We start from the raw sequence: 105924 nt of genomic DNA on the forward strand, positions 1-105924 counted from the left end.
TCTTGGTGCTTCCAAGCGCAAACCTGGCAGGAAAGAAAATTCCCGTTTCTCTAAAGAGCTCAATGCAAAATTTCAGAATTGAAGGTTTTTGTTGTTGTTGTTGTTATTTTGTTTGTTTGTTTGTTTGTTGTTGTTGTTTTAGCTCTTGTTGACCAGATTTGGGTCATATGCTCATCCCTGAGCCAATCACTGTGGCTAGGGATTTGGAATGTGTTGGTTAGTTTGAGCCATTGAGAGCCCAACCCTGGAAATGAGGTTGAGGTCAATCCCATTCAAACCACATGGCTGAGAATTCAGGGTCCTGTTAGGAAAGGAGAAAAGAGAGGTGGAATGGAGGCCAAGAAGCAGCAAGCAAAGCCCGCTATCCCTGTTTGCTTTGCCAGATCAGGGAAGTCAGGAAGGGCACAAGGGGTCTGAGCATAGTTGTGGAGGGTATGGCTCCAGAGGCGGGAGAGGGATTCTGAAACAGGAAGCTGAGCAAGAGAAAACCAATCATTAGCCCTAAAGCTGTAGGTCTAGTTTATATCTTGTCTCGTTTTCCTAACAGGATGGCTTTTGCAACAGTGGGCATTTGTGGGTAGGGGACAGAAAGGAAATTGAGAGAGCTGAAGACACAGAGTCCCAGAAATCTGTTTTCAGGACATTATGAAAGCCAGATTTCGAATTCCTTTTGGGTCCTTACAACACTTGGGGGCAAGGGTTGAAGACGGAGCTGGTGTGGGTCTCCTTTTAGGTCTTACCAGACACCCCATCCAGGAACAAGAAGCAGCTGGTATAGGAGACAGGCAATGCGTACCCCAGTTTCTGGACCCAGTGCCACCACCACTGACTTGCTATGTGATCCTGGGGCAGGAGCTGCTCCTCTCTGAGACTTAGTTTCCCAGTCTGTACAATGAACTAGATGAGGCCTTTCCTACTTTTTCAATCTTAAGGATGCCTTCAGTTACTTTTTCCTACATGCCACTGCCTTCCATTCACCCTATTTATGAGTTATTATTCATTTTTAAGTTTTTATATAGTTTGTTTCCTGATGAAATATCAACACAAACACAAGCAAATCAGTGCTGTATCTTTAACTCTTCTTTTTGTTTTTATAACAATTCTGTTTTGTTTTTTGTTTTTTGCTTTTTTTCCCCACTCCATTCTTATGTGTCTTCTGCTGACTTTCCTGAGTTCTTTCCTTCTCATCTAGGGCGTATCTTGCAAATCTCTGTTTGGGTTGACTTCTCTTTGCATGATCCAAGGAATTATAAATTTAATCAAACTCTGTTTTGCTAGTGCCAAAATGGGTTTCAGTCCGAGGGCAAGGATAGTTGTCTCGTGTGTTCCTGTACATTTTGGTTAGTTTTTCTCGAATTTCTGGCTTAGGTACTATTTCCTTCCTAGCGTAATGGACCTCTGTGACCATTTGTTCCTGCGGGAACAGTTAGGATGTCATGAACGTCCTTACCTGGTTGGTTATGTGTGTCATACCTAATAGTGGCTGCTCATCAGGCCACCAGGAAGGAGAAAGTCCTCAGTCATGTTTAGATATTTTATGTACTTGTTGATCTGAGATTGTTGCTCTACATTTTGGACTCTCAAATTTGTGTTAATGAAAGCCTCATTGAACTGTCCTTTAGACTTTTGCAAGAGCCAGGGTCAGAGTGCCAGGAACAAGTTAGGGAGGGACTTAGGAAGTGATTGATCGTTTAGGAATGAATGATCATTGATCATTGAATCCATTATCATCTTTTGCCTGTTGGATGGCAGCACTCTCACTGGTCTCCTTGCTACCACCTTGACTTCTTTCAATCCATTCTTTACTCAGTGGTCAGAGGGGAATTTTAATTGTGATCACATTTCAATTCTACTTGAAACCCCATATCCAACTTAGTTAGCCTCAGGGTTCACAAAGACCATTTGACCCTTGCATATTTTTCTAGTCTCACCTCTTGCTCATTTTACTCCACACTGGCCTCCTGTATTGCAAACCCAATCCCCTCCTCCTCATACACACCATTTACCATTGTCAGTTCTCTTCTCATCTTTTAGGTCTCTGCTTAAATATTACTTCCTTGAACAGGCTTTCCTTGACTACCTCATCTAGTCAATAGCAGGTCCTCTGTTACTCATTGTCATTGATCCTCGTTTGTTGCCCTCATAAGTCTAATCATACCTTCTAATTATTTTGTCTGACTGCTTCTATTTTGTATGACTCCCTGCCAGACTATAAACTCCAATACAGGTAGGATTGTGTCTTTCTCACCACCATTTGCCTTTTTCTTCCCATTCAGCATCCAATCACCTTCTGCCTTCACTCAAATGATCTCACCCAGCTGCCTTCAGGGTGTCCTGTCCTAAGACAAACATAGTAAATTCATCATCTGAATTCTCACAGATCCTTTTCTCTTGCTGTCCTACACACAGCCAAGAGGCAGGTATGGGACCTAATCTTAATCCACCTCATATTCTTCCCAAGAACATTGAATCTTAAACGACGCAATGCAAGACCTTAAAAACTAGTTAACGTTCACTCATACCATTGGTGGTACCTAGCTGACCTGACAGGTGTCTCCTGCTACCTGGACCCTGTGTTGTTTACTTGGGTTTGACCATTCCGAGTCTGGTTCCCTAGTCTTCTCTTTGGTCCTATGAGCTCCCTCAAAGCCTCCTAGTTAACGTCATTAGTGTTGAAGATGGCCAGAATCAGTTTGCTGCTTGGAATGAAATAAATGTACTGTATAGACTGTATCTCCACAGACTAGCACAGGACCTGACAAAGGTAGGTGTTCAATAAACGTACCCAGGTGTGTGGCTTAAAGCTGGTTGCTTAATATCACAGAGCCTCAATTTCTTCCTCCTGCCCACATATCATCTGGGATCTCTGGGCAGAAACCATCCTGCTTGCTCCTTTATTGCCTCCTTCCTTTCAAGTTTCTATCCCTCCTTCTCAGCTACAACAACAAAACAACTCAATCCAACTCAACCCAAATTCCTCTCATTTTCTCAGGAAGAGCCACTTAACCACAATGTCTGGGTCTGATATTCAGATCCTGGTTATGTTGTTTACTAGCTGTGTGACCTTAAACAAATTAATAAACTTCCTTTGCCTCAGTTTCCTCATGGGCAGGTGGTGATGGGAAATTATAGTAGCTGTAATAGTACATAGAGATAATGAGATAAAACATGTAAAACACTTAAAACGATGCTTAGCACATAGTAAGCACTGAATACTTGGTAGCTATTATTAGTATTTTCTTTTTTTAAGATTTTATTTATTTATTTGAGAGAAACAGCATGAGGAGGGGGAGGGGCTTAGGGAGAGAGAGAAACAGGCTCCATGCTGAGCAGGAAATCCAACTCAGGGCTTGATCCTGGGACCCTAGCTGAAGTTAGATGCTTAACCAAGTGAGCCACTATTTTCATCTTTTTGTTGCATAAGAGACTGGATACCTATACTTTCAGGGTAATGTTCTTTGAAGTACAGTTCCTGAACCACCAGCATCAGAATACACTGGAGAGATGGACAGTGCATGTTCCTGGGCTCCTTCTTGGACTTAGCAAATCACAGTTCTTAGGGCCGAACTCGGAAATTTACATTTGAAAATATATCTCCCAAATGATTGCTAATTTTTAAAAAAGGTATTGAGACATAACACACATGCAATAAAATTCACCCATTTAACATGTATGACTCTGTGGTTTTGGTATATTTATAGAATGATACAATCTGACTTTAGAACATTTTCTATCTCCTGAAAAGAAATCCTGTACTCATTAGCAGTCATTTCCTATTCCATATCCCCTCAATCACCCCAACCTTAGACAACCACTATTGTGCTTTCTGTCTTTATAGATTTATCTATTCTGGAAATTTCACATAAATGGAATTATATAATATGTGATCTTTTGTGTTTGGCTTATTTTAGCATGTTTTCAGGGTCCATCTATGTTGTAACATGTATCAACACTTTTTTTTTTTTACTAAGGTATAGTTCACTGAATAGAACACATTTTGTTTATCCATTCATAACAAACAGAATGGATATTTGTCTTGTTTCTACTTTTTAGGTATTATGAATAGTAACTATGAACAAGCAATGGACAGTCATGTACAAGTTTTTGCATGGATATATGTTTCATTTCTCTTGGATATTAACTAGGAGTTGAATTGCTGGGCCACATGGGAACTCTAGGTTTAACATTTTGATGAACTACCAAACCATTTTCCAAAGTGGCTACTTTTACATTCCCAACAGGAGGGTTCCAATTTTTCCGCTTCCTTATCAATACTTATTACCTGCCTTTTATTATGGCCACCCCCATGGGTAAGAAGTAATATCTCATTGTGGCTTTGATTTGTATTTCCCTAATGACTAATGCTGTTGGGCATATTTTAACATCCTTATTGGCCATTTGTGTCTCTTTTTGGAGCTATGTCTTTTCCAATCCTTTGCCTATTTTTTTAAGCTTTTATTTTGAAGTAATCTCTACACCCAACCTGGGGCTCAAACTTACAACTCTGAGGTCAAGACTCACATGCTCCACTGACCAGGCACCCCAACCTTTGCCCATTTTTAGAATTTATTTATTTATGAGAGAGGGAGAGAGCCTATGCGCACACATGAGCAGGGGTAAGGGCAGAAGGAAAGAGAAAAATCCTCAAGCAGACTCTCCCTGAGCACAGAACCTGACTCAAGGCTCTGTCCCAGGACTCTGAGATCATAACCCGTGGAAATCAAGAGTTAGCCGCTCTGGGGTACCTGCATGGCTCAGTGGGTTAAAGCCTCTGCCTTCTGCTCCGGTCATGATCCCTGGGATGGAGCCCTGCTCAGCTTTCTGCTCAGCGGGGAGCCTGCTTCCCCTCCCCCTCTCCCTGCCTGCCTCTCTGCCCACTTGTGATCTCTGTGTGTCAAATAAATAAATAAATAAATAAATAAAAATAATAAAAAGAGTCAGCCGCTCAACCAACTGAACCACGTAGGTGTCCTCTTCCATCCATTTTTAATTGGATTCTTTATCTTCTATTATTGAGTTATAAAAGTTCTTCATATACTCTGAATGAAAGTCCCTAATCAGATATGTGATTTGGAGATATCTTCTCCCATTCTGTGGGTTTTCTTTTTACTTCTTGATGGTTTCCTTTGGAGCACAAGTTTTTAATTTTGAAGAGACCCAATTTCTTTCTTTCTTTCTTTTGTTGTCTGTGCATTTGGTGTTGAATCTAAAAAACCTTGCCCAATTCAAGGTCGTGGAGATTCAATCCTAGGTTTTCTTCTAGGTGTCTCAGAGGTTTAGTCTATGATCCATGCAAACTCATATTTAGGAAGCACTAGTTTGGGTCTACCTATAATGGTTTTTCCCAAAGACAATCTTCACCTTAAGAAGAATTTTTTTCAAGATTTTATTTATTTATTTCATAGAGGGAGGTCACAAGTAGGCAGAGGAGCAGGCAGAGAGAGAGGGGAAGCAGGCTCCCTGCTGAGCAGAGAGCCCAATGCGGGGCTTGATTCCAGGACCCTGGGATCATGACCCGAGCCGAAGGCAGAGGCTTTAGCCCACTGAGCCACCCAGGCACCCCTTAAGAAGAATTTTTTAAAAATATTCATCATAGCTTTATTCACAATGGCTAAAACCTAGAAACTTCACAAATACCCATTAATTGGTGAATGTACAGACAGGATATATCCATACAGAGGAATACAACTTAGCAATAAAAAAGCCCGAACTGGTGATACATGTAGTAATCTGGATAGATTTAAGAATCCTTATGCTGCACAAGGGAATGTAGGCATTAAAGAGTTCCTTTAACGTTGTTAAAAATGCAAGCCCACCTATAGTGCGGGTGGTTGCCTGGGCTGAGGGTGGAGGCAGAGATGGACTGCAAGGGGACCCAAGGGAAGTTGTGAGCTAGTGGAAATGTGCTGTGTCTTGAATGGAGCAGTAGTTTCATTGGTATGTACATCTGTGAAAATGCACTTAATTGTACAGCTTATTTTTATCGAGAAAGCACTCATACTGCATCCCCTCCCGCTTATTCCTCCAAAGGAGGAGAAGAATGATCATCGATGGCAATTGGTACTTGTGGAAACAACACCTAAAGGCAGCTTCAAGCTCAGGAGAGAACACTGCACCTCCTTCTCCTCGTGGCCTAAGGAGAATTTTTAAGCCTTCTGTTAGGATGATGTAAACAATAATGAAACAGTTAATGAACGTATATCGAGCACATGGTATGTGCTAACCATTTTATGTTGCATAATCTTGTTCAATCTTCATTATGTAGTTTGTGTTAGAATCACCTCCACTTTTCATGATGTAATAGCTTCACCCTATGATGATGTAATACATAGATCTCCTTTTATGTAAAAGAGGAAGCAATCTTTAGGAAGGAAGGCAATGCGGACTAAATAAGTTCATGTGTGTTAAAAGTACGGCCCAGTGTTTGGCAGAACAGGGCTCAAAGGATGAGAGCGCCTCTTCCTATTCCTTTATGATTGCCTGTCCCACTGCAGACCTACCCCTCCCATTGGTCAAGAAAGCTATCAGCTCCAGGGCTCATTTTTGTATTTTCCTAGCATCCTGATCCCCCTTTTCTTTGTCTTATTATGATTTATGATTTACTTTTATTTGTGTTATTCTCAAGACTATCACATCTCTTCAACTCCTCTTCAAGTCTCACAAAGGCGGGGGGGGGGCAATTTTGTCACCGCAATATTCCCCAACACCCAGTATATAGCTGGGGGATATAGTGGGGTTTTGTTTTGTTTTGTTTTTTTTGGAAAGAGAGACAGTGAGAGAGAGCATGAGAGGGGAGAAGGTCAGAAGAAGCAGGCTCCTCGTGGAGCTGGGAGCCCAGTGCGGGACTCAGTTCAGGGACTCTGGGATCATGACCTGAGCCAAATGCAGCCACTTAACCAACTGAGCCACACAGGCACCTGATATAGTGATCTTTTAAAAAATATATACGCTTGACTACGCCACTTTAAGCACCATTGGAAGTTTAAAATCCTCCAGTGGTACGTGGATTACACTTTGAATAAAGTCGAAACTCCCAGTCATGGCAAACAGGTCCCTACCTGATTGGCGACTATCTGCTTCTCCACCCACACCTTCTACTACTGTCTCCACTTGGAACATATTTGTTTTCTTTCCCAAACACATCTTGCTATTTCCTGAATCAGAGTCTGTTTCTTCCAGTTGTCAGCTCTGATTAGTTTCTCACCCTTTGGATCTCAGCTCAAATGTCACCTCTTCCCAGAGCCTTTCCTGATGGCCTGAACAGTGTTACCAACACACTTCTACCAAGTTATGCTTTTTTTTTTTTTAAGATTTTATTTTTTATTTTATTATTTGACAGAGAGAGATCACAAGTAGGCAAGGAGGCAGGCAGAGAGAGAGGAGGAAGCAGGCTTCCCACCAAGAAGAGAGCCCAACGCGGGGCTCGATCCCAGGACCCTGAGATCATGACCTGAGCGGAAGGCAGAGGCTTAACCCATTGAGCCACCCAGGCGCCCCCCAAGTTATGCTTTTTAAAAAGATTTTGAGAGTGTGAGTGAGCACACCACTGGGAGGTGGGGTAGAGGGAGAGGAAGAAGCAGACTCCCCGCTGAGCAAGGAGCCCAAGACGGGGCTGCATCCCAAGACCCAAGGATCACAACCTGAGGGGAAGACAGCCACTTGCCAATTGAGCCCCCCACCAAGTTATTATTGATCATACAAACTGTCTCATCTTATTCTCAGATCTGAAATTTCCTTCTATACTTCATTTTATTTTTTAAAAATATTTATTTATTTGACACACAGAGAGAAAGAGATCTCAAGTAGGCAGACAGGCAGGCAGAGAGGGGAAAGCAGGCTCCCGGCTGAGCAGAGCCCGATGTGGAGCTCCATCCCAGGACCCTGAGATCATGACCTGAGCTGAAGACAGAGGCTTTACCCACTGAGCCACCCAGGCACCCCCTTCTATATTTTATTTGATATTAATTATTATAGCTAACACTTAAGCACTCACGATAAGCACTTTTCATACATTAATTAAGTGGTGTGTTACTTAAAGCTTATCAATGAGCTCTCCAAAGTCCAAAACTCTGATTTGTAGTGCTTATTAATTTCTGTGTGTAAACACTCTCCTCGGGGAGGGTTTTTAAGCTACCAACCCGAAGTTCCTGAACACCAATTTGGGAACTAAGGGGCAGTAGCATACCATTATACAGCATGTGCCACAGTATATTACTAGTGATAAGTAACCTCAAGAGCACAAATAAAAAACGTAATAAAATAAGAAGTAATGAGTTTTGAGTATTTATTACCTTTAGTATTGTAAGTCTATATAATTTAATTCTTGATAATTATGTTAAAAAGCAACTAGCAAAATTTCTAAGCATTCCTTGATCAGTTCTAGTGAGTCCATAGGACCCATGGGCTAACAATCAGCATATTTTTCAGATGAAGGACCTGAAGCACAGAACACAGAAAAGTTAAGCAACTCGTTCAAGGCTGCAGAGCAAATAAACCTATCTACTACTCCAAAATATATCTTCAGAACCCAATATAGTGCCTGGCATACAGGTGGTGTTCATTACACAAGTGTAGAATACGTAAGTGAATACATATTTAATATCCTTTAAAAACATAAAAGGAGGGGCGCCTGGGTGGCCCAGTATAATGTGTCTGCCTGCCTTCTGCTCAAGTCATGATTCCAGAGTCCTGGGATCCAGCCCCAAGTCCGGCTCTCTGCTCAGTGCGAGCCTGCTTCTTCCTCTCCCTGCCACTCCCCCTGCTTACTCTCTCTCTCTGTCAAATAAATAAATAAATTCTTAAAAAAAAAATCTTAAAAAACATAAAAGGGAAACATCCGAACATTAAAAGCATTTACACAACTGCTCGCTTCCGCAGCACATTTACTTAAAAAAAAAAAAAAAGGCATTTCCACAAGAGTAAAATTAACAACTCTTAAGAAAACTTGCTCCTTATTTTAGGAAGATAACGCCCTCACTGGTCTACTTCCCGTAGCACCCAGTGCTTTTACAGTACACCTGCGGTCTTACGAGACGTTGCCCAAGCCTACGCTGGGAGCTTGAGACGCCCCGCTCTACGTCGTCCCGCCCCATCTCGCCGCAAGGCTTCCTGGGAGCGGTAGTCCCCAGTCTGGGTGTTTCAGCGGCAGCCGCCAGGCGCGCTTAGCCGCGGAACTACAGAGGGTGGCGCACAGGTCGCAAGACTTTTCCGCCTGGCGTTTCCCTCCCGCCTGCGCGCCCGCCCCAGCTATCATGGCGGCTCCCTTGGCTCTGGTGCTGGTGGTGGCCGTGACCGTGCGGGCGGCCTTGTTCCGCTCCAGTCTGGCCGAGTTCATTTCCGAACGGGTCGAGGTGGTGTCCCCACTGAGCTCTTGGAAGAGAGGTGAGGCCACTGGCTAGAGTAGGTGGCCAGGCTCCGCCTGTGCTCTCCTGGCCTCAGTGAATGGGAGGCGGGGGCAGTGGCCTCAAGCTCAAGATTCTAAGGGAACTGACCCGCTCTGGCGACGTCGGAGAGGGCGAGAGGGCGGGGCCTGAGGGCGGGGCTGCCAGAGGGAGGGGTCTTGGGACTGTGGGGCAAGCTTTGGGTCTTAGGGGCAGGCACACCTGAGTTTTGGGGAGATAAGGGGGTGTGTCCCCCTCAGGTCCTGAGCAGAGGGGCGTGGTCTGAGGAAGGCTAGGTTTAAGAAAAGGGAATAGTCAATGGAGTGGGATTTGCGGAGGGGTTGGGATTTGATGAGGGGTCGCTTGTGGTGCTCCCGGGGGTATGGTATGGTGTGTGAAGGAGGCCTCCAAGTGAGGGGAACAGTCTTGCCTCAGAGAGTAGAGTGTGTGAGTGTGCTTAGACTCCTGTTCTCAGTTTGGAACTTGCAGTGCAGCATTTCTTACTGTTTCTTTCTTTTTTTTTTTTTTTAAATTTTTTATTTTTTATAAACATATATTTTTATCCCCAGGGGTACAGGTCTGTGAATCGCCAGGTTTACACACTTCACAGCACTCACCAAAGCACATACCCTCCCCAATGTCCATAACCCCATCCCCCTTCTCCCAACCCCCCTCCCCCCAGCAACCCTCAGTTTGTTTTGTGAGATTAAGAGTCACTTATGGTTTGTCTCCCTCCCAATCCCATCTTGTTTCATTGATTCTTCTCCTACCCACTTACTGTTTCTTAAGTTCTTCCTCAGGTGCAATTTTCTACCAGCGCCTCCAATGAGATAGAGTTTATGCTGAAGGATCCACAGACTAGTGGGGGAGACAGTTGTAATCGTTTTTGAAAAATGTTCTTTGTACATCCAGTTCCTTACCTGGAGTTTCAGCTGTGAAGAAAATGCCCCTCTCCTTTTCAAGTTTCCTGAGGATGTGGGCTCTGAGCTAACAGTTGAATGTAGAATTTGGAAAGGGAGATTACAGAAAGGAGAGTTCCAGGTAGCAGAAGGTAAACAGGATCGAGAAAATGTTGAAGAGTGTGAAATGTACAAAGTGGGGTAGTAATGGGGTATGGGTTAGGGACAGAATTTAAAGATTTTTTAAAAAAACTTTTTTACTGAAGTACAATATACGTACAATGCACATATAGTAAGTGTAGGGCTCAGTGAATTTTTACAAACTGTATACTCATGTAGTCAGCATCCAGATCGAGAAACAGAACATTACAGAAGTGACAGCACCCCAGAAATACTGTTTGTGTCCTTGAGCTTTGTAGTTTAAAAAAAATTTTTTTTTAAAAGATTATATATTTATTTATTTATTTGACAGACAGAGATCACAAGTAGACAGAGAAGCAGGCAGAGAGAGAGAGGAAGGGAAGCAGGCTCCCTGCTGAACAGAGAGCCGATGTGGGGCTTGATCCCAGGACTCTGAGATCATGACCTGAGCTGAAGGCAGAGGCTTAACCTATTGAGCCACCGAGCCTCCCCCAACCCCGCCAAATTCTTTTTTTTTAAAATTTTTAATTTTTAATAAACATATAATATATTTTTATCCCCAGGGGTACAGGTCTGTGAATCGCCAGGTTTACACACTTTACAGCACTCACCATAGCACATACCCTCCCCAATGTCCATAACTGCACCCCCCTCTCCCAAACCCCCTCCCCCAGCAACCCTCAGTTTGTTTTGTGAGATTAAGAGTCCCTTATGGTTTGTCTCCCTCCCAATCCCATCTTCTTTCATTCATTCATCTCCTACCCCTTTTATCCACCATGTAGCATCTCCACTTCCTCATATCAGGGAGATCATATGATAGTTGTCTTTCTCCAATTGACTTATTTCGCTAAGCATGATACCCTCTAGTTCCATCCACATCGTCGCAAATGGCAAGACTTCATTTCTTTTGATGGCTGCATAGTATTCCATTGTGTATATATACCACATCTTTTTTATCCATTCATCTGTTGATGGACATCTAGGTTCTTTCCATAGTTTGGCTATTGTAAACATTGCTGCTATAAACATTCAGGTGCACGTGCCCCTTCGGATCACTACGTTTGTATCTTTAGGGTAAATACCCAGTAGTGCAATTGCTGGGTCGTAGGGTAGTCCTATTTTCAACATTTTGAGGAACCTCCAAGCTGTTTTCCAGAGTGGTTGCACCAGCTTGCATTCCCACCAACAGTGTAGGAGGGTTCCCCTTTCTCCACATCCTCACCATCATCTGTCATTTCCTGATTTGTTAATTTTAGCCAATCTGACTGGTGTGAGGTGATATCTCATTGTGGTTTTGATTTGTATTTCCCTGATGCCGAGTGATGTGGAGCACTTTTTCATGTGTCTGTTGGCCATCTGGATGTCTTCTTTGCAGAAATGTCTGTTCATGTCTTCTGCCCATTTCTTGATTGGATTATTTGTTCTTTGGGTGTTGAGTTTGCTAAGTTCTTTAAAGATTTTGGACACTAGCCCTTTATCTGATATGTCATTTGCAAATATCTTCTCCCATTCTGTCAGTTGTCTTTTGGTTTTGTTAACTGTTTTCTTTGCTGTGCAGAAGCTTTTGATCTTGATGAAACCCGAATAGTTCATTTTTGTCCTTGCTTCCCTTGCCTTTGGCAATGTTCCTAGGAACAAGTTGCTGCGGCTGAAGTCGAAGAGGTTGCTGCCTGTGTTCCTCTCAAGGATTTTGATGGATTCCTTTTTTGCATTGAGGTCCTTTATCCATTTTGAGTCTATTTTCATGTGTGGTGTATGGAAATGGTCCAATTTCATTTTTCTGCATGTGGCTGTCCAATTTTCCCAACACCATTTATTGAAGAGGCTGGTTTTTTTTTTCCATTGGACATTCTTTCCTGCTTTGTTGAAGATTAGTTGACCATAGAGTTGAGGGTCTATTTCTGGGCTCTCTATTCTGTTCCATTGATCTGTTTGTCTGTTTTTTTGCCAGTACCATGCTGTCTTGATGATGACAGCTTTGTAATAGAGCTTGAAGTCCGGAATTGTGATGCCACCAACTTTGGCTTTCTTTTTCAATATTCCTTTGGCTATTCGAGGTCTTTTCTGATTCCATATAAATTTTAGGGTTTTTGTTCCATTTCTTTGAAAAAAAAATGGATGGTATTTTGATAGGAATTGCATTAAATATGTAGATTGCTTTAGGTAGCATAGATATTTTCACAATATATGTTCTTCCAATTCAGGAGCATGGAACATTTTTCCATTTCTTTGTGTCTTCCTTAATTTCTTTCATGAGTACTTTATAGTTTTTTGAGTATAGATTCTTAGCCTCTTTGGTTAAGTTTATTCCAGGTATCTTATAGTTTTGGGTGCAATTGTAAATGGGATTGACTCCTTAATTTTTCTTTCTTCTGTCTTGTTGTTGGTGTAGAGAAATGCAACTGATTTCTGTGCATTGATTTTATATCCTGACACTTTACTGAATTCCTGTACAAGTTCTAGCAGTTTTGGAGTGGAGTCTTTTGGGTTTTCCACATATAGTATCATATCATCTGCGAAGAGTGATAGTTTGACTTCTTCTTTGCCAATTTGGATGCCTTTAATTTCCTTTTGTTGTCTGATTGCTGAGGCTAGGACTTCTAGTACTGTGTTGAATAGTAGTGATAATGGGCTTCCCTGCCATGTTCCTGACCTTAGTGGAAAAGCTTTCAGTTTTTCTCCATTGAGAATGATGTTTGTGGTAGGTTTTTCATAGATGGCTTTGATAATATTGAGGTATGTGCCCTCTGTCCCTACACTTTGAAGAATTTTGATCAGGAAGGGATGCTACTTTGTCAAATGCTTTTTCAGCATCTACTGGGAGTATCATATGGTTCTTGTTCTTTCTTTTATTAATGTGTTGTATCACATTGATTGATTTGCAGATGTTGAACCAACCTTGCGGGCCTGGAATAAATCCCACTTGGTCGTGGTGAATAATCCTTTTAATATACTGTTGAATCCTATTGGCTAGTATTTTGGTGAGAATTTTCGCATCTGTGTTCATCAAGGATATTGGTCTGTAGTTCTCTTTTTTGATGGGATCCTTGTCTGGTTTTGGGATCAAGGTGATGTTGGCCTCATAAAATGAGTTTGGAAGTTTTCCTTCCACTTCTGTTTTTTGGAACAGTTTCAGGAGAATACGAATTAGTTCTTTAAACATTTGGTAGAATTCCCCTGGGAAGCTGTCTGGCCCTGGGCTTTTGTTTGTTTGGAGATTTTTGATGGCTGTTTCAATCTCCTTACTGGTTATGGGTCTGTTCAGGTTTTCTATTTCTTCCTGGTTCAGTTGTGGCAGTTTATATGTCCCTAGAAATGCACCCATTTCTTCCAGATTGTCAAATTTGTTTGCGTAGAGTTGCTCATAGTTGTTCTTATAATTGTTTGTATTTTTTTGGTGTTGGTTGTGATCTCTCCTCTTTTATTCATGATTTTATTTATTTGGGTCCTTTCTCTTTTCTTTTTGATAAGTCTGGCCAGGGGTTTATCAATCTTATTAATTCTTTCAAAGAACCAGCTCCTAGTTTGTTCTATTGTTTTTTTTTTTTTTGGTTTCTATTTCATTGATTTCTCTCTGATCTTTATTATTTCTCTTCTCCTGCTGGGTTTAGGGTTTCTTTCTTGTTCTTTTTCCAGCTCCTTTAGGTGTAGGGTTAGGTTGTGTACTTGAGACCTTTCTTGTTTCTTGAGAAAGGCTTGTACCGGTATATATTTTCCTCTCAGGACTGCCTTTGCTGTGTCCCACAGATTTTTTTTTTTTTTTTTTTTTTTTTAAATTTATTTGACAGACAAAGATCACAAGTAGGCAGAGAGGCAGGCAGAGAGAGAGGAAGGAAAGCAGGCTCCTCTGTGGAGCAGGGAGCCCGATGCGGGGCTCGATCCCAGGACCCTGGGATCATGACCTGAGCCGAAAGCAGAGGCCTTAACCCACTGAGCCACCCAGGCGCCCCTGTCCCACAGATTTTGAACCATTGTGTTTTCATGATCATCTGTTTTCATGAATTTTTTCAATTCTTCTTTAATTTCCTGGTTGACCCATTCTTTAAAAGGATGCTGTTTAGTCTCCATGTATTTGGGTTCTTCCCAAATTTCCTCTTGTGATTGAGTTCTAGCTTCAGAGAATTGTGGTCTGAAAATATGCAGGGAATGATCCCAATCTGATTTGATACCGGTTGAGACCTGATTTGTGACCCAGGATGTGATCTATTCCGGAGAATGTTCCATGTGCACCAGAGAAGAATGTGTATCTTGTTGCTTTGGTATGAAATGTTCTGAATATATCTGTGATGTCCATCTGGTCCAGTGTGTCATTTAAGGCCTTTATTTCCTTGTTGATCTTTTGCTTGGATGATCTGTCCATTTCAGTGAGGGGAGTGTTAAAGTCCCCTACTATTATTGTATTGTTGTTGATGTGTTTCTTTGATTTTGTTATTAATTGGTTTATATACCGCCAAATTCTTTTTAAAGATTTATTTATTTGACAGACAGAAAGCGCTTACAAGCAGGCACAGGGAAAGGGAGAAGCAGTCTCCCCTCTGAACAGGGAGCCGGGTGCAGGGCTCGATTCCAGGACCCCGGAATTATGACCTGAACTGAAGGCAGGCACTTAATGACTGAACCACCCAGGCACTCCTTTTAAATTTTTTTTTTTTAAGATTTTATTTATTTATTTGAGAGTGAGTGAGAGAGAGCATGGGCAGGGGAAGGAGCACAGAGAGAGGGAGAAGTAGACTCCCCTCTGAGCAGGGAGCCCAACCGCAGCCCACTGCAGGACTGCAGGATCATGACCTGAGCCGAAGACAGACACTTAATTGAGCCACCCAAGCACCCATATCCTTGAACTTTAAATACTGGAGTTTTATCCCATAGACATTTTTGAATGGGGGAATGGGATAATGATTGGTTGTTTTATGAATAATTCAAATTTAGGTTTCTTTCTTTTTTTTTTTTTAAAGATTTTATTTATTTATTTGACAGGCAGAGATTACAAGTAGGCTGAGAGGTAGGCAGAGAGAGAGGAGGAAACAGGTTCCCTGCTGAGCAGAGAGCCTGATGTGGGGCTCGATCCCAGGACCCTGGGATCATGACCCAAGCCGAAGGCAGAGGCTTTAACCCACTGAGCCACCCAGGCACTCCCAAATTTAGGTTTCTAAGAATACTATATGTTAAAGACTGTGGTAAGCCTCTTTTATCCTCCAGTTATTCTCTGTGTTAGATGGTGTTATTTCCCCCATTTTACAGATGAGGAAACTGAAATTTAGAGAAGTTAAGTAATATGCCCAGGTTTTCCAGTTGACAAATGGTAACAAAGGTAATAGTAATTCTTCTGTGTGATGGTGAGAGCTTAGATTTGATAATCCTTGAATATAATATGTGCATATAATAATTTGTTGAACAAACTAAATTGTTTGTGTTGAAGCCACTTGGTTCCTGCTTTCTTCTAGATACCAGAAGCCCCAGGGCAATATTAGGCCCTCCTTCCTCTGTTCTCTTAGCACCTTATACATACCTCTGTTGAGAGCATTTCTCACTTTTTATTATATTTATTTGTTTATATCTGGTTTCTCCACTGTACTGTGAGTTCCTTGAGGGCCAGAACTATTTTATTTATTCCTGAATCCTTTATGCCTGGCATAGAATAGTTGCATCATTACTGTTGAACAAATATTGAAGAAAAGAAAAGATAAACTCTGGTTGCATATAGGATGGACAGGGTGAAGGATCTAAAGATGAGGCGATGTAGTACAGTGATTAAGAGCACAGGGTCTGCAATCTTTTTTTTTTTTTTTTTTAAACTAGGCTCCATGCCCGGTGTGGCGTCCCAACACAGAGTTTGAACTCACCACCCTGAGATCAAAACCTGAGTTAAGATCAAGAGTTGGACACCTAACTACTGAGTCACCCCAGTGGCCCAGGTCTGGGATCTTTAAAAGGGTTTAAATCTTTTTTTCCTTTACCACTTATATTGGTGTGATCCCCAACATCAGTTTTCTCATCTGGAAAACAGGAAGTTGTAATATGTACCCCGTTAAAAGAGATAATCCATGTTGAAGCTCTTAGCACGATATTGAAAGCCAAAATAGCTAATTCTAGGAATTTGAATTTAAATAATAGAACCGTTGTGATATTGACTGAAATAGGTGAGTCAGAAAGGACAGCAGTAAGTGTTTGATGTGTGTATGATATTTAGTATGATATTCAAAGGTTTAGGTCTGGAGCTTGGGGTCAGTGTCAGAGCTAGAGAGAGATTTGGTAGACACCCATCTGAATCTGATTGGGTCAGGATAATTGTTTGTCCTGTTTTAAACAGGAATAGTGGGTAGAGGGATGGTACAACATCTGTAAGTATCACTTGTCTTCAGAGTATACTTTAAGATGGGATATTTTAAAAAGCAAGTGATTGAATTTAACCCTAACAGGCAGACATTTAAAAAATATTGATGTAGGAGCCCTTCTGGTTTCACATGACACTCATTCATTCATTTCACATGAGTTTTTTGAGTACCCAGTTGTTTGGGTGAAGGGCTGTGGATCCAAGTAGATTTTGGTTGGCAGACTGATTTTTATTTTCCTAAGAGAAATAGAGTGCGTGCATTAGTGGAGGGGGGAAGGGACAGAGGGAAAGGAGAGAGAATCTTAAGCAGGCTCTGCCCGTGGTGTAGAGTTGAGCTTGGGGCTTGATCTCATGACCCTGAGATCATGAACTGGCCCTAAATCAAAAGTGGGATGCTTAACTGACTGGGCCACCCAGGTGCCCCTCATGGACTGATTTTTTTTTTTCTTTTAAGATTTTATTTATTTATTTGACACAGAGAGAGAGAGACCACAAGTAGGCAGAGAGGCAGGCAGAGGGAAAGGGGGAAGCAGGCTCACTGCTGAGCAGAGAGTCTGACATGGGGCTCGATCCCATTACCCTGAGATTATGACCTGAGCTGAAGGCAGAGGCTTAACCCACTGAGCCACCCAGGCGCCCCGATCTAAGCATTCTAGATATGTTTAAGAACTATTTTAATCACCACAATAGCCCTAAGCTATAAATGGCCCTACAAGTGAATACCCTATTTTATAGAAGAGAAAATGGAAGCACAGAGAGATTAAGTCAAAGAGTGTTTAATGTGAATAACTTGAATAACTGGCAGTCTTTAGACATTGCTGTTCCCCCACAGTTTACTCTATATATACCATCTTGTATAGTAATCTGTTGGAAATACTTTGGAACTTTTGTTTTTTTTAATCATATTTTGGTCTTTCCTCAGCCTTGACCTAGTGATTAGGAATCAGTATAGGCTTAGCCTTGTGAGTTCAGGGTAGATCCCAAGCTATTAACTCTTGTTTAGAAACCTACCTCCAGTGTAGCCATGAGGGTCAGGGTCAGGGTCAGGAAGAACACTTCTGATAGCACTACTTTAAAAAAAAAAAAAAAATCAAACCTCTGTTGTTGAAGTGGAGAATTAGTAAACCACACACAATAGTGTGTTACAGAGTGAATTATTAGAAGGCAAACACTTTTGTACCCATCATTCAAATCAAGAATAAGAACTTTTCTACTTACTATAAAAGCCTTCTATATGCCCCATCCCAGTCACAGCCCACCCTTCATTAAGTAACTGTTATCTTGACTTTTATATTATAGTCATGACATCTTTACATTCTTTTCATTTTATTGCCCAAATGAGTGTCCCTAGTTACTACAGCTTAGTCTTGCCCCGAAACAAAAATTTTTATATATGTGTTTTAAGTCTCCCTTAACTATTAAGATCCCCATCCATGCCATCCTTTTCTTACCTGTTAAAGAACCCAGACTGTTTGACCTGTAGTTCCCTATAGTTTGTATTTGACTGATTGTATATTCATGGTATAGTTTATCATGTTCTTGCATCCTCTGTATTTCCTGCAAGTTGGCAGCTGGATCTAGAGACTGGATACTGCTATTTTTTTTTTTTTTTTAAGCCTGTTACTTGAAATAATTTTAGAATTACAAAACATTTGCAAAGATAGTACAGAAAGATCCATAAACCAGCTTCCTATAATGTTTACATCCTGCATAATCATGGTACAGTGTTTAAGACTAAGAGAATGACATTGTTCTAATACCACTGAACAAGCCGTAGTTGTTCAGAGTTTACCATTTTTCCTACTGTTCCTTTTTGTTCCAGCACCTGATTCAGGCTGCCATATTGTCTTTAGTGTTGTGTTTCCTCATTCTTCTCCCATCGGTGAGAGTTCCTCAGCTTTTCCTTATCTTTTATGACCTTGACACTTCTGAAACATACTGGTCAGGTATTTTGTGGAATGTCCTCCAACTTGGGCTTATCTAATGTTTTCTTTCAGATTGAGATCAACTTTTGGATCTCAAACCAAAGATTTTGGGAGAAGAATCCCATTGAAGTGATGTGATCCTCTCAATGTATTGAATTGGGGGTACATCATATTGCAAGGTCTTATTACTGGTGATGTCATCCTTAATCCCTTGGTTATTTATGATAGTATCTGCCTGATTTCTCCATTGTAAAGTTACCCTCCCTTTTTAATCTGTAAATATTTGGGGGCTGTATGTAGGGGCTCTGTAAATATCTTGTTTCTCCTTAAGTGTTTACCCACTACTTGATTTGCCTGCACCAGTCATCACTGTGGTGTTCTAATGGTGACTTTTCTATTTCCCTCATTCCTTCTTCATTTATGAGTTGAAATTCTTCTGCAAGAAGGAGTTGTCCCTTCTTCCATATTTATTCAGTCATTTAGTTTATATCTGTATGGATTCATAGGTATTTATTTTATTTTCTGGATTATGATCTATATTATCTTTATTTTAATGCTCAAATTGTTCCATCTTTGGCTATTGGGACACTTTCTGCAACCACAAGATGCTTTCTTTTGGCTTTGCTTTTATTTTCTGTTGTTTAGCCATGGAATGGAGTGGAGTGGAGTGGAATGGAATGGAATGGAATGGAATGGAAAGGAAAGGAATGGAATGGAAGAAGTGGAATAACCACTTCTCCAAGAATCCTTGGCTTCTTTTATGGGAGAATGTTACTTAGAAAGCAAGAGCTGGATGCTAGGTGTGTTCATTGCTATGGGAATGACACTGTATCTTCGACCTTCTGGACTAGAAATATAAGGATACCACTTCTTTTGAACAAGCTGAATGCATGTCCTTCTTGACATTATGGGAAGCTCAAAGACGTTTGTCTTATGCTAGATGATATGCTTTTATGATCACCCATAGGAAGAGTATATCAAGGTAACTAAGACTTTTTGCCTCATGGGATTTATCAGTTAAGAGTTGAGACACTTTATTGGGGTGCCTGGCTGGCTCAGTCAGTAGTAGAACATAAGAACTCTTGATCTTGGGGTTGTAAGTTCAAGCCCCTTGTTGGGTGTAGAGATTACTTAAAATAAAATCTTAAAAAGTTGAGACACTTCATAAAAAAAAAAAACCCTTTATATTTTAGACTGGTTGGCAATAATTAATTTTTGTGGTCAACTATTCTGAAATGTTAGTTGTTGGATAAGAATCCCATGAAGCAGAAATTTTATTCAATTTCTCTGCACTTTTCACAGGTGTTATTTTGCAGGTACTTTAAGAAGAATAGCTTAAAGCTATGGGTTCTTTGTGTTGTTGTTTATTGAGTATTTTGGTTTTTTTCCCCAAGCAGACATTTTATGAAACCTATTTTAAAATTTTCCCAATAAAATACTATCGGGACATTGTTATATATGTTAGAATTGGGGGGCCCTGGTTATTCTTTTATACATGAGTAGATTCACTTTTATATTCTAGAGGGTTTTATTACTCTATAACTCAGATGTTCCCAATGTACTGTGGACCATGCCAAAGTTTTCAATCATGTGCACCAAAATAAGGACATTATGAAAAGTTTATCATAAAGATCAATGTATTCAGGTGAAAATATTTTGAGTTTATTCTCTTCCTTTAATGTTTAATTTAATGTTATAGATGGTGGTAGTAAATGGCAAGGGGTTTCTTTAAAAATGTTTTTACATGAAGTTGACTCTTCCCTCGGATCAATTAAGTCATATGAGATCATATTTAATCATCAAGATAGCAGAGCTGCATTCCAAGTACTTGCCAGAGAACACATTAACAAATTTGCGGGTGTACAATATCCAGCAAAAGCATATCTGAGAGAAGTTACGTTTTAGACAATTGCCTGAAAAGTATACAGTCTGTTCTTCTAGCTACATACTGAAGAATCTGTTTTCTCTGGATTAAACCAGTGGAGAGTGATGTCCCTGGATAGCATCTTGCTGGTCCTCTGTTGAGTTGCTTTTACTGCTCTGTGGTGGGATGCCTTTGGGTTAAGTGGGGATTTACCCTGTGAAGTGGCCTGATGAATCATGTCCTTGGGTCTCCAGTAAAGCTGTTAGTGAAGGGTTTAATAGTTGTGTTACACAGCAACCTCTTTATGTGGCTCCTTGGGGGAAGTTTCTTTTTGGTCCTAATATAAGGACCAGTTATAGCTGTCTTGAGCAATGGAGTTTGTTTTATTTTACAGCCCATATGAACTGTGTAACTGATAAGTTTCCTTCTAGGGTGGGTCCATGAAGTTTAAAGCCATAATTAAGGCCCACTCACTATAAATGCATAGGTTTTTTGGAACAGGCTTTGTAACTTTGATTTTACCTATCATTGAATAGCTAATTCAATCACAGGTTTCAAAAATCAAAGGTGCAAAAGGCTATATGATTAAAGGGACCTTTCCACACCACTTTCTTAGAACCATCCAGTTGTGTTCCCTGGAAGGACCAGTTTCTTATTATATCGGTTTCTTATGCATAATTCTGAGATATTTTAGGCATATATAAGCTCATACATTTTGCAGGTTTTTGTGTGTCTATTTTATATATTTTTTATCCTTCACTCAGTTTCTTTTAAAATTAATTTTCCTATTTCTTTCTAATAATTATGAAATAATACACATTGCTAGTGATTCAGAAAGTGGAGAAAAGGTAAACCACACATCTTCTGTAATCTTATCAACAGAGATGATCGCTGTATTTTTTTTAAGATTTTATTTATTTGTCAGAGAGAAAGGGCACAAACAGGAGGAGTGGCAGGCAGAGGGAAAGGGAGAAGCAGGCACTGAGCAAGGAGCCAGTTGTGGGACTCAACCTGATCCAAAGGTAGACGCTTAACTGACTGAGCCACTTATATTTTTAAATTTTTATATATTTTATTTAATGTCTGAATTTATGTTTATGTGGAGGCATTTCTTACTGAATACATATTTTCTTTCAATTAAATGGGTTAATGCTTATAAATATTTAAAATAAAATTCAGTCATATTGACATGCTATGTTATGTCCTGCTTTTCATTTAAGAGTATTTCATGGGGGGCGCCTGGGTGGCTCAGTGGGTTAAAGCCTCTGCCTTCGGCTCAGGTCATGATCTCAGGGTTCTGGGATCGAGCCCCACATCGGGCTCTCTGCTCAGTGGGAAGCCTGCTTCTCTCCTCTCTCTGCCTACTTGTGATTTCTCTCTGTCAAATAAATAAATTCTTTAAAAAAAAAAGTATTTCATGAACATCTTTCTTTTCATAAATGAATATCTGTAAGATATTTTTTAATTTTAACTCTTAATTTTGAGATAGTTTTAAATTTTCAAAAAGTTGCAAAAATAGTACAGAGAATTCCTGTTTACCCTTCCCTTAGCTTCTTCTAATGTTAACACCCTATATAACCATAGTACTCTGACCTAAACCAGAAGATTAACATTCATGCAATACTAATAACTAATCTATTATTAGAATTTTATCAGTTGGACCACTAATGTCTTTTTTATGGTTCAAGATTCAGTCCACGATCCCACACTGCATTCAGTTTTTATGTATCCTTAGTCTCTTCCAATCCGGGACACTTCCTCAGAATTAATATTTCCTTCCTTCCCTTTTCCCCTCCCTCCCTCCCCCTTTCTCTCTTTCTTTCTTGCTTTTGTTCTGATCTTCCAGTTCTTTCTTTCTTTCTAGAACACACACACACAAGCCGAAGAGGGAGGGACAGAGAATCTCAAATAGACTCCCTGCTGAGCCCAGAGCTGGCCTGGAGCTCCATCCCAGGACCCTGAGATCTGACCTGAGCCAAAATCAAGAGTCAGGCTCTCAACCGACTGAGCCACCCAGGCGCCCCTTGATATTTTTAAAGAGCACTAGCCGGTTATTTTGTCTCGATTTGGGTTTGCCTAGTGTTTTCTTATGATTAGATTGAAGTTATGCTTTTTTGGCAAGGATATTACATTTTTGGCACGAGGACCACAGAAGTGTTTTTATCCCCATCTCAGTGAATCATTTCAGGAGCTACTTGATGTTAATAGTGTGAACTGTTCAACATATTGCTGGTGATACCAACTTTGGTCACACGATTAAAGTAGTGAAGGCCAAGTTTGTCCACATAAAATTATTTTTCCCCTTGCAAATACAGTTTCTCATCATATTTTTACTCTCTGATCTTAGTATCCCTTGACAATCTTGTCTTTCACCACTATTACTGTGGGGTCTGCCAAGTGGTGATTTTCTATTTCCATCTTTCCTTCAACATTTGATGCTTAACAGATCTCTGTGAGAAAGAGCTTTCTTTTCTCTTCCACTTATTTATTTATATGACAGTATGATTTTTAACTGTAACGTCTATGTATCTACATGTACACATATATACATATCATAATTCATTTAGGTGAATATTAATGGACATTGGGATTATTTTTTAGTACTTTGAGCACCGTGATGAACATACAGTTATTTCCCTAGGCTAAATTGCTGTACGAACAATCATTTCCATGTCAAAAGACACATACTTAAAAAGTACATATTTCCCTGTAGAAAAGTTAATACCTATGCCACTCAAGTAGCACTTGAGAGTGACTGCCCGCTTCCCCACACTAGGGACAGCATTTCTCACCAGCTTCTAATTTGTTGTCATATTTTGGGGAATGGGGCAAGAACACATTTTAGAGTGGGTGGAAATCACAAGGAAATCAGAGAAAGCTCACAGTTTAACAGAAAACTTCTTCCTGAGAGCTGCCCCACAGTGGAAAGGGATGCTCTGTATGGAAGAAAGTTATGCATCATCTGAAGTGTTCAAATCAAGATTTAAAACCACTTGCTGGGGTTGAGGTAAAGGGGGTTGGACAAACTGAGGCCTTTCTTGTTTCTGGGAGTATCTAACACTTTGGGCTCTGGCCATCTGCATATGTCTCTGAAGTAAGAGTGAACTTGGATGTCTTACCTTTCAGTGGTTGAAGGCCTCTCACTGTTGGACTTGGGAGTGTCTCCGTATTCTGGAGCAGTATTTCATGAAGTAAGTGTTCTTGTTTTCTTTTCTGAGTACTAAGAGTAGCTTGTAGTCTTAAATACCAAAGTCTAACCTCTGTTTTGTACAAACATTTGAACAGATCTATTTTTGAAAATCATATTTAGAAACAGACCTTTTTTAGATGTCCTCTGCATAAGAAGGAGATTTCACAATGGCAGTGGAAATGATCCAGATTAAGATTGTAATTTGGGGAAGCAGATGAGACTTCTGTAGAAGTTACCATTTTTATTGGCAAATAAATTGTAAACAGTTCCCAGCCCACAAATAAGTTGTATGCTAATGGTCATGTAATTGGTTCTTTGGAACATGCTTTCCCATGAAAACTATGTTAGCAATGCTGGTTTCTTAGAAAGCCCACCAAAGCCTATTTAACCCATAATGTTGATTCTTAAAATAGTGAAATCCTTCTTAGGTCACCATCATCCCTTGCTTGGGTTCCTGCAACCACTTCCTGACAACTCTTTCTTCATTCAGTCTTGCTCTTTTACTCTTTATTCTGCAGCCAGACTCATCTTTCTGAAATGGGAATCTGATATTGTCAGTGTCTTGCTTCGAACCTTTGCTCACCCTGAACTCAGGATAAAACCCAAACACCCTACAGGGCATACAAAGCCATGTGGGCCCACTTACATGAACCACATTTCCTTCTGCTCTCCTCTCCCCATTACTGTTGGTTATAGCATTTTAAAGTAGAAGTCTTCTATTTGAATTCTTAACCCCTCAATTTTACAGTTGTCTCCTTCATACCTACTTGGAGAACAGTTGTTTCTCTCTTTCTTTCTTTCTTCCTTTGGTTCTTCTATCTTGTTTTTTAAAAGCATTCAGCTTGGTTCTCATGGAGATAACAACTGGCTTTTGCATTCATATTTCATTAGTTTTTATTACTATCTAGTTGAACCACAATAATAAGAACGGCTAGCAGAAACAGGGACAATTTAAGACTCTGAAGAAGCACACAAACCAGTTACTAGGAACAGATGTGTGTGGGCACATAAAAGCATAGCACACTAGCCATGAGGGCTGTGTCTAGCCGTCCGTGGGCAGTATGCTTTCTAGACAGATTAGGAACCCCCTGAGAGAGTTCTCACATATTTTCATTATTCTACAACACTATATTCTCTCTTACCTATGTGTTTTCACTCATTTTATTGTTTCTTTATGGAGGGCTGTTTATGCAGGGCTGTTTCTCTCTCTTTTTGTGGTTGGCTTTACTATTTAGATATTAGCTTAGATTTTACTTTCCTCTAAAAGCCATTCCTTGTCACCTTAGACCCAATTAGATGTTCTTCCCGAACATCTTCTAAAGCATCTTGTGCTTATCCTTTTAATGGCTCATATAATACTCTTGGCATTTCTTCTGTACTTGTTTTACCTATTATATGTTCCTCAGAACAAGTACTGGTACCTTTTCATTAAGTATTCCTAGTGCCTAGCTCTATATCTACATATGTATTCCATTCCCTTTCTTCCTTCTCTCTTTTAATAGAGGTTTGTTAAGTACATACCAAATGCCAGCTACCCTGCTAGGTGCTTGGGATACAAAACAAGGCACAGTCCTTGTCCTCATGGTACTTATTTCTGAGAGTGACAAACAGTAAGTTAGTAAAAAGGAAGCAGATTTTGGAGCAAAGAATATTACTAGGGGTAAAGACAGTTATTTCATAGTGATAAAGGAGTTGATTCATCAAGAGAACATAATAGTCCTAATGTTTCTGCACCCAACAACGGACTTTCAGAGTACACGAAGACTGACAGACTATAAGGAGAAACAGACAAATCCATACTTATAGTCAGAGATTTCAATATCCCTCTCTCAAGGACTGATGTGACAAGCAGACAGAAAATCAGCAAGAATGTAGAAGCCATGAGTAGGACGTCAACCAACTTGATCTCATTGGCATTTATAAAACATTCTATCCAACGGAACAAAGTACATAATCTTTTCAAACGTATATGGAACATCTGCAAGATAGACCATATTCTGGGTCAGACAACAAGGCCCAATAAATTTAAAAGGATTAAAGTCATACAAAGTATATTCTCTGACCACAATGGAATTAAATAAAAAATTAATACCTGAAAGATGTCTGGAAAATCCCCAAATATTTGGAAACTAAGTAACATGCTCCTTAATGACTCATGGATCAAAGAAGAAATCAGAAGGGAAATTAGGCAGTATATTGAATTGAATGAAAATGAAAGCACAACCTATCAAAATATGTGGGATGTCACCAAGCAGTACTTGGGGGAAATGCGTAGTGCTAAATGCATATATTGGAAAAGAAAAAAGCTCTCAAATTAACGACCCCTGTTTCTACCTTAAGAAACTAGAAGAAGAAGACAAATTTACCTCAAAGTAAACAGAATAAAAGAAATAAGATCTGAGTGGAAACAAATTAAACAGAAAACAGAAAAACAATAGTGAAAAACACTGAAACACAGCTGGTTTTTTGGGATGAACAGTAAAATTGATAAACATTTGGGAATGGGGATATATTCAATATCTTGGTTGATAGTTTCATGGGTATATACATAGGTCAAAACTTATCAAATTATGTACTTTAAATATGTGAAGTTTATTTTATACTAATTAATTAGACTTCCATAAAACTAAAGTTAAGGAAAAGTGGGATTTCAGTTAAATGATAAGTAAGTACATGTAGAAAAATAAAACTGGGTAAAGGGATAAAGAGTGATGGTCATGTGTGTGTCAGTATTCTAGGTAGTGTGTTCAAGGAAGGCACTCCAAGGAAGTAAAATCTGAATAAGCGATCTAAATGAAGCTAGCAGGCCAGATAAGATGGTGTAGATTTGGGAATGTGGTTGGCATTTGTGATTTGGATAAATTCTGCATTAGTCTTGCTAAGGCAGAATGAGCAAAGAGGAAAATATTAAAAGACAAGATGTGAGAAGTTAGGAATCAGATTATGTAGCAGTTTTTACAGACATGGTTAAGAGTTCAGATTATCTATCATCTGTTTGTCTATCTGTCATTTATCTATTTTTAGTATAATTATTATTAATGTCTAGAATTTATAATATGAGGGAAAGAGCTTCCTCCCAGACTCAAAATCTCAATTGGCTGGTGAGGCCATTTGGGATACTTATTATTTAATTTGGTTTCTAGGAAGACTGCATTCAAGTCCTCAGTGGTCATTTGATCAAATGGAATTATGTTCTTCATCTTCTTCAGCTCTCTTATATTCCTCAGACCTGATGAGAGACAAAAACTGAGCATGACTTTTCACATCTTTTTTCTTCAGCATCCTGGCACAGGAAACTGCAGGGCATTAAACTTCTCAAAGTCATTTGCCAAGCCAGCCTTTACCACATTGGCCTTGTGTAAGTCCAGTCAATAGCAGGTAGATTCTTAGGTAGAGTAGCTAGCTTGGTGGTAAGGGCCTCTTTCCAGGACTTTAGGGAGTTAGCAGTGACCTTTTGGTCTTGGGGTATGATCTCTCAAAGGACTAATGAGTAAATGCCTTTTATTTTTATTTGTTTATAATATATAATTATATTAATATAATTTTAATTTAAATAAATATATTTATAATTTACTTATAATTTTTATTTATTTATAATATATATTTATAATTTATAAATACAAAAATTTATAATTTTTAAAGATTTTAACTAATCTCTGCATCCAGTGTGGGGCTTGAACTCACAACCCCAAGATCAAGAGTCGCATGCTCTACAGACTGAACCAGCCCAGGCGCTCCTAAATACCTATTAGAGCAAGTTTTTGCTCAGCCATTTTGAGATCCTTCACCAGCTCTGGTGGCCCATAGTAGCAAGTGGATTTTGTTTTTACTAAGATGAAAAAATGGAGACTTTTAAGCCAAGAGAGAAGTGATTATACTTATTTTACATTTAATAAATACTGCTGTGAATACTGTGAGGGGAATTGACTGTGGGGGCGAGAGGTGAAGAAGGGAAAATAAGAAGGATGCTCATGCACTAGTCTAAGCAAGATGATGTTGGCTTGGAACTAGTGTGGTAACAACATAGATGGTGAAAAATGATTAAATTCTTTAAAAAACTAATTAGATTCTAGTAATACTTTTAGGAGTAGACTTATTAATAGATTTGATATGAGGTATGAAGGTGAGAGAGGATTCCAAGATATGATTCAAGATAGCAGGTTTTTAATCCTGAGCAACTAAGTGAATGGTGGCATTATTTCGTGAAATGAGTTACTGAGGGAGGAGTGGGTTTTAGTGGGGCTGGAAATAAGAGTTTAGATTTCACCATATTAAGTTTAAAGACATCCAAATGACAATGTTAAGGTAACTGGCTATACAAATGTGTAACTCAAGAAGAGAGGCTCAGGCTGGAGATATAAAATTGGGATCTGTCAGCCTATAGATGATACTTGAAAATGGGCTTGATGTGATCACCTGGTGTGATAGCCAGCCTCCAGGATGGCCCCCCAGGTATTCACACTTGATGTAGTCCTCTCTCACATTGTACCACAGTTGGCCTATGTGACCAGTAAAATACGGCAGAAATGATGGTATGTCACTTCCTAGGTTAGGTTATAAAAGGCCCTGTGGCTTAATCTTGGACTTTGTCTATCTTGAAAAGTCAGAGGATAGACAACCTTTATGAGAATTCTGGTTCTAAAGAAGGGCAGAGAAATGGTATAGTAGCTAAAGGCAGTTGTATAGTAAAGACATGCTATTTTTTCTTATTTTTTCAAAGATTTTATTTATTTAGGAGAAAGAGAGAGCATGAGATGGGAAGGGGTCAGAGGGAGAAGCAGACTCCCTGCTGAGCAGGGAGCCTGATGCAGGACTCGATCCTGGGATGCCGGGATCATGACCTGAGCCAAAGGCCATTGTTTAACCAGCGGAGCCACCCAGGTGCCCTATTTTTTTCTTATTTTTTAAAAAGATATTTATTTGAGAGAGAGCAAGAACACATAGGAGCGGGGAGAGAAGGGGCAGAATGAGAGGGAGAAGGAGACCCTCTACTGAGCAAGGAGCCCAGTATGGGGCTTGATCCCAGGACTGGGAATCATGACTCGAGCTGAAGGCAGACAGATGCCCAATTGACTGAGTCACCTAGGTGGCCTGTAAAGACATTTTATTTTTATTTTTTTAAGATTTTTATTCATTTATTTGACACAGAGAGAGCACAAGTAGGCAGAGAGGCAGGCAGAGCAGAGAGGGGAAGTGGGCTCCCTGCCAAGCAGAGAGCCTGGTGCAGGGCTTGATCCCAGGACTCTAAGATCATGACCCAAGCTGAAGGCAGAGGCTTAACCCACTGAGCCACCTGGTTGCCCTCATAAAGACGTTTTAAATATGAGAATCTGCCTATATTTAATACAGCATTGTTTATAATAGCCACGATATGGAAGCAACCCAAGTATCCAGTGATAGATGAATGGATGTGTGCATACCCACACCCACCCACACATACACACAGTGGAATATTATTCAGCCATAAAAAATGAGATCTTGGCATTTGAAACAACAACATGGATGGACCTAGAGAGCACTGTGCTAAGTGAAATAAGTCAGAGAAATACCGTTACCATATGATTTCACTTATATGTGGAATCTAAAAAAACAAAGCAGGGGGTGCCTAGGTTGCTTTGTTGGTTAAGTGTCTGACTCTTGATCTCAGGGTCATGGATTTAAGCCCTGTGTTGAGGTCCATGGTGGGTGTGGAACCTACTTAAAATACATACATATATACATACATACATAAATACTGCTGGGGGGGAGATGGGGCAACTGGGTGATGGGCATCAAGGAGGGCACATGATGTTATGAGCACTGCATGTTCTATGCAACTCATGAATCACTAAATTCTGCCCCTGAAACTAATAATACACTATATGTTAGCTAAATTGAATTTAAATACAAAATTTTAAAAAAAGAAATAACATGTTACAACTCTTAAAACTTAATAAAATAAAATAATAAAATAGCAAAAAAAAAAAAATGAGACTGTGCATACTTGGTTGCTGCTGGGAATAATCCTGTGGATAGAGAGGTTGGTGATGTAAGAAAGAGGATAATTGAATGAGCAGTGTCTTTGAGTGGCCAAGAACAAATGGGTTATGGTTCACAAGGGGAGAATTTGACTTCAGGTAAGAAGAAAGGAAGTCCATCCATTGTTAATAGGTGATAGAGAATGTAGGTACAGATACAGGAAGTTGGTTACCTGGGTAGTGGGAAATAAAATTGCTTCTTTTCTCAGTGAAATAAGAAATGAGGTTTTCAGATGAAAGTGAGAAGCGGGAAGGAAATTTGGAGGTTAAGGACAGGGGAAGATGTGAAATAGTCCTTTCAGAAGGAATATGTCAAATGAATGAATGGAAGAGCCATATCTAGCCCTTTAACCTTTATTTAAAATGCTTCTGTGAGAAAATGCATTCTTAGCTGCAATGAGGGAGTCCAGAATGCATTCTTACTCCTCACCAGTGTGTGTGTGTGTGTGTGTGTGTGTGTGTGTGTAAGTCTCAGTGTAAGTAAAGAGAGAGAATGGCAGGAGTTAGTATTTTCCAGCTACAAGAAGCCGTGGTAAGTCTCTATATCTGTGTAAGACAACCGCTTTAGTACTGAGCAGTTGCTTCCCCCAAACACAGTGGAGGTGACCTCACAGTCAGAATCCCTTGCTCCTTTCTTGCATATGGGTTTATTCGCTTTTAAGCTCAAAGTTCCTAAATCCAGAGCAATCTGTATTTCCACACAATTTCTTTAAGTAATAAAACTTAAAGAAATCGAATTATGTCAAGCCAAGTGAAAAGAACACTTTGGAAGAGGAAGTTCATCGTTGCTTTGCATTTTTTTCTTTATAAATCTTCAGCAGATTTTATTATCTAGTTCTTAGGGAAATGTAAAAGTGGAGAAGAAAAATCTGCACAGGTGAGAAAAAGAATTAGGCAACCACTTTAGATTTTATGACTACCTTCAGCAGACGTTTCTGTTTTCTTTGGTTAGCCAAGTACTGATCATAAAATTGTGAGTTCATTAATATTTGCCCTATCCTGACTGGGAACGGTCACCCACATGGAAACATAACATGAAGACAAATTATATTCACTGTATATTATTAATAATATTATGATACACAATTTAACTACTGTGTACATGTTAGCTTATTATGGAAACCAGCCCATTTGCTGATAGGCTTTTTGAGAACTGTGAGTTCTGTCATTTCTGAGACCTACTTGTGCCATTCTAAACTATCTGAAGCATCAAAACGCTTTGAAAGCAGGCCATTGGTAATATAAGTACTAAGTTACTACCTCTTACTGACAAAGATAAAAGCAAAAAAGAATCCATTAGTAGAGAGTTGTAGAAGGTTTAATTCTTTTAGAACTTTGAAAGGCAAAGTTGATGCCCTGTTTTGAAAACAGGTGGTAAAAAGTTGGTCTCAGGTAGCTAACATATTAGGATTACTGTGTGTATGTTAGGCACTGTGCTAAGCACTTTGTGCCCGTTACCATTTATTCCTCCCAAGAACCTTGTGAAATAGGTCACTATTCTTTTTTTTTTTTTAATTTTATTTATTTATTTGACAGAATGAGAGAGACAAAGAGCAGGGGGATTGAGAGAGGGAGAGGGAGAAGCAAGCTCTTCCCAGGACCCTGGGATCACAACCTGAGTTGAAAGCAGGTGCTTAACCAACTGAGCCACTCAGGTACCCCAATAGGTCACTATTATTTTATAGCTGAGAACACTAAGGTTTAGAGAGAAAAGGTACACAGATGTAACTGGTTTGAAATCCCAAGTTTGAACCCAAAGCCTTGGTCTTTCTACCACACCAGCTTGCTGTCCCTAAAAAGTCTGTTAGTGACCTCTACAATATTATAGAACACATTTTTGCATGTGGTTGGGAGTTGGGAAAAGGTGCTCCCGAGTCACCAGCAACGGTTCACTAAAACCAAGTCATGCATTATCTTTCTGATTCTGGTGGATTGGTGAACTGGCTTATAGTAACAGACCAACCCTCCTGCCAGGACAGCTAGGAAAGAAGGATGAATAGGAAAAAACATCTGTTTGATGGTGTTGGAAAGTATCAAGATAGCCAGGATTGAGGGTTTGAGGTCCCAGAGAGGAAGGTACAATGTGAGGCTGACCATCTAAGCTGATTTCTCCTTAATGCATGTATCAATTTTATCAATGTATTAATTTCTCTGCTGAGAGCAGAGAAAGAGAGTAGAAGTGGGCTGTTAAGAGGCCAAGGGGCTAAGCAGAGCTATTGGCAGTCTCATAGTGCTAGAGAAATACAGATTTAAGTGCATGGCCAACCAAGGTGGCAGGGCCCTGGTAAAGGTTTTGGCTTCTGGTTGGGTCCTCTGAAGGACTACACTGAAGAAAGGGTAGACCACATATAGACCAGTCTTACAAAAAACTAAATTCAGCTTAATTAGCTAAACTCTAATTAGATTAAGGTGATATAATTCTGTTCTAATTGCTTGCCAGAAGTTTAAAGAAATTCTTTCTGGGCACCTGGGTGGCTCAGTGGGTTAAGCCGCTGCCTTCGGCTCAGGTCATGATCTCAGGGTCCTGGGATCGAGTCCCGCATCAGGCTCTCTGCTCAGCAGTGAGCCTGCTTCCTCCTCTCTCTCTGCCTGCCTCTCTGCCTACTTGTGATCTCTCTCTGTCAAATAAATAAATAAAATCTTTAAAAAAAAAAAAATAAAGAAATTCTTTCTGAAAGAAAAAGAAAAAAAAAAAATCCTTTCAGAGGAAAATACCTCATGCAGAACCTCTACAAATTTCCCTTACAATGTCCACCATTCATTCAAAAGTTACCAAGCATAATAAAAGACAGGAAAAAATAGATACTAAAGATTCACAGGTGATTCAGATATTGGAGTTATCAGACTTGGACTCTAAGATAACAGTGGTCAGTGATTAATATGCATAAAAAAATAAGTGACAAGGTCAAGAATTTCTCCACAGAGGGTGCTTGGGTGGCTTAGTGGGTTGAGCCTCTCTGCCTTCAGCTTGGGTCATGATCTCAGGGTTGTGGGATCGAGGCCTGCATTGGGCTCTCTGCTTAGTGGTGGGCCTGCTTCCCCCTCTCTCTCTGCCTGCCTCTGCCTACTTTTGATCTCTCTTTGTCAAATAAATAAAAATAAAAATCTTAAAAAAAAAAAAAAAGAAGTTCTCCAAGGAACTGGAATATATAATAATGAATCAAATGGAAATTCTAGAACTGGGGAAAACATAACAGCAAATTAAAAATGCAATAGGCAAATATAACAGCAGATTACACAAAGCTGAAGAGAGGATTTATGATCTAGAAGATAGATCTGTAGAGAATTCCTAGACTAAAGTTCGGAGACAAGAGGATAGAAAACAGAAAAAAAAAAGAAGAGGTCTATGAGATATAGTAAAAAGATTTAACATACAATATAAATGAAGTTCCAGGGCACCTGGGTGGCTCAGTTGATTGAGCGACTGCCTTCGGCTCTGGTCATGATCCTGGAGTCCCAAGACCCAGTCATGCATCAGGCTGCCTGCTCAGCAGGGAGTCTGCTTCTCCCTCCTATCCTCCCCCCTCTCCTGCTCTCCCTCTCATTCTCTCTCTCAAATAAATAAGTAAAATCTTTAAAATGAAGTGAAATAAAATAAAATAAAAGGAGTTCCAGAATGGGAGAAGAGACAGAATGAGGCAGAAACAATATTTGAAGAGATTGTTACTGAAATTTTTTTTTCAAAATTTATGAAATATATCAAATCAAGAAGCTATATAAACCCAAGCAGGATAAATTCAAAGAAAAACATACATTTTAATAAAACTTCCCAATATCAAAGACAGATTACAGATTACAAACAGCCAAAGGGGATATTGTCTCTCAGAGATGAAGGTAAAGACATTTTCAAGCAAATTAAAATTGATAGAATTTGTTGCCAGCATTTAAAAAATTATAAAAAGGCAGGATTATGGTTCTCAACAGCATCATGGAATATAGGAAGGAATAAGTAATAGTGAAAAAGGTAGATATGTAAGTAAAGTAAATAAATATTAACTATGTAAAATAATAATGCCTTATGGGTTTAAAATGCATGTGGAATTAATGTAGCATGAATAACAGAAAAGGCTGGGAGTAGCTATATGGAATTAAAGTATTCAGAGGTCCTTATTAATCTAAAAAGTGGTAAAAGATGTAATTTATATTATATGCTAATTGAAGTCAAAGACCTATTCCATAATTTCTATAATCACTGAAAGAATAGTAGCTAAGTGTATAACCAACAAACTAGTAGAGGAGAAAATAGAATAATAAAAAATAATGAGGAAGCAAGCAAGAAAGAGAAAAATGGGACAAATGGAAAATAGAAGAGTAAGATGGTAAACTTAAACACAAAAACATCATTAATTACACTAAATGTAAATAGACTATAAAGTCAACTAAAAGATAACAGTTGTCAGATTAGGTTGCCTGGGTGGGTCAGTTGGTTAAGCATCTGCCTTTGGCTCAGGTCCTCATCCCAGGGCCCTGGGATTGAGCCCCACATTGGGCTCTCTGCTGAGCAGGGATCCTGCTTCTCCCTTCCCTGCTCCCTCTGCTTGTCCCCTCTCTTTCTCTGTCAAATAAAGACTTAAACAAAATAATTTTCTTTTTAAAAAGTGGAGCATCTGGGTGGCTCAGTTGGTTAAGCAGCCAACTCTGGATTGCTGCTCAGGTCTGATCTTAGGGTGGTGGGATGGAGCCCCATATCGGGCTCTGTGCTCAGCAGGGAGTAGGAGCCTGCTTGAAATTCCCTTCCTTTCTTTCTGCCCCTCCCCCTGCTTGTGTGTACACTCTGTCTCTAGAATGAATAAATACATTTAAAAAAGAAGTAATTATATGCTGCTTTTAAGAAACACATCTTACATATGAAGATGCAGAAAAAAGTAAAACCTAAAAATATGGGACAAGTTTTATTGAGCAAACATGAACACAAAGAAGCTGATGTAGCTCTACTGACATCAGAAAAAGAACACTTTAAGGCAAGAAACTGTGAAAGAAATTTAATCTATAGGGGCACCTGGATGGCTCAGTTGGTTGAGCAACTGCCTTTGACTCAGGTCATGATCCTGGGGTCCTGGGTTTGAGTCCCACATCAGGCTCCCCCTGCTCTGTGGGGAGTCTGCTTCTCCTTCTCCCTCTGCCTGCCACTCCCCCTGCTTGTGCTTTCTCTCTCTCTGTCAAATAAATAAATAAAAATCTTAAAAAAAAAAAGAAAGAAATTTAATCTGTAATTAAAGTCGTCTCTTAAAGAAAACCCATGCCACGATGACTTCACAGTGAGCACATTTTCCCAAATATTTGAGGAGGCAATAACACTAATGATATAAAACATCTCAGGGGACAAAAGGCGGAAAAACATTTCCCTATTTATTTTATGATTTCAGCAATCTTAGTCCTCTGTGGCGTTCCCCTTAGCTATTCTGTATGGCTTAGAACTAAAGTTTACTCATACCTTTAATGTGTTCCTCAACAGATATTTAGCCAATGTCATATTTTGTTCTCTTTACTCAGCTCAGATAGGCCCCATGGCAAAAAATGATCCAGTGACACTAAATTATTCTCCCCCAAATATACTGGCCAACTAGCATAGAACAGTATTCCAGAAAAGAAAGAGATTTTTGCTGAGAGATTAGCTTCTTCCCCATTCCCTACATTGGAAACTGATAACGGTAAGATTTAAGTTAATTTGTCTGCTTGTTTTTCTCCTACAGACTCCATTAATAATATACCTCTTTCATTTCCTGATTGACTATGCTGAATTGGTATTTATGGTAAGTAACCTTCCACATAAAGTCAATACGTATATACCTTTTAGGGTCTTTTATCTTGTTTTTAAGAAAAATTATCTTATAAGAGCTTAGGAGTTTCTGAGAGTATAAAAGCAAAGCCCTATCCTTAATTTGAATTCCATACTGTGGATAATACCGTATAATCCATAATACTGTGATAGTATTATGGAAATATAGGGAGTAAGTAGTCTCTGACATTTGACCAATTCCAATTCCTTATACTTGGTTTCTGGACTGTGTAGTCTCAAACTGTGTAGTGCCAAGATTCTGTGATTGGTTTTTTTTTTTTTTTTTTTTTTTTTTTTTTAAAGATTTTATTTATTTATTTGACAGAGAGAGATCACAAGTAGGCAGAGAGGCAGGCAGAGAGAGAGGAGGAAGCAGGCTCCCTGCTGAGCAGAAAGCCCGATGCGGGACTCGATCCCAGGACCCTGAGATCATGACCTGAGCCGAAGGCAGCGGCTTAACCCACTGAGCCACCCAGGCGCCCCTCTGTGATTGGTTTTAATTGTGGTGCCAGTGTAGAGGGCATCCTGAATTTCCCAAGCATTCTACCAAGAGATTCCATGCAGTGGACATAGGTCTGATGCGACTCTTAGGGGCAGTAACCTTCAAACTTGAGATGACAGGGCTGTTTTGAGAGAAAGTAATTTGAAACACTTGCCTATGTCGGGATGAAAATCTGGGTCAAATAGGAGGCCCACTGAAATCTTTCTTAATCATTATAATGGCTCCTGTTTCCTGAGGATTTACTTCATGTTAGGCACTTGACAGACATCAGGCCTGCAAAGCATTGGGTGTTATTCCTGTTTTACAGAAAACTTAAGTAACTTATAATTAAAGAGCAGATGTGGTCCACCAGGCTAACATAAATCTTGGTGGGTGCCAGTCCTCAGGGATTTCCAGTCTAATCTCCCTGTAGGGCTTTACCTTTGGGTAGTCAAAGCGAGAGTTGAGGTTCTGCCTGACTGTAAGAGTTCATTACCGAACAGTCCACCACTATCCCAAAACTCTAGGCCCTGGCAGCATTCCATCCCTCCTACACTATTATTTCTCTTTCTCTTGACAGATCACTGATGCACTCACCGCCATTGCTCTGTATTTTGCAATCCAGGACTTCAATAAAGTTGTGGTAAGTAGTCAGCGGGGGAGACAGCGGGGGAGACAGAACTGGTGTTTTTGGTAGTCTTCTGGTCTGTGTTGCTACAAAGAATCAAAGGTCATGTACTTAAGGATTCAACTGTTTAAAAATACTAAGGAGTGGGAGAGAAGCTTCTGGCCTGTGAAGCCAGCCCTGCAATGGTCAAACCCGAACCAACAAGACAGCTTTATTAATAGATACAAAGGGATCAATTTAATCTGTGTAGCTTAATATCCACCTGTGCAAGTTCAGACTTTTTTTTTTTTTTAAGATTTTATTTATTTATTTGACAGAGATCACAAGTAGGCAGAGAGGCAGGCAGAGAGAGAGAGAGGGAAGCAGTCTTCCCGCCAAGCAGAGAACCCGATGCGAGCCTTGATCCCAGGACCCCGGGATCATGACCTGAGCCAAAAGCAGAGGCTTTAACCCACTGAGCCAAAATTCAGACTTTCTGGACCAGAGCTAAACTACAATTATTAATGAGGACCCTTAAAAATCTTCCTTTCATGAATACAGATTTTAACTGTTATGCCTATTGGAGGTAAAATTGGATTCCCAACGTAGATTCTGTTTCCCTGCAGAGAGCAATCTTATTTGGAAAACTTATTTTTTATTTTTTTATTTTTTTAAAGACTTTATTTATTTACTTGACAGACAGAGGTCACAAGTAGGCAGAGAGGCAAGCAGAGAGGGAGGGAGAAATAGGCTCTCTGCTGAGCAGAGAGCCCGATTCGGGGCTTGATCCCAGGATCCTGAGATCATGACCTGAGCCGAAGGCAGAAGCTTTAACGCACTGAGCCACCCAAGCACCCTGTTATTTGGAAAATTTAGCATGTAGTAAATGTCTGTAGAAAGTATTGATGTAAACTTAATCTTAATCCCTATGCAGTAGCCAAGGGGAAAGGTATATTGTGACCATTTCCATTTTCCTGGGTTCTAAAAGAGTTAACAGATTAACCATATGCACTATCCATGTAGTTATTTTAAAAATTGGCTGCAGTCCTCCGTGACTGGCTGGGAGCCACTGAGAGGATTTAGACTCAAGGGAGAGGAGGACACATCCTTTTTGTGTTGTCTGTTTATCCTTCATTTTCACTTCTGTTACTCGGTAATAGAACCAGAAGGAGCAGTTTGCCTTTCTATGGCACTGGTCATGAGTAATAAAGCTGTTGAATTCTAGAATTACGGACCTCAAAGAGATTTATAAGATATCTAGGTTGGGAATTTTTAACTTGGGGTCCATTTATAGGCTTAATAGGCCTATAAAACCCTTGAATTGGGGCACTTGGCTGGCTTAGTTGGCAGAGCTTGTGACTGTTCATCTGAGGGTTGTGAGTTCAAGCCCCACATTGGGTGTTGAAATTAGTTTAAAAAAAAAAAAAACAAAAACCCTGCATTTTAGAGATTTATCATTGAGACCCAGGGAGTGTACATCTTAAATCAGCAGAGCATTTGGGATTACATTTATAAACCTGAGAGCATTATGCTAACTGAAGTCAGACCAAGACAAATACTGTGTGATCTTATTTACATGTGGAATCTTAAAAAGTCAGCTTGTTGGGGGGTGCCTGGGTGGCACAGTTGGTTAAGTGTCTGGCTCCTAGTTTCTGCTTAGGTCCTAATCTCAGGCTCATGAGATTGAGTTTTGTGTCAGCACATGCTCAGTCCGGAGTCTGCTGAAGACTCTCTTCCTATGCCCTCCCTTGCCACACTCACATGCATGTGTGCTCTCTCTCTCTCTCTCTCTCAAATAAATAAATAAATCTTTAAAAAAAAAGTCACACCAGGGAACCCGATTGGTTTGGTTGGTAGAGCATGCAACTCTTGATCTTGGGGAAGTGAGTTCAAGTCCCACATTGGGCAGGAAGCTTACTTTAAAATAAATAAATAAATCAACCTCACAGAAACAGACACTGTACATTGGTGGTACATTGGCTGTTGCCAGGCCGGCGGGGGGACGGTGTGCATTAGGGAGTAGGGGAAATGGGAAGATGTTGGTCAAAGGGTACAAACTTCCGGTTGTAAGATGAGTAAGTTCTAGATATCTAATGTACAGCATGGTGAATATAGTTACTATTGTATACTTGAAAGTTGCTAAAAGAGTATGTCTTGGGGTGCCTGGGTGGCTCAAGTCAGTTAAGTGTCTGCCTTCGCTTGGGTCATGGTCTCCTCACAAGCTGAGGCATGCAGAGATAAATTAGCTCCACCCTGAATTTTTTTTTTTTTTTAGGATTTTATTTATTTGACAGAGAGAGAGACAGCAAGAGAGGGAACACACGTGGGGGTTGGGGGGTGGGAGAGGGAGAAGCAGGCTTCCCACTGAGCAGGGAGCCGGATTCAGGGCTCGATCCCAGGACCCTGGGATCATGACCTGAGCCCAAGGCAGACACTTAACGACTGAGCCACCCAGGTGCCCCAAGATTTTTTTTTTTTTTAAAGATTTTATTATTTATTTGACAGAGAGAGAGATAAGTAGGCAGAGAGGCAGGCAGTGGTGGGGGTGGGAAGCAGGCTCCCTGCTGAGCAGAGAGCCTGATGTGGGGCTCCATCCTGGGACCCTGAGATCATGACCTGAGCCAAAGGCAGAGGCCTAACCCACTGAGCCACCCAGGCACCCCAATTTTTTTTAATTCAAAAATTTCTCTTGAAATATAACATATGTATGCATATTGAAATATAACAAGCATCTGTGTATAAGGTGATTAATGATCATGGAGACAGTGCAGCCAGGTAATTACCTTTTTTTTAAGATTTTATTTATTTATTTGACAGAGATCACAAGTAGGCAGAGAGAGAGAGGAAGGGAAGCAGGCTCCCCGCTGAGCAGGGAGCCTGATCCGGGGCTCGATACCAGCACCCTGAGATCATGACCTGAGCTGAAGGCAGAGGCTTAACCCACTGAGCCACCCAGGCGCCCCCAGGTCATTACCTTTAATTTTAGGCCACTTTTAACCTCTCCTATGGTAGCTTTAAATCTCATCATTGTCAAGGCTGCTGAATATACCTAGAAATATTTATCTTTGGATTTTAAATTATACTCCTTAACCTCATTTATTGTTATACTTTTAATATTTTCTTGGTGTGTGTGTGTGTGTGTGTGTGTTCACTTTTCCTTAGACTTTTAGCCATTTGCTTGTCTCTGACTGGATCCAGTGGGGGCTTTTTAAAGGAATTTTTGTTATTCTTCAAGGAGCTGAGTCAATATTGGGCCTGTGAGGCCAGGCATAATGGGGGCTTTGCTGGAGAGACTGGGGGGAGACAAAAAGAGATGTAGCAGAGAATCTGGGGAATGCTGACCTGACTGCCCTCACCTGCAGACTCTCCTTTTATAAAATCTCCCTGTTTCAAATTATTTTGGAAGAGTGGGGTGACAAGGAAGTACTTTTCTTTGGTCGTTGGCACAGTGTCACCTCTGCGTAGGTGTCCGTTGAGCTGCCCCCCTCTCCTTCTGTAGTCCTGCTGACCAGCTTGCGGAATAGGTCCGTCTTTCCACCTGTCCTCTGGCTCCTCCTGGGTCAACCCCTGTTTCCTCTCAGTAGCCTTCTTTGTGGGTCTCGGCCCATACAGGTGGCCGCCTTTTTGCAGGAACTCCAGGACCCTTAGGTAGCGGGGCCTGGACTCCTTTTTCAACCACTGCTGCAGCTGACCTCAGTAAGTGCTTTATCTGCCCAGCCAGCCCTTCTGATAAAAGCACCTACTTTATATATTGTCTTTTTAATTACACAACCCCACCTGTGAATGGTAGCCTAACTCTTACAGATGATAATTCCCTGCTGTCTAACCTGAACTCTCAGAGATGATCAAAGGAGGTTTTTGAAGTTGGTTCATGTTTTCTGATTAAGCTTCTAAATCTGTGCAAGAAATCTGGACTTACCTGTATTCCTGTGATAACTCCTCAATTTTCTTTTGAACTGAAAGATCTATCTTTAACATTTCTAAAACACTTTTCCATTAAAAAAAATTCTGAAATACCTAAGACATGCAGAAATATGTAAAGAATAATACCTACTGTGAACTTATTTCAGGTTCAAAAATAAAACATTACATGGAACACGTGGGTGGCTCATATGGTTGAGTGTCCAACTCTTGGTTTCAGCTCAGGTCATGATCTTGGGGTTGTGGGATGGGGCCCTGTGTAGGGCTCTGCGCTCAGTGGGGAATCTGCTTGAGATTCTCTCCCTCTCCCTCTGCCCTTCCCCGACTCATGCTTGCACGCTGTCGCGAATAAATAAATAAATAAATAAATAAATAAATTAAATATTACGCTTGTACTCACTTCTGCAATTTTCATCTCTTTATTCTTCCTCTCACCAGTTACCACTGTTGTGGATTTAGTGTTTATTGTTACCTCACGTGGCCTTAACTTTTGCTGTTTGTATGGATCCTAAATAACATGTAGTATTATTTTGTATGCTTTGAACTTTGTATGAATGGCACAATACCATATGTATTCTGTATGTGCCTTTTTCATTATTAAATCTTCTGTCTTGCACAGAGAGTGAAGCCCTTGCTCATTTAGCTCCTCAGCAATACACTGTTTTATAATTGGTTGCAGCATTGGTTTTATACTCTTGAAATAAGATTCTCTGACCATTAAATTAAATCTACCATAAAAGCTACCCATTTTGGGTTCAGAGGCTTTTTCCGCCTATAGGCTGACCCGTGTTTGCTTATAGGGTTACCTAACTTTTTTTCATTCTGGAGCACACCCATGAATTTGTTGGGACACAACAGGAGAAGACAAGAGCTTCCCACCCCCATCTCACTCCCTCTAGACTCTATAGCTGCCCAGCCATACCCAGCCCTCCTACTTCTCTTCATCCTGGCCATTCCCCACTTCCTCTGTGGAAGGCAAAAACTTGAAACAGGAGAGCTTGGAAGAAAACCCAGGATACGGTGACATTCAGGGGATCATTTCATTTTGTATGAAAGTATTTCACTTTGCTGATAGAATTTTGGAGTCCTTTGGCCACTCATGATAACTCTTTTTTTTTTTTTTTTTTAAAGATTTTATTAGAGAGAGAGAGGCAGAGAGAACACAAGCAGGGGGAGGGGCAGAAGGAGAGGGAAAAGAGACTCCCTGCTGAGCAGGAGGCCTTGATCCCAGTGACTTGAGCCCAAGGCAGATGCTTCACACACCCAGGCTCCCCAGTGATAACCATTCAGAATGGCCAAGAACATTGATTTGCCACTATTCATTCAGCCATTCAATAGATGTTTACTGTTTGCTCACTGTACCAGGTCCTGGCAAATAAACATTGTCCCTGTCCTCATGGAACTCATAGTCTAGTGAGGGAGACAGATATTAGTCACATAGATAAGAAAGTTGTAACCATGAACAGTGCTGTGAAAGAAGGTGTTACAGGGAGATTTCACTGGAGGGGGTGGTGAGTGTGCCTTCCTGAGGAAGAAATGATTTAACAGATTTAAAGGCGATGTGGAGCTAAGTAGGGAAAGAGAAGAGGTTGTTCACAACAGATACGGCATGTTCATGGTGCTGGAACCCAGGGAGTGAGGTGGGTGTGAGGTAAGCCTGGACAGGTAGGGCCATGTGGGCCACAGAAGGACTGCTGTCTTCATTCTAAAAGCAAGGGGAAGTAATACGTTTTGTCATTTCTTTTTGCCAGTTTAAAAAGCAGAAACTCCTCCTTGAACTAGACCAGTATGCCCCAGATGTGGCCGAGCTCATCCGAACCCCGATGGAAATGCGTTACATCCCTCTGAAAGTGGCCCTGTTGTAAGTATTCTTTGACAAAACAGGGCTCAGTGCCAATGAACGCAAGGAAAATCTGATGAGACTTTCTCATGTTGTTTGTTGTATTTTTGGAGATTTGCAGTCTTAGTCATCAAGTACTTGCTGTGGTTCTGTTGCACAACTGGGGTCCTGGCCAGCAAAGGAGACAGAGGCATTCTGTTTCTGTTGGGACAAAGCCTCACACAGGGACATGCACAATCAACCCTTCACAAACGCTTTTTCACTCTATGCTGATCTGGGCTCCAGCCTACTTGTAACCAGTGTTTCAAAAAAAAAAAAAAGTTCTTTAATTGTGTATTTGGATTGAATAAAATTCTGAGCTTTACGTGGCCATTATTTTGAGCAGCTCGAGGAGTTCATGTACCCCATAAGTCTTGCATTTGTAGTTTAGAAAACTAGAGCCAAATAGACCCATCCCAGCTGGGAGACCAGTGTGGGAGAGTGGAACTTACCAAAGCTCTGTAAGAGATTTCTCTGAACTTGCTCTGGGCTGACAGTAAATTTAATTCTGTCAGGTTATTCCCGTTTATATTCTGGAGATAGGCAAATCTGAATAATTATTCAGTCAAACTAATAGTCACTGAATATTAATAATATACTAGCTTTGAGGGATACACCATAAACAAGACGGACAGGTTTCTGCATGGGAAAACCTGACCTTGGCACTTCAGAATTAGAAGGGGCCTTGTGAGGACATTTTATTCAACCCTCTGCTTTGTGTTGAATCTCCTGTTCAGTATTCCGTATAGGTGGCCAAGCAGCTGCTTCTCGAACATCCACCTGCTATTTGGAAATGGCTTTTTCCCCCTCTCCCACCAACTTTCGAAGCTATGTATTTCAGAAATATTAGCAGGAACTGCCTAATAGAACCAGAGGTGTAGCAACATTATGAATCCCTTATGGACTCATATATCTCCTGGGGATTCTTTTTTAATAGCAGCAGCCATTTCTTTAAAGGTTGTGTAACAGGCCTATCTGTGGTTGTTGGAAAAAAATACCAACAATTTTGGGCCTTTGGCTTTAGAGCTGCTAATCTTACAGCCCTGGGAGGTATTGAATTTAAGGTCTTTATTGGTGAATAATAATTATAATCTGTCCCTGAGATGCTGGTATGTTTCTTACTATCTAACAATCAGAATTATGTAACTGGTCTCCCTTTTCACTCTGTCTGCCAGGAAACTCAGAGCCAGATTTGAAGCTGATTATCACAGTGCTGTAGAAGACCCATTTAGTCTTTTTTCCCCTTGGCCCTTATTTTTTTTCTGTCTACATTTTTCCTGGCCTTGCTTTTTTATTTCTATTTTTATTTTGCTATTAGTTTTTATTATCTGTTCTCATTTGAGCTTCCTCAAATCTTTTGTGGAAGCAGGATGGAAATAAATAAAATAATCATCCATTATGATGATATAAAATTTCCCTAATCAGCATTTTAAATTCATTTCTCAGTCCATTCCTTTCCATCTCAAGCAGAGACTAGGTTTTTCCTAGCTTAATTCCTTCCCAGGGAAAGTTCAAGGTGTCCTGTCTTGAAGTTTTGTGGCAACCAGCTTATTGAATTCAGCAGATACATATCCCGTCCTTGGAGTCTGACTGGTGGATACAGCTTGACCATCAAGAGGGATAACCCCAAGCTGCTTTGACCTCTTGGAGGAAAGAGGGAGGGGTAGCCTGCATCAGAGCTTAGGAGCCTGGTTGAGGAAAAGTTACTTTCCTGGTTTTCAAAGACAACTGTAGCCATTCCTAAAAATATATGACTCTGTGGGAATTGCTAAAATTTTATCATTTATGAGATCTGAAGTAATAAAAAGAACATAAGTTTTCGAGCCAGAAAGTCCTAATTTTGAATGTATTGATTAACTTATAAAACCTTGAGCAAGTTTCTTAACCACTGAGTCCCAGTTTTTCCATTGGAGGAATAATGGTGTTGCTAGCTTACTGGATCTCTATGATGATCTTCCGTGTAGCACAGGATAGGCAGTGGATGTTCAACATCTTATACTCATTGGTCCCAAGCCCATTTTGTTCTCTTTTACTTAACTCATTTCTAAGAAGTTGCCTTCCCTTGAGTTCAATTTTAGTAAATCTCTTGAATCGTGGCCTGTGGTGGCCAGGACTCCCTGGTGCTCTGACTGAGATTACTAATGCCAACATTGCATGTTTTTCCACAGCTACCTCTTAAATCCCTACACGGTCTTGTCTTGTGTTGCCAAGTCTACCTGTGCCATCAACAACACCCTCATTGCTTTCTTCATTTTGACCACAATAAAAGGTAAGGCTTCAAAGGAAAACACAAATCTCAGTCCCTGGTGTGTGTAGGGTTTTGTAATACTACTGCTGTGGATTTTTTTTTTAAACCATCCAAATGTTTAAGAATATATTTTTTTAATTATACAAGTAATACGAGATTGTTACAGGAAATTTAGATAAGCTCAGAGAAAAAACTTAATTAAAAGATGCTGAAATTCTACTACTCAGAGAGTTATTGTTAATAGAGATGGAAAAAATAAACAATGGGATGCCTGCTGGGCAGTCAGAAGAGCATGAGACACTTGATCTTGGGATTGGGAGTTCAAGCCCTGAGTTGGTATAGAGATTATTTTTTTAAAAATAAATAAATAAATAAAAGTTAAAAAAACAAACAGAAAATCTGGGAAAAGGGTTATGAAAATAGTAGCCCTCTGACTCTCTTCCCATGCCTAGTTCAACTTCGAAAGAACTACTTTCTGGTGTTTGCTGGTATTTACTTCTATATATATGTATATATATATATATGCACACATGTATATGTATATATGTATGTGCATATATTCTTTTAATTATACAAGTAATACGAGATTGTTATAGGAAATTTAGATAAGCTCAGATAAGCTCATATACATATGTATACATGTACATATATACATGTGTATATATACATATATATATACACATTTTTTAAAAAGATTTTATTTATTTATTTGACAGACAGAGATCACAAGTAGGCAGAGAGGCAGGCAGAGAGAGAAGAGGAAGCAGGCTCCCTGCTGAGCAGAGAGCCCAATGCAGGTTTCAATCCCAGGACTGTGGGATCATGACCTGAGCTGAAGGCAGAGGCTTTAACCCACTGAGCCTCCCAAGCGCCCTACTTCTGTATATATTTTTTTAGGATTTTATTTATTTATTTGAGAGAGGGAGATAGTGAGAGAAAGCACAAGCAGAGGGGAGGGGGAAAGAGAGGGAGGAGCAGGCTTCCCACTGAGCAGGGAGTCTGATGTGGGGCTTGATCCCAGGACCCTGGGATCATGACCTGCGCCAAAGGCAGACACTTAACCAATTGAGCCACCCAGTCTCTCCTACTTTTATTTCTTTTTTTTTAAATAATTTTTGAATTTTTTATTAACATATAATGTATTATTAGCCCCAGGGGTACAGGTACTTTGATATTTCTAAGTAAGAGCTCATATTGCTATTTCCTGAATTATAAATATTAGACATTATTTATTGCACTCCTCTAATGGGAGATAAAGATTCAGCTCTTTTTATTATCACTTCCCCTTTGCCTAATTTTCTTAGAGTAGTTATATCACAGCTTTGATTAATCAGTAGTCAGTACCTATAGTTTATGATACTGTATATATTGTTCATTGTTGGGCAAAGTAATAACTATAGTAATAACTATGATTACTTTCTCTTTCTTGTATAACCTTTTCTTTTTCCTGGGGTTAATAATTAATCTTTTTTTTTTGCTTTTGTTTTGTTTTGTTTTTTCTTAGTCTTTTTGTAACAATTCCTTCCCCTCCCCCCCAGTTGTTCTGGTAGACTATCAAGTGCTGAACAGGTTTTTTTGTTTTTTTTAAATATATTTTTAAAATTTATTTATTTGGCAGAGAGAGAGAGAGATCACAAGCAGGCAGAGAGGCAGGCAGAGAGAGAGGGAGAAGCAGGCTCCCTGCTGAGCAGAGAGCCCAACTTGGAGCTCGATCCGAGGACCCTGGGATCATGGCCTGAGGTGAAGGCAGAGGCCCAACCCACTGAGCCACCCCATCGCCCCTAGTGCCGAACAGTTCAAAAAAAAATGTTTAAATACATCAAAGAGTCTTTCAGTTCCATTATTTTTCTGAAGACCTCTCTCACACATCCACCATCATGCCCCAGTCTACCCTGGTGTTTTCTGGGCCTGGTGCAAAGCTGTCATACTGGGACTTCCCTTTATAATTCTTTTATGTCATTTTCTTTCTTTCCTGGATTCCTTCTCTCCTTTGATTTTTGTTTTGCTAAGGTATTTCCTCTAGTAGTTTCCAATAAAACGGTGTATGAGGGGTGCCTGGCTGGCTCCCTCAGCAGATCGTGCATCTCTTGATCCTGGGTTGTAGGTTTGACCCCCATGTTGGGTGTAGAGATGACTTAAAAATAAAAATCTTTTTTAAAAAGGGAGGGAGGTGTATGAGACACATATTTTGAGTTACTCTTTTTTTTTTTTTCTTCTGAAAACAGGTTTTATTCACCTCCCTACAGTAATCAAAAACCACACTATGAGTTAGGTTTCTTTACTACAGTTTCCTTACTAGGTTTCTAACTATGTCACCTAAAATAAAAAACCATTAGTAATCCCAGTTATCAGTTGTGGTCTTACTGGAAATTCTTTTTGTTTTTTTAAAGATTTTTTTATTTATTTGACAGACAGAGATCACAAGTAGGCAGAGAGGCAGGCAGAGAGAGAGGAGGAAGCAGGCTCCCTGCCAAGCAGAGAGCCCGATCCGGGGCTCAATCCCAGGATCCTGGGATTATGACCTGAGCTGAAAGCAGAGGCTTTAACCCCCTGAGCCACCCAGGCGCCCTTACTGGAAATTCTTAACCATATATTTGTCTCAACAAGTTTTGTTTCTGTTTTTTAAATGAGGAATTGTCTTAGTCACTGCATTTCTAAAACAAAGTAATGAAAAGCACGGCTAGTGCAAGCAAGTGTAAACCCAGTTGAAAAAAAACTGTTTTTTTTTTACTTTGGTTCTTCAGGAAAAAAATTAGCAAAGCCAAAAAAAAAAAAAGTTTCTTTTAACAGTTCTGTTCACTTTCATAGCTGTAATCTAAAATGTTCGTTACATGATAAAAATTACTCCAGAAGAACCAAACCACCTAGTAATAAATGAACATGTATGAAAGAATTTGTGAAATCAACAGGTCTGGAAGAAAAACTAGAGTTAAAATGCTAAGTAGAACAAATTGATCTTTAAAATTATCAGTTCCTTTCCTTTAAAAAAAGTTACTGAGTCTACCAAGAAAATACAAAAACATAAGGCTGTAAGTAAATCATAGTTGTGTTTAGACTATTACAGTGCAGGTTATCCTCAAGGCCACATATATCCTGCTTCACTGCTGCTTGCACTCTGCTGGGTTTTGATCCTTCTTTGAGTCATAGTCTGGATTGTTTTCCTTATCTTCTTCCCCTTCCTCATCTGCTTCTTTACCTTCTTCATCATAATCATCATCTTCAGGAGCTTCTCCAGTAAAGTAAAACACTAATCTTGGGATTATACACTCACGTAAAAAGTGACCAATTTCAAAGTCTGCAGCAAAGATAGCTTCAGCATTATCATCCAGATCTCCACGCTCAGGAACTTCAAGAGGGGCAAGAAAATTAAAGAAAAAGTCATTGGAAACTGTTTTGGATACACTACGAACTGTCCCAAATCCCTCGTGTTTCTGCTTCTTCTTCATGGTTTTCACAGTGACATTCGTTCCTTTTTTCCAATCTTTCTGACACCCTGTACAACCCTTAATTTCTGGTCCACCAAAAGAAAAGGGATCAGAATCATCTGGTTCTGACCCCATCCTTTATGTCGTTGTCAGCACTTCATTTGTGAAATATTCACCAGGTTCAAAGTGAAATTCTAAAACAAAACTCATTGGCTGGCCAGCATCTGAGAACTTCACTTTAATATATTTCAACTGCTTCAGTATAGGTCCATCATGTTCCTGAACCATATCACTGAGCAAGTCAATGTTCTTAAACACAGTTAACCAGAATCCAGAAATTCCCTTGGGGTCTTCTTTTTCTTCATCCTTTTTCTCATCTTCAATCTTGGCTTTTTCTTTCAGCTCCTCCGAAATTTCATCCTCCTCATCTGGTTTCCATTTGCGTTCTTCTTCTGTAGGTTCCAAAATTGCATTAATGATCTCAGATCACTTATCAAATAGAGGCTGAGAGAGAACAGCATACTTTCTTTCAAGATCATGAACTTCCTCTTAGAATTTGGCTTCTACCTGTGCACATTTAATTTGAAGATTTTTTAGAGCTTTCACTCGTCTTTTAGATACCCTAGGCAAACTTCCAATGTATCCTGTTGGTGTTTCTACCAGACCATCAAGTCTTTCTTTCTTTCTTTTTTTTTTTTTTTTTTTTAAGATTTTATTTATCTATTTGACAGACAGAGATCACAAGTAGGCAGACAGGCAGGCAGAGAGAGAAGGGAAGCAGGCTCCCTGCTTAGCAGAGAGCCCGATGCAGGGTTTGATCCCAGGACCCTGGGATCATGACCTGAGCCGAAGGCAGGGGCTTTAACCCACTGAGCCACTCAGGCACCCCCCCCCCCCCCATCAAGTCTTTCTTGAAGGGCTGCAAGAATCTGAGGATTTTGCATCATCTAAACAGTCAGGTGACACGCTTTGATTTTTGTTTCTTCACCAGTTTCTTCTACTTCTTCAACATCATCCAAATCTTGATCAGGTTCAGACTGTTCTTTGTTGTCAATGTCTGCCACGTTGTTAAGAACTCCAAATATCGGTGGCTAGCACAGGGAGCCAGATGGTCCTATTTTCAGTTATTCTCTGTCTGAAAAATGTCTTTATTCTAGTTTAGCACCAAATTAATAGTTGGGGCAAGGGCTAGAATTCTAGACCGGAAAACTTTTCCTTCAGAATTTTGAAGGCTTCATTTCACTGTCTTCTAGTATCCTGGTTGCTATTTAAGCAGTTTGATGCCATTATGTGTAATCTAATGTTTCCTGAAAGATTTAGAATCTTCTTTTTATCCTCAGTGTTTTGAAATTTTATGATGCCATGTCTTGACATGGGTCTTTTTCCATTTATTATGCTGGGCCCCTGATAGGCCCTTTCAGTTTAGACACCAGTGTCCTTTAGTTCTGGAAGGTATTGTTTTACTATTTTTCAATTCTGTCCTCTCTGTTTTCTCTGTCCTCATGTTTGGGACCTCTGTTGGATATTGGCCTTTCTTGACTGACCTAATTTGCATATTTTATTTTCAGTGGACTTTATCTTTTGCTGACTTCCTCTTCCTTTTGGTGGGACACTACTATGTTTTCATCTTCCAACTCTTCTACTGAATTTTAAAAATTTTAAAATTTTATATGTATATATATTTTAATCTGTTTTTATATTTTTACATTTATTTTTTAAGTAAATTCTACATCCAGTGTGGAGCTCGAACTCATGACCCCACAATCAAGAGTTGCATGCGCTACGGACTGAGCCAGCCCCGCACCCTTGATTTTTTAATTATATTTTGAAGTTCTTTGTTCATCTCCAGTTGTTTCTTTGAAGCATCCTATTATTATCTTATCACCACAATATCCTTTTTTTTTTTTTTTAAAGATTTTATTTATCTATTTGACAGACAGAGATCACACGTAGGCAGAGAGGCAGGCAGAGAGAGAGGGGGAAGCAGGCTTCCCGCTGAGCAGAGAGTCCGATGTGGGGCTCTATCCCAGGACCCTGGGATCATGACCTGAGCTGAAGGCAGAGGTTTTAGCCCACTGAGCCACCCAGGTGCCCCTACAATATCCTCTTTTATCTGAGTTTTTGTTTTTGTTGTTTTTAGTTTCCATCATTTCTACAAATCTACAAATAGTCCCTTTGTCTTCCTTGTCCCCCCACCACCACCTTTTTTGTTTACTGTTTGATTTGGGGTCTGTCTTTCACATGGGAGGGTTTTCTCTCTCTCTTTTTTTTTTTTTTAAGATTTTATTTATTTGACAGAGATCACAAATAGGCAGAGAAGCAGGCAGAGAGAGAGGGGGAAGCAGGCTCCCTGCTGAGCAGAGAGCCCGATGTGGGGCTCAATCCCAGGACTCTGAGACCATGACCTGAGCCGAAGGCAGCGGCTTAACTCACTGAGCCACCCAGGTGCTCCTCTTTCAGACTTTTAAATACTGTTATCAATCAGCTGTTGCCACAAGACTGTTATTTAACAAACTACTCCAAGATGCAGTGGCTTAAAACAATAATAAGTCTTTACTTGATTCATATATCTTTAAGTCCGCTAGGCATCAGCTGATCTAGGTTAGACTCGTCTAGGCAGTTTGTTGGTTTCACTGGAGCTCATTCATCCATCAGTGGCTCGCTATAGTTGGCTCATCTAGGCTGGGCTCTTTCCACATGTGTGTCATCCTCCTGGACCAGGGGATTAAACTAGGCATGGTCTTCTCATAGTGATAACTGAGGCACAACGATGAACAAGCCTTACCAGGCATGCACTTTTTAAGTTTCTGGTTGCATCACACATGCTAACGTCCCATGAATAAAAACAACACATGGCAGAGCTTGTGGTGGAGACTTCCATCCTGTCCACAATAGGAAATGCAAAGCTATGTGACAAAGAGCCGGGAGGGTGGAGAATTGGGGTCAATAATATAATCTACACATAGATCAGCCATGTTTAATGGCTGCATACTATTCCATTATATGGATGAAATGTTTAGAAATTCTTTAACCAAATTCTACTGTTAAATACTTAGCTAGTTTTTCAGTTTTCAGCTATTTAAATAATACAATTTTCTGCTGTATAGTAATTTCCACACCCATGTGGAAATTATTTTCTTACAGAAATACAGATTATTTCTTACAGAAATACAGTTATTTTCTTACAGTGAAGTCCTGGCAATAGAATTATTATATCACTGGGTATGTACCTTCTTCAGGATTTCTGAAATTTGTTGCTAAATTGGCTTAAGACTTTTACTAACTTATGCTCCCATAACAAGTGTATGAGAGTCTTTATTTTGCTACCTTGTTGCTGAATAGTTTGCACACTCAGGAAATAGAAAATCAAAAGTTACACATAGAACCTTTTACTTAGAGTTTACATTTTTTACATTTTACATTTTCCTTTCTAAGGTGGCATGGGAATGACTTCATTCCCAACAAGGTCTTCCTAACACATTGTTTCTCTTGCAGTGGTCATGGGTGGTCTTTCTGTAGGCTGTTTAATTTAACTTATTATTCGTGACTAGATACTGCATAACCTGAATTTTCTTGTTCTGGAAATTGTGATCATTTTGTTAGAAACAACTTCAAGATAATGAGGACTCTTTGCTGTCTGTGAATACTCCCTCTCTCGGTCCCTGTTTCCAGAATGCCAGGCTCTGGTAGACCCATTCATCAAGGTGCCTGGCCTTCATTAAAATAAGGACTCTATGCTGCAGCCTGGCAGAAGGGATTGAGCACCAGCCTTTGGAAATGCCACTTTGAAAATAGCCAAGGGCAGGGGCACGTGGGTGTCTCAGTCGGTTAAGAGTCCAGCATTTGACTTCGGCTCAGGTCCTGGTATTTAGGTCCTGGGATCGAGCCCCATGTTGGGCTCCATGCTGAGCAGGGAGTGAGCTTGAAGATTCTTTCCCTCTGTCCATCCCCCCACATGCACACATGCGTGCATAGGTATGTACATGCTCTCTCAAATAAATAAATAAATAAATAAATCTTCAAAAAGGAAAAAAAAAGGCCCAAGTGCAAGGAAGCCTGGAACATGCAATTCTTAATCTCTGGGTCACGTTTGAGCCTCATGTCGGGTGTAGAGATTTCTTAAATAAATAAATAAATAAATGTTTTAAATAAATAAACTTTATAAATAAATAAGCCAAGTGCAAAGACAGAAGACATGGGCTCTGAAGGTGCACGCAATAAAAGTCTCACACAAGAATGTGAAATTTCCATTTACAAAAATGTCTTTTTTTTTTTTTTTAAAGATTTTATTTATTTATTTGACAGAGAGAGATCACAAGTAGGCAGAGAGGCAGGCAGAGAGAGAGGAGGAAGCAGGCTCCCTGCTGAGCAGAGTGCCTGATTCGAGACTCGATCCCAGGACCCTGAGATCATGACCTGAGCCAAAGGCAGCGGCTTAACCCACTGAGCCACCCAGGTGCCTGTAAAAATGTCTTTTTTATGTTTCTTTAGGTCAATGGAAAGGTTTTGTTTTGGGGGGAAACATGAAAAAAAAAAACAACTGCGTATCCCTTTTGTGGCCACATTGTTTTTGGTTCCACAGAACAAAACCTTTTTGTTATATTGATCCAGATCTCTGTTAGATGAATGCATAGACATTTTTATAATGTTATACACACAATTTTATTTTACTTTTCTACAAGAATATTTAAGGGCACTTGGGTGGCTTAGTCGGTTAAGCATCTGCCTTTGGCTCAGGTCATGATCCCAAAGCTCTGGGATTGAGCCCTGAGCAGGGAGCCCAATGTGGGGCTCAATCCCAAGACCCTAGCTAGGATCATAACCCGATCTGAAGGCAGATGCTTAACCAACTGAGCCACCCAGGCACTCCCATTTTGTTTTACTTTTATCACTTACTTCATGTGAATTGTGTGACATTGGTCACATGTCAGTTTCTTTAAATCTAAATTTAGGTTTTTTGGTTTTTTTTTTAAACTTTTAGGAGTAGTTCATATAAGTAGTTGAAGTACTTGGTAGAATAAAAGAAATTCAAACGTGTAAAATGAGAAGTAAAAGTCTTTTATCACCCAGCCCCAGCTCCACTTCCATTCCTTGGTATATTTGTTGTGGGGTCCCAGACTTTCCCTTTTTTTAGACATTTAAGTTATTTTCCATTGTTGGCAGCTATAAACAGAGACCATCACAAGTAATAATCTGTTAAAATATGTCTAAATATTTGAAGAATTCTATTTTAGTTGGTTCTCTGAACCACTCTCTTTGAGTGTATTAATAATCTCTACCAACAGAATATACAATAAAGTTGGTTCACTTAAATCTGCAAGTCATTTTTCTACATCTAATATTTGTACCACATAATTAAATTTTAATAACATTTATAAAGGAATAATTCACTCTTTATTTAAGGAAGAAAAACAGTTGGGGTGTGCTTGGGTGGCTCAATGGGTTCAAACCTCTGCCTTCGGCTCATGTCATGATCCCAGGGTCCTGGGATTGAGCCTTGCATCAGGCTCTCTGCTCAGCAGGGAGCCTGCTTCTACCTCTCTCTCTGCCTGCCTCTCTGCCTACTTGTGATCTCTGTCTGTCAAATAAATAAATAAAATCTTAAAAAAAGAAAAAAATCAGTTAGGGGACCCCTGGGTGGCTCAATCAGTTAAGCATCTGTCCTCAGCTCAGGTCATGATCTCAGGGTCCTGGGATCCAGCCCTGCATCAGGCTCCCTGCTCAGTGGGAATCTGCTTCTCTCTCTCCCCACCACCCCCACCCTACTCTGTCTCTCTCTTTCTCAAATAAATAAAATCTTAAAAAAAAATTTTTTTTTAATAAAATCTTTAAAAAAATTTTTTTAAAGATTTTATTTATTTGTTTGACAGACAGAGATCAAAAGTAGACAGAGAAGCAGGCAGAGAGAGAGGAAGAAGCAGGTTCCCTGCTGAGCAGACACACACCCCCATCCCCTTACACCCCCCCCACACATGCAGGGCTTGATGCAGGGCTCTATCCCAGGACCCTGGGATCATGACCTGAGCTGAAGGCAGAGGCTTTAACCCACTGAGCCACCCAGGCGCCCCTTTAAAACATTTTTTAAAAAGAAACAGTTGGGAGAATTCCCACAGAAGGGATATAAATGACTAAAAAATATGGGAACATATTCATCTCCATAGATAATCAATAAAAGCAAATTGGAATAACACAGGAGTGGCTTATCTTATTTTTTCCCCCTTCAATTTGGCAAAGATTTTAGAAGATAATTGCTCAGTGCTGACAAAGGTGCTGTCAAATAGGCATTCTCCTACATGGGGAGTTGACTTAGAAATTAGTACAGGCCTCTTGGGAAACAGTTTGGCAGTAGTCTTAAGATGTTTGTACTTTTGATTTATTGATTCTACTTTTGAGAACTTATCCAAAAGCAGTGCAGAAATATAGACAAAGCTTTATGATACAAAGCCATTAACTGCAGGATTATTTATGACTAGAAAAAAATGGAAAATACTTCAAAACAGAGAGAGGCCCCTCTGCCCCTGCCCCCCACTTGCATAGGCCTGCATGTGAGTGAGAGTACTCTCTCTCTTACTCTCTCTCTCTCTCCCTGAAAAAAACAAATCTCAAAATAGAAGAATGGCTACATAAAGCACGGTTTGCCCGTATGATTAAAAATAATTGTAGGGGTGCCCGCGTGGCTCAATTGGTTAAGCAACTGGCTCTTGATTTGGACTCAGGTCACAATCTCAGGGTCCTGGGATTGAGCCCTGGGTCAGGCTCCGTCCTCAGCAGGGAATCTGCTTGAGAATTCTCTCTCTCCTTCTCCCTGTGCCCCTCCCCTGCTCATACTCTCTTTCAAATAAATAAATCTTTAAAAAAACTAATTGCAAACTATGTGAGGATACTTATTTTTTAAGGCAGAATATAAGATTGTATATTTAAATAAAATATAATCCTAACTATGTTAAAACAACAAAAATAGATAGAAAATAGATTCCTAAAGCATAACACTTGTTTCTGTAGAGTAAGCTCATGTTTCTGTTTCCTTTTCATATCTTTTTGCCCAAAATTGGTTCAATGAGCACATAATTAAAAACAAATTTACTTGATTGATAAGAAGTTAGGGATAGTGGAAGTAAACTTGGCAACTGTCTCCCCAGATTTCCATGGAGCTAGTGTCCGACAGAACAGAGTGTCTTCATTGGCTCTGTCCCCTCCCATGGCCTCCTTTGTGGCAGTCCAGGGTTGCCTGGGACACATCAAGAGCTACAGGCCAGGACAAGGCCAAGGCCATTGTATCGTGATGTCCTTTTTGTGGAGTTGGCCAGCCAACAGGTCTAAGGTCAGGGTTGATGTTATTTTAGTGGAGCAGTTTGGGTTTCACTTCAAAGGTTGGGGCTTTCGGTCAAGGGGTAGTCTGCCTTTCAGTGGCTAATTAAAATATTCCGTCCCTGTGAAATAATCTTCATTAGGCTTTAAAAAAGAAAACAAACAGATGTTAATGGTTAGTCTTGCTTGTTCACTGTTGGTGTTTGTCAATAATGAGATGTCCCAAACTAGGAATTCTTGAGGTTTGCCACCTAAGGACCCTTCCAACTCTCCTTGTTCCACCAAGAGGGTGTGTGTGTGTGTGTGTGTGTGACAGGACTTGCTTTTCAAAGATTAAGAGCTCAGGCCACTATGATGTGGCACAGATCTGGTAGCTAATCCCAGCTCCTCCATTTCCGGGTTATATCCCCTTGACCAAGTCACTTAATTGTTCTGGTCCTCAGTTTCCTTAGGTATAGCATGGGGATTGAAAGGTCCCTATTGTGCAGAACAAAGATGATGAACAATGAGATGGTGCGTGTAAAACACAGCATAGTGTGGGGGAGGTACTAAGAGCTCAGTGAATAGTGATGCTGGTTATTACTCTTAATAATGTGCTCTTTTTTAAAAGATCCCCTAGGATTGATAGGGGCTCCCTGAGCCTTTTGGGGAGGACTTGGAGATCAAAATGAGAGGGTCTTTTTCTGGAGCTCAGCCCTGGCAGAGCAATGGCAGAACAACCATCCTTTGGCCTGAGCCCACCACTTCCATATGGGACTTTTAAAGCCCCACCCATGTGGAAAGTCACAGAGGACCCTATGACAAAGCAGCCTGAGGTTTGGTCAGATTACCCCAGCTCCAAAACCTGCTAGTTGCTAGTTATCAGCTCTGTAGCCCTGGGCAAATCACAAGGCCTCTGGAACTTCTGTATGAGATAATGTCTGCCTCATAGATTTAGTGAAAGAATAAACAAGAAATATAAACTGCTTAGCATGCTTCCTTAGCAGAATCCATTCAAGAAACAGTTGCTCTGCATATCGTCATTTTTATGGATAGAGATCAAGAAGGTAGCATAGTGATGTAGTTAAAGAGTGTGGGGTTTAGAATCGAGACTGTCTGGATTCAAATCCTATTATTAGGATTCATGAGTTTTGTGACCCTGGGCAAACCAACCTTTCTGTCCTTCAGTTTTCTTTTCTGTAAAATGGGAGGAGTAATAGTACCCACTTGATGGAGTTATTGGAAGGACTTAGTACATGTAAAGTGCTTACAGCTATGTCAGAACAGAGTATGTGCTCAATAAATGATCATCATCACTGATAGGGAAGGACTTACTCCCAGAGCGCCTGCCCTGTTAACAGAGCACTTGGCAAGGAACGTAGTCCATGGGCCCGCCCCCAGCATCAGTTCCTCTTTCCCAGGGATCTTGCTTGTTGCCCAGGTTCTAGTGCAACTTCCTCTTCTGAGTATCCTGTGGGATCTCAGCCCTTCCCATCACGTTCCAGTCTGTCCCACTGCCTGTCCTAGTACAGGTCACTATCTGTGACCCCTCTCTGCTTATTCCACTTGTAGACCTGATCTTCAACGAGCCTCCAGAGCCCCACCTCGGCTGCATTCCTCCTCTGTCCTGTAGCTCCACCACCTCCCTGGGCCCATATGGCTTCAAGGTGGAGTCCCTGGAGGCATTGTTACTCCAGGTCTTGCCACGGCTTGTTTTGGCCCCCACCCTGATACAAATAGAGGGTTGGAAAACATACTCAAAGCTAGATGAGTAGATAATGAAATTCTTAGTATAGCCAGGGCACATACATGTGTGACTGATTTCCTTTAATAGTCCCATGATAAGGCCGAAGACTAGGGCTTGGCCAGAAAACCTAGTATCCCAGTATCTGGGTCATCCTAGCAGATAAATAGTAGGTTATCTTGTTTTGGTAAAACTCACTGTCCTTTTGGCGTAGCTCCTCCCGGTTAGATGAGTGGGGTCCCCTAGCTCTGGTCAAGATGAGGCTGCAGTTTTAGGCATTATTTGACCCGTCATTCTAGGCCCTGTGGGTCAATGCTTTGGGATAATTGTGCAATCTCCCGCCTGACCCCTACCTGCCTGCATGCTAAGACATCGTAGATTACAGCTTTTCATTTGAAGTGTATATAAGATATATACAGAAAGTACACAAATTGCTAGTGTACAGTTCCATGAATTTTCACAAAACGATGAGTAATCAGCATTCAGATTAAGGAACAGAATGTTACCAACATCCACAAGAGTCTCTTTTGTGCCCTTTCCCAGTCATTCCTCCCTACTCTAGCCCTGTTTTTGCCCATCGAGCTAATTATAGCCCCCCTCCTCCCTGCTGTCCATCGCCCTCCTGCCTATGCACTCACTGTTCCCTAGGACTGCTGGGCCTCGCCTATCATTGTTCAAAACTTAGGTGTCAGCTTCCCCGGATGGGCTAGCTTCGTCCTTACCTCCCTCCGTATTTTGCCCTTGATTACTGGGTGCTCCCTAAGGCTGAAGCTATCTCAGTTACCAGTCTTCCTGGCACCCAGCACAGGCTTGGCATAGAGCAGGTTTGCACATTGCACAGTTTATCTAAAATATTTGAAGTCACCTTTCATTTTTCTCCCTCTTTTATTTTTTTTTTCTTTAAGTAGGCTCCACGCCGCATGGGGCTTGAACTTGCGACCCTGAGATTAAGGGTTGCTTGCTCTACCAACTGAGCCAGGCAGGTGCCCTGCCTTTTACTTTTCTCTGTCTTTCTTGACCTTGCTTTAAGCACATATCATCATCCCTTTGCCTTCCTAATCCATTCATCCTGCCCCTTCTAGCTTTTTTCAAAACAGTACAGCCCTGAGTCTCTTGTGGGTCTCCATACTCCCCCTCACTTTGTGCACACACACCATCCACACTGGGCCCGGCATCTCACAACCAGGCTCCTGCCTGTCGGAGAACCGCGTTTCTGCTGCCAGACCACAGGCCTCTGCCCTCCAGTAGGTTATTCCAAACTGAGCCTTCTCTGGTCCCAGCGCCCTGCCACAAGTCCTCAACTTCTCATCAGCAGGCTCAGCTGTGTTCAAGAGTCATATTTCTTTTGTGCTTTGCCCATGTTTCATTACCTGTGTTTGGGGGGGGGGTTAAGATTTTACTTATTTATTTGACAGAGAAGATCACAAGTAGGCAGACAGGCAGGCAGAGAGAGAGGGGAGGAAGCAGGCTCTCTGCTGAGCAGAAAGCCTGATGCAGGGCTCGATCCCAGGACCCTGGGATCATGACCTGAGCCAAAGGCAGAGGCTTTAACCCACTGAGCCACCCAGGCGCCCCCATTACCTGTGTTTTAACACTTGCTGAGTTTTCCTTCCTCAAGAATTTGGTTTCAGCTAGACTGATGGTGATGCTCATTTAGCAATATACACAAGTATCAAATCATTGTGCTGTGCACCTGAAACTGATACGATATTATATGTCAGTTATATCTCAGTAAAAAAGAAACACTGGTTTTCTTTAATGTGCCAGGATTTTTCAAAGGGATTTATTCGTATGTATCAGTGAATGATACTCATTCATTCATCAGGTTTGCCAGGCACTGTGCTAGGTGCTGGAGGTTTAGAGTGAAGAGAGATTATTGCCCTGGAGAAAGTTACAAACAGATGGGGAGAGAGAGCACCATTAGCAAATTATTATGAGACAATCTCAGCATTGAATGAGGGTATTGAATAAAGTAAGAGAGTGGGCACTGGAATCATGAGTGATTCCATTACTTAAGACGATACATTATTTAAACTTCTGTTTCTGTACCTTGGTTTCTTTACCTGTAAAATGGGTGGAATAAAAACGGGTAGAAAAATAGCGCTTTCACAAGGTACTTGTGACATTTACTAAGGGCTTTTTTTTTTTTTTTTTAAGTCCAGCATTGTTCTGGATGTAGAGGGTAGGCACCTGGCCTATCCTATAAGTGACCACCATTAGCTATAATCACCATTGTTATCCTCTCTGCTTAGGCTTCATAGTGGAAGTAACATTTCAATTGGCCACTGGAGGTTGCGTCTCCATCAGAGGGGCAAGGAAGGACAACTTGGGCAGAAGGAATAGGCTGAGAAAAGAATGAAACAGACACAGGAATGAAAGGTCATGGTGTTTTCAGAAACTAGGGAAAGGGCCAGAGTAGCTGGAGGATGGGGTGAGTGTAGGAGAGCAGTGAGAGGCGAAGCTGGAGAATTAACACCCAGAGAGCGAAGCCTTGTTTGCAGCTAGAGTTTGGACTTAATCCACTAGATGAAATGGAAGCATCAGAAGCATTGAAAGAGGGGTTTGTCACAATGTAATCTGTGTTTTAGAAGGGTCCTTCTGGTACTTCTCTGGAGAACTAGATGGGAGGAGGCGCGGAGAGCACTGAGGAAAGAAGCAACAGGTGATGAGAGCAGGGACTGCCTCGGTGGGTGTTCCAGACGTCCATCCGCAGGCTGTGATGACTGCTGGAGGGAGTGTGGGGGCCAGGGCAATGTTGATGCCACTTACGGTAGAGAATGGCAGAAGGAACAGGTTTTTCATTCCAAATGATTTCATCTAAAGAAGGAAGACTGCTTCTTCCCGACCTTGGGAGGAGGTGTTCTGAAACTCACAAGTCCATTCGATGATGCTATGAGCCGTTTCTTCTCTCTTGGGCCTTATAGATAGTCAGCTGCTCCAGACAGTAATTACTGATCTGCGGCAATTAAGGGGGCTGTGTTTTTTTTGGCTCCCTGGCGTCTCCCGGGAGAGAGAGGGGTGAAAGTCACGTGTTTGTTTTCCATACATTTGTAAGAATGGATGGAGTTGGACCGTTAGCCTCCCTCCTCCACCAAAGGGCCTCTTCTCTCCCCATCCCAGTCTCTGCAGAAAGTCATGCTCTGGGATCATGACCTGAGCCGAAGGCAGAGGCTTTAACCCATTGAGCCACCCAGGTGCTCCTAGGCCAAAGTTTTGTGAAATCTTTCTTGGTCTGAAAATGTAAAGGAAACATAATTGAGGTGTCTTAGGTTGCTAAAGGTAAATAGTTTGGACTTACTCAGATTCCTTTCATGGGAAATCAAACAGAGAAGCTCTCAATGTGTGAGTTTGCATAGTGTCTTGTACACAGGGAGACACATGACAAGAACTTATTTGACCAGTTACGAAAAGTTTCTCGTTTGGGGGACTTGCCAAGTCTAATCTTGATTGCTGAGGCTGAATTATTGCCTATGTTTATTTCTTTTTACAGGTAGTGCCTTCCTCAGTGCTATTTTTCTTGCCTTAGCAACATACCAGTCTCTATACCCACTCACCTTGTTCGTTCCAGGACTCCTCTATCTCCTCCAGGTAAGCACTTGCTGGTCGGAAGCCAGCACTCAAGTGACATTTAATACCTCCCCTGGTCACTGCCTGCGGGAAGGAAGGGCATGGCTCAGTTAAAGCAGTGGGACTGGGTCCCTATCTCACATTTACTTGCTTCTACTTGAAAGCATGAACAAAGATACTTGACTAACTTGAAACAAAACAGGCCTTGTGACCATTAAGTTCCAATTATGCGTATCATTGCCAAGGTCTGAGCGTATTTCATTTTACATGTTTGTAGTTGGGATCTACCAACCATCTTGCATTCTCCTTCTCTCCTCTAATATTCATAGATCCCTCTCTGAGCTCATTTTTTAAAAATTAACATAAAATGTATTATTTGCCCCAGGGGGACAGGTCCGTGAATCATCAGTCTTACACAATTCACGGTGCTCACCGTAGCCCATGCCCTCCCCAATGTCCATCACTCAGCCACTCCATCCCTCACCCCCCAACCCCCCAGCAACACTCATGAACTCCTTTTGTTTGTTTGTTTGTTTTTTTTAAACTTCTGTATAAGGATACTCACCTTGTAAGGTTTTTCTAGGGATTAAATGTAGTGGGTGTCCCTCATGCAGTGCTAATAAGACCATGGTAGGTGATCAGTACCTAGTAATTGAAGAATACAGGTTGCTGGTGTTTACTGAGAACCCACTGTGTCTGGTACTCTACTGAGCACTCTGCAGGCATCATTTCATCTCAGCCTCATAAGAACTTTATGGGGCAGGTCATATTATTAGGCATGCGTTCATCTAATATTAGCCATATTAGACACATGAATGGCAACTGAAGTGTTGGGCAATGTAGTCACTTGCCTAAGGTGACATGGCTGGCAAGTGACAGTGCTGAGATATGAACTCGGACAGCCCGATGCAAGAGCCTGCCATCGGTCTCTCTTTTCCACGTCACTGAGAACACACGCGTCTCCTCAAGAGCAAGTGACCACTTGCAGGTCTTGCGTGGTCCAAGTTCACTCTTAAAAGAGAAACATTTTGTGAAAGTATACAGGGGACAGTGCCGTGATTCAAACCAAGAAATGTCTGATTTCAGAGCCTTTGTTCTTTTTTTTTTTTTTAAGATTTTATTATTTATTTGACAGAGTCAGAGATCACAAGTAGGCAGAGAGGCAGGCAGAGAGAGAGGAGAAAGCAGGCTCCCTGCTGAGCAGAGAGTCCGATGCGGAGCTCGACCCCAGGACCCTGGGATGATGATGACCTGAGCCAAAGTCAGAGGCTTTAACCCACCAAGCCACCCAGGTGCCCCCCTTTTTTTTTTCCTAAAGATTTTATTTATTTATTTGACAGAGACAGAGATCACAAGTAGGCAGAGAAGCAGGCAGAGAGAGAGGAGGGCAGAGCCTTTGTTCTTTTTTTAAACATTTTTTTTTTTAAGATTTTATTTATTTATCAGAGGGTGGGGGGAGAGAGCGAGCACAGGCAGACAGAATGGCAGGCAGAGGCAGAGGGAGAAGCAGACTCCCTGCTGAGCAAGGAGCCCGATGTGGGACTCGATCCCAGGACGCTGGGATCATGACCTGAGCCGAAGGCAGCTGCTTAACCAACTGAGCCACCCAGGCGTCCCGAGCCTTTGTTCTTAATTATAAACACTGTTGCTAAAACTGGGTATATACCTTCATTTATTGAAATAGGCTATCTACTTGTCATTTTAAGTGACTTATAATATGTTTTTGTGTTGATGTACACAGTGATACATGATTAGCTTGTTCTCTGTCCTGTTTGGGGAATTCGAGATGTGCCCTGGTTGTCACTGGTATAAATAGTAGAGTAATTTGGTTTTCTTTAAGTTATTTCCTTAAGGTGTATCCTCCAGCTGACTCACTGGACCCAAAAGTGTGAGAAGTTTCATAGTCCTTATTACATAAGATTGGAGTGTTCACCAGAAAGCCTGAGCCAATCCGTAGTGCCACCATCAGCGTCTAGAGTGCTTTGAATCAGGGGCGCCTGGCTGGTAGTCGGTAGGGCGTGACTCTTGATCTCTGGGTTGTAAGTTAAAGCCCCATGTTGGGTGTAGATATTACTTAAAAATAAAATCTTAAAAAAAAATGAAATGAAATTCAGTGAACCATTTCCTCTCAGGTTGCCAGCACTGGCTCTTCAAATTTGACTTATGATTGCTAGTCTACTAGATGTATCATTGCACTGTGAAGTTTTGCTTTGTTCTCGTTCTTGATTCTGTTGAATCCAAGAATTTTTCCACATAACAATATGCTGTTTGCATTTCCTTTATTCATATTTACAGTTCATTCTTTACAAAGTCCGAGCCCTTAGAGGAATGCATATAACCAGAATTTTTGTGCCACTAGTTATCAAATAAATACTATTAAAAATATATTTATTTGTATGCATGAACTGACTAAAAATTAAAAAAAATTTTTTTTAAGATTTTGTTTATTTATTTGACACACACACACACAGACAGCGAAAGAGGGAACACAAGCAGGGGGAGTAGGAGAGGGAGAAGCAGGCTTCCTGACAAGCAGGGAGCCCGATGCAGCGCTCGATCCCAGGACCCTGGGATCATGACCTGAGCCGAAGGCAGACACTTAACGACTGAGCCACCCAGGTGCCCCTTAAAATGGTTTGTTAAGCCAATTTCTAAATATTGCCTTTTGTAAAATCATTTTTGTTTAAAACTCATATTTCCTCCTGACATCAATAGTCAGTACAGCTGAGTCATGGAATTGAGTCAGTCACCTTATTCAGTCTCTTCTCTGTGCCTCAGAATGGGGATAATATAATACTAGTTACTGCAGAGGGTTAACACATCAAGTAGTAAAACAGAGTATAAGAGTTCATGGAAAGGACATGGTCATCAGTCTGAGGGTATGTGGGGTGATAAGAGAGGGAAAGAAAATAATTCATTTTCTAGAGTCAAAGAAACTATAAAAACTAGTTTGTACTTCTTCCTTTGATACTATAAACCTACCTCCATTCTTCTGGTGGAAATCTCTAGAGGGTACCGAAGGCAGGTTGCAGACAAGCTAATGTCTGATCAGTGCCAGAGGCAAAGTTGTTTTTCTCTTCCCAGGAAGAGACCCAGGAAGGCTTCAGGGTCAAAGGCAGGGGATGCTGCATCCGGATCCCTGGTGGGTCACTTATGAGAATGGTAGCTTACGCTCATCTCTTCCTGTCCCCAACAACTTTATTTCTGACCTTGGCTTATGGCCTGGTTTCAAATTGGAGAGAAGCTAAACTGTTATGATTTGATAGCATTCAGAATAAAATAGAGTCACTTTAGGGCACAGCACCTAGAGGCTACAGTGAAGGATATGCCAAGTGCATAGGACCTCCAGGCTGAAGCTATGGGGCTGGCAGAGGGAGGCTGATGGTGCAAATTGGGAAGTTTCTTGTTCCCTCCTTCCTTTTGCTTGGGATTCCTAAGTCTTGGGCCCCCCTTCAATGACTTGAGGTTCTTAGTTTGTTTGAAAGAAAGTAATAGAAACCAGGAGGAAATAGCTTATGAGTGTTCTTATGGTTTGTGCTTTAACCCAATCTGACCTTCTTTTGTCTGAACTGTGTCAGAAGTCCTGTGATTTCTATACTTTCTGGAGCCTGGAGCAGCAGGTCACATGATATTAACTTGCACCAAAGGAGCCAGACCCAACCAGGTCTTCTTTTCTTTTCTCTTCCATCCTTTCTTTTCCTTTCTTTCCTTTTTTTCTTCTCTTTTCTTTCTTTCCTTCTTTCTTTCTTTTTTTCTTGGTTCCTTTCTTTCTCTCTCTCTCCCTCTCTCTTTTAATGTTTTGTTTATTTGCTTGAGGGACAGAGTGTGGGTGTGCACTGGAGCACAGGCAGGAGGAGGTGAGAAGGTGGGAAGAGAGGGGCAAAGGGAGAGAGAGAATCCCAAGCAGACTCCACGCTGTGAGCTGAGCCGAATGCAGGGCCCCATCCTATGATCCTGGGATCACAACCTGAGCCAGAATCAAGAACCAGATGCCTGGGACGCCTGGGTGGCTCAGTTGGTTAAGCAGCTGCCTTCAGCTCAGGTCATGATCCCAGTGTCCTGGGATCGAGTCCCACATCGGGCTCCTTGCTTGGCAGGGAGCCTGCTTCTCCCTCTGACCCTGCCTGCCACTCTGTCTACCTGTGCTCGCTCTCATTCTCTCTCTCTCTGACAAATAAATAAAAATTAAAAAAAAAAAAAAAAGAACCAGATGCCTAACTGGCTGAGCCGCCTGGGTGGCCCCCAACCAGCTCTTTCTTGATAACTGTGTCCTTCCCCAAGCCTTCTTTGGGACCTTATCTGGAATTTTCATATCTTACTCTCTTTCCCCAGCAACATCCTGTTGTCTCTGCTGCTTCCAGGAGGGGGCCAAGGCAAAGGTGGCAATGCTGTTAGCTTCCTTTCTCTTTAGAATAGATGACAATGAGTGTGCGTGCGTGACCATGCAATTGCAATGAACTTTTCCACCAGCTTTGTTGCCTCTAATATACCTATCATGTAAAAGACATCTCTTGGGTCTCCTCCTGTTAGTCTAAGAACTTAGGTATAAAAACTTTGGTTAGGTTTCAACCTCCTTAAGAGTTTTGAAATTTTTTTCCTGCTAATTGACTTTTTGTCTTTTTCACCATATCTGAGAAAGAAATGGTTTCTGTATAGAAAATTCTTTTCTTTTCTTTTTTTTTTTAAAGATTTATTATTTATTTGAGAGAGAGCATGAACAGGAGAGGTAGGGGGAGAGGAAGAAAGAATCTGAAACAGACTAGGCACAGAGCACAGAGCCCGATGCGAGGCTGAATCTCACGACCCATGAGATCACAACCTGAGCCGAAACCAAGAGTCGGATGTTCAACCAGTTGCACCACCCAGGCGCCCCTAGAAAATGCTTTTCTTCCTAGTGCCTTAGAGAGTTGGGGGAGGGAGATAATTACACATTTCTCCCCTTTCTTGTTACAGTTAGGCTTTTCTTAAGCAGTCTGAGAACTCTCTTACTTCCCTAAATTTCTTTATACATTAGCAACCATAAAACTTCTGGGACATAACTATAGGTTATATTTTGCAGGTTGAGAGGATACAGACTATGGACTCCATCTGGCCCACAGAGGTGTTTTATTCGACCATGCTGTTTAATTATTTTAATTAGTTGTCAGCATTTTAAAAATTCATGTTAAAAATTTATATTTCTAGCTTCTTTTAGAAAATTGGGAGATCTGTCTCCTTTAGACAAGGTATGCCGTCTTCACAGTTAGGCATAGGCCCTATGCTTCATTTCTATTACCCTTCACTCGTTTGTTACCTACATGGCTCCTGTAGAAGTTTGAATGTGTGTGTGTGTGTGTGTGTGTGTGTGTGTGTGTGTGTGTGTGTGTGTTTATGTCCTCTAAAAGGTTTAGAAACAATGACCAACCCAGTGTCAATGAGTATCCTTGGGGTTCAGATTGTGACCTTACAATATCATTTTTACCCATTAAAAGAAATGAGTTTCTCAGAGAAATGGCTGATTCTGTGTTAGGGCAGGAAATACATAGGATAATCCTAGACCATTGTAAGACCAGATAATAAGGAAGCTATGAAAGGCTTCTAGGGTCATCTCTAAAGAACTCAGGATCCAGCTTGAAGAGGCTCCTGCTGACCAAAGATGGACAGTTTGAGTTTCGTTAGGATTAGAAGTGCAATGGATTGAAATCCATAATTACACTTAAATCCAGATATTCATAGTGATATTAAAAAGATCAATTGGCAGTTGGTCAAATTACGAGAATTGATAGAGAACCAATTCATTACCTTTCTGAAAACTGAAACGAAAAGGAAAAAATTAAGCATTTATCCTGTCTTTCCTATACCATTAGGCAACCATATAGTAGGTGAGCTACTGTATATTTCGGAGCTTGCAAATGGAGACAGATTGATAGCATAGCATCATTTTCCAACACCAGTGGATCTAGGCATTGAGTGTTAATAGCTACTAACATGAAAAACAAACAAAAATCAGGCCTCCTGAGAAAAGAACACACCACCACCAGGGTTTTGCCAAAGGGATAAAATCTGAAATTGATCACGCCTCAGGATCCAGCTGCCAACTTGCAAGAAATACTGAAGACAAAGACAAAGTATGTAATTAGCAAAAACCAAACTGTGGGAAGTTCTAGGTTAAATACAGGTTCTTCAACCTATGAATTGTAGGGGGGCATGAGTGGAATGAGTTGGAGGATCTGTAAATTAAGAGACTTAAAAATTGGGACACCTGGGTGACTCCGTCAGTTAAGTGGCTGTCTTCAGCTCAGGTCATGATCCCAGGGTCCTGGGATCGAGTCCCACATTGGGCTATCCTTGCTTAGCAGGGAGCCTGCTTCTCCCTTTGCCTCTGCCTGCCACTCTGCCTGCTTGTGCTCTCTCTTTCTGACAAATAAATAAATTTTTTAAAAAAGAGAGAGAGAGAGACTTAAGAAGTTGTATTAAATTAAAAAAAAATAGACAAGGGATGTACATTTTGATAGAAAACCATTAAGAAATGCAAGGAAGTGAGTACTCTACAAGCCAGGATCAGTGGTGACTTTGGAGGCAGGAAGAGACTATGTTTGGCGCAGGGCACCAAAGAGAGAGTTGGAGAGTGGCAGGATAGTTCTTTGTTATAACCGTATGGATGTTTGTCTCATTCACTAGGTTATGTATTTGTTTTATGTGGTTTTCTGTATTTTGTATTTTATTTTACAATGAAAAGATTAAAAAAAAATGATCCAAATGTTTAAGGCACCATTCTCCCAACTCTTCAACTTAATCATTTCATTTTAAGTCAGCATTTGCTATTGAGAAAAAAAGGTGGGGAAAATGAATGCTTATCTGCTCACTGGGAACTGTGCAATGTGGACTTCTAGATTAAGTTTGGCTCCAGGGTTTATAAATAACAAGCCATCAAAGGAAGGATCACTTGAGTTTCTTTTTTAAGCATTTCACCGGAGTGCCTCACTTGGTGTAATGGGAATGGTCCTGAAAGATTACTTAATCTTTAATCAGACCCAGGTTTTATAAGTAGATTCGGGAAACATTCCACATGACATTGTATTCTCTGTTTCATAAAGCAAACCTGACCCGTAGACCAAGTCTAAACAAAGTTATACCTAAAATTTAATGCCTAAAATATGTGAAATGTAATTTTTACATCACAGATTTGCCGGGAAAAAAATCGGTTTCCACTCAAGCATCGACAGTAACACTTAAGGTCCAATAAAGCCCTGAGAACATGGCAGCAAACCAAAATTGGGGGGCTGCTAATGGATTTGTGAAAAGTGAAACCTTGTCTTCTGGGTCTGTGCTTAGGACTCTCCTCAGAGAGTGGCTTTTAACAGTCTACCTGATCAGTTCTTCATGGCTGTCTTTTTCACTTCCCTCCTCCCTTCTTAAATACCATTAAGCAGGGAAGAAGGGAAAAACAAATCAAAGGAACATTTTCACTTTTGAGGGTTTTTTTCCCTCCATCCCTGGGCTGTGGTTTCCTCCCTCCTTCGCTTCCTCCCTTCCCTCTATGCTAGAGGGCAGTGTTTTTCAGGAAGAAATGACGAGGATGATCCCCTCTAGAGGGAACTCAGAACCTGAAGTGCCGCCTTCTTTGACTTTATCTGTGGATGTCTCCCCTTTGTGGGATCCATTTTCCATCCCTAGAAAATACAACATTCTCTTGAAACTTTGTTGTTTTAGAGCAGCATTGTCAATAGAACTTCTTGGGATGGTGGAAATGTTCTGTATCTGTATATTGTCCATTGTCAAAATTATAAATAAACTTTAAAAAAAGAAGTAGGTGCAGTTGAAGTATTCAAAAGAAATGGAATTGAGGGGCACCTGGGTGGCTCAGTGGGTTAAGCCTCTTCCTCCGGCTCAAGTCATGATCTCAGGGTCCTGGGATCGAGCCCCTCATGGGCATTGGGCTCTCTGCTCAGCAGGGAGCCTGCCCTTCTCTCTCTGACTGCCTCTTCCTGCTTGTGATCTCTGTTAAAGAAATAAATAAAATCTTTTAAAAAAAAGAAATGGAATTGGTTGAACTATTTTTTTTTTTAAAGATTTTATTTTGGCGCCCCTGATTGAACTATTTTAGAGATGCTTATTGTACTTGCACAAAAGGGGTATAAGAATCTAGGAAGGCCTCGGGCGCCTGGGTGGCTCAGTGGGTTAGGCCGCTGCCTTCGGCTCAGGTCATGATCCCAGGGTCCTGGGATCGAGTCCCGCATCGGGCTCTCTGCTCAGCGAGGAGCCTGCTTCCCTCTCTCTCTCTCTCTGCCTGCCTCTCTGTCTACTTGTAATCTCTGTCTGTCAAATAAACAAATAAAATCTTTAAAAAAAAAAAAAAAAAAGAATCTAGGAAGGCCTGTAACTTCTTCCCTTGGACATGGTGCCCGAGGCTTCATTCCTAATCCATCCTCTAACCTTCTTGGGAGGATTTCTGGTTGCCTGGTGTGACTCCAAGGACAACAGATCTTCGCCTCTGGGATGTTATCATACTGTCATTTCTGCCTTGAGTGAAGCTTTTTTTATTTAAGTTTATTATTAATTTTTTAGTGATCTCTACACCCAACAAGGGGCTGTACACCCAACGTGGGGTTCACAACCCTGAGATCAAGAGCCACATGTTCTTCCAGCTGAGCCAGATTGGCTCCCCAAATGAAGCTTTTTTATAGTGGGTAACTGAAACAGCTAAAAGGGGAGGGAGCTGGGACTTAATGGACCTTCTAGAATGATTTGTGTGAAGTGCTTTGTGCCTACTTGCTGATGAATATTTGTTTAATAAATTTGTTAAGTATACCAGAATCTGGTCTAGAACTTGCTTTCTTTGCAGCCAGAGTCTAGAGCGGGAGCTAACCCTCATCCACCTCAAACTTATTTCATGGTAACCACTAAAGCAACTGAACTGCATACTTCCAAATACTTAAATGTATGTTGTGTAACTTTCACACACCCCACACACAAAAAATCCAATACTAATATTAGCCCATTGCTCACATTTTTCTGGCTTTGACCTAGAAAAAGGGGTTTCTTTAAATCAGTTCTTGTTGGGCGCCTGGGTGGCTCAGTGGGTTAAACCTCTGCCTTCGATTCAGGTCGTGATCTCAGGGTCCTAGGATTGAGTCAAGCATCGGGCTCTCTGCTTGGCGGGGAGCCTGCTTCCTCCTCTCTTTCTCTCTGCCTGCCTCTCTGCCTACTTGTGATCTCTCTCTGTCAAATAAATAAATAAAATTTTTAAAAAATCAGTTCTTGTGTTCTTTTGACAAGCCTCATCTTTTTGAGCCTTTCCTTCCTTTCTTTCTGGTACCGCAAGACGTCCCAGGCTCATCTTGCATTTTTCCTGTCCCATCCCTGGAATCAACTGCTTCTTCGGGGACTCCTGGTTCCTTTTATTGGTGGATGCTACTTAGAAACCCAAGGTTATAGGTATACTTCTAGCAAACAGAGCTATGAAATACATGCATGTACACTAACTGCCCCCCCCAACATATCTGTAATTCTTTATCTTTCTGTCTCTTCCTACCAGTATCTGTTTATACTGATACCTGTGATTCTGTCCAATACCACAGAGTTCACTTTAGAGAGTCTTCCTTTTCCTTGTGTATAATTTCTTCCTCTAATGCTTAGAAGCCCAGCTTTCATTATTTGCAGTTCATTTGCTAGTATGTTCAGTTCTAGAACACGCGCAAAGTTGTTCTAGAATTGCTGTGAGAAATACCCGTATCAGAGATATTATCTCCTGACTTGATTATAACATGTACGTGTGGTCCTTTCTGTCGTTAGCATGACAGTGTTCTGTCAGGTTACTGTTTCTCAGAATCACTCACTAAGGTTAGTTGTTTTCTTCTCCTGTGTGGTCCTTCAGCGTAGTTATCTAATTTGTGATGTAGTTAAGCTCATGTATTACTGTTTGTATGATTTGGGATTTCCCCTACACCTTGGTTAGTTTTAATTTTTTATTATGGGGTATGTGAAAGGACTAAGAAATTGCTATGGTTCTAAGAATCAACTACACAAAAATATATTCAGAGAAATATCACCCTACCTTCATCCCCGCTATCTTGTTCTTTCCTTTTTCCTTCTTTCTCTGTCAGCCTAAGTAACTGTTTTTAGTTTCTGATTTATCCTTCGTGTGTTTCTTTTGCACAAATGTGCTTTGCTTTTTTTACTCTTATTTCCTGAAGGTCACTGCCGATTGATACATAGAGATCTTCATTCTTTTTTACAGCAGCGTAGTACTCCATTATATGGACATACCTTAGTTTGTTCAGCTTTTTCCTTTTGGGAATTTAGATTGTTTCTACTATTTTACAGTCACAGTTAATGCTTTATTTTTATTATTATTATTATTTTTTACAATTAATGCTTTAATGAGTAACCCTGTGTGTATGTATTTTCATATTGTCAGAAAGGTATCTTCAAGGTAGATTTCTAGAAGTAGAATTACTGATCCATAGGTAAGTATATATGTAGTTTTTTTTAGGTCTTTTCACAGTTCCCTCCACAGGGATTGTACAAATTTTTTATTCCCACCAATAATGTAGGATAGTGCCTGTTTTTCCACAGCCTTGCTAATAGAATGTATTGTCACATTACAAAATTTTTGCCATCTGATTATGAGAAATGGTATCTCAGTGTTGTTTTAATTTGCATTTCTCTAAATAGGAATAAGTTGGAACATTTTTTCATGTTTGTGGGTTACCTCTTCATTTTTTTCCTCTTCATTTTTCTGTTGGATTTAAGTCTGTTTTTCCTCAATTTTTAAGAATCCTTTATATATTATAACCCTTTGTCTGCAAATATTTTCTTCCAGTTTCTCATTTGTCTTTTTACTTATGGTGTTTTTCTTTTAACAGCTTTTATTTTTATCAAGATACAATTTACATAGCATACAACTTACCTACTTTAAATATATAATTCAGTGATTTCTGGATAGTCACAAAGTTGTGCAGCCATTACCACAATCAGTTCTAGAACATTTTTATCACCCAAAAAGAAACCTCATGCCCATTAAGTAGTCACTCTGTTTTTCCCCAATGCCTCTTCCCCCTCTAGCCGTAAGCAATCAATATTCTGCTTTTTGTCTTTATAGGAAATTTTATATAAAAGGAATCATACAATATGTGGTCTTTTTTTACTGATTTGTTTCACTTAGCATGAGGTTTTCAAGGTTCATCCCTGTTATAACATGTATTAGTACTTCATTCCTTGCATGTTTGTATTTCTATATGAACTTTAATCTTGTATAATTCCATAAATAGCTTGCAACATTTTTATTGGTATTGCATTATTACATTGAATTTATAAACTAAATTTGGAAGAACTGCCCTCTTTATAATATTAAGTCATCCTAAACAAGGACAGGGGATATCTGTCCATTTGTTCAAGTCCACCTTAGTGTCTTTCAGTAGTGTTTTAAAATTTTCCATGAATCGGTTTTTACACATTTCCTGTTAAGCTTAATTCTAAGTTCTCTTTTCCTTGGTGTTACTGTAAATGTGGTTTTCCTTACTATTGTGTCCTCTAATTGTTTATTATTAGTGCAGATAAAGGTTATTTGTATGTTAATTTTGTACTCTGCTCCTTCACTGAATTCTTTTATTGCTTGTTATTTTTGTCATAAGTTGTTGTTGCATATATCTAGACACTAATATGATTCCTTATTTTTAACCAGTTTGTGTTACATATATTAATAGCTTTTCTTATGTTGAAATAACCCTGAGTTTTTGGAATAAATCCAACCTGGTCATAACCCAACTTTATCATGTTTTGCTGAATTGTGATGGATAATATTTCATTAGCATTTCTGTATTTGTGTTGGTAAAGGGTTTTGGTATAAAGCTTATGATATTTGCTGTGAAAGAGTTAATGTAAGATTAGGATAACCTGCTTCTTGAATGTTGGTAGAACTTTCCTGTAAAACTGGCTGGGCCTGCTCTTTTCTTTATGGGAGAATTATTCATTACTAATTCAATTTCTTAAATGTTTATAGGACTGTTCTAATTTTCTGTTTCTTGAATTAGTTTTTCCATAATCTTTTATTTCATGCTTTAGAAAAGTTAAAAACTAATATAATGAGTACCTTTTATTTAGATAACCCAGTTCCTATTTTGCTACGTTTTCTTTATGTAGATATATAGACTTTTCTTCTTTTTTTCTTTACTGACTCATTTTCAGGGAAGTTACAAATTTATTAAAAATGTGCTATTCGTATTTCCTACTTGGTTACTGATTTTATCTGATCTACCATTCTGATGATGGTTATGTCTATTTTTCTTTTGAAGACCTGTCCGTGTTGGTTTTATATATTTTTAGACTGTGTTATTAGGTACATACAAGTTTAGAGCTGTTACATCTTTCTGATGAAACTTTCATCACTATGGAACATCTTTATTTTTGCAGTTCTTTATACATTAAAGTTTATTTTATCTGGTAACAGTATAACTAGACTAGTTTTCTTTTGGTTAGTATTTACCTAGCATAAGTAAATCCTTTTCAGTCTTTTTTTTTTTTTAAGATTTTTTATTTATTTGTTTAACAGAGAGAGAGAGAGACAGTGAGAGAGGGAATACAAGCAGGGAGAGAGGGAGAGGGAGAAGGAGGCTTCCTGCTCAACAAGGAGCCCGATGCAGGGCTTGACCCCAGGATCCCGGGAGCATGACCTGAGCTGAAGGCAGATGCTTAACGACTGAGCCACCCAGGCAACCCCCTTTTCAGTCCTTTGATTTTCAAAATTTTTCTGTGTCCTGTGCTTTGCAGAAGGGATTTTGGAGTTTAAGCTGATACTTTCCTTCTGCCCTTGACATCCCTAAATAGACCATTTTGCCTTCTCTCCTAGCGGCAGTACATACCTGTGAAAGTGAAGAGCAAAGCCTTCTGGATCTTCTCTTGGGAATATGCCATGATGTACGTGGGAAGTCTAGTGGTAATCATTTGCCTCTCCTTCTTCCTTCTCAGCTCCTGGGATTTCATCCCTGCAGTCTACGGCTTCATGTAAGTAATGACTTCATTAGAAAACTCTAGAAGCTAATTTGTTTTTCTCAGCTCCAGCTGGAGTCAGAGGGTGAGCAACCACAGGGAGCATCTCGACACAGTGGTCCTTGGACTTCAGCGTGCACCAGAATCACCTGCAGGGCTTCTTAACACCAGATTTCTGAGCCCAAACTCTAGAGGTTCTGATTAAGTAAATTTGGGATAGGAACCAAGAATTTACATTTCTGACTAGTTTTCAGGTGATGCTAATACTGGAACACACTTCGAGAACCACCTTCAATCTAGTGAGATTAAAGATCACTCTCTAGCAACATCTGAAGCAACGACCAGCCTCTGCCTGGAAGGGTTTGGTTCAGTCCCCAACAGGAATGGATGTATTCCTCTCCTGCAAGAGGGTCTCTAACAATTTTAAAATAAAGCCACCTTCCATGCACCAAACTTGTAGAGAGAATCAGAATGAAGTATGAATTCTGCAGACATTTCCCAGTGCTTTCTGTATGGTATGCTGAGGAGGATGGTCGCTGCCCAGACCTCAGGGAACATACAGCCCAGTTAGGTGTTAGACAGTTAAACCTGTCAGGGTGGGGAAGGTATATGGAGTGGCAGACTCTGCTTTGGGATTCTGGACTGCTAATTTGTTTTAAATCCTGGCGGAGCATGGCTATTAGCTCTCCGTGCTGTTTCTTAGATAGGAATTTGTATTGCTGGTAAAAAGCTTTCCCTGGTTTTTTGCTGACCCATAAACGGTGTTTTTTTTTTTTCTTTCTTTTTTTTTTTTTGACTGTATTCTTTATTTCATTTTACAGAAAAGGAAATGTGGTCACAGCATGAGGCAAAGACTTGCCTTGGGTGGAGGCCTTGGGGTCAGTGAACTCTGACCATGAGCCAGGGCATATTTCTCCCTTCTCTGTGCTCTATTTGTTGCCCTTTTAAAATTGTGAATTGACCTTAGTTTCAGCTCTGTTTTTTAAAATAAAACATATCATGTAAATTTTTAGAAGAGCCAGAGTGACAACCAGTCTTTATCTGATATAACTAGACAAAAAGTTTTCCAGTGAAACCCTTTTTTCCTCAAATGAAATCTGGGATCCTAGCTGGAACCTGCTGATGCTTCTGCAAGGCCCCAGAAGTCACTGTGGTATCAGGCCCTCGGTTTCTGGCTGCAGAGCCAGCCGTGTGGCTGCAGAGCAAAAATGGGGAGCAGCAGGGTCTTGAGCTTGCTCCTGTAGAGAAGTCTCTGGAATGCCCCCAAATAGAGATTGTTTGCTTAAAACCCATTCCTCTTTTGTTACAGTCCTGAATATCTCCTAAATTTAAACATATGTATTTTAGTCCCTAAAAGAAGGACTGGTCTTTTGAGTTCTAGCCTGAATGCTGCCTCATTTCAGATCTTTGATGCACACCAGAGTTTGGTTCAGCTGATATTTGTTAAGGGTTATTATTTTCTGTTTCTCTGCCTCTTGTTTTTATTAATTATCTATATCCAGGGTGCCTGAAGAGCGCCTCACATCCTGATCTCAGTGGGGACAGTCATCCTTGGCTGCCCAGTGGTGACCAAAATCTTTAGGAGAAGACCAGGTCAAAGCAAACCATTTACAATTTGGCTTTCTTTTTTTCTCTCCCTTTGTTTTCTTCATTCCAGACTTTCTGTTCCAGATCTCACTCCAAACATTGGTCTTTTTTGGTACTTCTTTGCGGAGATGTTTGAGCACTTCAGCCTCTTCTTTGTATGTGTGTTCCAGATCAACGTCTTCTTCTACACCATCCCCTTAGCCATAAAGCTAAAGTAAGTGGTTGGACCTGCTGCTGCTTTGTCCATGAGCCATTGGTAGTCTTACCAGGTGCCTTTCTAACCGGGGAGCATCTGCTGTCAGGGTTATGCCATCTCTGTCCAGGGGACCCTGCCCTTAATGGGCCCCGGTTCCCATAGCCATAGCCAGCAGTAGAGCCACACACAAGTACAGGCTGCAGGAAGGATGCTTCGTAGCACCCTGGTGTTTCCCCAGGCTTCACTCTGAGCCCATGTGCTACTGAGCCCACTTCTTATTTTGGATAAGAGGAAGGCTTTGGTGTTGGAAGATGTCTTTGGAAAACATGGTTCTTTTTTTTTTTTTTTTTTTTTTTTTTTTTTAAAGATGATTTATTTATTTATTTGACAGACAGAGATCACAAGTAGGCAGAGAGGCAGGCAGAGAAAGAGGAGAAAGCAGGCTCCCTGCTTGAGCAGAGAGCCCGATGCGGGACTCGATCCCAGGACTCTGAGATCATGACCCGAGCTGAAGGCAGAGGCTTTAACCCACTGAGCCACCCAGGCGCCCCGGAAAACATGGTTCTTGTTGGGTGTCCTCCATCTGTATCCCAGGGACAGTGGGGACTCAGGATGTATTACCTGTAGCTCTGTTTAATCTTCTGATCGATGTCCTTCAAAAAGCTTGTCTGTGGAGCTCTCTTTTATAGTGTAAGAAAGCTAACATGTATTGAGCCTGACTCCAGCCCAGCCCTTTTTAGGCTTTTTTTTTTTTTTTAAGGTTTTTATTTATTTGACACAGAGGTGAAGTGTACAAGTAAATAAAGAGTATAAGTGCAAGAGCAGCAGGCAGAGGGAGAGAGAGAAGCAGGCCCTCCGCTGAGCAGGGAGCCCAAAGCGGGGCTCCATCCCAGGACCTTGGGAGCACCACCCGAGCTGAAGGCAGCAGCCCAAGCGACTAAGCCACCCAGGTGCCCCCTTTTTAGGCTTTCTGAAAAGCATTTCTTGGAAGTAGGCATCATTTTATTATCATCACTTCCATTTTATAGTTGAGAAATGGACATTCAGAGAAGTGGAACAATTTTCCCAGAGTCACACAGCTAGGAAGTAGGGGAGCTGGGATTCAGACCTCTGTTTGTTTATCTCCAAAATCTATACTCGTCTCCCTGCACCGTGCCAAACTCCTGAGAGAGATCACTTAGCATCTAGAAATTGCTCTATATTTTTTTTTAAAGATTTTTATTTATTTGACAGAGATCACAAGTAGGCAGAGAAACAGGCAGAGAGAGAGAGAGAAGGAAGCAGGCTCCCCGCTAAGCAGAGAGCCCAATGCAGGGCTCCATGCCAGGACCCTGCTCATGACCTGAGCCGAAGGCAGAGGCTTTAACCCACTGAGCCACCAGGCGCCCCTGGAAATTTCTCTATTATCCTGGCTTCAGAGAAGGGAAAACAGGCGCTGACACATAGTCCGGATGATGGTCCTGGGTGCCTGAAGAGCCCCTCACCTTCTGATCTCAGTGGGGGCAGTTGTCCTTGGCTCCTGGTCCAGGGAGCCTAGAAGGGAATTTGGTTTAGAGTTCAAGAGCCTGAGTTCTCTGTTCTAACCTTCCTGCCAGTCTTCTTGGCCAGTGTACCAATGCACATGGCTCCCATTCTATAAAAGCTCAGAGCTCATGCCTCCTTCCCGTAATATAGCCTTGGCCTGGCATCTGACAGAAAACCTTCCTTGGCCTTGCAGTTTCCAGAACTCTGGCAGCCTTGCCGAGCCAAGCTCTCCAGCCGTCTGTTGTCCCCAGTCGCTGCCTTTGTTTTGGTCAGGGCTAGCCGCTGGGCTGAGAGAAGCAAGGAGCCCGGAACACTTCTCCTCACTCTGTGTAGCCCGTTTCATTGTCTGCATGTGAAAGACCACAGGTGGCTCCTGGGTACACAACTGCACCACTGGCATGTGACCCCCACCGCAACCTGCCCCTGGTCAGGGCTTCAAGGGTGTAGGGACAGACAGAGAGTATGAAGTGACCTCCCCTGTTGTCGCCCTCCTGAGCCTGGAACGGAAGCTCTACTAACTCTCCAGCCCCCTGTGGTAATTGCTTCCAGTGCCAGCCTTGTGGGAGCAGAGCCCTTCGGGCCGCCTCTCTCCAGACAATCCTGCAGGAGGTTTGGGTCTCCATATTTCTTGTCACTGTATTTTCACAGGCCCTTTCATAGAAATGTTGCAATTCTTTCTTACCAGCTATCTAAAAAGTCCACAGCCAGTGATTTGGCTTATCTTTAGGAAGATGCTCACTGCGCTAGCTGGACCCTTCTAGAGCCTACAGGACTGTGAGACTTCGCCAAGCTGAGTCTGAGGCATTTGCTGGGTAAAACTGCTCAAGTGTTTAGGGTGTGTACATGTTTGTCTCCACATCTCAGACTGACACCCACTGAGTCACCCTGACCTTTGACCTGCAAGACAAGAATACCACTAATCTCTGAAGAAAACCTTAATGAGCTGGACACCCAGGTACTGCGCAGAAGCAGGCCATATGCAGTTGTTCAGGTACAGCTGAGGAGGATGTAGATCTGGCCTCTTCTGTTGGCTTCCTTTTAGCACTTGGTCAGCTCTCGGCGGAACACTGGAGATGGAGCTCTGTCCCCACCCTTCCTGTCGAGAGCTGTGATCGGCTAGGCACTCAGGAGAACAGTACTGGTGATGCTTAAGAGTTCTGGAAATAAACAGCCCCACTGCTTACTAACTCCCCTACCTTCTCGGAACTTCCGTTTCCTCGTCTGCCAAGTGTGGGTGACGGTACTGCCTACTTTGAGGAGTAGCGGATGCACAATAGGGATCACACGTGATGGCACAAGGGAAGGGCCCCTGGGACGGAACTTGGCAGAGTGAGGGTTTAGGAAATGGTAGCCATTTTTGTTAGTTTAAGGTAGCAAGATCTTCCGGCACCTAAGGGCTGAAAAGCTGCCTTCAGCAATCAGTTCTCTTTCTGGAAGGGAGTTCTTCATAGCTAAGCGTCTGGAGACTAGACTGACGGTACTGTCAGAGGAGAAGAGTGTCAGCAAGGAGGCACATCCTGCCCTGGTCCGGTTGTCGGAGAAGCCTCTGGCGAGGGAGAGGCTGCTGGATGACTCTGACAAGCAGCCATTAGAGCCCAGTAATGAAGCTGACTTCATTTGTTTTCTTCCTCAGTGGCTCCTGGGGGAAGGCCCGGAGCTGGGATGGGGGTAGGAGGATGATGGGCTGTTTCTCTAGTGTTTGCTGGGCCCTCACACCCCCACTTCTGGATATCTCTGGGTCCCCACGGTTTTCTGCTGTATTACTCAGTCTGGCCCCCATGTCTTGTGGGCAGCAGAGCCAGCCCCAGCCTGAAGTTCCCTGGAGAGTATTTTTGGGTTCAAGGGATGGGGTTACGAGTCCCTGGGGTGGACCTGGTTCCTGACTGATCTCTCCCTCTCTCTCTGCCTGCCCTGCCCCTCCCCAGGGAGCACCCTATCTTCTTCATGTTCATCCAGATTGCTATCATCTCCATCTTCAAGTCCTACCCAACGGTGGGGGATGTGGCCCTCTACATGGCCTTCTTCCCCGTGTGGAACCATCTCTACAGATGTGAGTACTCCTACCTCCAAACCTCTGGTGGAAGATTTGTGTCAGCCTGGTCCCTGGATGAAATGGCCAGGGAAAAAGAAATTGATAGGCATTTGCTTAGCATCTGCTGTGCTAGCAGCACCAGGAGAGCAACAGTGACCTGAGTGTCTATCTGCCTGCTAGGTACGATAGACTTGTGTTGGTAATAATAGTAAGCAGCATTTCGGGGGCGCCTGAGTGGCTCAGTCAGTTAGCAACTGCTTTCAGCTCTGGTCAGGTCATGATCTCCAGGTCCTGGGATCGGCCGGGTCAGCTCCCTGCTCAGCAGAGTCTGCTTCTCTCCCTCTGCCCCTCAACCCTCTGCTCGAGCTCACTCATGCTCACTCTCTCTCTCTCAAATAAATAAACCCTTTTTATATTTAAAAAAAAATTTTTTTAAAGATTTTATTTATTTGACAGACAGAGATCACAAGTAGGCAGACAAGCAGGCAGAGAGAAAGAGTGGAGGAATCAGACTCCCCGCTGAGCAGAGAGCCCAATGCAGGGCTCGATCCCAGGACCCTGAGATCATGACCTGAGCCAAAGGCAGAGGCTTTAACCCACTGAGCCACCCAGGCGCCCCTCTCAAATAAATAAATCCTTTTTAAAATGCTGCTTATTTTATTTCTAAAAATATTAATTTGAGAGAGAGAGAGAGAGCGGGGCGGTGGGCAGAGGGAGAGAATCTTAAGCAGACTCCATGCCGAGTACAGAGCCTGTCAAAGACTGAGTATAGATCCCACAACCTATAAGATCATGATTTGAGCAGAAGAGCTGAAACCAAGAGTCTGATGTTTAACTGACTGAGCCAGCCAGGCACCCCAAAATAACCACCATTTTTTGAGCACCTACTCGGTACCCAGCTGGCCACTGTGGTTCTAAGAGTGTTACGTGCGTTAGGTCAATTCATCTTCACACCAGCCTTGGTTGAAAATATTGTCACTTAGGGCGCCTGGGTGGCTCAGTGGGTTAAGCCACTGCCTTCGGCTCAGGTCATGATCTCAGAGTCCTGGGATCGAGTCCCGCATCGGGCTCTCTGCTCAGCAGAGAGCCTGCTTCCCTCTCTCTCTCTCTGCCTGCCTCTCCATCTACTTGTGATTTCTCTCTGTCAAATAAATAAATAAAAATCTTAAAAAAAAAAAAAAAAAAGAAAGAAAATATTGTCACTTGTTCAAGGTTATGTGATAGGTAAGTGGAAGGGCTGGCTATGAGCCTCTAGCTAGTCCTGTCCAGTAGGACTTTCTGTGATAATGGAAACATCCTGTATCTGCATAGTCCAATAGAACAGCCACTGGTGTGACTCAGAAACTCAATTTTTAATTGAAATTTATTTAAATTTAAGAAGTCACACTTGGCTGGTAGCTACTGTATTGGATAGTGGAACACTAGATCTTGGGCTTTGAACCATTTCCCAGCACTGCATCTAAAATGTCCACAAAAGACAGATGACAACACTACCCATCGCCTGCTCTGAAGACCTGTTTGGCTCTAGCCATCCCCTCCCCCAAAGAGGGCGTGCAGTGAGCTACTCCTCCTCCCTAGACCCCAAGTATTTTCCTCATTTGGACTCTTTTTTTTTTTTTTTTTAAGATTTTATTTATTTATTTAACAGAGAGAGACACAGTGAGAGAGGGAGCACAGGCAGGGGGAGTGGGAGAGGAAGAAGCTGGCTTCCCGCTGAGCAGGGAACCTGAAGCAGGGCTCAATCCCAGGACCCTGGGATCATGACCTGAGCCAAAGGCAGACGCTTAATGACTGAGCCACCCAGGTGCTCCCCGCAGTTGGATTCTTAGACCTCTGTGAGGGTTCTTTTCAGTGTAATGAGTTTCCTGAGGGTAGGCTTATGATTCACTCTACTCTGTGTCCCCAGCCCCCCAGGATCAGACCTGACCCACACAGCTCAGCAGGTGTTTCTGGATGGATTTTTAGGCCCCCCTAATAAAGAAGCAGTATCAGTGGCTCAACGCCACTTGATTCTCTAAACTAAAATGGGAGAAGAGCTGTGGGATTTTCCTTGCCTATAGTGGGTGCACAGCAAGATGTCAAGAATGAACTTGGGGAGGCTGGCTTCAGAGGAAGTAAATCTTCCTTGTTATTTGGGGCTGTCTCGGTGTCAACCAGGAAGTGAAACCAACCAACTGCTAGAAAGAAACTTACCTGTAAGTCGGGGCCTCTGAGCGAAGGTAAACAGCAGAGTGGGCGGGCTAAGCCTGGGCTGCCCTTGCAGGTGGTGATCTGTGGGGCGGTGACCAGTCTGGACTGACCGGGAGAAGGAAGTGGCATCTTCTGCCTGTGACATCCTCATTGCACAGATAAGAATCATCCAGTCCAGTGGGCTCAGAGTCAGCCTGGTGCCCCTCAGCAGAGTGGCCAGTGACAAGTCATGAGGCCACCAAACATGTCAACATGCCCCAGATTGTGACAGGGTGGGTCTTGGGTACATTGATCCTCTTTCCCCAAAAGTAGAGTCCTTGTTTTCTTGGCTGTCTGTCCCACACAGGATACTTCTTGCCCTTGGTTAATCCTTCATCCCTGATTGCTGAACACAGCCTGGAGCCAGAAAGTCTTGAATCTGGATCCTGGTTTTCGCATTACTAGCTATCTGTTTTTAGGAAAATCACCTAACCTTTCTGAGTCTCTTGGTTTTTTTATCTGTCAGATAGGGAGAATATCTTCCATGGGTGTTTTAAGTTTGAGAAAGGATATATGTACAGAGAGCACTCCGGTTATCTCCGATAATAATCATGCAGGGGCCCCCTGCGTTCTTCCATGATCAAAGCTTCAAGCTAAGTAGTCAGAGTCACTCCAAGTCACTGGAATAAACATATTTTTTCAAAACTTGAAATAAGCTATTTTATGCCCCTCGGGGTTGAGGCAGAGAAAATAAGGATGAGGTTTCTAGAAACTTTGATGATCTAATCGCTGCTGTAGCTGGCTGGTTGGGCAAGCAGTCTACAGTTCAGCTTGATAGAAGGTCCCACACAGAGCACTGGCTGCCCGCCTCGATGGCTGGCCCATGTGGCAGGGAATACTTGTGCTCAGGGTACCCGTGTGGGGCAGGACGTCCATGCGCCTTGCATTCAGCCCGGAGCACCGCCAGCCGAGTCCTCCCGACCTGTGCGCCGAGACTTGGAGCAGTCTGTAAGTCTAGGCTGGACTTAGAGTGTGGTTAAAATTCAGCTTAAACATTAGTTGCCAGTGCTAACAGGCCTGCTCACACACACCTTTTTGTTTTCCTATCCCAGCCAGTGGGAGGAGAAGAGGTGTGTGGGCCCTGCCAGGAATGGAGGCCCCAGAGGCGGGGACTCTGGTGCTTGGGGCAAGGATGAGTCATAGGGACACACAATCGTGGTGTCAGGGAGCAGCCTGCTGGCAGAGCCCATGCTGGCCTGCGATGGTCCCGCTCAAAGAGCTTGTGTGTATGTGTGTGTGTGTTTTGTTTTGTTTTTATTAACTTTTGTATAAAGATAAAAGCATATGGATTAAAAAACATACAAATCTAGAGAATAATAATAACACAATAAGCACCTTTGAAGCTCCCAGGTCCCTTCTGTGCTCCTCCCAGTGGGATTGGATTCAAGTGGAATTTTTTTTGTTAGAAGATTTCCTTTCTTTCTTTTTCTTTCTTTCTTTCTCTTTCTTTCTTTCTTTCTTTGAGAGAGGAGAGAGAGAATGAGTGAGCACTAGCGGGCGAGCAGTGGTGCATGGGAGGGAGAGGGAGAAGCAGACTCCCTGCTGAGTCTGACAGGGGGCTCCATCTCAGGACCCTAAGATCATGACCTGAGCCGAAGGCAGCCGCTTAACCCACTGAGCCCTAGAATTTTATTCCTAAACGCCTGAGGCTCAGAGAGGGAAGGGGACTTGCCTGAAGTTTCAGTTTGCCAGTGACAGAGGCAGAGACTGGATAAGCCACCCTGCAAGTGTGGTGAGGACTCCGATTCCATCTGACCCCGTAAGTCCAATGAAGGGTGAGCCTTCCGTCTCATTAGGCCCAGGTCATCTCTGACATCTCTGACACCTGGTGCCTGGAACAAGCTGTCCTGTGCCCCAGGCCCCCAGCACCGTGTGCTCTGGCGTATGGCTTTAATCCTCTGGCCTGTCAGCCAGCAAGAGTGAGTAGCAGCTCCCTGTTCCTGCAAAGGTCACCACAGGGCAGAAGCCAGCTGGATGCTGGTGACAGTTCCTCCAGGCACATGGGAATGTATCTTTGCAGCTGTCTGTAATTGCAGCCAGGAGCTGCATGGGAGCCTCTCCCAGACTCTGTGCACTTTGTCACCTTCTCGTTGACCTGTCTGAAATCCAGAGTGGCTAGAGGCAAGGAACGATGACCTACCTGGGCGGTCAGGCCACAGGAGTTTTGTTTGAGGAGTAATATATATCTTTTTCAGCAAACTAATTTCCAGGGGGTCAGAAAGAACCAATGAAAGGAGCATCTGACTCTTGGTTTCAGCTCAGGTTGTGATCTCAGGGTCGTGGGATTGAGCCCTGCCTTGGGCTCCACACTCATAACGGAGTCTGCTTAAGACTCTCTGCCAGGGCACTTGGGTGGCTCAGTTGGTTAAGCATCTGCCTTCAGCTCGGCGCTTGATCCTGGGGTCCTAGGATGGAGCTCAGGGCTCTCTGCTCTGCAGGGGCCCTTCTTCCTCTCCCTCAGCCTGCTTGTGTGCTCTCTGTCAAATAAATAAAATCATTAAAAAAACCCCAAAAACAAAAAACCTCTGCCTCTTAGCCCTCTCCCCTAAAATAAATAAATAAATCTTAAAAAAAAAAAAAAAAAAAAAAAAAAAGGAACCACTAAGAACTGTACATAGTGATGTGGGAGTAGAGGAATGGCAAAAAGGTTTGTTCTCCTTTCTTGAGATTGTAACGTGTTTTCTAATAGTAATTCTCAATGCAAGTATCCCTTTTCCCAGACTTCCCGATGGGAGCAAATAAGTCTCAGGAAGGCTTGAGTCAGGGCTTTACCCTCTCAGCTCAGGACAGAAAAGAGGACCCCACAAGCCCTCCAGGCCAGTGTTTCCAAATTGTGGGAGTTCACAGACCACTAATACTTTTTTTAAAACTCTGGTGACAGAGTTGCCAACTTCTTATTTTGCTGAAGACATTAGACTAGTCAACTGCCAGCCATTCATCCCTGTTTCACGAAAGAAAAGACTTTTTCCACAAGAACAACAACCAGCAACAAAGAGATACCTGTCCCTTCTCCTGAATCTTGAGTTCGAAACATTCACCTTTAACTAGAACTCTGAATTACTTAGTTCTGGTTATCATCACCATGACACAGACCAGTGAAATCTCTGTTGCAGACTGGTCTGGGCCTCTTATTTGCCAAGGGTTTGCAGCTGTAATCCCGTGGTTTGAAGCTTTGGCTGCATATTGGAATCACCAGGGAAGCTGTTACAAAGGACTATGGATGCCCAGGCCCCACCCCTAGAGACTCTGATTGACTCAGACCAGGTGGGGCTCCCCCGTGATCTTACTTTGCAGCCAGAATTGAGCCTTGCATGTGTAATCCAGTCCCCCTTCCGATGCATGAACCCCTGGTATAGCAGTTCTACCAAGTGTCTGTACAACCAAGACAAACAACCTAAATGTTCTGGGAGGTTCCCCATCTCTGAAATCTCCCCAAACTCTGATTTGGAAGAAGGGATTTCCTGAAGGTCAGGGTCAGAGAGGGGAAGGGAACTTCTGTACATTAAGTGTCTGCTGGGATACAGATCCATTGGTAAATTTTTGTTTGTTTGTTTGTTTTAAAGGCATTCTTTTCATTAGTTTAAGTAATACTTACTAGTTTCTTTAAAAATACAATAACGTGTAAAGAAAAAGATAAACATAGCATATAATCCTACTGTTAGATTCCCCTTAATAAGTTAAAGCGGGGGGGATCGCAGTGCGACAGGCAGATTAATGCTCCCCTCCCCACAAAGATATCCACATTGTCCCCAGAACCTGTGAATATATTACTTTATGTGGCAAAAGGATTTAAAGTTAAGGATGTTCAGATGGGGAGATTAGCCTGGAGGCTTATCTGCAGGGAGGCCCAGTGTAATCCACAAGGGCCCTTAAAAAAGTAGAAGGGCTTGGAGGCAGGGGGCACGTGGTGGGGATCTCTTCCACAGTTTTGCTGTGAACCAAAAACTGCTCCAAAAACTAAAGTCTGTTTTCAAAAAAAAAAAAAAAAAAAGTGGAAGAGGGAAGCAAAAAGAGGTCAGCGTGCTGTGGCAGAGGAAGGACTTACTCTGGCCTTGCTAGATGAAGCGGGAACGGGGTTGTGAGGCTAGAATGCAGGAGGCCCCTCCTCGCTGCGCAGGCCCACGGATAGCTTCTCCCCTGGAGCCTCCAAGAGGGCCCAGGGCTCTGCGGATGCCTTGAATTTAGCCTATGAGACCCATCTTGGACTTCTGACCTCCAGAAATGTAAGATAAACTATACATTTTTTTTTTAATTTTTTAATAATTTCTGTACTGAATGTGGGGCTCAAACTCAACCCCAACTGTATACTGTTTAAGCCACTTAGGTCGTGGTGATTTGTTACAGCAGCCATAGAAAATACTCAGGAATACATCTGCGCCAGGTTTTTTGCACATCTTGTTCAATCTCTGTAAGCCACCGGAGGGTAGGCGTTTTAGCCCTACTCTGGAGATGGGGAAACTGAGGCTCAGAGAGGCTTAGTGTCAGAGCAATGACTTTAACCAAAGTCTTTGTCTTTCTAAGGCCAAGTTTGGGCACGCTGTCCTGATCCTTCCCCTCCACCTGCGGGTACCAACAGGAGGGTCTGGGCCTCTCAGAGAGCTTCTTCCCTGGTGGGAATTCTGTAATCCCTCTGGGGATGTTGGGGGACCAAGTCAGACAGAGAGGGTATCAGAAGAGTTTTTCAAATCATGTAAGGAAAAGTGAAGGACATTTGAAGAGAATGGCAGGGAACCTAAGACATGAATTAAGGAAAATGGAAAAACGTGTTCCTAAGACCCAGGGCTGTGGCACCGTAGAGATGCTCCGGGAGGCGGCGAGGTGCTCTAATTTCCATGCGTTCCCGCTGCTGTTTCGTCTGTGATACCATAAGGACAGACAGCACCCTGCTTCGGTGGAGGGAAGCGATTACCCTTGGACTCCCAGAGTGGGGGGGTAGAGGGCACTGTCACACTGAAATGCCCCAGTTGAGGTCTCCAGACGCCATCACAGACTCACGGACTCTAACCATCTAGGCCCATCTAGCCCTCTGCACCACTGGAAGGTGCAGAGACCAAACCTAGGACTTCCTACCGGCTTTGGGCCTGGACAGCCATTAACTCAAGGGCACCCCGGGCATCTTGGCACCCCGGAGCCTCTGAGTCTGGGGGTCGGAGGGTTGGAGAGATTTCTGCCTCTGAGCTACACCAGGCTCTGCCTGGGGCCTCTCTGTCCTGTGGGGCCATCCCCCCAAGAAAGGGTGCCAAGAAGAATCGGCATTGGGCTAACTGTGACCGTCTGTCTTTGCAGTCCTGAGAAACATCTTTGTCCTTGCCTGCATCATTATCGTCTGCTCCCTGCTCTTCCCTGTCCTGTGGCACCTCTGGATTTATGCAGGAAGTGCCAACTCTAATTTCTTTTATGCCATCACGCTGACCTTCAACGTTGGGCAGGTAAGAGTCCAGCGCTGCACGGGCACGGGGATTCATTTTGTAGCTTCAGACATACAACGAAGGCCATGGGTTCTGCAAACTAGGTGTTTGGATGTGAGGGAGAGGACCCTTCTTTCCCTGAATTAGCTCCTGGTCCAGCAGAGATTAAAGAAGAGAGCAGTAGGGGGCGCCTGGGTGGCTCATTCAATTAAGCGGCTGCCTTCAGCTCAGGTCATGATCCCAGGATCCTGGGATGGAACCCCCAGTCATCAGGCTCCTTGCTCGGCTTCTCCCTCTCTCTCTGCCCCTCCCCCTGCTTGTGTGCATGCTCTCTCTGTCTCTCACTCTCTATCAAATAAATAACTGAAATCTTAAAAAAAAAAAAAAAAAAAAAAGTGGGGTGGGGGCACCTGGGTGGCTCAGTGGGTTAAAGCCTCTGTCTTCGGCTCAGGTCATGATCCCAGGGTCCTGGGATCAAGCCCCACATTGGGCTCTCTGCTTGGCAGGGAGCCTGCTTCCTCCTCTCTCTCTCTGCCTGCCTCTCTGCCTACTTGTGATCTCTGTCTGTCAAATAAATAAATAAAATATTTAAAAAAAAAAAAAGAGAACAGTAGAAAAGCTGAATTCAGCCAGCATTTATTGGGCCCCGTGCTGAGCCATCACCCCCGTGAATTCTCCCAGCAAACCTGTGAGATAGTGTTATCACGACTTTACAAACAGCAACCTAGGCTCACTCACACAGGTTGTCTCTTGCCCAAGGTCGTTGGAGGAGTCAAGAACCAAATTAAGGGAAGTCTCCATTTATGGGGCTACCCTCTTTCTGTAATCCCACCTGAGCTGCGTGGCACTGTAGGGGGAGTGCGCTCAGAGGGTAGGGGGAGGTGGAGGAGAGACTTCCGAGACTGGGACAGCAGGAGCAAAGGCAGGGAGACGAGAACTAGTTCGGTCTAGCTGTTGGGTCCGTCAGAGCACAAATTGTGGGGCTGGGAGTGGTGGGTGAGGAGGCAGCAGGTGTCAGAGGACAGGTACCAGCTAGGAGCTCCGATCTTCCTCTGACCCAGGGGCTTCCTCCCTGGGGGCCACAGAGCAGTGGTTCTGAGCATCAGGGTGAAGGGGAAGTTGTTAAGAGTGCAGATGCCCTGTTAATGTGTAAATCCTATAGTTAGGTGGTGACTATCACAATTATGTGGCTTTGTCCAAAACAACCAACCAACCAGATTCCCTGACCCCCATCCCAAGAATGTTGAGCCAACAGATATGGAAAACAGAGTCAGGAATTTGTTTTAATAAGTTTCCACAGTGATTCTGCTACAGGTGGCCCAGCAAATTTCCCTGAAGCCCCCTTGGGTCAGCTCCATATTCCATGTGAGGTCTTATGAGAATCAGTTGTACCATTTCCATTTCAATTGCCGTTGGCACAGCCAGGCATTTCCTGTGCTTGATGGACCGGATGGGAAGCCAGGCAAGCTGGAGAGACTAATGATGCCAGTGACTGGTCCCCAGGGAGAGCCTTGCCTCCAAGGTTAGCTGCTGGGAAAGAAGAGGGGAGGAGTTTGGGCTGTCGGAGTGAGTGATGGGGCTGGTATTTCCTGTACAGACCTTTCTGGACAATTAATGTTCAGCCTGGCTATTTATCCTGGTTTGTGAACAGCAGGAAGGGAGATGGGGGGCCCTGTACCCTGGAAGGGACTGTCCTAGAGGGTCCATCCTATCTGTCACACACAGGTTATTCGTGGTGGACGCTCAGTTCCTCCTGTGTCCTGTGGAAACGGAAATGCACAGGATTCAACTTAATACTCGAGGAAATCCAAAAAGTTGTTCTCGCCCTTTCTTCTTGCTGAAATATCTTTAATTATCCTTGGAAACTGATGGCTGGCATGTGAGGGCATCGGTCCTGCCCTGAGCCCCTATGGGGCTTGGCAAAAGCTCCTCTGAAATGGTTCACAGCTTGTTGTCAGGTCATGAGTGTCAGGTGTGGGTCAGCGATACAGCTGCAGTGCTTCTGAGGTATTCCTGGAACTTACCAGATAACAGCTGCTTTCCCTTTGCCTGCCTATATGAGGGAAGGGTCTCCATCGATGGGAGGGGAGACGTTTGCAAGTGCTCGGGCCATCGGAGGGACGAGAGACTGGGCTGTTGGAAAACGGGGCTGGGGGTGGGAACGAAAGGCCAGCTAGATGGAGTGTGCTAGTTGGTGGCTGAGCTGTGGGAAAAAAACCAGGCTGAGTTCTTGGTGTTGTCTTTTTACCTTTTAATCTCTTTTTAAAATGTACTTTTAATCAGACAAGTAATAAATGAATTCATTATTGCTGGGAAAAGAAATCAAACAACATAAAAGTGTACGGAATGCAAAGGGCTACCAGGGTCCCCGTCTCTTCCCGCCCCAGGGCAGACATCATGACGGGGATCAATGTGGGGTGTCTTTGCAGATGTTGTCTGTGCATTTACCATGGCTGTCAGTACGCATGCATGCACCCCAAGCTTGCTCAGATAGATGGAGAAATGGCTCCTACTCGCAGTGTTTCCTTGATGATCTCCTCTTGCTGCTGGTTCTGAGAGCCTGTGGCAGGAGGAACTTGATTGATTTGACTAGGTAGGCCCCCACTGATGGACATCGAGGCTGCTTCTGGTGGTTCTGCTATAAGTGGAAGAGCCCTGGGTGTCCCTCTGCGTAACCTCGTACACACAGGCCAGCGTTTTCTCAGGACAGACTCCTGGTGGTGAGATTTACTGGGTCAGAGGACATGGCCTTGTGCATTTTGACAGATATTGCCACATCACCCTTCAGGCAGGTCCTACCAACCTCCAGGCCTCCCAGCTGTGGCCCAAGTGCCCGTCAGCTGGTGCGGACATCACACACCTGTGTCATCGGCCACCTCGTGTCTGGACTCTTGAGTCAGACAGCTTTGTCGGGTCAGATGTTTTCGGGGACTGCTGGCTTTGTTTGGGCTCTGTGGTGGCTGCTGCCAAATTACTGAAGGGACATGTCACATGGGGTCACTTACTCACCAAGGCAGTCGCTCAAGTCCTGTCACTGTCCCAGAGCGTTGACTGAGGCAGAAGAGCACCCGTCATAAGGTTAGACACGCCTGCCTCAGGCAGTTGTGAGCCAGGGTGCGAATATGAGATAGTTCGAATTTTGGTAGCTGCTAAGTGTCCCCTCCCTAAAAAGGCCTTCCATGAGGTTCCCTGCTCCCCTGTCTCCTCCTTAGCTGGTGTGTTTCCCTCCTAGCACTCACCCAGTTTGTATCTTTATATTATTGTCTCTTTCTCTGCCTCCCCGACTAGCCTGGGCGCTTTATGCAAGCAGGGATTGGCCCGTCCTTCCTGCTACGGGGCCCCCAGCTACCAGCTTTGTGCTTGGCATAGGGCAGTTGTACAGTTGCTGATTGAATGAAGGAACCAGAGATGGTCAGGGAGAACATGGCATGATGAAGGGCCCAGTGTGCAGAGTAACCCCTGGAAGAATCTAGCAGGAACGAGATGGCCTTTCCTGTTGTGAGTGGTCAGGGAAAGCCCTGGGAGCAAGGAGGAGCAGCTGGGCCTTCCAGACTTGGAGAACGAGAGGTCCGGGGGTGGGCAGGTGGGGGGGGCCAAGTTGCCCCCACCGGCTGAGGTTAGTGGTCACAGCTCTCTCCCTAACCCTTCTCTGGCTTCTGTCAGAGCCTGGTCTCTGTGGCTCCACAGAGTGTCCTCCCCAGATCAAACCAGCCGCTGCCTCCATCTGACTTGCAGTCAGTGCTCTCATGGCGATGTGTGGCATTTGGGGACCTGTCTTCAGTCCCACGGCTGGCTTTTCTCAGCTCTAATAGCTGGGACAATGCCTTAAAGTCCCCCAGTACTCCCTCTCCCCTCTGTGGGCAGGACAGACCAGAGCTGTCCTGGGGACCAGATGAGCATGGATTTGCAGGAGGCCTCTGAAGCCTGGTCTGTCGCTGTGAGCACGGAACTGAGCGTGGAGAACATCTTGATCCACAGATTTTAAGTCCTGCTCTGTCTGAGTCGGTCAGTGCCGCACTCTGTGAAACGACAAACTACTGATAAAGTCTTAGTCGTACTGGCAGGTAAACCAGTGACTTACGCCCCATCCTTTCCCCCTGGGGCCACTAAGTAGTTTGCTGCTTGTGGCGTGGATCATTTGTTAATTAGAATTGTGCCTCAGAGTCAGGAACCAGGAAATGACAACAGTAAAACACCCATGGGTGTGTGTGTGTGCACACGTGCATGCATGTGCACTGAAAGGCTAGGGAGAAGGAGGGATTGATATAGATTTGTTAGTTGAGGTCCTTTTTTACTTTTTCTCTGTGTGACCTTTAGCACGTGACTTCTCTGAGTTGCAATTTTCTTAAAACCAGGCTTGATACCCCTCCCTAGCTGTTGAAAGAACTGGGCATGTGTGGGTCCTGTTGCTATTACCCATATGTTGCTATGAAAAGTAGCGCCAGTGACCTGCTCTTCAGACAGCCAGAGCAAATCCGCAGGGAAACATTCAGACCGACCAACGGAAGGAAGGAGATCAAACTTCTTCCTTTTTTAAAACTCTTTTCTCCTGTAAGTCAGTGACCAGCGGAAGAAAAATAGTCTTCAAGGATTACATATAAACCAAAAGTAATATGTTGAGGGGCACGTAGGTGGCTCAGTTGGTTAAGCATCTGACTCTTGATCTCAGCTCAGGTCTCGATCTTAGGGTTGTGAGTTCAGGCCCCATGTTGGGCTTCATGCTGGGTGTGGTGGAGCCGACTTTAACAAACAAACAAAAAAGTAAGGTTGTTTAAATTGAGCTTTTTTAAAAGGGTAAGAGCCACCATCCCACTCACTCCCTTTTATCTTAAAAATAGGGAACACAAGGAAATCTCTTCCTAAAATTATAATTAATAGTGGCTCATGTATACAGAATGCCTGCGAGGGGCCAGGCCCATATGATCCCTTTAATCTTCTGGATCATGTGCTTGTGTGGCCTTCTGAACCTTTTCCTCTGCCTTCGTGTGTACTCATATGCTCCTGGAAAACAGGTTTATTGTGTGTGTTTTATTATTGGCATCATGATGAGAATAGGACTTTTTCCTTTTAATAAAACATCTGGGTGATCTTTCCCTGTTTTGTAAGGAGGCTCCTCACCACAGTTGACGCAGCTACCCCCTCCTGAGGGCCCTATAAGCTTCTTCCCTTGTTTTTATCATGAGGAATTCACTTAGTCCTTTTAACAGCCCTTGAAGGAAGTACTAGTATTCTCCTCTCCCGGCACCCGTGAGGGAGCGGAGGCCTGCACGTCCTCATGCTCTGAGGGGGGTGTTTTCATGCCCTTGTTTCTCATGTTCTCTTACTAGACGGCGGGCTCCGTGAGGGCAGCCCCAGGTCTCTCTTGCTCAGGACTGTATCCCCAGCACCCAGAACATTCAGTTGATTGTTATTGATGAATGAATGGAATGAGCTGGGATCCAGAACTGTATTTTGTGACCTGTGATCCCATTTAATCCTGTGTACCCTAACCTCCCAGTTCTAGCATCTGTTAGGACAGAGCTGCGCCTGTGCCAGGGCCTGCTGGATTCGTAGGGGGTCAGAGCCAGAGCCCCCTTCCCGTCTTCCCCTGTGGCTGACCCTGAGAGCCCCACTCCTATTCTATTCTGTGTCTAAAATAGATTCCATACTGTCCAAAACAGTCTTCCAGCTGTGTCTGGAACATTCCATGAGTTGCTACCTCCTCACCGTGAGGTGCCAGCTCTGATCCCTTCTCCCTGTAGTGCAGACCCTATAGATCCAAGCTGGCCTTGCTTTGGCCATTCTGCTTTCAGTCTCCAGGGAGCCCTGGAGCCCTGGAGCCCTGGGATCTGGGTGCCAGCCTCTCGTGTTGCGTCCTGCTCAGGACTTGCTTCTTTACTCCACACAGGAATGCATAGTCCTGTCTCCTGGAATTGCCTTCCAGTTGGTCTGGTATGTCCTTTTGGGGACTGGGACACTGAGAAAGTAGATGTATGGGGACATGTGGGGCAGACCATCAGTGGTGAGGTGGTGCGTATCCCGTTTCTGGATAGCCAGGGCGCATTTCAGGCTTAATGCTGTGCGGGAAGAGGTGTGCGCCAGCGGCCAGGCTGGAGCCCTTGCCCGCATCCAGCTGCCTGGGCTCTGCCTTCCGCACTGGTGGCATTTGGCCAGGTCTTCGTTCATTCCTTTGTCCTTCCTATCCTCAGACCTTGAGCTCGGTACCCAGCATCCCAAGCGTGGCTCTCACCAGGCTCTTCCCTGCCTGCAACCAGAGTGACAGGAGAAGCCTGAGCTACATATAGGGAGGCAAGGCCAGCAGAAAGCCTGGGCTGTGGAGGCCCGGCCTCTGCAGTGACTCTCAGCCCCATCTCTCCTAGCTCGCTGGCCTTAGGCAAGTCTCCTAACTCCTTGGGCCTAATTGATTTATTTACAGTATTGGGCGCTTGCTAATGTGCCAGGCACTCTGCTAGCAGTGAAGGAGAAACAGCCCTGCTTCCTAGGAGCCCATGGTCTGAGGGAGAGAAAGGAAAGGAACCCAGCAGGGCCGGGGCAGCCCCGGGGCTCTGTGAATGGGGTAAAAAGGCCGGGGCGCTTGGAGTTGCCGTGGGTAAGGGCAACTTGCCTTTGTGGGGAGGCAGCCCGTACACAGGGTGCCTGGGGGCCGGAGGAGCTGACTGGGCTCTCTGGGGTGACACCTGTGGGGAGGAAGGTGGGAGCGAGTGGGTGCGGAGGGCCGTCCCACAGGCCTGCCGTGCGCCGCTGGAGAGCAGGAGCCCTGTTACGCCGAGGACAAGACTGAGGATAACTGTGATCCCATTCCTGCTTGGAAAACCTCCTCATGCCAGGAGGGGAGAAGGTGAGGGGTGTGAGCCAGAATCTGGAGCACAGGAAGGCTGTTGAAAGCAGGCGAGAGGTGCTGGTGGCTTCTGTTTCCTCCGCCTGGAAGGATGGCTGTGAGGACTCAGTAAGGAGTTGGGGGGACAAAGCGTCTGTGAATTGAAAAGTGCTGCATAGGTGACAGTTACCATCAAACCGACCTGGATCTTACGTTGTGACCTCTAGACCCTGAGAGGAGGTCCGGTGATTTTCCCACTGTTCTGTGTCTTTAGAGCTAGAGGGTGGAGCTCGGTTTCTCCACCATCACCTCCCACACGCACCATTCAGGCCGGAGCTGGGTCACGCCAAAGCCCGTCACGCTCCACAGGGCGGCCATCAGCCCCTCCTGCTCCCATATTCCGAGATCCGAGATGGGCAGAGGGTGCTGTGCTCTGCTTTCTCATGGTGACGACCACGTGAGCTCCCCCAATTGCAGCTGTGCTATCGAGGGTCCACATCTCCAGCCCCAGCAAGAGATCTGGGAACTGGGGCACGTCTACAGTGAGAGCACCCGCTTCTCTGGGAAGCTGCTGCAGTCCAGGGGCCGTGTCGGCTGAGGCTGCTGTTCTGAGACCCCCAGCTTCTAGACATACTAAATTAGCAGCCTACGTTGGCTCGGAGGTCTCTGATGCTTATTTTGCCTTTTCCCCAAAAAACGCAGTCTTCTTGGCTAAGTGACAGGGCTGTCATTGTGGGTCACAGGTTAGTTAGCATGGGCCCATAACAGGACCCACATGTGTGGTGCACTCCTTTCACCCCCTCCCAGAATCCTTAACTGGGGGGTGAGGGCTGTGTGGGCGTGGAGAACTCAGGTTTGGGCCTCAGGCAGGACTAGCATTGCAGCCTAAAGCTTCCCTTACCCGCCCCCCACCGTGACCCTGAGCAAGACCCTTGACCTTGGAGTTTGCTCATCTTCATCTGTAAGTGGGGCTTGTAAACCATACCCCAGAATGTTGTGAAGGTTCAGCGATACACTTTTTTTTTTTTTTTTTAAATTGAGGTATAGTTGACACACAGGGTCACGTTGGTTTCAGGTGTACAGTGTGACAGGCCGGATCTGTTGTGCTGTGCCCACTACCAGGGCATCTGGCATCTGTCCCCGCACAGCGCTCCTGCAGTACCACCAGTGGGGGTGGGGGTGGGGGCAGCGACCCTTCATGACCTGCTCCCAGCGGGAGGCCTGTGCCTGCCCCCTCCCCTCCACCTGTTCTGTCCATCCCTTATCCCCTTCATGATGTTTTTTTGCTAAAGGGCCAGGCCAGGGCAGCTACCCAGAAGTTGTTGCTTTCCCAGTCTCTCCGCTTTTGCAGCCCGTGACGGAGCACGTTCTGGCCCTTTTACTCCACGTGTGAAGCCGCCCTCCCTGTCCCTGACCGGCCTTTTATCCGCTGCCTCTTTCCATCTTCATTGTGGCCCAGAAAGTAGTCCTGCAACCCTCACGGCGCCAGTGAGAGGAGGGCGGCCTGGGGCCCCTGCTGGGGTCACGCTGAGGGCCGGGGACCTACAGGTCGCTCCCAGAGCACCAGCCCTTGGCCGGGTCCGGGGTCCCAGAGCTGGAGCAGGTGCCGCCCCATCTGGATGTGAGGCCAGCAGGAAGTGGCTTCATCCCACGCATGGCATGACTGAGCACGGGATGAGGGGAGACTGGGCAGGAGACGCAGAGGATCCCTCTCCAGGGATAAGCAGGAGCTCTGGTGGGAGGGGCTGAGCCGGGGCAGAGGCAGTGAGGCTGGGCCTGCGCTGTCTGCAGGACAGGCTGTCAGGCTCCTGGGGCGTGGGGGGGGGCCTGCGGGCGGGCAGGGCAGCGTGTGGCACTGGAGGCTTCTGAGCAGTCAAGTGAAGGGTTCATGTGCACGTGTGTGTGTGTGTGTGTGTGTGAGAGAGAGAGAGAGAGAGAGAGACTGTAAGAGACTCCCAGAGAGAGACCAAGAGATTGAGAGAGACAGACACAGAGGTCAAGAGAAGCCAGGGTGGTGAGGGGGCCTTCCAGTGAGAGCTGGCAGTGGGAAGGAGACGAGGAGGCAGAGTTGTTAAGTCTGAGGCAGGACTTGGTGGTTGATGGCAGGAGAGTGGCTGAGGAGTCCAGTCATAGTCCTTGGGGGCAGCTTAAAGAATGCACTGCCTGGGGCGCCTGGGGGGCTCAGTCGATGAAGGGGCTCTGTGTCCACAGCTGTTGTGTTGCCTGAATCTCAGGGCCTCTGGGAAATCCCTTCTCCTCAGCCCAGATGGAAAGCCTCTGGGTCAGAAGAGGTTGTCTCGGCCAGCCTGCTACCAGCTTGGGGGCATCTCTCTGAAAGGGCCGAGCCTCCAGGCCAACCTGGTGTCCACAGGATGCCTTCCCTGTGGGGGCAGGGCACCCAGTCAGGACTAGTGACTTTGGTTCCACACAAACCAAGCCCCACACAGGGCACAGGACTCTTTCCTTCCATACCACTCTCCCCCCAACACTTCATCATGAAAATTTTCACAGACACAGCAAAGTGGAAAGACTGAACATTGAACACAAACATACCTACCAACTAGACTCTACCATTAACATTGTACTATACTTTGGTAATCACAAATTATCCATTCCTCAGTCCATCTTATTTTTAAAATATACTTCAAAGTGAAGTACAGATATCACTACGTTTCCTACTAAACATCTCAGCATGTATATCATTAACCGAGTTCAATACTTACTTATATTTTTCTTATGAAATTTACATACAGTGAGAAACACGACTCTTAACATGTACATTTTCCAAAGCTGCCTTTCATTCAGCAACATATTTTTTGAGGTTCATTTATATTGTTGCAAATAACAATAGTAGATTGGTTTAAAAAAAATTTTTTTTAAAGTGGACTCCATGCCCAGAGTGGACCCCAGTGTGGGGCTTAAACTCACAACCCTGAGATGAAGACCTGAACTGAGATCAAGAGTTCAATGTTTAGGGCGCCTGGGTGGCTCAGTGGGTTAAGCCGCTGCCTTCGGCTCAGGTCATGATTCTCGGGGTCCTGGGATCGAGTCCCATGTCGGGCTCTCTGCTCAGCATGGAGCCTGCTTCTCTCTCTCTCTGCCTGCCTCTCTGTCTACTTGTGATCTCTCTGTCAAATAAATAAATAAATAAATCTTTAAAAAAAAAAAAGAGTTCAATGTTTAACCAACTGAGCCACCCAAGCACTCTAGTACACTGCTTTTTTAAAATAAACTTAAAAAAAAAAAAGATTTTATTGGACAGAGAGCATAAACTGGGGGCTGGGGGTGGGCAGAGGGAGAGGGAGAAGCAGACTCCCCCCTGAGCAGGGAGCCCAGTGAGGGGCTTGATCCCAGGAGCCAGGATCATGACCTGAGGTGAAGGCAGACGCTTAACTGACTGAGCCGCCCAGGTGCCCCTTAAATAAACTTCTAAATTTCAGAATAACTTTAGATACAGAAAGTTCCCATATGCCCTTCACCCAGGATCCAAGCTAGGGGACTCTATTAAAGTGTCCTGCCTCTCCCTTGTCCTCTGCCCACTTTTTTACTCTGTCCTAATTTCTCATGACCTGGATAGTCTTGAGGAGCACTTGGCCACGTAGCCCGTAAAGTGTCCCCACTTCGGGTTTGCCGAATGCTTTTCCCATCATAAGACTGGGGTTAGGATTTTTGGAATGCTCCGGTAGTACATGCTAACCTCCTGATCTCATACGGATGTTACCCTTCATCATTTGCTCAAGACAGTGTTTGCGGGGCTTCCGCGGTGTAAGTTACTATTCTCTCTCTCCCTGCACTGTTCTCTGGAAGTGACCTACTGCATCTGGCCCACCCGCCAGGGTGTGGGGCGTGCGGGGGGAGGCAGGCAAGAATTAAGCTCCAACTCCTGAAGGAAGAAAGTCTGTGTATGTTATCTGGAATTATTCTGTAAGGATTCCAAAAGGAATTCTCCCTCATTTATTTATTTACTCATTTATTGGCTGGTTTTTAAAAATTGATATTTTAATCAATAGAATACATATACATACTTTACAATGTTAAGGATTATAAGGAACAGGAATAGCTCCCTAAGGCCTTAGAGTTATTTGTTCTGGTTCTTCTAAATACCACGTGTACTCTGCTATTTGTATTTGATTTTTTTTTCCATTTTATACTAGATTGAACCGTATAAAATTTTCAGTATTCAGCCATTTTTGATCTGCAGAAATGGCCATTTCACAAGGTTCAACCTAATACGTATTATTTTGATTTTTCTAATCCTTAACGCAGGTGACCATGACATTGGAGTTGGTTCCTTTTGTTTTATTGTGAATTGTGATTTTAGATTTAACCCTCATCAGACTTGGGTCTGGGTCTCATCAGACCTGGTGGGTCAGCCCCCACCAGCTCAGCCAGAGCGCCAGGCTTTCCATCCCCAGGCCCAGCACCTTAGGCCTGTGTGAGAAAGGGGCTGCACAATGTGAGACCAGCCTTTGCTCTGGTGACTGCCCCCCACCTGTGGCTGTGGGGCAAGGCCTCTGGGGCTCCCTGTGCTATCTGCTCCACTGATACCCTCAGCTGCAAGTTCTATGTCCCATGGCAGACCGGGCCCCCAGTGCGTCGCCTTGCAGGACCATGGCCACTAGGCCAGCTCTCCTGGTGTAGCCTTAGGCTGTTAAACCCTTTGTGCCTCAGTTTCCTTATTTATAAGATGGAGACCATCAGCCTTCCAGATGGAGTCTTCCAGATGGTGATAAAATGGCAGGACCCTGTCCTGAGGCTAGCCTCGGTATTGGTCCTCAGCTCTTCCTTCAGGCCCCTCCGTGTTCTTCCTGCCCACAGTATGAGGCTGCCCAGGACAGGGGTCCCTGAGGGTCAAAGGTCAAGATCCCAGAATCAGCTCAGCCAGTCATCTGCTCTGTAGACCCTAGCCCGGTGCTCCCCCTGCTCTAGGCTTCCATCTTCTCATCTGTGCCAACAGGTGGTTGGTGCTGATGGTCTAAGAGGCCTCTAAGTGCCTGAGACCTGGGGTTATGACCCCCTCTGCCCTCCTCCTGCCCCTCCTGTCCTGGGCCGTGGGAGTCTTGGGAGGTAATGGGATTACTATAAGGCGGTGCAAGTCCTTGTTCCTCTCTGTGCCTCCGTGAGGGGGAAGGTAGCCTGAGTTTCTAGGGCCCTTTTTGATTTTGTGGCCCATACAGGAAAGGCAGACTGAACTGGGCATGAGTACCAGGGTGACAGAACCCCTTGGGGACCCTTCCCAGCCCAGGGGAGGAAGCCACAGTCACCAGGCAGTCGCACAGATGAAAAACTAATTTGGATGAATTTATGTTAAGAAATAGAGGTTAATTGGGGGCCAAGACCCAACCTGGGGAGCAGTGGGGGAGCTTCTCTAAGGAAGTGATCCTTCCTGAGACCTGAAGGGGTAAGGAGATGTTGACCAGCAGATGAAAGGGAAGAGAACATTCCAGGCAGAGGGTACTGCAGAGATGCTGCAGCAGGACGAAGGAGGCCAGCGTGGCTGGAGCTGAGTGAGGCGGAGCAGGAGAGACGGTGAGGCACACACATGTGCAGGGACCAGGCGCAAGGCCTCGTGAAGTTTGATCTTTACCTAAGAGCCCTAGGAAGCCTTTAGAGGACCTTTCAGGTGGGAAGTAACAGGATTTGTTCTGAAAAGCAAACTCTGACGCTAGGGAGAATGGGCCGGGAAGGGGGTGGGGTGGGGGGGGTGCAGGAGTGGGGGAGGGTTGCTGGAGGGGCTGGAGGCTTTGGACCAGGGAGCCTGAAGAGGAGACTGCTGTTGTTTAGGTGACAGTGGCTTTGTCCAGGGTGGCAGCTCTAAGGACAAGCAGAAATGGTGGATCCGAGAGAGTCTGGGAGAGAGAACCGCCAGGACTTAGCAGCCTGTCTGGCAGGCTAAGCATCGGGTGATTCTGTGGCCTCAGCACCTGGAAGGAGGACGGGGGGTTTGGGCTCCCAGTGGGGGCAGCAGCTTGGATGGAGGCTCGGCTGTACCGCGGAGGAGCCGGAGGGCACCCAAGCGGTGAGGCGGAGGAGAGGCCTCTGGCTGCCACAGGACCATTCTGGGGTTCTGAGCCCAGAGCTTGGGAGGGGGACAGAACCCCAAGGGGTGGGGCGGGGGGGGGATGGAACAGTCCAGGCAGCTTCTGAAGTGTAAGACCTTGCAGGGTCTCTCTCCCCCACACCTGCCTAGCCCCTCAGCGACCCAGGACTCGGGGCGGTTCCTCAGCACTGCTCACCCCTCTGTCTCCCAACAGATCCTGCTCATCTCGGATTACTTCTATGCCTTCCTGCGGCGGGAGTACTACCTCACCCATGGGCTCTACTTGACTGCCAAGGACGGCACAGAGGCCATGCTCGTGCTCAAGTAGGCCAGGCTGGGCACAGGGCTGCATGGACTTCAGGGGATGGAAGGGCCGGAAGCTGGGCCCAGCCCTCTAGCCAGAGCTGCCAAGCAGAGGAGTCCACAGGCAAACGAGGTTCAAGTCCAGGGTTACGAATCCCTGGCACCAGAGGGGAACCATGGCTGGCAGCAAGTCCTGTGGGGAATAGCCAGGAGTACCTCCCCCTGGCCCCCAATTTTTGGCTCTGCATACCGGGGAGCCCCCTCCAATGATGGAGAGGGGAAGAAGCAGGGGAGCAGGATTTGTTAAGCTGTGGTTACTTAATAAATGTTTTTTGTTATGAAGAAATCGGTCCTGGGCGCACACTGAACTCCTGGAAAGGGTGGGCTTAGCCTCAAACATCCTCCCCCCGCCACACACTCCCGCCCCCGGGTATACTACACACTGCTGTGGGTTTCCAGAATGAGCCCCAGGTCCACAGCACGCAAATCTGTTCCCGGGTGAGCTGAGACGTGTGAGACAGCCCCATCGGCAGCCCTCCCCATGCCCAAGTAGCTGGAGGCAAAGGGCCAGGCAGGCCTGAGCAATCTTTATTCTGCAGAGGGACAATGACCACAGATCCATACACCATATCAAGACCAGGTGAGCCAGGGGCCAGTCCTTCAGGGGTGGGCAGGTCCAGGCAGGGGGGGCAGCGCCTCAGGTGAGGGAGGGGCAGATGGGCAGGGGCCTAAAAAAAAGACAAATCACAGGGAGCAGGGGTGCTGGGGGCTGTTCCCTACCCTCCCCCATCCCAGCCAGCACCCCAGGGGGGGGGGGCAACCCTAACAATGGCTGGCACACATCCACCCAGGGGCAGAGTAGGCGTGGTTGGTGCCCCCTGACTAGGGGGGTTGGCCTCCCTGCCTAGCCCATCCTGGGCAGAGGCAGTTCAGTCCAGGAGCCAGGAGCTCCCTGGGCATAGCCTGACAGGGCCCCCCCCCCACTCCCAAGCCAACCCCCCCCCTACTGCTGGCTCAGAAGCCGAAGGTTTCCTGGGAGGCGTAGACCATGTAGAGGAAGCCGTCGTCGTCCTTCTCCTGCTCATAGATGTCCGCAATGGGTGTGGACACGCTCACCATGCTGTGCTGGTTCACCAGCAGGAAGAAGGCCTGAGTCGGGTTCAGCTGCAGGCGGCGCCTGGGGTGGGCAGAAGAGCAAGCTGATGGTGAGGGGGCCTGGCTGCTGGGTGGGTGGAGCCCTGACCCCCACCTACCGCTCTCCAAACTGATTCTGAGGCCGCTTTACACCCATCCCAGACCCTGCTAGAAGGCCTCACCTCTGACCTGACACCGACCCGAGCCCTGACCTTGACTTTTCACAACCTCCCCAGAACAGGGATTCAGCCCAGCCTGGCAAAGGCCCCGCCCTCCCCAAACGGACCCAAGTCCCCTCTGACTGCTGCTGCCCACACACCGGATGATCTTGACCAACTCGCTCATGTTGACATGGTCTGGGACCAGGAACTTGGTCTTGTCCAGGACCGGCAGCTGTTTCTCACCCTTGTAGCGCTCGATGATCACCTAGGGGTGGGGTGTGGGGGGCGAATGCGTGAGCAGTGCGGGGCCTGGGGCCGCGGGGATGGGAGGGGGCGGCGGGACTCACCGGGATCTTGCTGGGGTGCTGGTCGCGGATCTGCTGCACCTCCTTACAGCGGTCGGCTGCGGACAGCGGGCGGGCAGTGAGGCCAAGAGAGGTCCCGCTCGGCGTTCGCCCCGCCTGTCCCCGGCCCCGCCCCCCCGAGCCCCCGCCCCCAGGGCCGTCAGGCCCCAGGGCCTGGCACCTACCGGGCTGGGAGGCGAGGCCCCGGCCCAGGCCTGAACCTGCCTCCCGGACCGGGGGTCTAGCCCAAGTCTGACGTCACGGGGCTGACGTGGCCTGCGGCAGTCAGGGTCAGTCGCAGCGTCCCCACCCCGCGCCCGCTGACCGCCCGCCGGGCCTCACCGAAGGTCCGCCGCTGCTTGAAAGGCCGGTCCGAGGGCATCGCGCGGGCCCGGCGGGGCGCGCAGGCCGGGGCTCCGGGGCGCGCGGCTTGGGGCTCTGTCTGAGGTTCGGGGGCTCCGCGCCTCGCGCTCAAGGGCTCCGGGGCTGTGAGCTGAGCCTGGCGGCGGTGGCTCGGGGAGGTAACTCGCCCGGGTGACGTCAGGTCACAACATTCCTTAAAGGGGAGGCCGGCTCGCCGCTCCCATTGGGCCGACGCAAAACCCGCCCGCCCGGACCCGTGACGTCACGGCGCAGAGAGCTGGATTCCGAGCCAACGCCGCGAAGGGGCGGGGCTTCCCGGCGCGTCACAGTCCTGTGACGTCACGGGCCGCCGGCCCCTCTCCTCGAGGTCGGGGCTGAGAGACTGGCAGGCCTGCAGGCAGTTGAGCGGGCCGAATCGCTGTGCGTGGGCCAGTCCCGGGCTCAGCATCTTTCTGTTTCCACTGGTGCTGTCATCCCACAGCACACTCGGAGTCTGCTCCTTTCCAGCGATGGTGCGAGGCACTGGGTGGGGGGGTGGGTAATGTGACAGCAGTGAACCTAAAGACCTCCTCACCTTCGTGGAGCTTATGGTTAGAGGAGGAAGAAGGCTGGGAACGGGGATCAAAACGTGAGAGAGCAAGACGCTAAAAAGGAACACGGGTTTTGAAAGGAATTCTAGAAGAAAAACCATTAGAATTCAGGTCTCAAAGGATGAGACAAAGTAGATTAGACACAGCAGAAGATAAGTCACTGACCTGGAGGAAAGATCGAAGCAACTTACCAGAGAAACGTACAACTTACCAGATAACGTACAAGGGGAAGGGAAGGACTGGTGAAGAGAGAGGAGTCACAGGTTCAGTCAGAATTCCAGAAGGAGAGGAAAAAAGTGGGAGAAGCAGTTCCTGGAGAAGAGCTTCCAAACTTGATTAAAGACCAGGATCCTCACATAAAAGGCAGAGCAGTATAAAAGTAGCATCTTGGCACATTGTAAAAAATCTGCAGAACTCTAAAGAGAAGCTAGGAAAATGGTGACCAGTGCAACTGGTAAATGTGTTAGTAGATCTAAAACAGGCAGAACATGAACAGTGATGATCAGCTTGTGGAGTACAAAACAAGGAGGAGAGGACACAGCAACATGTCAGGCTGAAGAGGGTAATCATTTCAAGTGCTCCGAGGCTTGACATACTTAAGGGAGCAGGATAAAGACACTGGTAATTGTCCAGCTTTGTAAATCCAAGTGTGTATTTCAGACACTTACAAGGGATCATTAAAAGAATGGAAAGTGAACCTGCCAATGCAGAGAAGGAGAAAAAGGTAGTAAAAAGAATGGTGTATAATACAAAACCAGAGGTAAAAAAGGTTTTACCTTCACCTATTAAAACAGATGATCAGACTGGCCAAGAACAACAAAATGCAACTGTATATCCTGTTTACAAGAGGACATTTACAATGTAAGTGCACCAACAGTAAAATGATGGGGAAAGGTCTACTAGAGAAAACTGAACCAGAAGGTGTTTCTATAGCAAAATCAGACCAAATAAGCTTAAAGCCAGAAGACATTATTAGAGATAAAGAGGATGACCACAAAATGATAAAAAGTACAACTTTTAAGAAGATGTAACATGTCTTATAAAACATATAAGTTAGAGATTTAAAAGGCTAAAAATGTATACAACAAAAGGGGTAAGATACAAGGAGAAACTGCCCAATCTTCCATCACAGTGAGAGACAGAAGACCTCTTTCAATAGCTGATATACCCAATAGCCAAAACAAAGGGGTATAGAAGATATTAATAAATGAAACCGATAGAACCCTGAACCCAATATTGTTACTTTAAAGCACATAAGAATCATTTACCAAAAAATGACCTGAAAAATGGCCCCAAGATGAATCTCAAAGGTATCAAGTAGTTCATTTCATACAGACCAAATTTCTGTGACCACAGACCAGAGCCAAGTAAACTCCAAATGCTTGGATTTTTTTTTTTTAAGATTTTATTTATTTATTTGACAGAGAGAAATCACAAGTAGATGGAGAGGCAGGCAGAGAGAGAGAGGAGGAAGCAGGCTCCCTGCTAAGCAGAGAGCCCGACGCGGAACTCGATCCCAGGACCCTGAGATCATGACCTGAGCCGAAGGCAGCGGCTTAACCCACTGAGCCACCCAGGTGCCCCTGCTTGGATGTTTAAACATCTAAAAAGCTTTTTACTCAAAGATGAAATTCTATAGAAATGAAAACTATTAGATCAAAAAATAAAATATATATAAAAACACATGATAGGGGAAAGGCAACTAAAGCGGCATTTGGCAGATTTATAGTCTTATTATAGTAGGCAAGCAATACAGAAAATTTACAAGCAGAGATTAAGGAATTTTAAAGATTTTATTTATTTGACAGAGATCACAAGTAGGCAGAGAGCCAGGCAGAGAGAGAGAACAGGAAGCAGGCTCTCCGCTGAGCGGAGAGCCTGATGCAGGGCTCCATCCCAGGACCCTGAAATCATGACCTGAGCCGAGGGCAGAGGCCTTAACCCACTGAGCCACCCAGGTGCCCCTTAAGGAATTGTTTATTTATTTATTTTAAAGATTTTATCTATTTCTTTGACAGAGAGATCACAAGTAGGCAGAGAAGCAGGCAGAGAAAGGGGGAAGCAGACCCCCTGCTGAGCAGAGAGCCCAATTTGGGGCTCAATTCCAGGACCCTGAGATCATGACCTGAGCCAAAGGCAGAGGCTTTAACCCACTGAGCCACCCAGGTGCCTCTTAAAGAATTTTTTTTTAAAGATTTATTTATTAGGGGCACTTGGGGCACTCAGTCGGTTAAGTGTTCGATTCTTGATTTCAGCTCAGGTCATGACCTTGGGGTCATGGGATTGAGCCCTACGTTGAGTCCACACTGGGTGCAGTCTGCTTGTGATTCTCTGTCCCTCTGCCCATCCCCCTGCTCGCACACTCCCTCAAATGAATAAAATCTAAAAAAAAAAAAAGATTTATTTATTAGAGGGGCATCTGTGTGGCTGAGTGGGTTAAGCAGCTGACTTACGGTTTCAGCTCAGGCTGTCCTGCTATCTCAGGGTCCTGCTGCTGGGCCCTGTGTTGGGCTCTGCGTGCAGGAGGGAGTCTGCTAGAGATTCATATTCTCTCTCCCCCTCCCTTTTTTCCTCTACCCCCTCCCTCCGCTCCTCCCCCTGCTCATGCACACACACACACACACACACACACACAGTCTCAAATAAATCAAAAGATGTATTTATTAGAGGTGAAGTGTAGGGGCAGGGAGGGAGATAGAGAATCTCTAGCGGACTCCCAGCTGAGCACAGAGCCTGATGCGAGCTGATCTCATGACCCTGAAAGCATGACCTGAGCTGAAATCAAGACTCAGATGCTTCACGGACTGAGCCCCACGAGGCCCCACGAGCACCCCAGGAGTAGGATGCCCCTAAATAATTTTTTAAAGGAGTAATAGTGTCAACCCAAAGAGAGTGGAAAGATGATAATAATGACGAGCAGAAATTGGAATAGAACACAAAAGCACTTTGTTTGTCCCACAAAACAAAGTGGGATCTTTGAAGAGACCAATAAAATGAACATTAATGTGCAAAAGGGACATAACTATTGTTTCTAGCAGAAGTGATAAAAATAAGAATGTTACAAACTTTATGCCAATTTAAAACTTAGATGAAATGGACAATTTCCTCGAAAAAGGTAATTTGCCAAGACTAATTCAAAAAGAAATAGACAAAATGAGTAGCCACGATCTTCAAAAAGCTAATCCAGATGGCTTTCTAGGTAAGTTCTCCCCCACCCCACACACACACACAAAACACCCCACAGCAAACATCATACTTAATGTTTGTACTTAGATACTATATGGTAAAGTGTTAATTAAGCATTATTCTCTTTAAAGCCAGGAACAAAATTCTGAATTTTGTCATTGAATACATAGCAACATTGTATCAAGGTCCCAGCCAGAGCCCCAGGCCAAGAAAAAGAAAGGAGAAACATAATGATCACTCACATCCAGAAGATTTAGAAAAATCCACTAACAATAGAAGACTGGTAACTCATATGAACTAATATCATACCATGTCTTAGAAGAAGATGGGGAAATAGGAACTCTCCACACTGC

General features: G+C 43.6%; 2 protein-coding genes and 2 pseudogenes across 3 annotated transcripts; 1 reads left to right on the forward strand and 3 right to left on the reverse strand.

The window, feature by feature from the left end:
• Nucleotides 1–5992: 5992 nt before the first annotated feature.
• On the reverse strand, nucleotides 5993–6131 carry LOC131808769 (small nucleolar RNA U3; annotated as a pseudogene).
• A 3082-nt stretch (nucleotides 6132–9213) lies between these two features.
• PIGU (phosphatidylinositol glycan anchor biosynthesis class U) lies at nucleotides 9214–100139 on the forward strand. 2 transcript variants are annotated; one of them, XM_059133465.1, is made up of 12 exons: nucleotides 9214–9381; nucleotides 23670–23734; nucleotides 35444–35503; nucleotides 36591–36653; nucleotides 42290–42399; nucleotides 44586–44686; nucleotides 60612–60709; nucleotides 73518–73672; nucleotides 75315–75458; nucleotides 78890–79014; nucleotides 86512–86654; nucleotides 99705–100139. In XM_059133465.1, the coding sequence occupies exons 1-12, from the start codon at nucleotides 9252–9254 to the stop codon at nucleotides 99816–99818; spliced, it is 1308 nt and encodes a 435-aa protein (XP_058989448.1). In that variant the 5' UTR covers nucleotides 9214–9251; the 3' UTR covers nucleotides 99819–100139. The 2 variants fall into 2 exon arrangements, with proteins under 2 accessions (XP_058989448.1, XP_058989449.1); XM_059133466.1 differs by lacking the exon at nucleotides 23670–23734 and having other exon boundaries at nucleotides 9247–9381.
• LOC131807813 (nucleosome assembly protein 1-like 1) lies at nucleotides 47386–48764 on the reverse strand (annotated as a pseudogene).
• Nucleotides 100140–100359: 220 nt separating the features above from the next.
• MAP1LC3A (microtubule associated protein 1 light chain 3 alpha) lies at nucleotides 100360–102011 on the reverse strand. Its single transcript, XM_059133468.1, has 5 exons — nucleotides 101775–102011; nucleotides 101436–101491; nucleotides 101247–101353; nucleotides 100801–100970; nucleotides 100360–100521 (listed from the first exon to the last, which is right to left on the reverse strand). The coding sequence occupies exons 1-4, from the start codon at nucleotides 101812–101814 to the stop codon at nucleotides 100808–100810; spliced, it is 366 nt and encodes a 121-aa protein (XP_058989451.1). The 5' UTR covers nucleotides 101815–102011; the 3' UTR covers nucleotides 100360–100521; nucleotides 100801–100807.
• Between the last annotated feature and the right edge of the window lie 3913 nt (nucleotides 102012–105924).

This window comes from Mustela lutreola, chromosome 9, assembly GCF_030435805.1.
Source record: "Mustela lutreola isolate mMusLut2 chromosome 9, mMusLut2.pri, whole genome shotgun sequence".
Taxonomy (NCBI): domain Eukaryota; kingdom Metazoa; phylum Chordata; class Mammalia; order Carnivora; family Mustelidae; genus Mustela; species Mustela lutreola.

What these genes read in the sequence shown, in the direction of transcription:
- PIGU (XM_059133465.1), top strand. Translation starts at nt 9,252, where the DNA reads ATGGCGGCTCCCTTGGCTCTGGTGCTGGTGGTGGCCGTGACCGTGCGG. An exon ending in ACTGAGCTCTTGGAAGAGAG is followed by an intron (nt 9,382 to 23,669) that starts GTGAGGCCACTG and finishes CTTACCTTTCAG; the next exon opens with TGGTTGAAGGCCTCTCACTG. An exon ending in CCCTTAGCCATAAAGCTAAA is followed by an intron (nt 75,459 to 78,889) that starts GTAAGTGGTTGG and finishes GCCCCTCCCCAG; the next exon opens with GGAGCACCCTATCTTCTTCA.
- MAP1LC3A (XM_059133468.1), bottom strand. Translation starts at nt 101,814, where the DNA reads ATGCCCTCGGACCGGCCTTTCAAGCAGCGGCGGACCTTCG. An exon ending in AGCACCCCAGCAAGATCCCG is followed by an intron (nt 101,354 to 101,435) that starts GTGAGTCCCGCC and finishes CCCCACCCCTAG; the next exon opens with GTGATCATCGAGCGCTACAA. An exon ending in GAGTTGGTCAAGATCATCCG is followed by an intron (nt 100,971 to 101,246) that starts GTGTGTGGGCAG and finishes TGCCCACCCCAG; the next exon opens with GCGCCGCCTGCAGCTGAACC.